The 144179-nt window shown below is 39.0% G+C and overlaps 2 protein-coding genes across 3 annotated transcripts; one reads left to right on the forward strand and one right to left on the reverse strand.

Annotated features, from left to right (window-relative positions):
* The first annotated feature begins 9319 nt into the window (after nucleotides 1-9319).
* LOC112766455 (protein HEAT STRESS TOLERANT DWD 1-like) lies at nucleotides 9320-66110 on the forward strand. Its single transcript, XM_072221696.1, has 10 exons — nucleotides 9320-9628; nucleotides 12544-12675; nucleotides 12867-13148; nucleotides 13214-13336; nucleotides 14194-14373; nucleotides 14454-14567; nucleotides 14691-14830; nucleotides 14912-14984; nucleotides 64399-64514; nucleotides 64624-66110. Exons 1-10 carry the CDS (start codon nucleotides 9320-9322, stop codon nucleotides 65069-65071), a joined length of 1917 nt encoding a protein of 638 aa, XP_072077797.1. The 3' UTR covers nucleotides 65072-66110.
* A 233-nt stretch (nucleotides 66111-66343) lies between these two features.
* LOC112767209 (uncharacterized) lies at nucleotides 66344-70310 on the reverse strand. 2 transcript variants are annotated; one of them, XM_025813096.3, is made up of 5 exons: nucleotides 69959-70310; nucleotides 69543-69603; nucleotides 69103-69266; nucleotides 67999-68074; nucleotides 66344-66528 (listed from the first exon to the last, which is right to left on the reverse strand). In XM_025813096.3, exons 1-5 carry the CDS (start codon nucleotides 70094-70096, stop codon nucleotides 66488-66490), a joined length of 480 nt encoding a protein of 159 aa, XP_025668881.1. In that variant the 5' UTR covers nucleotides 70097-70310; the 3' UTR covers nucleotides 66344-66487. The 2 variants fall into 2 exon arrangements, with proteins under 2 accessions (XP_025668881.1, XP_025668882.1); XM_025813097.3 differs by having other exon boundaries at nucleotides 66344-66896; nucleotides 69959-70309.
* Between the last annotated feature and the right edge of the window lie 73869 nt (nucleotides 70311-144179).

Here is a 144179-nt window from a genome sequence, read left to right on the forward strand (position 1 = left end):
AAAACGGGATAAATTAGTCTCCCTTTTTAAAAAACATCGCCATTTTCAAATTCTCTTTCTTCCAATCATTCTCATCTTCCTCTTCTTCCATGAGCATGACCTCCACCGCTTTCTTCCTCCCAAATTACCCAATCTCAAGCACGTAAACCATTCCCAAAAACCCTTATTTCCAATCCTCGCAATCTAAAAATCCAATGACGATCCTAACCTCACTATTCGATTCAATCTCATCCAAAAAAATAACTAAAAAATGAAGCATAAATATTCAAATCAATATTTTTAATCAAAATTTAGAGCTCAAACATGATATTCAGCTAACATAAATAATTTTAACTCAATGTTTAGTAGTTTAGCTAAAATTTTAAAACTGGAAGGTTGTTCCACTGCCGGTAACACTAAAGAATGACGGGTTGGTGGCTGACGAGAGAAAATGACAACGATGACGGAAACGATCTGCTGGTAGGGAGGTGAGCAAGGCGAGACTAAGAGATGAGAGCACAAGAGAGATCCGGTGGATGACGAGCGCGGTGATAGACGACGAATTGTGATGTAACTGGTGCAAGACTGTAAGGAGAGCAGGGAACTGCGATTCGTGGTGGTGATTCATGACTCGGGAGGCTGATTGAAGAAGAAGAAGAAAAAGAATTTGAAATGATGCCATTTTGAAGAAGAGGGACTAATTTATCCCGTTTTAAAAACCCATTTACGTTTGCATCCGTAACCACCAGATCAGCTTAACAGGGATCATGTCAAATTTTTTCTGTTCGGTCTGATGAACTCAAATGAACGGAGAGATATATATGTCCAACTTTTAAAGAAGTTAAGAACTTAAAAATATTTTTAAATAATCAAAAATAAAAATATCTACATGACAAAAAATCAAAAACCTATTTATTATTTTCTCAAAAAAAGAAAAAACAACCGGTATCCCTCTAACAAACTTAATATTTGAACCATCTTCTTCTTATTCATCCTCTCGAAAAAAAAAAAGGAAAAGCTTTTGACTTCAAAAGTTCACATATATGTTTAAATTAAGATGAATGCTAGGGGCTAGTAATTTTAGTGTTTTGTAACCATCAATTGGCCATCAATAGTGTTTTTAATGGTATGAGATTACATCTAATGGTGGGAGATCACTCACTTTTATTTTAATAGTTAAATGCAGGCCAGAAAATACAAAAGTTACTGGTCCCTAGACTTTTCCAATAATACATTAGAATTTAACTACAGGCAGGAGGTTTTGGACCTAGCAAAGAAGGATTACAACAAGGAAAAGCTACTCAGAAACATGCAAGACTTCTGGCTATAAGTTCTTTCTTTTTTTAATTGTTTTGATACACTTTGACTTTTATTTTCAATAATCCATCATCTGAATTTGCTTCATATTGGTCACGATTCTTCATCACTTTTCTTTGAATACAATATTGCATTGGGATCCCTTACCGTGTTTTAATCAATACCAAGTTCATCAATTTCTCCATCAATAAAGTTAGTTTGCTCCATAACCTTTGACGAAAAGGAGCCATCGCTGCTGCCATTCAAAGATTGCTCCAGGTAGGCCTTCTCTTGGCTCCAATGACACCATTGTCCCCACTGTTGCCAAATTCCTCACAACTAGGTTCTTCTGGCGGCACAGAAGAGGAAGATAGAGAAGGCGAAGAACAGGAAAGTGGAAGAGGCAAAGAAGGTGAAGTAGAAGCAGCTTGCAATTTGGGAAAGAAGGGGAGCTGAAGACGAAGGTGATGACGGGTAAAAGATTATCATATTTAGTGATGCTACATAATTATGTAGTGATAAGTGTTTGTCATTTCATTTCTTCCGTTACCAGTTCTATTTTTGCAGTTAACAATAATGGAACCAATTAACACTTAGGTTATTTTTGTTGAACTTAATAAAATACGAAGAAGAATGTGACATCATCATTAGAATTTATTATTTTTTATTATTAATTAATTATTAATATTTAAAAATATAGCATAAAGTTTTAGTTTGATAAAATTTTTATTTTTTAAAAATAGTTTATAAAAATTAATTTTTAAAAATCATAGCATTTGTGTTTGATAAATTAAATTAAAATTAACTTTTAATAAATACAAGTAATAAAACATACGTTTGGTAAAATAATTTTTAAAATTTAAAAATACTATAATAGATATTAATGTAAGAATTAAATTTAAATATTAATTAATATATAATATTATATTAGATTTTTTAATTTTAATAAGCACAAATTCACTTTAAAAAACTCTCTCTTAAATGCTTTTAAAAATATTTCTAATTTTTAAAAATTACAAGCATAAAAAATACATGAATTTTTTATTTATCAAACACAAAATAAAATCACAAACATCTTTTCAAAAAATTTTATTAAACCAAGCCAAAATATGTTGTTAGAGTTTTATACTAAAAAATTGAGTTAATAATTAAGTGATGATAAAAAATAATAAAATTTAATATTTCTTAATATTTCTTTTAAAGTATTTCGAATATTATTTTAATAATTTAATCTTAATAATATATTAGATACGAATAATTGATTGATCACTGTTCTTTTTTTTTTTTTTTTTTGACAGGTACCATAATTAAATTGAATTGTTATCTTCCTTGTCTTCAAAGACACGGTTTATTAATTTGGTGGACCAAAAGACACTACTTTACGCAGTCGATTGTTATGCTTAAGTTCTGCATATTAATTCCACTAGTACGTGAGTACGTCCCTCTACTTGCCTAATTTCAATGGGACGAGGGATTGTAATTTGTGAAGTGTGCATTTGAATAAGCATTTTCAAATTTAGATTTATCAACTTAAATTTGTACGAATTTCAAAAGCTAGTCAACACTAAATCGCTATTTTTTTTTTATGAAATAGTAACTATAGTAAAATAAATATTATTTACCTGATGTTAATTAAACTTACTTTTAAGTTTTGAATCTATAATAAAAAGTGCATGCGATGTATGAAAAAGAAAATAAGTTACTTTTAAATGTATAACTATAATATCAAATAATTTGGGTTGGTCGAACAATTAGCTCACTCGTCCGCTTAAACAAGTGTCGAAGGTTTAAATCCCGCCTTATGTATGTTTTTAACTTTTATATTATAAAGAAAACCAAAAAAAAAAAACAACCAAATTTTATTTTTTTAGTTATTAAAATTAAATAAATCGATCTTAATATCTGTCGAATAAAATTATATAAATTATTGTTCAATAATTATTAACTTCAATCATTTTCTTTTAAAGGTTAAAGGGCCAAAGGCGAGTAAAAGTCCAATTTGGTATCCGAAATTCAAATAACGCATCAATTAAATTTATAACTTGTATAAATGACTAACTACATCCCTTAAACAATAACAACAATAACAACAACAACAAAGCCTTATCCCACTAAATGGGGTCGGCTACATGAATCAAACGACGCTATTGTGCTCTGTCATGTATCATGTCTACAGAAAGACCGTTTACATGTAGATCTCGTTTGACCACCTCATGGATGGTCTTCTTAGGTCTTCCTCTACCTTTCGCCGTTTATCCATCTTCCATCTCATCCACCCTCCTGACTGGATGTTCTATCGGTCTTCTTCTTACATGTCCAAACCACCTGAGACGCGATTCAACCATCTTTTCCACAATAGGTGCTACTCCAACTCTCTCCCTTATATCTTCATTCCTTATTTTATCCAATCGCGTATGACCACTCATCCATCTCAACATCTTCATCTCTGCCACACTCAGCTTATGTTCGTGCTCCCCTTTAGCCGCCCAACACTCCGTACCATACAGCATAGCTGGTCTTATAGCGGTGCGATAGAATTTACCTTTAAGTTTTAAAGGCACTTTTTTGTCGCATATAAAACCAGATGCACTCTGCCATTTTGACCAACCTGCTTGGATCCTATGATTTACATCCTGTTCAATCTCTCCATTATCCTGTATGATGCACCCAAGATACTTAAAACTTTTAACTTTCCGTAGGATGTTTTCTCCAATCTTCACCTCTATATTGGGGTTTTCCCTTCTTAGACTGAACTTACATTCCATATATTCCGTCTTGCTACGGCTTATGCGCATACCATACACTTCTAGAGCTTCTCTCCATAACTCCAACTTCTTATTTAGGTCTTCCCTTGACTCTCCCATAAGGACGATATCATCGGCAAAAAGCATGCACCATGGCACAGGCTCTTGGATGTGCTCTGTGAGTACTTCCAAGACTAATGTGAAAAGGTATGGACTTAAGAATGATCCCTGGTGTAATCCTATAATTCCTCTGTCGCACCACCTTGAGTCTTCACACTAGTTGTGGCCCCATCATACATGTCTTTAATTGCCCGAATATATGCGATCCTTACTCTCCTCTTTTCTAAAACCTTCCATAAGACCTCCCTTGGTACCCTATCATACGCTTTTTCCAAATCAATAAACACCATATGTAGATCCCTTTTATTACTACGATACCTCTCCATCATCCTTCTTAATAGGTATATCGCTTCAGTGGTAGATCTGCCTGGCATAAATTCAAATTGGTTCTCTGTTACTTGTGTCTCTTTTCTCAACCTCCGGTCTATCACCCTTTCCCATAACTTCATAGTATGACTCATAAGCTTAATCCCTCTATAGGTTCCGCAACTTTGTATATTCCCCTTATTCTTGTAGATAGGTACCAAGGTGCTCTTTCTCCACTCATCAAGCATCTTCTTTGACCTTAAAATCTCATTAAAAAGCATGGTTAACCAGTTGATGCCTTTTTCTCCAAGACCCTTCCAAACCTCAATCGGGATATTATCAGGTCCTACTGCCCTGCCATTTTTCATCTGCTTTAGAGCCTCTTTTACCTCGAAGTCTCGAATCCTTCGATGGTAGTCAAAGTTTTGATCTTCTTCCCTTGTGCATAATCTACCAAGGCTCGGAAGAGCCTTCTGTCCCTCATTAAATAACTCGTAGAAGTAGCTCTTCCACCTTTCATTAATCTTCTCCTCTCGAGCCAATACCTCTCCATCCTTATCCTTTATGCATTTAACCTGATCCAAATCTCTCGTTCTTCTTTCCCGGCTCTTTCCGATTCTATATATACCTTTTTCTCCTTCTTTCGTGCCCAAAGATTGGTAGAGACCCTCATATACTCTTGTTCTTGCTTCACTTACAGCCACTTTTGTCTCTTTCTTAGCCGCCTTATATTTTTTCCAATTATCTGCATTGCGGCATAAAGACCACTCTTTAAAGCATTCCTTTTTTATCTTTATCTTTTCTTGTATACTCGCATTCCACCACCAAGACTCCTTGTCTCTTGGTCCTATTCCTTTAGATTCACCAAAGCTTTCTTTTGCTGTTCTTCTAATAACTTCTGCCATCTTCCTTAAATTAAAAAAAATGTTCATCCACGTTCGTTCTTGAGTGAATTGCCGTTACCAAAACTACTACCACTACTTATTCTTTGTCTCCATCATCAACACCATTATGCCCTTGCCCACTCCCACCACCACCACCACCATGACCATCATTTTGCTTTTGTCTCCATCGTCTACTCCACCATGCCCTCACCCATTTTCACCACCTCATTCAACTTATCCTTGCCTCTTCCATACCCATCACCCATCATCATCCATTCCAAGGCAGATTATGAGTCACCGACAAAGATGATATTCTAATTTTTCAAAACGAGGGAGGCACAGTAATGGGCTTGCGTGACAATATCCATGCGACAACAACCATAGCTTCGGGGGATGGTCAAGGGCACAGAGCGTGAGGTTCGGTCTTGGCATCTTGCAACATGCGGTGAAAGTATCTCCGATGGCAATAATTTCTTGGAATTAAGTGTTCATAGAGAGGAAGAAAGGGGAGATGGAAACTCCGAGTCTCAGCAAGGGTGTGGTGGGTTTCAAGTGGGTTCTCTTTGAATGACGTTTTTATATTGCCACGCTGATACTTATCAGTACACATAAGCACTGTTAAGACAACATTTTACTCGGGGTTAAACAGAGACTCACATTTTTCAATTTAAGGGATTTAGTTTGGTCATTTATAATTTATGAAAGTTAGGATTTAATCGATGGGCGATTTGAATTTTGGAGACCAAATTAGGTATTTACTTGACTAAAAGTCCAAAAGAAACAAAAATAGATTAAATTGGAACAGCTCTAGGGAGCTTAGTTCCCATGGCGTCGTTAATTAGGGTAAAATAGAGGGACGCCGGTGGTGCAAACAAATAGGTAGACCCTTTGGGGAGATTATGAGCTCTTTTAGTTAGCATGTCTGTGCAAGATTTCTGCTCTCTATAGATATGGTGGATCTTCACTTCGCCTCACTGGACCAATAACAACTTATGGCGCAGATGAAGGAGGTGCTCGCCACCTTTTCCACGGAGTTGCTATTCAGGAAACGGAAGGCACATAGAGAATTTGTCTCTAGAATTGTCTTCCTCATGCCCATTTTAAAGGGAGTGGATCCTCTCCAGTGGAAAAAAAAGTGGATGGTATCCAGTGTTTAATTTCACCTTTCATTGCTCTCTCTCTCCTCTTTAATTTTAATCCCACTTGTAGAATTAAAGGTGAGAGATCACACTTTATTCTCTCAAGTGTTAAAAAAACTGGAGAGGATCCATTTCCCATTTTAAACACCATCTTCAGTAGGGGTGACAAATGAGCCTAAACCCTCCGAGCCGGCTCGCGTAATCCGCCAAAAAAGAAAGACCGGGCTGAAAAATTGAGACCGCCACACATCAAAAGCCCGCCTAACTCGCACTGCTTAAACCGCCGGCTTTGGCGGGGGCGGGGCGGGCTTCCCCGGCAGGCTCAAAATTTTTTTGAAGATGTTCTAATTTAGTGTTTTGGATTATATTTTACGTTTGATTGATTATGTTTTAAATTTGTAGATGTTTAATTATATGTTTTGGATAATATTTATTTTACTTTGGACAATATTAATTTTTTTATTTTATTTTAAAAAATTTGGTTTATAATTATGTTTATTACATATTTATATTTATAATTATAAAAACTTTAATGTTTGTGAATTTAAAAATTATAATTTTTGTATCTTTAGAAATTATAAATTTATTAAAATAATTGTAAAATTATATATATATAATTTAATACTTAATAATAAAAAAAGAAGATTTTGCAGACTTACCTGCCAGCCCGAGCCCGTTATTAAGTGAAATGGGGTGAAGTTTTAGAACTGTCTCATTAGACGAAACGGAACAGACCAAACCGCCAAAGATAGATTTTTTTCATATTTGTTCGAGGTTAGACAGGAGTGCATGTTTCAGAAACATCACACCTTAATTTGTTAACTTCAATCATAGGTAGTAATAACTCATCTGGTTCGGTTTTCTCTGTTGGTGTTTTAATGAGCCAACTCTATTTATAGGTCATTAACAAAAGCATGTGACATAATAATTAGGTTTAAGACATTTGACCAACAGTTGAACAGTAGTATGTATTAGTAGCTGTAACTCCTTATTAGGATTGATTTATTATCTCTCTCTCTTACTACCAGAAGGCAGTGTTACTTAGGCTTACATTCTGCCGCAAGTTAATTTTGATATTGGAATTAAAATAGTGTTATATCCCAATATTGGTTAAGAGTGATTCACAATTTTTTATTTTTTTGTCTTATCTAAAATTGTGATTCAAAATTTTTATTTGTTTTATTTAAAATCGTTATTCACAATTTTTTTTTATCTCAGATCACTGTATTATACTAAAACATCATAATATTAACAAAAAACACCAATAACAACCCAATATATATAAAAAAAATAGCCTCCACTGTCACTCACAAAATATGTTGAGTTTTTATCAAATATATATTTATTGTTAATGTTAGTATAAGTTTTTGGCAGTTTAGTTAATTTATTTTGTTGTTATTTTAATTACTTTTAGTAATCGTTTAGTATTAGTGTAATTATTTTAATCACTTTTGATAATCGCTTAGTATTAGTGTAATTATGATTAATCACTTTTATTGATTGTTTAATATTAGGTTAATTACTTTAACCACTTTTAGTCGTAATTGTTTAGGATTATTTTAATTACTTTAACCACTTTTAGTAATTATTTAGAATTAGATTAGTTATTTTAATCACTTTTAGTAATTGTTTAGGATTGGATTAATTATTTAATCACTTTTAGTAATTGTTAAGGATTAGGTTAATTATTTCAATTAATTTTAGTAATTTTTAGAATTATTTTGATTATTTTAAATGAATTTTAGAATCATTTTCCATTTTTTAATTTATAAAAATTTAAATAAGGCCTTCGTTAGTCCCGATTTCTTTTTCTAAATTTATAAAAAATAATATATAATACAAATCGGTAAGTTTTGATGGTTTTTTTGTTAAAGTTAACAAATATTTAATTTACCTAAATTGTAAGTAACGAATTGTATTCAAACAATTTTAAAATTTCTGAAATAAAAAATCGGTAATACCATTATCTTTTATTCATTTATAAAAAAAAAATTAAAACAAAACATTAACAACAATTTGGTTTTTTGTTTTAACGGTTCTCATATTTTCTTCATTCACTAAATAACCACCATAATATGCCACTCTAATATTTGAAATTTTTTTTTATTTTTGTAAAATTTTTCACGAAAATTTATTACTAAATATAGTGGTTAATTTATTTGTTGTGAACATTTTTTTTAGAATTTAAAATAACGAAAGTGGAAACTCAATATTATAGTATTTTTTTATGAGAATATTAGAAAAATAAATGTATTTTTTACAAATTTTTCAACAAAATTTTAAAATAATTAAAATGTATGCGGATGAGGTAATTAAAGGAGGAGATATAATTTTAGAATGTATTTAATATTTTTAATGGTAAAGTACTATGTTCTGTCTAGAAAAAATTTTAAAATTTAAAAAGTTTTAATAAGAGATTTTGGCTATTGAAAAAGCAAGCAATTTTAATATTCTAAAAGAAAAAAAATTTAACTTCATTCTTCTCTACAAAATGCATTTATTATTAACGTAATAATAAGTAGTTATTAAAGTAATAATAAGTAGTTAAAAGTTAGTAGTTATAAGATGAATATTTATAAAGTTAGTTGATAATATCTTTATATATAGTTTAGCTCTTGTATAATACAAAGACAACTACAATTTCTCATTTGTAATATTTTTATTTTTTTAAATGCTCTCTCTCTCTCTCTCTCTCTCTCTCTCTCTCTCTCTCTCTCTCTCTCTCTCTCTCTCTCTCTCTCTCTCTCTCTCTCTCTCTCTGTGTGTGTGTGCAGCCGCTGCATCAGTCCAAACATAAACATTAATCATCAACACTCTCCTTCTTCACTCATCTTTCTCTTTCTTTACAACAATGGAAGAAGTAAAACTCAACAAGGCAGCCGTCCTCTCATTCCTGGCCTTCTTCCTTTGCGTTACCGCGCTGCACACACTTTTTCCTGTGTCGTCACCGCGCTGCACGCTTATTTCTCTGCATCACCAAGCCGCACGTGTCTTCCTCTTCTTCTACGCTACTGCGCCATACGCGTCTTTCTCTACATCACCGCATCCCTCGCATCTTCCACTATGCTTCGTTGTGGCTCGGTTCTCTGTCTACCTCTTCTCTCTCCCTCATAGTTGTAAAGGCGCTCTCTCCCTCCTTCGATTCGCCGTCTTTTCGGCAGTATTTCGATAGTTCGCCACTCTTCTAGTACTTTCATTGGCATTTCTTTTTGACGGTTTCTTTCCTTATTATGTTGTTTTCACTAAGTTTCAAACCCAAGTTTAGGAGGCATATTAAAGTAATGATAAGTAGTTGAGAGTAGGGGTAACAAACGGGCAAAAATCCGCTGGGCCGACCTGTGTAACTCGTCAAAAAAGGTGGGCCCGGCTGAAAATTTAAAATCGCCATAATTAAAAAGTCCGCCCAACTCGCATTGCCTAATCCGCAGACTTTGGCGAGTTTCAGCGGGGCGGGGTGGGTTTCCTCGACAGGCCTCTTTTTTTTTGTAATTGAAGATGATAATTTTTTTTTTCAAAGTTAGGAGTGAGACTTGAATCCGAGACTTCTAGGTGAGGATGGGGAGATTATGCCACTTGAGCTATAGCTCGTTGGCTAATTGAAGCTGACAATTGAAGATATTCTAAGTTATAATTTGTATTATGTTCTATGTTTAATTGATTAGAGACTTGAAAATATTTAAGGAAAAGTATAGGTAACCAACAACATTTTTGAACAATGTGTGAACAATGTGAATTAACATGGTTAAAAGAGTAAATTAATTTTAAATTTAATTAGTATCATTAAATTAGGATGTAGTGTATTTCTATTTGATTGGTGGTTGTTCATGTTGTTCAAGATGGTCGTTATTTACCTAGCACTCCCCAATATTTAATTATATGTTTTGGTTCATGACTATATTTATTACATATTTAGAATTATAAAGACTTTAATATTTGTAAATTTAGATGTTATAATTTTTTTATGCATTTAGAAATTTTAAATTTATTGAAATGGTTGAAAAATTATATATATTATTTAATATTTAATGATTTATTAATTAAAAAAAAACTGAAAATTAGCGGGTTTAGCCCGCCAACCCACTATTAGGCGGGGTGGGAGAGGAATTCGGGACAGCTTGCCAAATGGTAGGCTTTCGGCAGGCGGGACGGGGCGGGCTACCCCATTTGCCACCCCTAGTTGAGAGTTAATAATTAGTAGATGAATATTTATTAGGTTAGTTGATAATATCTCTATATATATAGCTTAGCTCTTGTATCAAACAAATAACAACATATACAATATCAATTTTTTTGTTTTCTTCTCTATTTTCTTTACATGGTATAATAATAAGTAGTTGAGAGTTAGTAGTTAATAGATGAATATTTATGAAGTTAGTTGGTAATATCTCTATATATCGCTTAGCTCTTATGTAAATGTAATGCAAAGACAAGATAATCTATGAAATTTACTACAATTTTTCATCTGTAATATCTCTATTTTCTTAACGTAGTATCAAAGTCATGGTATCCTCCTTGAAGAGGATATGATATCAGTTTTCCAATACGCGTCTTCCTTCTTCCTCTGCATCACCGCGCCGCACGCGTTCTCCTCTGCATCATCGCATGCCACACGCATCTTCATGTACGCCACCGCGCGTGTCTTCCTCTGCGTTACCGCGCCGCACGCGTCCTCCTCTGCATCATTGCGCTGCTCATGTCTCCTTTAACTGCGATTTTGTAATATTCAACCCGTTTTTTGAACCACTATCTCTCTGATCGTTTTTCACCTATCCGGCAGTTTGCCATATTTTTTTTAGTTCGCCATCTTTTCGGTAGTATTTCAGCTGTTTCTTTCTCTTATTATGTTGTTTTCACTAAGTTTCAAATCCAAATTGACACTTAAATTTGAGGAGACATATTAAAGTAATAATAAGTAGTTAAGAGTTAGTAATTAGTAGATGAATATTTATGAAGTTAGTTAGTAATATCTCTATGTATATAGTTTAGCTCTTGCATAAAACAAAAACAAGACAATCTATGAAATTTACTACAATTTCTCATCTGTAATATCTCTATTTTCTTAACATTTATATACATTAGTTAACGGTTATAACTAATAAATAATAAAATCAACTATATATTTTATTGATGAATATAATTTAACTATATTTTGTAAATAAATTATTTTAAAACATAATTAATATAATTACCTCAATCAAATAAAATATTTTGAAATTGAAGAAAATTTAATTAGAATATTTAAATTTTCTTATATTTTTATACATTAAAATTTAAGAATACACCATCCACCTATGGTTGTTCATAGCCAGACCCGGCCTGAGTCCAGCTAGTTTGGGCTGGTTGATGAAAATGGTACTTTGCATACCATGTGCATGACACATGGCTATTAACGGGTCTTTCTTGCATAATTTTAAAATTTTGGTGAATGCTATGGTATTTAAAAAGTCATGTCTACTTACAAAAAAAAAAAAAAATTAAAAATTAATGTTTAATTTAAAAAATTATAAAAATAAATAATTTTTAAAAAATTAAAACTTATTAGATAAGTTAAAAAAAATTTAAATACCAACTCCTAAAGCCGTAATCACCTTAAAATTGGCCTAAATTTTTTTAGAGGGAGTGAGTTACAGTACAAGATGTTATGCTGGTGGCTAGAATATTTTATTTTAATCATTGAATGATAAGTTGTAAAATTTAATTTTTATTTAAAATAAAAATATTACTTTTATTTAAAATGTTACTAAATAAATAAATCACATTTTTTAAACAAACATCGTCATAAAAAAATATTTTTAGCATTTTTATTAGAGTAGTTGCCATGCCATAAACCTCATTACATGGAGAAGCACAGCATCAGCAGCATAGCTGCATAGGGAACAGGAGAACCAAAAACCCTTGAAACAGTTAAACCCCCATTTTCGTTACGAAGAACTTGAACTAATTTGAAGATGACTCGCGGGATTCAACACCGTATGAAAAGCCAAGAGAATAAACAAGGTTCCTCTTCTTCAACCTCAATTTAATTTCTGCTGCTTTTTTTTGTCTTGGATTTTTGTGGAACGAAAGTGAATACAGGGCTCGAAGAAAGGGGAAGGTTCTTCTTCGTGTTCTTCGGTGCCGCAACATCCTGGTGTGGACAAGTTGGAGGAAGGTGAGGAGCTTCAGTGTGATCCTTCTGCTTACAACACTCTTCACGATCAAAGCATTGTTGAGTAGAATTTGCATAATCTAAAGCTGAATATATTTTAACAGCTTTGATATTGTTCGTGACACTCTGGGCTTAGTTCGAACAAAATTCCCCCACATTGTATATTTCATGGCAGGGACTTAGGTGAGTTTAAAGATTTAATCAACTTAGATGTTTTTGCTATTAATTATCATTTTCCACTTTCACGTAGAAGTTGATATCAAGCTTTGTATATCTAATTGTTTTGGGTCTTCTATCTATTTTCACTTTTACTTCTATTGTTTGCCAATTTCATATTGTTGTGATGTTGAATGCACTCAAGGCGGAGAAAGCTTCTTGGAATTCTACTGGAATATTTAAAGTTTCAAATATTACTGGGAAGAGACGTGAGCTGCTGCCTAAACATGAAGGTGACAGGGATGGTAAGGATAGTGATAGTGAGGATGATAGTGACGATGAAGATGAACATGGAGCTCGGGGTCCTACTTTGCAGGCAACTAACCTGATTTTTGTTTGTATTTGTTACGTTCATTAACTTTTCTATAAATTGATCTTAAGATTTCAGTCTTCTCACATTTGCAGTTGCGGAAGGTAACTCATGAAGGATGCGTCAACGGTATACGCTCCATGTCACAAAACCCACATATATGTGCAGCTTGGGCAGATACTGGTTATGTACAGGTTAGACTTTCATCCATATGTTTTAGTTTTCTAATTTGAACTGAATTTTGACTGGATCTTCCCTTGTCTTCCGAATTAAAATATACCACAAATGCTTGTAACAGAGAGGTGGTCAATATGATAGAAAAAACATTGAAGTAAAATAAACCCATATAAATGATGAGAAATTGCTTTTCTAATTTGAGTTTGTTTTCAGAGAAAATGGGTGTCATGGATGTTTAAGTCATTTAAACTGGTCAAATTGATATGACAAAGCCATAGCCCATAAGTATGACAAAGTATAAAAAAAAACCTCCAAAGTGCTCATAGAAAAGCCAAAAAAAAAAAAAAACAACAGTTAAGTATTGTGGGTAGGACTTTGCTCATTTAGTTACTATCTTGTGCTTACATAACTTGCCAGCTTAATTTCGAAAAATATGGAATCATAAAACTTTGGCTCAACTTCATATAAATCTTTCTATTATGGCACTCTGTTTAGTCCTTTATAGAGAAACCAAATGGGACCCCAAGCCATAAGTTTGTTTGCACCAAATAAGACTACATGCTTTTACCATTTGTTCTACAACAATTAGCGATACAACATTTCTGACAAATTTCAAAGCTAGTAAATAGTATAATTAGATATGATAAATTCTAGCTCTAGGCAAATGTGGTTGATTAGTACTAATTGCACAAAAAATACTAAAACTTCTGAAAACTCCTTAATTATTAGCTGCAACCAACATGAAAGATGCATTTTTATGTTATAATAAAAAGTATTTTTCAATCATAAAAATTTACTTCCACTTCATTCTTACTCTCTGTCATACCTTCTTCCATTTAGTATACAATCTGGTAGTTAACTTGTTGATTTGTAGGTTTGGGACTTAAGCTCTCATCTGAATGCTCTAGCAGAGTCAGAAACAGAGGGTGTCCAAGGAGCTGCTGCAGTTTTTAATCAGGCCCCCCTTTATAAACATAAACACAAATATGAAGGTTATGCTATAGACTGGAGTCTTCTTGTTCCCGGAGCCGGAAGGCTTGTATCTGACTATCTGGTAATATTTGGTTATATTCTTTTTCCCTGTTTAGCTACATTTTACTCTAGCACGTCTTATGTGAAATATGAGGTTTTTAGGGGATTGCAATAATTGAATTTATCTCTGGGAACCTACGTCTGCTGGCTGCTGCAACATGGAATATTGACAATACTCCATTTGTTGGGCATACTGCTAGTGTTGAAGATCTGCAAGTATGTACTAATGCAAAAAGCATTAGCTGCTCTTATACTTCGAATATTCTTGCAGTCCTATCTGCAATGTAAAAGTAGTTTTTCTTATGTAAAATGAGATGTATGTGCAATTAATCCCTGCAGTGGAGCCCTACAGAGCCTCATGTTTTTGCTTCTTGTTCCGTGGATGGAAGCATTGCTATATGGGATACCCGATGGGGGAAGTTGCCAGCGGCATCTTTTAAAGCACATAATGCTGATGTGAATGTAATGCCATGGAACAGGTATTAATGCATTCACTTTATGATGCTTCTATTTCACTGTCATTCTATATGTCTTTCTTACTTTTTACTTGATTGTACTAGGTTGGCTAGTTGTATGTTTGCCTCAGGGAGTGATGATGGGACAATTTCCATTCGTGATCTGAGATTGCTCGAGGTATGAGCTCTAATATTATAGCGGTCAAGATCACCCTGCTATCCCCTTAAAGAAAAACAATAAAATAGTAAACATGCTTTCATTCAGAATAAGGATCTCAATTTCAAAAACTTGATGCCGATTTATAAATACCACAAACTAACTGGCAAGTGCATAACCAACTTGGGTTGGTTGAGTGGTCAGCTCACTCGTCTGCTTAAGCAAGTGTCGGGGGTTCGAATCCCGCCCATTGGCCAGCGGCAGACTCTTAAATGAAGCTCCGATCCGCGACGGATTAGTCCTTGGCCTGTCGGGCTGGGGAATACCGTGGGCAAAAAAAAAAAAAAAAACTGGCAAGTGCATCGGGTCATACCAAGTAATAACTCAGGTGAGCGAGTATCGATCCTACGAGGATTAATGGATTAAGCAACAATAGTTAAGTGATTAGGCTAGTTAGACAAGCTAAAATGAGTGGTTTCAAGTTCAAATAGCCTAAAACAGTAAATCAGAGAATGCAAGAGAGCAAACAGTGAATGGTTGGTGAAAATCGTATGAAAAAATAGTTAAAACTTTGGAGATGTTTAAATTTCCGGATTAACAATTCTTATCAACTACTTTAATCATGCAAATATTCAATTCATAGCAAAGTTTAAGTGATTAAACCCTAATTTCTTAGTAATTTAATCCCCTCTAAATCAACCACCAATTCCTTGGTTACTTAATTTAAATTAGAAGATTAAGTCCAATTTTAGTTTATGAGCCACACAAACCCTAAGTACCCAAAAATAAGGCGATTATACGTCACGGATTGCGTTAAATCTAGATAATTAGCAGTACGACTCAAAGAGTTATCTTCCAATATATTCTAATTCCTAGAATGAAGAACGAAATCAATCTTTGAATTTAAATCAGTGCATTGATTAAGAGTAGAATGCCAATAGTATTAATCTATTAAAATAAACAGAGTTTTTAAACTTAACAATGAAGGTTTAGTTGCTCATGGCTCAGAGAAAAATCTCGAGTAAAAAAGTGTAAAAGTGCGGAATGAGGAAGAGGAAGAGGAAGAAGAGAGCTCGAAGGGCTAAATCTTTTCTCCTTTTATATCTAATCCTAATTAATACAAAATTAAAATTCTAAAACTTACTAATATCTTTTCTTCATTCAAAAATTAAACTAAAAGCTAAAATAAGTCTTTCTTGGATTGTTGCTGCACGTGTGGTCCCCACCTGAATACGCGGACCTGGCACTAAACGTCGAGCAGTGGAATTTAGTGCCACCAAACAGAATGTAATTTCAACTTTTCGAATCACTTGGCGCTAAATGTCGAGTAGTGGGCATTCAGCGCCACCTTCACAGAGTCCTTGCACAAATTACGAGGTACCTGGCACTAAGCGCTAAACGCCGAATAGTAAACGCCAGTTTCACAGAATGCTTGCACGAATTTCGAGGCTTGTGGCGTTTAGCGCTAGCTTGACAGCAACTATTTTTCTCACCTTTCTTCTGAACAAAATCTGTCAAATTCGCCCAAATTTTTTCTGTAATTAACAAAATAGCAGTACGACTCAAAGTAGCATTCGTGATGGTATAAAACACCAAAATCTCATAAAAACTCAACAAATCCACATCTAAATTACTAAGACAAGATAGAAAAGATGCTCACGCATCAGAACACCAAACTTAAATTGTTGTTTGTCCTCAAGCAATTGAAAACAATATGAACCTGAGATGTGGGTTTGCTTAAGAGTTGAGTTTTCAATTAAGTTCCCGTCTATCTTATGAGTGGGGTTGATAACACTGTAATCATAAATAGTTTTGGCATCTCACTATCCCTTGGGAGCTTAGGAATGCCAATATCATTTAGAACTAGAATCTGGATAATATTATGAATTCTCTCTCTTTTAACTTCTAATTAATCGTTGAACACAACATTTTTTTTCTTTTCTTTGGTGCTTTACACCTTGACCCTAGCCGTGTTTCTAAATGTTTTGTCTCAAGCTTTGCTTGACACAGAAACACCACAAGCACTTAACTGGGGAACTCTTTGAGTTCTGATTTTTCTATTGATTCTTTCTAGTCAGTGGTGCTCAGAGCATTTGGTTTCTCTTTATTTGCACTTGGCTTTGACTATAAGTGTTATGTCTCAAGAGTTACTTGACACGATCACACTACAAGCATATAGATAGGAAAACAGCTCTTTGAGCTTTGATTATATTTAACCTTCCTAGCTATTGATGCTCAGAGTCTTGGGTCTTACTTTTTATTTTCTTTTTCTTGTTGTTTCTTTTGTTTCAAGGATCAACTTTTTGTTTAATTTTAGAGAATTCATAATACTTCTCTAAATTCTTGTTCTTAATGAATTGACATCCTTTGTTCCAAGATTAAATATGCACTGTTCTTTTTCATGCATTCAAAATTACAGATAAATACTATACCATCTAATTAAATAAGACATTTCTAAATATAAACTCAACTGCTCATGCATTACACCGCTTTTCTCCTTTTTTTTTGAATTTTAAGCTCAGTGAACTATACATGAGGCATCTTTTTAAAATAAATATAAAAATAAAAACAATTAAAATAAACTAAACAGACCGAAAACACTAAAGATCATGCAAATGACAGAAAGTAAATCAACAGAAAACAAGAAATAATAAAATAAGAACGGAAAGGAGAAATAGAACGAAAGAAAACTTAACCACCTCAGACATCCTGGTGGTTGTCAACTCCATTAGGCTGAGCTCCATGGTATCCTCTCAGTCGCCCTATGTCAAGTCTCATCTGGGAGAGCTTTTAGCGCTGGCTCTGCTGCTCAGTCAAAACCTACTGAAAGAGGGCACCATGACCATCCTAGTCAATCCTCAGCTGCTCAATGGAAGAGGTCGGCTGATGCTAATACTTCTGCGGTAGGAAGTAGTGTCCCTGAGGTATCATGGGCTGCTCCTATTGAAGAGGGAGAACATGCTCTCTCTTAGCTGCGGGCTCATCTCTCGGGGCTCCTGCATACTCTCTGGCATACTTTATAGTCCTCCTAGAGATCGGCCTTTCTGTGGGAATGAGAATGTCATTCTCTAAGCACACTCTTGGGGCATCACAGAGGCGGTGGATGAGACGTGGGAAGGTCAGCTTGGCGTGTGTGGAGGCGTTAGAGGCAATGCTGTATATCTGCTGTGGAATTGTGAGCTCCACTTCCGCCTTATACCATAGCATGATGCAGTGGATCATAATAGCTCGATCTATAGTAATTTCAGAGTGGTTACTAGTTGGAATAATGGAGCGTTGGATAAACTCCAACCATCCTCATGCCACCGGCTTTAGATCCTGCCGGCCGAGTTGATTTGCTTGCCCCTCTGAATTCAGCCTCCATTGGGCTCCTGGGAGGCATATGTCTGCAAGAATCTGATCATGCCTCCGATCGCCACACATCCTCTCATTGTAAAAGTGATCATCATTCCTCAGAGGTGGCAGTTGGAGTGCTTCCATTTACATTTTTTGGGCCAAAGTCCAGAATCCTCCCTCTTACCATAGTGCGGTAATTCTTGGCACTGTGATTCACACCCCACACATGCTTGTATGTAATCCACGCATTTTCATAAAACTTTTGGACTTTCAGCTGACCCACTTTAGTCTGCAGGTTACATAACGTTTTCTAGACTCTTCTCTGTATCTGCTCCTGAATCTTCGGATACCTATCTGGCTTGAGATCAAACCAGACTTTTGGAATCACTTTCTTCTTACTGGTGATCTCAAAGAAGTGCTCTTCGTGCACTTTAGAGCTGAACCAATTGGTGTCAAATAGACCGGTCTGAGGAGCCTTTTCCTTCCTCTCCCTTGAAGAGGATATTCCTTCCTTTGGTGCCATGTATAACAGTCAAAGAACAAGCGACGTAACACGAAACTTAAAAATTTTGTTCGTCTACGAGCAAACAAAATAAAAAAAAAAGGAGAGAATATGTGTGTAGCAAAAGGGACAAGAAAAAATAATTTTGGTTGGAGAAAGGGAGTGAAAGAGAAGAGAAAGTAAAAAAAGGTGCTAATGAAAAAGAAAGAAAAAATATATAAAAAGGTAGTGATAAGTGGGGATGGAGTGGGGGTAAAAAAGGGTTTATATAGAGAAAAGGGGAGGGGGTTACGGGTTGGGGGAATGGAAGGGGAATGAATAGGGAGGAAAAGAATTGTATGGAATTGAAGGGGGTTGGTGGGGTGTACGTTGAGGAAGAGAGATTTGGGGGTGGGGGGAGGGGAGATGATTTGGCAAGGAGGGAGGTGGTGTAAAAGTGGGGCCACACCCTTTCCCAAATTCAAAATTTGAATCCCCACGAAGGGGTATTCGAGATGCACTCGGCGCTAAACGCCAGGTTTCAGCGGTTAGAGCTGCCCCCGCTTTGTTTTATATATATATACCCTGGCGCATAACGCCTAGATAGTGGTGTTTAGCACCACCAACACAGTGACTAAATCATCAATTGGAGCACCTTTGGTATTAAACGCCAGGTCTCGACGTTTAGCGCCACTAAGACAGCAGCCTCTCCTCGAAATACATGCATCTTGGCTCTAAACATCAGGTCTCGGTGTTTAGCGCCACTAAGATTGTGGCTTCTCCTTGAAATGCGTGTGTCTTGGCACTAAATGTCAGGTCTCGATGTTTAGCACCACCATCACAGTGACTCTGCTTCGAAATGCGTGTCTCTTGGCGCCAAACGCCAGGTCGCGGGGTTTAGCACCGAGACACCCAAATAGAAACTCCTTCAGAATATTCTGAACTCTCTTCTGATTGCACATGTTCCTGTTATAAACACTTTGCATGACTAAAATACACGTAAAAAGAAGAAAAATTATAAATAACTAGAATAAAGTAAATAAAACCAAAATAAATATAAAATCAAAAGATACTAAAAATTGATTTGCCTTCCAAAAGCGCTTCTTTAACGTCACTAGCTTGACGGTCAGCTCTGCTAAGTCAGCAGATGAGCAGACCTCTGACGATTAACTTCGCCTCCGAAATAGTACTTTAGCCTCTGGCCATTGACAGTGAACCTTCTGTCAGAGTTTTTTTCTTGGAGTTCCACATGACCACAAGGAGACACTCTAGTTACTACAAACGGTCATGACCACCGGATTTCAGCTTCGCAGAAAAAATCCTGAGCTTTGAATTAATCAGTAAGACTTTCTGGCCTGGCTTAAATGTTCTTGTGGCTATCCTTTTATCATGCCACACCTTTGTCTTCTCCTTATAGAGCTTAGCATTTTCATATATTGAGTTTTTGAATTCATCGAACAAATTGAGTTGGAGGAGCCGCTTCTCTCCTACAGCTTTGGCATCAAAGTTCAGGAACTTTGCCCAGTAAGCTCTGTGCTCCAACTCTACTAGCAAGTGACAGGCTTTGTCATAGACTAAATGATATGGGGACATGCCGATAGGAGTCTTGAAAGTCATCCGGTATGCCCAGAGAGCATCATCAAGCTTTCTAACTCAATCATTTCTTGAAGCACTAATGGTCTTCTCTAGAATCCTTTTGAGTTTTCTATTAGAGACCTCAACCTGTCCATTTGTCTGAGGTTGATAGGGGGTAGCTACCTTATGACGGACTCTATATTTCTGAAGAGAGTCCAGCTGTTTGTTGCAGAAGTGATTGCCCCTATCATTGATTAGTGTCATTGGGACACCAAATCGGCTGAAGATATATCTCTGAAGAAAGCTCATCACCACATTGGCATCATTAGTGGGTAAAGCTACTGCTTTTACCCACTTGGACACATAATCCACTGGCACTAAAATGTATTTGTTTGAGTATGAAGGAGGAAAATGTCCCATGAAGTCAATACCCCAAACATCAAACAACCCAATCTCTAATATTCCTTGCTGTGGTATCTCATTATGGTTGGGAATATTTTCAGCTCTCTGGCATTTGTCACATTTTCTCACAAAATTTCGAACATCTCTAAAAAGAGTCGGCCAATAAAAACCTCTCTGGAGGACCTTTGTTGTTATCCTCTCACCACCAAAGTGGCTATTGTACTCGGAACCATGACAATGTCAAAGAATTTGATGTGCTTCATCTGGAATACATCATCGGATGATACCGTCTGAGAATCACCGAACAGCTTCTTCACTTGATGTTTAGTATACTCTTTTGGGATGAACCTTATAGCCTTGTAATTTGCAATATCTACAAATTACGGGGCTCTCTGTGTAGCAAAGAGTTGCTCATCAGGAAAAGTCTCATTCACAGAAAGTGGGTTATTGCACGACATCTTCAGGCTCAATTCTGGAAAGGTGGTCAACCACTTGATTCTTTGACCATTTCCTGAGTCTTTAATCTCAATATCAAACTCCTGAAGAAGGAACACCCACTTGATCAATCTTGGTTTAGCATCCTGTTTGGTAAGAATGTACTTAAAAGTAGCATAGTCAATATAAATAATAACTTTAGAACCAATTAAATAGGACCTAAATTTATCAAAAGCATAAACTACAACTAATAATTCTTTTTCTGTAGTTGTATAATTCTTTTGTGCGTCATTTAGCCCACGGTTAGCATAATAAATGACGTGCACAAGGTTGTCTTGTCTCTGCCCCAAGACAGCCCCTATAGCATGGTCATTGGCATCACACATCAATTCAAACGGTAAATCCCAGTTAAAAGGAGTTATGATGGGTGCAGAGACAAGCTGAGCTTTCAGAGTTTCAAAAGCATGTAAACAATTATCATTGAAGCAAAAAGGAATGTCTGCAACCAAGAGGTTGCTCAGAGATTTAGCAATTTAAAAAAAATTCTTTATAAACCTTCTATAAAAACTTGCATGTCCTAAGAAACTTCGGATTGCCTTTACATTAGTGGGTGGTGGTAATTTTTCAATTATCTCCACCTTATCTTTATCAGCCTTTATTCCTTTACTTGAAATCTGATGCCCAAGAACAATACTTTCAGTCACCATAAAATGGCATTTTTTCCAGTTCAAAACAAGATTTGTTTCTTGGCACCGCTTCAAGACTAAGGAAAGATGTCTCAGACAAGAATTAAAAGAATTACCGAATACAGAAAAATCATCCATAAATACCTCAATAAACTTTTCAACCATGTCAGAAAATTTTGAAAGCATACAACTTTAAAAAGTTGTTGGGGCATTGCACAATTCAAACGGCATCCTTCGGTAAGCAAATATACCAAAAGGACAAGTGAATGCCGTCTTCTCCTGATCTTGAGAGTCCACTGCAATCTGATTATATCCAGAATAACCATCTAAAAAATAATAAAATGCATGTCCAACTAACCTCTCAAGCATCTGATCAATAAAAGGCAAGGGGAAGTGGTCCTTCCTAATTGCAGTGTTGAGCCTCCTATAGTCAATGCACATATGCCACCCGGTGACGGTTCGTGTAAGAATCAGCTCATTCTTCTCATTTTTGACCATTGTCACGCTTCCTTTCTTGGAAATAACTTGTTTATGGATTTAGCCGTCTTTGTGGTTGCACTATGGGTTTAGCATCCTCCTCAAGTAGAATCTTGTGCATACACATAGTCGGATTTATCCCTTTTAAGTTACTAATGGTACACCCAAGAGCTTTTTTGTGGTTTCTAAGCACCTGTATCAACGCCTCCTCTTCATCATGACTCAGAGAGGAGCTAATAATCACTGGATAGAAATTCTGCGCGCCTAGAAAAACGTACTTAAGAGAGGGAGGCAAGGCTTCAACTCAGGCTTGGGTGGCCTTTCCTCCTTAGCATGTGTGTATGTTTCCCCTTTTTGTGGTGGTGAATCATCAATCTCTAGCAAATCATCCTCTGAAGGGAGTTCCAAAACACTATCAAGCTCTTCTGTTTCAAAGACCTCTTGAATCAATGGCTTAATTAAATTAACTTTCATACACTCCTCAGAATCACTAGGATGTTGCAAGGTCTTAAGCACATTAAGGACAACCTCTTTATCATTGACTCTCAGAGTTAATTCGTCATTTTGCACATCAATAAGTGATCTTCCTGTAGCTAGAAAAGGTCGTCCCAAAATAATAGAAGCATTCACATCTTCTTCCATATCCAGTATTACAAAATTAACAGAAAAAATAAAGGGTTTTACTTTCACTAATAAATTCTCAACAACTCCAAGAAGAAATTTAATTGAACGGTCAACAAATTAAAGAGAGATTCTAGTGGATTTTACCTCATCAATTTGGAGCTTTCTCATAAAAAAAAGTGGCATGAGATTGATGCTTGCTCCAAGATCACATAATGCCCTTTGAATAGTAATCTCCAATGGTGCAAGGAATTAAGAAACTTTCTAGATCTTGCATCTTCTCACGGAGATCCTGTTGGATAATTGCACTGCATTTTTTGGTGAGCACAACGGTTCCAGTCTCTTTCCAATTCTTCTTATTGGTCAACAATTCCTTCATGAATTTAGCAAAAAGAGGCATTTGTTCCAGAGCCTCTGCAAAGAGGATGTTGATCTAAAGCTTCCTGAAGACTTCTAAGAATCTTGAAAATTGCTTGTCTTTGGATGCCTTCTGAAGCCTTTGAGGATATGGAATTTTTGGCTTGTACTCAAGCACTGGAGACTTTACTTCATATTGCTCAACATCAACCGGAAAAAGGTTGTTTGGATGCCTCTCAGGGACGTGCTCTACTTTGTTCTGAGTCTTCTTCGGAACTTCTTTTTCAACCGACTCCTCACTAACTTGTACCTCTGTACCTGCTACCTTACCGCTTCTCAAATGTATGACCTTGCACTCTTTTCTTGGGTTGGGCATTGTATTACTAGGGAAGGTATGTGGAGGCCTCTTAGTTACTTACTTGCTTAATTGACCTATTTGAACCTCCAAGTTTCTAATTGAAGCTTTGGTTTCCTGCATGAAATTATTAGTATTCTTGAAGAGTTATGCAACTAGAGATTTCAAATTAGGTTTCTGAGAAGGAGAGGGCGCATGGTATTGTTAAGAGGACTGGAACTGATGGTTGTTGTTGAAATTGCTCTGATGAAAATTAACCTGAGGAGAGTTGTTGAAATTTAGTTGCTTCTGTGGATGATTTTTCCATCCAAAATTTGGGTGATTCCTCCAACCCGAATTTTAAGTCTTGGAAAAAGGGTTATTATTGGGAGTTTGGAGGAGTTACCCATGTAATTAACCTGTTCAGAGGAAAATTGACCATAATCATAATTCTTACCATGTGGAAATTCACCACTCATGTCATAAGGAGCATCTTGGGTATTAATAGCTAAAATTTGTAATCCACCCAAGTGTTGAGTAATGGCATTTATTTGTTGAGACATGACTTTATTTTGAGTAAGAATAGTATCCAGAGCATTTAGTTTCATGACTTCCTTTCTCATGGCGGTTCTTTCAGAAGAGTATAAATACTGGTTGTTAGCAACCATCTCAATCAACTCTAGAGCCTTTTCAGTGGTTTTCTTCATGTGAAGAGATCCTCCCGCAAAATTATTCAAAGAAGTCTTTGTGGCCTAAATAATCCCATCATAAAAGATTTGCAATTGTATCCAGCCTAAATAAACGGCAAGTGGGACAATTGGCTAAACAAGCTGAACGGCCGACCAATGTCCTCCCAAGTGACACAGTACCCAACCCAATAGAAGAATGCAAAGCTCTTCAGTTGAGAAGTGGCAAAGTAATTGGAGAAAGTTCTAACAAGGAAGCAACAAAACTCAAAGAGCAAGGCACAACAAGCAAGCAAGGTGAAGACAAGGTATCAACACCTCAAGAAAGCAAAGAAGATGAAAAGCCACAAAGCAAGACACCCACTCAAGACAACCACTCCAATAACAAGGAGAATGTGAAGCCACAACAGGAGAACAAGAATGAAGGAGTGAAAGTCTATGTACCCAAGCTTCCATACCCAACCAGGATACACAAAGGAACGAAAGATCAACAATTCCCAAGGTTCTTGGAAATCTTTAAGAAACTTGAAATTAACATCCCATTGGCAGAGGCCTTGGAACAAATGTCACTATATGCAAAGTTTCTTAAAGAATTAATCACCAAGAAGAGAAGTTGGCAAGAGAAAGAAACAGTGATTCTCACTCAAGAGTGTAGCGCCATTATTCAAAGGGGACTGTCACCAAAACTCAAGGATCCAGGCAGCTTCCTCATACCATGCACAATTGGGAGTATAGCCATTGACAAATCACTCTGTGACCTGGGAGCAAGCATTAACTTAATGCCCCTTACCATGATGAAGAAAATGATGATAGAAGAGTTGAAACCCACAAGGATGTCACTCCAACATGCTGACAGATCTATCAAAATACCAAATGGTGTAATTGAGAACCTCTTGGTGAAAGTGGGGAACTTTATATTTCCAGCTGATTTTGTAGTTCTAGATATGGACGAAGAGGGGAGCAACTCAGTTATCCTTGGTAGACCCTTTTTGGCTACAGCTAGAACAATTATTGATGTGGAAAAGGGAGAGATGATTTTCAGAGTACATGATGAGCAAATGACCATAAATGTATTCAAGGCAATGCAACACCCCGTTAAGAAAGAGAGTTGCATGAGGATTGATGTGGTGGATTCTTTGGTTGAAGAAGTACTTGAAATAAACCATCAAGTGAAACAGGAGGAAGTCCAGGACATCCAAGGACAAGAAGAGAACAAATTGGACACACCAGAGGAACCAAGTGAAGCTAAGAAAGAAGAGGCACCACAACAAGAGTTGAAACCACTACCCCCTCATCTTAAATATGCATTTCTTGGTGAAAAGGACAGCTTACCAGTGATCATCAATTCTACATTGAGTGCAGAGGAAGAAGAAAAGTTACTTGTAGTATTGAGAGCTCACAAAGAGGCATTGGGATGGACCATTGATGACTTGAAAGGCATAAGCCCTGCCATATGCATGCACAAGATACTATTGGAGAAAAATTCTAAACCAGTGGTACAACCTCAGAGAAGATTGAATCTCACAATGAAAGAGGTGGTCCAAAAAGAAGTACTGAAGTTATGTAAAGTTGGGATCATTTACCCCCTCTGACAGTCCATGGGTTAGCCCAGTTCAAGTAGTACCAAAGAAAGGTGGGATGACTGTTATTGTCAATGAGAAGAATGAGCTTATTCCAACAAGAACAGTGACTGGATGGAGGATGTGCATTGACTATAGGAGGCTGAATGATGCCACACGAAAGGACCATTTCCCCATTCCTTTCATTGACCAGATGCTGGAAAGGCTGGCTGGCCATGCTTATTACTGTTTCCTTGACGGATACTCTAGATATAACCAAATAGTAGTTGACCTCATGGATCAAGAGAAGACCTCCTTTACCTGTTCTTTTGGAGTCTTTGCTTACAGGAGAATGCCATTCGGACTGTGTAATGCCCCAGCTACCTTTCAGAGATGCATGCTATCAATCTTCTCGGACATGGTAGAAAAATTTATTGAAGTCTTTATGGATGATTTCTCTATCTTTGGTGATTCTTTCAATACTTGCTTGCACTATCTTATCTTAGTCTTGAGGAGGTGCCAAGAAACCAATTTGGTTTTAAACTGGGAGAAATGCCATTTCATGGTACCCAAAGGCATTGTTCTTGGTCACAAAATTTCAAGAGAGGGTATAGAGGTTGACAAGGCAAAAGTAGAAATTATAGAAAAACTTCCTTTACCAACTAGTGTGAAAGCTGTTAGAAGCTTCTTAGGGCATGCTGGATTCTATAGAAGATTCATCAAAGATTTTTCCAAAATAGCAAAGCCACTAAGCAATCTGCTGTTGGTAAATAATCCTTTCCTCTTTGATGATGAATGTAAACATGCCTTTGAAACTCTAAAAGCTAAGCTCACCACAGCACCAATCATCACACCCCCAAGTTGGGGATTGCCTTTTGAACTCATGTGTGATGCAAGTGACCTTGTAATTGGTGCTGTGTTAGGGCAGAGGAAGGAAAAGAAGCTTCATGTTATCTACTATGCAAGTAAAGTATTGAATGAAGTTCAAAGAAATTACACCACAACAGAGAAAGAGTTACTAGCTGTGGTATATGCTTTTGATAAGTTTAGACAATATTTGATTTAATCTAAAGTTTTAGTATATACTGACCATGCTGCTCTTAAGTATCTTATGTCAAAACAGAATGCCAAACCAAGGCTAATCAGATGGGTACTGCTCCTACAAGAATTTGATATTGAGATAAAGGATAGGAAAGGTAGTGAAAATCAAGTTGCTGACCATCTATCAAGGGTGCCACAAGATGCATGTCAAGACAATCTTCAATCAATAAATGAAGAATTTTCAGATGAGCATCTCTTGCAAATTCAACATATCCCTTGGTTCGCAGACATGGCCAACTACAAGGCAGGAAGGATCATCCCACAAGAATACACAAAACAACAAGTCAAAAAGTTGTTACATGAGGCCAAGTTCTTCTTCTGGGATGAGTCATTTCTATTCAAAAAGATGCCCAGATGGAATGATAAGAAGGTGTGTACCGGAGGTTGAGATGAAGGACATACTATGGCATTGTCACAACTCAAGCTATGGTGGCCATTTTGGAGCTGAAAGAACTGCTGCAAAGGTGCTTCAAAGTGGTTTTTACTGGCCTTCCATCTTCAAGGATGCTAGAGACTTTGTGAGCCATTGCAATGAATGTCAAAGAATAGGGGGTTTGACAAAGAAAAATGAGATGCCTCAGAAGTTCATTTTGGAAGTGGAGCTCTTTGATTTGTGGGGAATAGATTTCATGGGACCCTTCCCTCCATCCTACACATTCAAATACATTTTGGTGGCAGTGGAGTATGTTTCAAAATGGGTAGAAGCAATAGTCACCACTACATGTGATACCAACGTGGTATTGCAATTCCTAAAGAGAAACATCTTCACTAGATTTGGAGTGCCCAAGGGACTTATAAGTGATGGAGGAAGCCACTTCTGTAACAAGCAATTAAATTCTCTACTCCACAAATATGGGGTTACTCACAAAGTGGCCACACCTTATCACCCACAGACAAATGGGCAAGCTGAACTTGCTAACAGAGAGCTAAAGAGGATTCTGAAAAAAATTGTGGGAGCAACAAGAAAGGATTGGGTTAGGAAGCTGGATGATGCACTTTGAGCATACAGAACAACAGCATTCAAAACATCCATAGGAAAATCTCCATTTCAGCTGGTGTATGGGAAGGCATGCCATCTCCCTGTGGAGCTTGAACACAAAGCCTTTTGGGCCACCAAACTTTTGAATTTAGATGCTCAAGCAGCAGGAGAAAAGAGGTTACTACAACTCAATGAATTGGAGGAATTCAGATTGGAGGCATATGAAAATGCCATAATATACAAAGAGAGAGCAAAAAGGTGGCATGACAAGAGGATTTCCCAAAGAACATTCGAACCAAGCCAAAAGGTGTTGCTATTCAACTCAAGACTGAAGATTTTCCCTGGAAAGCTCAGGTCTAGATGGACTGGTCCATACACCATCACCAAAGTATCCCCTCATGGCTATGTGGAATTACTTGATGAAGCTTCAAAACAGACTTTTACAGCTAATGGGTATAGGGTGAAACTTTATTTTGGTGGCCCCTGGAGCAAGGAAGAAAATGTGCACTTACTAACATGAGCAAAAGAGCTGCAATGTCAAGTTAAGGACGATAAACAAGCGCTTCATGGGAGGCAACCCATGCACAGGAGTCTTTTATTTTCATGCTTTAGTGATCAATAATGAGAAGTTGTATCATAAACATCTAAGAGAATAAAGAGTGAACTAACACATAGTGTATGCAAGGAACTAAGTTTGGTGTGGCCAATCTTGAAATAATTGCAAAAGTTTCTTTTTACAACACTTAGTCACAAACTAAGTTTGGTGTCCATACATATACGAAAATGCTAGACCATAGAGCAACAGTGTAGTTATTTCTTTCAGTGATATGAAAGGAATCATCAAACAAAAAAAAAAGTATGAGTCCAAATACAAGAAATTCTAAAGCCTTTGTATTCTTGCTGCAGGGAAGTGAAAGAAAGAAGTGATGGGAGAATTTTGAAGAAAGGATCACGGACACACACAAAAGAAAGGAGAAGTCACATGTGCCTTGGGTTTTGTACATCCATATATACCTTGGATTGTGTGCATTGAGGAAAACACCTTAGCATGCATTAGGCAAAGAAGATTCATTTTCCCCATGCCTTGACCGAACCTTCAAGACCATTCCCCCATAATAAATATCACTTTAACCACTCCAACCACAATCATCAAACCTCACTTTATCCTCACTCATATATACCATTCTCCATCACCACATTTCATCAATTCACCTCAGCCGAAATCACTCAACTTTTAAATCATCCTTGCTTCGCAGATTTTGGCTTTGATCCTATGATTTGCTCAGCAAAATTTAGAGTGCACCATTTCCCCTAGCCTACCCGAACCACCCCCTTCTTCATTCCCTCTCACAATCACTTTCAAGCTTGTATTCCTTACCTTGTCAACATATCCATCTACACCCCCTTCATAAACATTTTCTTTATGCTTGAGGACAAGCATTCCTCTAAGTTTGGTGTTGGAAGAGTTGACCCTTGTAATTGAATTTCAATGGCCTCATCATCAAGAGTTAATAAGGGAAAGGACAAGCAACCTGTAGAAGAAGAAGAACAAAACACCTTTGATCGAAGAAGATTCAAATCCAAACACAATGAGCGCATCTTTAGTTGGATGACAGGCAAAGACGTTGTCCCGGAGTTACCTTTCAAGCTGAGAAAAGAGGAATACTCTGAGATACAAAAAATAATTAGAAAGAGGGGATGGGAGCTTCTCTGTAATCAACCTCAAGAAGTAAGCATGGTTCTCATCCATGAGTTTTACACTAATGTGATAAGAGAATTTGATGATGAAGAGTCATACATGAGCTATGTAAGAGGGGTGACTGTTGACTTTAGTCCAGACACCATCAACAGGGTGCTAAAGGTCAAACCAAAACGGTTCAAACAAGCTAGCTATGAGGAAAGAGTTGAAAATGATCCAAGGTATGTAGATGTGCTAGGTGACCTGTGCAAAGTAGGCACGGATTGGGTGTTGGATTCACAAGGACAATCACTCAAACTCAGAAGAGGTGATCTCATACCTCAAGCAAAAGGATGGCATGACATAGTGAGGAGATCATTGATCCCTATTTCAAATAATTCCGAAGTGACAGTGAATAGAGCAATAATGATCCACTGCATAATGAAAGGAGGGGAGATCAATGTTGGAGAAATTATAGCCAAGAACATCATTGACATAGCTCAGAAGGTCAAACAAGACAGCTGGCTAGGATATCCTAGTACTATTCTGCGCTTATGTGAAGAAGCTAGAGTACCTCTCGAAAAATTTGAAGAAACTGACATGGTATCTATTGGAAAGCCTCTCACCAAGGAGAGATTGGAATTTGTCACCACAACCCAATTGGAGAGGCAACCTTTAGCAAGAAAAAAGAAAAGGAAAGAAGCAAGACAAGAGGAAGAGCCTCAAGAAACGGAAGAAACAAGTACCTTGAACATGAATCAACTCCAAGCCGCTTTGGAAGGAATCTCTGGGCAATATTCACAAATTCAAAGAGGCCAAGAGGAACAAACTCAACAACAAAGGGACCTTTGGCAGATAATGAATCAGCAAAGAGAAGTTCAAGTTCAATGGATGAGTCAGCAAAATGAATATCAAACACACATGATGGAACTACAACAAGAACAATATGCCAAGATGTATGAAGCCATCAACAATTCAACTGTTGAATATGAAAGATCCATGGAGAAGGTAATACAGGAACAAGCTCAACTAAGGAAAGAGCAAGCTCAGCAAAGGGAGCTTCTCCATAGGTTGGATGCTAGACATGATACATTTCACAGAGAATTCAATGAAAGCAGAATGTTCAAGGAGGCCAGACATAGAGACAGAATTGACTATGATATATGCACCCAAGAAAAACTCAGCTATCTTTGTGGAGCACCCCCATTGCTCAACCCACAAATCAAAAGTTTTAATGAAGTACGCAAGGTATTTGAAGAGCAGGAACTTGCAAGGGTGAGATTCAATGCTGAGAGGCTAAAGGAGAAGATGATAAGCTCAGGAATATGGAAAAGAGAAGAGGAGGACTCAACAACAAAACAACAAGGAGAAATAAGAAAGAAAAAGAAAGAAGATCCAAAGGGCAAAGGAAAGGGACATAAAGACTAAAGATGGTGAAGTTCTTTTCTTTAGTACTTTATTAAATAAAGATCTATGTCTGAAACATGGTATACTTTCTAAGTTGTTTTCTTTTCTGCATTCTCAGTTATGTTGCTTATTCCATGTATCACTCACATGCTTGGAATGTTTGCTTGTCTTAAATACTTTTACTTGTCAATGGAATAAAAGATGTAGTTTGAACAAAGACAGAGAGAAATCTAGCCTAGGAGAACAAGATTGTCTGATACAAAGTGTTAGTACATATATGCTTTCATTGTGAACGAATGAAGAGCTCAAGAAATCAAAAGAAGTTAAGATGCTTGCTTATACAAAACTAGTTGGTTAAGGGTTATAAGACTCAAGAAGTTAGAAGCACAAAGATCCTTAACAATGGAGTAATACACAAAATTTTGAAGAACAGAAAAAGAGAAATAAAGAAAACAAAGAACAAAGAATGAAAGGCTAGGCATCAATGACAAAATTTGGATATGTGTATGTGGTGATTGATGTTAGGAGACATACTTGGGCTAGTAAATCCGAGGGGTACTTCATCACCCGGTAACTTGAGTTAACTAACTCGGGATTAACTAACTCTATAGAGCTAAATGTTCTGTTATAGAGCTAAATGTTCTGTTATAGAGCTACTCTTGAATGTGAGTTTTCAATCGATAATCCCGAGTTAGTTAACTCAAGTTACCGGGTGATGAAACACCCCTCGGATTTACTAGCCCAAGTATGTCTCCTAACATCAATCACCACAGACACATATCCAAATTTTGTCATTGATGCCTAGCCTTTCATTCTTTGTTCTTTGTTTTCTTTATTTCTCTTTTTCTGTTCTTCAAAATTTTGTGTATTACTCCATTGTTAAGGATCTTTGTGCTTCTAACTTCTTGAGTCTTATAACCCTTAACCAACTAGTTTTGTATAAGCAAGCATCTTAACTCCTTTTGATTTCTTGAGTTCTTGATTCGTTCACAATGAAAGCATATATGTACTAACACTTTGTATCAGACAATCTTGTTCTCCTAGGCTAGATTTCTCTCTGTCTTTGTTCAAACTACATCTTTTATTCCATTGACAAGTAAAAGTATTTAAGACAAGCAAACATTCCAAGCATGTGAGTGATACATGGAATAAACAACATAACTGAGAATGCATAAAGGGAAACAACTTAGAAGGTATACCATGTTTCAGACATACATCTTCTTTATTTAATAAAGTACTAAAGAAAAGAACTTCACCACCTTTAGTCTTTATGTCCCTTTTCTTTGCCCTTTGGATCTTCTTTCTTTTTCTTTCTTATTTCTCCTTGTTGTTTTGTTGTTGAGTCCTCCTCTTCTCTTTTCCATATTCCTGAGCTTATCAACTTCTCCTTTAGCCTCTCAGCATTGAATCTCACCCTTGCAAGTTCCTGCTCTTCAAATACCTTGCGTGCTTCATTAAAACTTTTGATTTGTGGGTTGAGCAATAGGGGTGCTCCACAAAGATAGCTGAGTTTTTCTTGGGTGCATATATCATAGTCAATTCTGTCTCTATGTCTGGCCTCCTTGAACATTCTGTTTTAATTGAATTCACTGTGAAATGTATCATGTCTAGCATCCAACCTATGGAGAAGCTCCCTTTGCTGAGCTTGCTCTTTCCTTAGTTGAGCTTGTTCCTGTATTACCTTCTCCATGGATCTTTCATATTCAACAGTTGAATTGTTGATGGCTTCATACATCTTGGCATATTGTTCTTGTTGTAGTTCCATCACGTGTGTTTGATATTCATTTTGCTAACTCATCCATTGAACTTGAACTTCTCTTTGCTGATTCATTACCTGCCAAAGGTCCCTTTGTTGTTGAGCTTGTTCCTCTTGGCCTCTTTGAATTTGTGAATATTGCCCAGAGATTCCTTCCAAATCGGCTTGGAGTTAATTCATGTTCAAGGTACTTGTTTCTTCCATTTCTTGAGGCTCTTTCTCTTGTCTTGCTTCTTTCCTTTTCTTTTTTCTTGCTAAAGGTTGCCTCTCCAATTGGGTTGTGGTGACAAATTCCAATCTCTCCTTGGTGAGAGGCTTTCCAATAGATACCACGTCAGTTTCTTCAAATTCTTCGAGAGGTACTCTAGCTTCTTCACATAAGCGCAGAATAGTACTAGGATATCCTAGCCAGTTGTCCTGTTTGACCTTCTGAGCTATGTCAATGATGTTCTTGGCTATAATTTCTCCAACATTGATCTCCCCTCATTTCATTATGCAGTGGATCATTATTGCTCTATTCACTGTCACTTCGGAATTATTTGAAGTAGGGATCAATGATCTCCTCACTATGTCATGCCATCCTTTTGCTTGAGGTATGAGATCACCTCTTCTGAGTTTGAGTGGTTGTCCTTGTGAATCCAACACACAATTCGTGCCTACTTTGCACATGTCACCTAACACATCTACATACCTTGGATCATTTTAAACTCTTTCCTCATAGCTAGCTTGTTTGAACCGTTTTGGTTTGACCTTTAGCACCCTGTTGATGGTGTCTGGACTAAAGTCAACAGTCACCCCTCTTACATAGCTCATGTATGGCTCTTCATCATCAAATTCTCTTATCACATTAGTGTAAAACTCATGGATGAGAACCATGCTTACTTCTTGAGGTTGATTATAGAGAAGCTCCCATCCCCTCTTTCTAATTATTTTTTGTATCTCAGAGTATTCCTCTTTTCTCAGCTTGAAAGGTAACTCCGGGACAACGTCTTTGCCTGTCATCCAACTAAAGATGCGCTCATTGTGTTTGGATTTGAACCTTCTTCGATCAAAGGTGTTTTGTTCTTCTTCTTCTACAGGTTGCTTGTCCTTTCCCTTCTTAGCTCTTGATGATGAGGCCATTGAAATTCAATTGCAAGGGTTAACTCTTCCAACACCAAACTTAGAAGAATGCTTATCCTCAAGCATAAAGAAAATGTTTATGAAGGGGGTGTAGATGGATATGGTGACAAGGTAAGTAATACAAGTTTGAAAGTAATTGTGAGAGGGAATGAAGAAGGGGGTGGTTCGGGTAGGCTAGGGGAAATGGTGCACTCTAAATTTTGCTGAGCAAATCATATGATCAAAGCCAAAATCTGCGAAGCAAGGATGATTTAAAAGTTGAGTGTGATTTCGGCTGAGGTGAATTGATGAAATGTGGTGATGGAGAATGGTGTATATGAGTGAGGATAAAGTGAGGTTTGATGACTGTGGTTGGAGTGGTTAAAGTGATATTTATGATGGGGGAATGGTCTTGAAGGTTCGGTCAAGGCATGGGGAAAATGAATCTTCTTTGCCTAATGCATGCTAAGGTGTTTTCCTCAATGCACACAATCCAAGGTATATATGGATGTACAAAACCCAAGGCACATGTGACTTCTCCTTTCTTTTGTGTGTGTCCGTGATCCTTTCTTCAAGATTCTCCCATCACTTCTTTCTTTCACTTCCCTGCAGCAAGAATACAAAGGCTTTAGAATTTTTTGTATTTGGACTCATACTTTTTTTTTTTTGATGATTCCTTTCATATCACTAAAAGAAATAACTACACTGTTGCTCTATGGTCTAGCATTTTCGTGTATGTATGGACACCAAACTTAGTTTGTGACTAAGTGTTGTAAAAAGAAACTTTTGCAATTATTTCAAAATTGACCACACCAAACTTAGTTCCTTGCATACACTATGTGCTAGTTCACTCTTTATTCTCTTAGATGTTTATGATGCAACTTCTCATTATTGATCACTAAAGCATGAAAATAAAAGACTCCTGTGCATGAGTTGCCTCCCATGAAGCGCTTGTTTATCGTCCTTAGCTTGACATTGCAGCTCTTTTGCTCATGTTAGTAAGTGCACATTTTCTTCCTTGATCCAGGGGCCACCAAGATAAAGTTTCACCCTATGCCCATTAGCTGCAAAAGTCTATTTTGAAGTTTGATCAAGTAATTCCACATAGCCATGAGGGGATACTTTGGTGATAGTGTATGGACCAGTCCATCTAGACCTGAGCTTTTCAGGAAAAATCTTCAGTCTTGAGTTGAATAGCAACACCTTTTGGCCTGGTTCGAATGTTCTTTGGGAGATTCTCTTGTCATGCCACCTTTTTGCTCTTTCTCTGTATATTCTGGCATTTTCATATGCCTCCAATCTGAATTCCTCCAATTCATTGAGTTGTAGTAACCTCTTTTCTCCTGCTGTTTGAGCATCTAAATTCAAAAGTTTGGTGGCCCAAAAGGCCTTGTGTTCAGGCTCTACAGGGAGATGGCATGCCTTCCCATACACCAGCTGAAATGGAGATTTTTCTATGGGCATTTTGAATGCTGTTCTGTATGCCCAAAGTACATCATCCAGCTTCCTAACCCAATCCTTTCTTGTTGCTCCCACAGTTTTCTCCAGAATCCTCTTTAGCTCTCTGTTAACAAGTTCAGCTTGCCCATTTGTCTGTGGGTGGTAAGGTGTGGTCACTTTGTGAGTAACTCCATATTTGTGGAGTAGAGAATTTAATTGCTTGTTACAGAAGTGGCTTCCTCCATCACTTATAAGTCCCTTGGGCACTCCAAATCTAGTGAAGATGTTTCTCTTTAGGAATTGCAATACCACGTTGGTATCACATGTAGTGGTGGCTATTGCTTCTACCAATTTTGAAACATACTCCACTGCCACCAAAATGTATTTGAATGTGTAGGATGGAGGGAAGGGTCCCATAAAATCTATTCCCCACAAATCAAAGAGCTCCACTTCCAAAATGAACTTCTGAGGCATCTCATTTTTCCTTGTCAAACCCCCTGTTCTTTGACATTCATTGCAATGGCTCACAAAGTCTCTAGCATCCTTGAAGATGGAAGGCCAGTAAAAACCACTTTGAAGCACCTTTGCAGCAGTTCTTTCAGCTCCAAAATGGCCACCATAGCTTGAGTTGTGACAATGCCATAGTATGTCCTTCATCTCAACCTCCGGTACACACCTTCTTATCATTCCATCTGAGCATCTTTTGAATAGAAATGGCTCATCCCAGAAGAAGAACTTGGCCTCATGTAACAACTTCTTGACTTGTTGTTTTGTGTATTCTTGTGGGATGATCCTTCCTGCCTTGTAGTTGGTCATGTCTGCGAACCAAGGGATATGTTGAATTTGCAAGAGATGCTCGTCTGGAAATTCTTCATTTATTGATTGAAGATTGTCTTGACATGCATCTTGTGGCACCCTTGATAGATGGTCAGCAACTTGATTTTCACTACCTTTCCTATCCTTTATCTCAATGTCAAATTCTTGTAGGAGCAGTACCCATTTGATTAGCCTTGGTTTGGCATCCTGTTTTGACATAAGATACTTAAGAGCAGCATGGTCAGTATATACTAAAACTTTAGATCCAATCAAATATTGTCTAAACTTATCAAAAGTATATACCACAGCTAGTAACTCTTTCTCTGTTGTGGTGTAATTTCTTTGAGCTTCATTCAATACTTTACTTGCATAGTAGATAACATGAAGCTTCTTTTCCTTCCTTTGCCCCAACACAGCACCAATTGCAAGATCACTTGCATCACACATGAGTTCAAAAGGCAATCCCCAACTTGGGGTGTGATGATTGGTGCTGTGGTGAGCTTAGCTTTTAGAGTTTCAAAGGCATGTTTACATTCATCATCAAAGAGGAAAGGATTGTTTACCACCAGCAGATTGCTTAGTGGCTTTGCTATTTTGGAAAAATCTTTGATGAATCTTCTATAGAATCCAGCATGCCCTAAGAAGCTTCTAACAGCTTTCACACTAGTTGGTAAAAGAAGTTTTTCTATAATTTCTACTTTTGCCTTGTCAACCTCTATAGCCTCTCTTGAAATTTTGTGACCAAGAACAATGCCTTCGGATACCATGAAATGGCATTTCTTCCAGTTTAAAATCAAATTGGTTTCTTGGCATCTCTTCAAGACTAGGGTAAGATGGTGCAAGCAAGTATTGAAAGAATCACCAAAGACAGAGAAATCATCCATAAAGACTTCAATAAATTTTTCTACCATGTCCGAGAAGATTGATAGCATGCATCTCTGAAAGGTAGCTGGGGCATTACACAGTCCGAATGGCATTCTCCTGTAAGCAAAGACTCCAAAAGAACAGGTAAAGGAGGTCTTCTCTTGATCCATGGGGTCAACTACTATTTGGTTATATCCAAAGTATCCGTCAAGGAAACAGTAATAAGCATGGCCAGCCAGCCTTTCCAGCATCTGGTCAATGAAAGGAAGGGGGAAATGGTCCTTTCGTGTGGCATCATTCAGCCTCCTATGGTCAATGCACATCCTCCATCCAGTCACTGTTCTTGTTGGAATAAGCTCATTCTTCTCATTGACAATAACAGTCATCCCACCTTTCTTTGGTACTACTTGAACTGGGCTAACCCATGGACTGTCAGAGATGGGATAAATGATCCCAACTTTACATAGCTTCAGTACTTCTTTTTGGACCACCTCTTTCATTGTGGGATTCAATCTTCTCTGAGGTTGTACCACTGGTTTAGAATTTTTCTCCAAGAGTATCTTGTGCATGCATATGGCAGGGCTTATGCCTTTCAAGTCATCAATGGTCCATCCCAACGCCTCTTTGTGAGCTCTCAATACTACAAGTAGCTTTTCTTCTTCCTCTGTACACAATGTAGAATTGATGATCACTGGTAAGCTGTCCTTTACACCAAGAAATGCATATTTAAGATGAGGGGGTAGTGGTTTCAACTCTTGTTGTGGTGCCTCTTCTTTCTTAGCTTCACTTGGTTCCTCTGGTGTGTCCAATTTGTTCTCTTCTTGTCCTTGGATGTCCTGGACTTCCTCTTGTTTCACTTGATGGTTTATTTCAAGTACTTCTTCAACCAAAGAATCCACCACATCAATCCTCATGCAACTCTCTTTCTCAACGGGGTGTTGCATTGCCTTGAATACATTTATGGTCATTTGCTCATCATGTACTCTGAAAATCATCTCTCCCTTTTCCACATCAATGATTGTTCTAGCTGTAGCCAAAAAGGGTCTACCAAGGATAACTGAGTTGCTCCCCTCTTCGTCCATATCTAGAACTACAAAATCAGCTGGAAATATAAAGTTCCCCACTTTCACCAAGAGGTTCTCAACTACACCATTTGGTATTTTGATAGATCTGTCAGCATGTTGGAGTGACATCCTTGTGGGTTTCAACTCTTCTATCATCATTTTCTTCATCATGGTAAGGGGCATTAAGTTAATGCTTGCTCCCAGGTCACAGAGTGATTTGTCAATGGCTATATTCCCAATTGTGCATGGTATGAGGAAGCTGCCTGGATCCTTGAGTTTTGGTGGCAGTCCCCTTTGAATAACGGCGCTACACTCTTGAGTGAGAATCACTGTTTCTTTCTCTTGCCAACTTCTCTTCTTGGTGATTAATTCTTTAAGAAACTTTGCATATAGTGGCATTTGTTCCAAGGCCTCTGCCAATGGGATGTTGATTTCAAGTTTCTTAAAGATTTCCAAGAACCTTGGGAATTGTTGATCTTTCGTTCCTTTGTGTATCCTGGTTGGGTATGGAAGCTTGGGTACATAGGCTTTCACTCCTTCATTCTTGTTCTCCTGTTGTGGCTTCACATTCTCCTTGTTATTGGAGTGGTTGTCTTGAGTGGGTGTCTTGCTTTGTGGCTTTTCATCTTCTTTGCTTTCTTGAGGTGTTGATACCTTGTCTTCACCTTGCTTGCTTGCTGTGCCTTGCTCTTTGAGTTTTGTTGCTTCCTTGTTAGAACTTTCTCCAATTACTTTGCCACTTCTCAACTGAAGAGCTTTGCATTCTTCTCTTGGGTTGGGTACTGTTTCACTTGGGAGGACATTGGTCGGCCGTTCAACTTGTTTAGCCAATTGTCCCACTTGCCGTTCAAGGCTCTTCATGGTTGCTTCATTTCTCTCTTGCACTTTGATCAAGCTTTGAGTGGACTGAGCAATTGCTTGTAGGGCTGCCTCAAGACTTGAAAGTCTATTTTCATTATGGTCAATTGGTGGTATGATGCGGTTGGAATGTGGTTGCTGGAAGTTTTTTGTAGAGGTGGTGTGGTAATTTTGGGGGTTAGATGTTGGTGCGAAAATGTTATTTTGGTGAGTTTGTGGATTGTGGTGAGGTGGTTGATATGTGTTTTGTGGTTTCTTGTATTGGTTAGTGTTGTTGGATGAGTGGTTTTGGTTGTGTGTGTTGCGGGAATGGTTGGAGTTGTTGTTCTTCTGCCACTGGTTTTGATTATCACCCCATCTCAGGTTGGGGTGGTTCCTCCAGGATGAGTTGTATGTGTCACCATGAAAGTCATTTTGAAATGAACTTGAGGTGTTTTGCATGTATTGAACTTGTTCTTGTTGCTGCTCAACATTGCCTGCTTCATTTTGACCCCATTCAATTGAAGCCTGATTTGTTGTACTCACTGAAGCTAGTTGGAGGCCATCTATTCTCTTAGCCATCATTTTCATTTGTTGCTGGATTTGTTGGTGCATCAACTTGTTCTGTGCCAAGATAGTATCCACTCCTTCTAGTTCCAACACACCCTTCTTTTGAACGGGTTGGCGTTGCCTCTGATGAGCAAAGAAGTATTGGTTATTTGTCACCATGTCTATGAGATTCTGAGCTTCTTCGGCTGTATTCATCAATTGTAGCGATCCTCCTGCAGAGTAATCCAAAGATTCTTGAGATTTTTCAGTCAACCCTTCATAGAAATTTTGAAGTTTATCCCATTCACTGAACATCTCAGGTGGACATTTTCTAATCAAGGTTTTGTATCTTTCCCATGCTTCATATAATGATTCCCCATCCATTTGAGTGAACGTTTGCACCTCTGTTTTTAACCTGATGATCCTCTGAGGCGGATAGAACTTGGATAGGAATTTATTCACCAGATCATCCCAAGTGTTGATACTTTTCTTGGAAAATGTCTCTAGCCATTGAAATGCCTTGTCTCTCAAAGAAAATGGGAATAATAGCAGCTTGTAAACATCTGGATGCACACCATTTGTCTTGACAGTTTCACATATTCTTAGGAAGACAGATAGGTGTTGGTTTGGGTCCTCAAGGGGGCCTCATCCATAGGAACAATTGTTTTGCACGAGAGTGATGAGCTGAGGCTTTAATTCAAAGTTGTTTGCATGAACATTGGGAGCGAGTATACTGCTCCCACAGTGTCTTGGATTTGGGAGAGTGTAAGAAGCTAGAACTCTCCTTTGAGGTGGGTTGTTATTGTTGGCAACTCCCTCAGCATAGTTATGTGAATTGCCCTCCATGATTTGGTCTTCTCCTTCTGAATCCTCCTCACCAATTATCCCTTTTCCTGCTGCTTTTCTTCTTAACCTTCGGAGGGTTCTCTCGTCTTCAGGATTAAATCTCCTTACCTCTGACATACACAAACACACAAACTTACAACACAAATGAAATACTCTATTGCTAGAGTGAAGTTAAAGTTAGCAAACAAAATATCAAACAGTTAGTGGGCTTTAACAAAGAAAAGAAAAATGCTTAATCTAAACTACCATTCACTTAATCATTGTCAATATTTTTCAATCCCCGGCAACGGCGCCAAAAACTTGATACGTAAAACATTAATTTCACGTAATTACCGGCAAGTATACCGGGTCGTATCAAGTAATAAAACTCACTAAGAGTGAGGTCGATCCCATGGAGATTGGTAGATTAAGCAACTTTAATTAAATGGTAGATTTAGTCAAGCAAACATGGTTTTGATTTCATGAGATTTGTGATTTTTGAACATAATTGCAAAAATTTAAATGGCAAGGAATTTAAAGAACGAGAAGAAAGAAAGAAGATGAAAGTAAATAACTGAAACTTAAAATGAAAGAAACTTAAATGACATTAAAGATAAATTGCAAGAAAGTAAAGATCGCCGAATTTTAAAGAGCATTAGAGTAAATAGCAAGAAATATAGAAACAGAATGTAAATGACAAGAATAATGAATTGCGAGAATGTAGAAGGGAATTGGGTAATGGGTATTCAAACAACTAAAGAGCAAAAGAAATGAGAATTGATGGTGGAGAGGATCATTAGGGATCAGAGATGCAAATTCTCCTGAATTGATGTTAATCAATTCCTTCTCAATCATGGGTATAGATCCATGGCAATTTGTGGGTAATTGAGTCCCAATCTCTTGGTAACTCAATTTCTCTCAACACAACCAATTGCCACTCTCGTGATCTAATTGTTCATGAGAAGAGATGAAGTTCAATTCCTAATCCAAGCCACACAACCTCCAGAATCTCAACTAAGGGAGGTTACATCTCACATACCAACCAAAATGTATTGATTAAGGAAATCATGAAAGGATGAACTCTAAACTGAATTATGTGGCTCCTTTCTCAAATTCACCACATAATTCATATAGATTAATCACTCTTTCGATGGTGATTGAATCTTTGAAGAACAAGAGTTTCCTCTTGGATTAACCACTTGAATTAAGAAGGAAAAGAAGAGTTATCAATTCATTCAAATAAACAGAGCTCTTCCCCCTAATGAAAGTGGGGTCTAGTGAATCATAGCTCCAATTTCAACAACAATTGTAGAGATAAAAATTAAACTAAGTCTAGAGAAGAATGAAGAAGGAGAAGTTCTTAAAACTGAAATTCAAAGTTGCAAAAAAAAAAAAAAAAAACAAAATAGAAGACCGGTGAAAAAAAGTAAAGAATAGAAATTGCTAGTGTAATAGAAAATGTCTAAGTGTCAAAAAGTCTAAAAACAAGTTCAAAAGCAAAAAAGTCCCTCAAAGTATCAAACTCTTCTCTATTTATACTACTCCTAAAACTCCTTCAGAGATCCTTAATTGGGATAGCAATGTGGGCTTTATCCTCGTTGAATTCTTGGCTTAGTGGAAGATGTAAATAGAAGAAGTGTTGCTCAACAGGGAGAGAGAGGCTCATTCATAATGCTCCTGGCCCAATGAGGGCGTTACTGGCAAACATGCCAGTGTGAATGCACGTTGGCAACGTGCTCATGAGTTTCCTGGGCTTGGAGTTTTATGCTAGGCGTTGTTAGCCCAAGTTGTTGCTAACAACTTGGCTTTCCTTCTTCTTGGTTCTACTTTGCATGCCTAATGTTACCCAGAATTTGAGGGTCAATCATCTGCTTTAATATGGACTATCATACATCATTGGAAAGCTTAGAATGTCTTCTTTCTAATGCACTTGGAATCATTTCAATTGGATTTTCCTATCTCAAGTTATGCTTCCTCAAAGAAGGTAAGGTCAGGCTGCCATGTTTGTTGAAGTTGTTGCTGAAAACGCACCCTCTCTTCCAAGTTGGCAACGTGCCAAACCTCCCAGGGCTGAGACATGGGGCTGGCGTTGTTGCTGAACACGCCCCCTTGTTGGCACGTTGGCAACGTGCTTGCTGCTCCCCTCCAGGGCTGCCTTCTTGCTTCAACTTTGCTTGTCCCGTTGCCTTGGAACACGCCTATAGAACCTGGCGTTGGCAACGTGCTCGAGTGAGGGGGATTGCTCTCCAAGATTGCTTGCTACGTTGTCACAAAACACGCCTAAAGAGCTTGGCGTTGGCAACATGTTCGAGTGGAGGTCCATGGCTGCTGGCATTATCCTCAAACACGCCATTGCATCCTGGAGTTGACAACGTGCTCGAGCCTTCCTCATGGATCCATGCTTGCTGCTTGGCGTTGTCATCAAAAACGTATATGCACCTAACGTTGGCAACATGCTTGATGTCTTGAGATTGCCCTCCAGGGTTGCCTTCTTGCTTGGCGTTGCCTTGGAACACGTCCATGCTCTCCCAAGCTAGCAACGTGCTCGAGCTTTCCTTGTGGCACCAAGTTTTGCTTGCTACGTTCCCTTGGAACACGCCTTCAAAACTTGGCGTTGGCAACGTGCTTCTCCCTTTGCTGAGCTAAGTCTTCTATTCAGCGTTGTTTGCCTGCGTTGTCCTCAAACACGCCCCCCATCTCTAGGTTGGCAACGTGCTCGAGGCTTTGAAATTGCTTCTCTCCAAGGCCTTGCTTGCAGCGTTGCCTCTAAACACGCGTTTGGACTCTAGCGTTGGCAACGTGCACGAGCTTCTGACTTGCTCCCCAGAGTTGCTTGCTGCGTTACCATCAAACACGCCCATAGATTATGGAGTTGGCAACGTGCTTAATCCCTCTAGGATCACTCTCCAGGGTCGCTTGGCATTGTCACAAGACACTCCAGTGGTAACCCAAGTTGGCAACGTGCCATTCCTTCCCAGGATCATTCCCCAGGGTTGTTGGGCGTTGTTGCAAAACACGCTAGCACTAACCAGCGTTGGCAGCATGCACTCCTCTGCTTTCACTCTGCTTTCTTGCCAAATATTGGTGTATCTTCAAGCTTTCTTGCTCTAATTCTTGCTCCATTGCTTTCTAGCTTCATCACCTAACATAAACCAAAGAAACTTCCTCAAAGTCTTGCCATCTTATGCAATAATTTCAAGGGAATCATTCACATCAACTTGTTTATAAACTCCTTGAATATTTGCATGAATTTGGCCAATATTTACCTAGTTCTTGGTGTTTTAATGCATGGAAGTAAAACTCATAAAAATGCTTGTTTATTTCAAAGATAATGAATGAAATTAAGCTAAAACTAACTAAACTGACTAGCTAATATAACAAATATGCGAATGCATCACATCAAAAACTTGATACGTAAAACATTAATTTCACGTAATTACCGGCAAGTATACCGGGTCGTATGAAGTAATAAAACTCACTAAGAGTGAGGTCGATCCCACGTAGATTGGTAGATTAAGAAACTTTAATTAAATGGTAGATTTAGTCAAGCAAACATGGTTTTGATTTCATGAGATTTGTGATTTTTGAACATAATTGCAAAAATTTAAATGGCAAGGAATTTAAAGAACGAGAAGAGAGAAAGAAGATGAAAGTAAATAACTGAAACTTAAAATGCAAGAAACTTAAATGACATTAAAGATAAATTTCAAGAAAGTAAAGATCGCAAAATTTTAAAGAGCATAAGAGTAAATAGCAAGAAATATAGAAACAGAATGTAAATGACAAGAATAATGAATTGCAAGAATGTAGAAGGGAATTGGGTAATGGGTATTCAAACAACTAAAGAGCAAAAGAAATGAGAATTGATGATGGAGAGGATCATTAGGGATTAGAGATGCAAATTCTCCTGAATTGATGTTAATCAATTCCTTCAAATAAACAGAGCTCTTCCCCCTAATGAAAGTGGGGTTTAGTGAATCATAGCTCCAATTTCAACAACAATTGCAGAGATAAAAATTAAAATAAGTCTAGAGAAGAATGAAGAAGGAGAAGTTCTTAAAACTGAAATTCAAAGTTGCAAAAAAAAAAAAAAAAAAACAAAATAGAAGACCGGTGAGAAAAAGTAAAGAATAGAAATTGCTAGTGTAATAGAAAATGTCTAAGTGTCAAAAAGTCTAAAAACAAGTTCAAAAGCAAAAAAGTCCCTCAAAGTATCAAACTCTTCTCTATTTATACTACTCCTAAAACTCCTTCAGAGATCCTTAATTGGGCTAGCAATGTGGGCTTTATCCTCGTTGAATTCTTGGCTTAGTGGAAGATGTAAATAGAAGTGTTGCTCAACAGGGAGAGAGAGGCTCATTCATAATGCTCCTGGCCCAATGAGGGCATTACTGGCAAACATGCCAGTGTGAATGCACGTTGGCAACGTGCTCATGAGTTTCCTGGGCTTGGAGTTTTGTGCTGGGCGTTGTTAGCCCAAGTTGTTGCTAACAACTTGGCTTTCCTTCTTCTTGGTTCTACTTTGCATGCCTAATGTTACCCAGAATTTGAGTGTCAATCCTCTGCTTCAATATGAACTATCATACATCATTGGAAAGCTTAGAATGTCTTCTTTCTAATGCACTTAGAATCATCTCAATTGGATTTTCCTATCTCAAGTTATGCTTCCTCAAAGAAGGTAAGGTCAGACTGCCAAGTTTGTTGAAGTTGTTGCTGAACACGCACCCTCTCTTCCAAGTTGGCAACGTGCCAAACCTCCCAGGGCTGAGACATGGGGCTGGCGTTGTTGCTGAACACGCCCCCTTGTTGGCACGTTGGCAACGTGCTCGCTGCTCCCCTCCAGGGCTGCCTTCTTGCTTCAACTTTGCTTGTCACGTTCCCTTGGAACACGCCTATAGAACTTGGCGTTGGCAACGTGCTCGAGTGAGGGGGATTGTTCTCCAAGATTGCTTGCTACGTTGTCACAAAACACGCCTATAGAGCTTGGCATTGGCAACGTGCTCGAGTGGAGGTCCATGGCTGCTGGCGTTATCCTCAAACACGCCATTGCATCCTGGAGTTGACAACGTGCTCGAGCCTTCCTCATGGCTCCATGCTTGCTGCTTGGCGTTGTCATAAAAAACGCATATGCACCTAACGTTGGAAACGTGCTTGATGTCTTGAGATTGCCCTCCAGGGTTGCCTTCTAGCTTGGCATTGCCTTGGAACACGTCCATGCTCTCCCAAGCTAGCAACGTGCTCGAGCTTTCCTTGTGGCACCAAGTTTTTCTTGCTACGTTGCCTTGGAACACGCCTTCAGAACTTGGCGTTGGCAACGTGCTTCTCCCTTTGCTGAGCTAAGTCTTCTATTCAGCGTTGTTTGCCTGCGTTGTCCTCAAACACGCCCCCCATCTCTAGGTTGGCAACGTGCTCGAGGCTTTGAAATTGCTTCTCTCCAAGGCCTTGCTTGCAGCGTTGCCTCTTAAACACGCATTTGGACTCTGGCGTTGGCAACGTGCACGAGCTTCTGACTTGCTCCCCAGAGTTGCTTGTTGCGTTATCATCAAACACGCCCATAGATTATGGAGTTGGCAACGTGCTTGATCCCTCTAGGATCACTCTCCAGGGTCGCTTGGCGTTGTCACAAGACACTCCAGTGGTAACCCAAGTTGGCAACGTGCCATTCCTTCCCAGGATCATTCCCCAGGGTTGTTGGGCGTTGTTGCAAAACACGCTAGCACTAACCAGTGTTGGCAGCATGCACTCCTCTGCTTTCACTCTGCTTTCTTGCCAAATATTGGTGTATCTTCAAGCTTTCTTGCTCTAATTCTTGCTCCCTTGCTTTCTAGCTTCATCACCTAACATAAACCAAAGAAACTTCCTCAAAGTCTTGCCATCTTATGCAATAATTTCAAGGGAATCATTCACATCAACTTGTTTATAAACTCCTTGAATATTTGCATGAATTTGGCCAACGTTAACTAGTTCTTGGTGTTTTAATGCATGGAAGTAAAACTCATAAAAATGCTTGTTTATTTCAAAGATAATGAATGAAATTAAGCTAAAACTAACTAAACTGACTAGCTAATATAACAAATATGCAAATGCATCACAACACCAAACTTAAAATATTGCTTGTGCTCAAGCAAGGGATAAAATAATTTGACACAAGAATCTAAGATGCAAGAATTGAATGTCTTAACAGAGTAGAATTCTTCCATGAAATATTTCATCCTCAATTGTGTAGTCATCTGTTTAGTGCAACTGATCAAGGCTAATTCAAATTCTTAGTTGAAATGCTTGCTCCAATACTAGGTTGGTTAATTTCACTAGACTCTTTTTCTATACCTTAGCACATAATTCTTAAGCTATTCTTTTATCTACTTCTCTTTTCTCCCTTTTTTTTTTCACTTTTTCTTTGTTTCAATTGAGCTAAAAATCTTGTCTTAAGGCGACTCTTTAGCATAAGCTTTCAATCAACAATCCCAAACCAGTTGGTTTAAGTTGTTAAGTGTTGAAGCACTCTTAAAGATTTACTAACTCAAGCCTCTCTGCTTAACACATTCAATCACAGGCATATAACATTGAAATTTTATTTGGATAGTGGTGTCCAGCACCTCTTTGGGTTGCTAAATGTTCTGTTATAGAGCTACTCTTGAATGTGAGTTTTCAATCGATAATCCCGAGTTAGTTAACTCAAGTTACCGGGTGATGAAGTACCCCTCGGAAGTACCCCTCGGATTTACCAGCCCAAGTATGTCTCCTAACATCAATCACCACAGACACATATCCAAATTTTGTCATTGATGCCTAGCCTTTCATTCTTTGTTCTTTGTTTTCTTTATTTCTCTTTTTCTGTTCTTCAAAATTTTGTGTATTACTCCATTGTTAAGGATCTTTGTGCTTCTAACTTCTTGAGTCTTATGACCCTTAACCAACTAGTTTTGTATAAGCAAGCATCTTAACTCCTTTTGATTTCTTGAGCTCTTGATTCGTTCACAATGAAAGCATATATGTACTAACACTTTGTATCAGACAATCTTGTTCTCCTAGGCTAGATTTCTTTCTGTCTTTGTTCAAACTACATCTTTTATTCCATTGACAAGTAAAAGTATTTAAGACAAGCAAACATTCCAAGCATGTGAGTGATACATGGAATAAGCAACATAACTGAGAGTGCATAAAGGGAAACAACTTAGAAGGTATACCATGTTTCAGACATACATCTTCTTTATTTAATAAAGTACTAAAGAAAAGAACTTCACCACCTTTAGTCTTTATGTCCCTTTCCTTTGCCCTTTGGATCTTCTTTCTTTTTCTTTCTTATTTCTCCTTGTTGTTTTGTTGTTGAGTCCTCCTCTTCTCTTTTCCATATTCCTGAGCTTATCATCTTCTCCTTTAGCCTCTCAGCATTGAATCTCACCCTTGCAAGTTCCTGCTCTTCAAATACCTTGCGTGCTTCATTAAAACTTTTGATTTGTGGGTTGAGCAATGGGGGTGCTCCACAAAGATAGCTGAGTTTTTCTTGGGTGCATATATCATAGTCAATTCTGTCTCTATGTCTGGCCTCCTTGAACATTCTGCTTTCATTGAATTCTCTGTGAAATGTATCATGTCTAGCATCCAACCTATGGAAAAGCTCCCTTTGCTGAGCTTGCTCTTTCCTTAGTTGAGCTTGTTCCTGTATTACCTTCTCCATGGATCTTTCATATTCAACAGTTGAATTGTTGATGGCTTCATACATCTTGACATATTGTTTTTGTTGTAGTTCCATCATGTGTGTTTGATATTCATTTTGCTGACTCATCCATTGAACTTGAACTTCTCTTTGCTGATTCATTACCTGCCAAAGGTCCCTTTGTTGTTGAGCTTGTTCCTCTTGGCCTCTTTGAATTTGTGAATATTGCCCAGAGATTCCTTCCAAAGCGGCTTGGAGTTGATTCATGTTCAAGGTACTTGTTTCTTCCATTTCTTGAGGCTCTTCCTCTTGTCTTGCTTCTTTCCTTTTCTTTTTTCTTGCTAAAGGTTGCCTCTCCAATTGGGTTGTGGTGACAAATTCCAATCTCTCCTTGGTGAGAGGTTTTCCAATAGATACCACGTCAGTTTCTTCAAATTCTTCGAGAGGTACTCTAGCTTCTTCACATAAGCGCAGAATAGTACTAGGATATCCTAGCCAGCTGTCCTGTTTGACCTTCTGAGCTATGTCAATGATGTTCTTGGCTATAATTTCTCCAACATTGATCTCTCCTCCTTTCATTATGCAGTGGATCATTATTGCTCTATTCACTGTCACTTCAGAATTATTTGAAGTAGGGATCAATGATCTCCTCACTATGTCATGCCATCCTTTTGCTTGAGGTATGAGATCACCTCTTCTGAGTTTGAGTGGTTGTCCTTGTGAATCCAACACCCAATCCGTTCCTACTTTGCACAGGTCACCTAGCACATCTACATACCTTGGATCATTTTCAACTCTTTCCTCATAGCTAGCTTGTTTGAACCGTTTTGGTTTGACCTTTAGCACCCTGTTGATGGTGTCTGGACTAAAGTCAACAGTCACCCCTCTTACATAGCTCATGTATGGCTCTTCATCATCAAATTCTCTTATCACATTAGTGTAAAACTCATGGATGAGAACCATGCTTACTTCTTGAGGTTGATTACAGAGAAGCTCCCATCCCCTCTTTCTAATTAATTTTTGTATCTCAGAGTATTCCTCTTTTCTCAGCTTGAAAGGTAACTCCGGGACAACGTCTTTGCCTGTCATCCAACTAAAGATGCGCTCATTGTGTTTGGATTTGAACCTTCTTCGATCAAAGGTGTTTTGTTCTTCTTCTTCTACAGGTTGCTTGTCTTTTCCCTTCTTAGCTCTTGATGATGAGGCCATTGAAATTCAATTGCAAGGGTCAACTCTTCCAACACCAAACTTAGAGGAATGCTTGTCCTCAAGCATAAAGAAAATGTTTATGAAGGGGGTGTAGATGGATATGGTGACCAGGTAATGAATACAAGCTTGAAAGTGATAGTGAGAGGGAATGAAGAAGGGGGTGGTTCGGGTAGGCTAGGGGAAATGGTGCACTCTAAATTTTGCTGAGCAAATCATAGGATCAAAGCCAAAATCTGCGAAGCAAGGATGATTTAAAAGTTGAGTGTGATTTCGGCTGAGGTGAATTGATGAAATGTGGTGATGGAGAATGGTATATATGAGTGAGGATAAAGTGAGGTTTGATGATTGTGGCTGGAGTGGTTAAAGTGATATTTATGATGAGGGAATGGTCTTGAAGGTTCGATCAAGGCATGGGAAAAATGAATCTTCTTTGCCTAATGCATGCTAAGGTGTTTTCCTCAATGCACACAATCCAAGGTATATATGGATGTACAAAATCCAAGGCACATGTGACTTCTCCTTTCTTTTGTGTGTGTCTGTGATCCTTTCTTCAAGATTCTCCCATCACTTCTTTCTTTCACTTCCCTGCAGCAAGAATTCAAAGGCTTTAGAATTTCTTGTATTTGGACTCATACTTTTTTTTTTTGATGATTACTTTCATATCACTAAAAGAAATAACTACACTGTTGCTCTATGGTCTAGCATTTTCGTGTATGTATGGACACCAAACTTAGTTTGTGACTAAGTGTTGTAAAAAGAAATTTTTGCAATTATTTCAAGATTGGCCACACCAAACTTAGTTCCTTGCATACACTATGTGCTAGTTCACTCTTTATTCTCTTAGATGTTTATGATGCAACTTCTCATTATTGATCACTAAAGCATGAAAATAAAAGACTCCTGTGCATGGGTTGCCTCCCATGAAGCGCTTGTTTATCGTCCTTAGCTTGACGTTGCAGCTCTTTTGCTCATGTTAGCAAGTGCACATTTTCTTCCTTGCTCCAGGGGCCACCAAGATAAAGTTTCACCCTATGCCCATTAGCTGCAAAAGTCTATTTTGAAGCTTGATCAAGTAATTCCACATAGCCATGAGGGGATACTTTGGTGATGGTGTATGGACCAGTCCATCTAGACTTGAGCTTTCCAAGGAAAATCTTCAGTCTTGAGTTGAATAGCAACACCTTTTGGCCTGGTTCGAATGTTCTTTGGGAGATTCTCTTGTCATGCCACCTTTTTGCTCTTTCTTTGTATATTCTGGCATTTTCATATGCCTCCAATCTGAATTCCTCTAATTCATTGAGTTGTAGTAACCTCTTTTCTCCTGCTGCTTGAGCATCTAAATTCAAAAGTTTGGTGGCCCAAAAGGCCTTGTGTTCAAGCTCCACAGGGAGATGGCATGCCTTCCCATACACCAGCTGAAATGGAGATTTTCCTATGGATGTTTTGAATGCTGTTGTTCTGTATGCTCAAAGTGCATCATCCAGCTTCCTAACCCAATCCTTTCTTGTTGCTCCCACAGTTTTTTCCAGAATCCTCTTTAGCTCTCTGTTAGCAAGTTCAGCTTGCCCATTTGTCTGTGGGTGATAAGGTGTGGCCACTTTGTGAGTAACTCCATATTTGTGGAGTAGAGAATTTAATTGCTTGTTACAGAAGTGGCTTCCTCCATCACTTATAAGTCCCTTGGGCACTCCAAATCTAGTGAAGATGTTTCTCTTTAGGAATTGCAATACCACGTTGGTATCACATGTAGTGGTGGCTATTGCTTCTACCCATTTTGAAACATACTCCACTGCCACCAAAATGTATTTGAATGTGTATGATAGAGGGAAGGGTCCCATAAAATCTATTCCCCACAAATCAAAGAGCTCCACTTCCAAAATGAACTTCTGAGACATCTCATTTTTCCTTGTCAAACCCCCTGTTCTTTGACATTCATTGCAATGGCTCACAAAGTCTCTAGCATCCTTGAAGATGGAAGGCCAGTAAAAACCACTTTGAAGCACCTTTGCAGCAGTTCTTTCAGCTTCAAAATGGCCACCATAGCTTGAGTTGTGACAATGCCATAGTATGTCTTTCATCTCAACCTCCGGTACACACCTTCTTATCATTCCATCTGGGCATCTTTTGAATAGAAATGGCTCATCCCAGAAGAAGAACTTGGCCTCATGTAACAACTTCTTGACTTGTTGTTTTGTGTATTCTTGTGGGATGATCCTTCCTGCCTTGTAGTTGGCCATGTCTGCGAACCAAGGGATATGTTGAATTTGCAAGAGATGCTCATCTGAAAATTCTTCATTTATTGATTGAAGATTGTCTTGACATGCATCTTGTGGCACCCTTGATAGATGGTCAGCAACTTGATTTTCACTACCTTTCCTATCCTTTATCTCAATGTCAAATTCTTGTAGGAGCAGTACCCATCTGATTAGCCTTGGTTTGGCATTCTGTTTTGACATAAGATACTTAAGAGCAGCATGGTCAGTATATACTAAAACTTTAGATCCAATCAAATATTGTCTAAACTTATCAAAAGCATATACCACAGCTAGTAACTCTTTCTCTGTTGTGGTGTAATTTCTTTGAGCTTCATTCAATACTTTACTTGCATAGTAGATAACATGAAGCTTTTTTTCCTTCCTCTGCCCCAACACAGCACCAATTGCAAGGTCACTTGCATCACACATGAGTTCAAAAGGCAATCCCCAACTTGGGGGTGTGATGATTGGTGCTGTGGTGAGCGTAGCTTTTAGAGTTTCAAAGGCATGTTTACATTCATCATCAAAGAGGAAAGGATTGTTTACCACCAGCAGATTGCTTAGTGGCTTTGCTATTTTGGAAAATCTTTGATGAATCTTCTATAGAATTCAGCATGCCCTAAGAAGCTTCTAACAGCTTTCACACTAGTTGGTAAAGGAAGTTTTTCTATAATTTCTACTTTTGCCTTGTCAACCTCTATACCCTCTCTTGAAATTTTGTGACCAAGAACAATGCCTTCGGGTACCATGAAATGACATTTCTCCCAGTTTAAAACCAAATTGGTTTCTTGGCACCTCTTCAAGACTAGGGTAAGATGGTGCAAGCAAGTGTTGAAAGAATCGCCAAAGACAGAGAAATCATCCATAAAGACTTCAATAAATTTTTCTACCATGTCCGAGAAGATTGATAGCATGCATCTCTGAAAGGTAGCTGGGGCATTACACAGTCCGAATGGCATTCTCCTGTAAGTAAAGACTCCAAAAGGACAGGTAAAGGAGGTCTTCTCTTGATCCATGGGGTCAACTACTATTTGGTTATATCCAGAGTATCCGTCAAGGAAACAGTAATAAGCATGGCCAGCCAGCCTTTCCAGCATCTGGTCAATGAAAGGAAGGGGGAAATGGTCCTTTCATGTGGCATCATTCAGCCTCCTATAGTCAATGCACATCCTCCATCCAGTCACTGTTCTTGTTGGAATAAGCTCATTCTTCTCATTGACAATAACAGTCATCCCACCTTTCTTTGGTACTACTTGAACTGGGCTAACCCATGGACTGTTAGAGATGGGGTAAATGATCCCAGCTTTACTTAGCTTCAGTACTTCTTTTTGGACCACCTCTTTCATTGTGGGATTCAATCTTCTCTGAGGTTGTACCACTGGTTTAGAATTTTCCTCCAAGAGTATCTTGTGCATGCATATGGCAGGGCTTATGCCTTTCAAGTCATCAATGGTCCATCCTAACGCCTCTTTGTGAGCTCTCAATACTACAAGTAGCTTTTCTTCTTCCTCTGCACTCAATGTAGAATTGATGATCACTGATAAGCTGTCCTTTTCACCAAGAAATGCATATTTAAGATGAGGGGGTAGTGGTTTCAACTCTTGTTGTGGTGCCTCTTCTTTCTTAGCTTCACTTGGTTCCTCTGGTGTGTCCAATTTGTTCTCTTCTTGTCCTTGGATGTCCTGGACTTCCTCCTGTTTCACTTGATGGTTTATTTCAAGTACTTCTTTAACCAAAGAATCCACCACATCAATCTTCATGCAACTCTCTTTCTCAACGGGGTGTTGCATTGCCTTGAATACATTTATGGTCATTTGCTCATCATGTACTCTGAAAATTATCCCTCCCTTTTCCACATCAATGATTGTTCTAGCTGTAGCCAAAAAGGGTCTACCAAGGATAACTGAGTTGCTCCCCTCTTCGTCCAAATCTAGAACTACAAAATCAGCTGGAAATATAAAGTTCCCCACTTTCACCAAGAGGTTCTCAACTACACCATTTGGTATTTTGATAGATCTGTCAGCAAGTTGGAGTGACATCCTTGTGGGTTTCAACTCTTCTATCATCATTTTCTTCATCATGGTAAGGGGCATTAAGTTAATGCTTGCTCCCAGGTCACAGAGTAATTTGTCAATGGCTATACTCCCAATTGTGCATGGTATGAGGAAGCTGCCTGGATCCTTGAGTTTTGGTGGCAGTCCCCTTTGAATAACGGCGCTACACTCTTGAGTGAGAATCACTGTTTCTTTCTCTTGCCAACTTCTCTTCTTGGTGATTAATTCTTTAAGAAACTTTGCATATAGTGGCATTTGTTCCAAGGCCTCTGCCAATGGGATGTTGATTTCAAGTTTCTTAAAGATTTCCAAGAACCTTGGGAATTGTTGATCTTTCGTTCCTTTGTGTATCCTGGTTGGGTATGGAAGCTTGGGTACATAGGCTTTCACTCCTTCATTCTTGTTCTCCTGTTGTGGCTTCACATTCTCCTTGTTTTTGGAGTGGTTGTCTTGAGTGGGTGTCTTGCTTTGTGGCTTTTCATCTTCTTTGCTTTCTTGAGGTGTTGATACCTTGTCTTCACCTTGCTTGCTTGCTGTGCCTTGCTCTTTGAGTTTTGTTGCTTCCTTGTTAGAACTTTCTCCAATTACTTTGCCACTTCTCAACTGAAGAGCTTTGCATTCTTCTCTTAGGTTGGGTACTGTGTCACTTGGGAGGACATTGGTCGGCCGTTCAGCTTATTTAGCCAATTGTCCCACTTGCCGTTCAAGGCTATTCATGGTTGCTTCATTTCTCTCTTGCACTTTGATCAAGCTTTGAGTGGACTGAGCAATTGCTTGTAGGGCTGCCTCAAGACATGAAAGTCTATTTTCATGATGGTCAATTGGTGGTATGATGGGGGTGGAATGTGGTTGCTGGAAGTTGTTTGTAGAGGTGGTGTGGTAATTTTGGGGGTTAGATGTTGGTGCGGAAATGTTATTTTGGTGAGTTTGTGGATTGTGGTGAGGTGGTTGATATGTGTTTTGTGGTTTCTTGTATTGGTTAGTGTTGTTGGATGAGTGGTTTTGGTTGTGTGTGTTGCGGGAATGGTTGGAGTTGTTGTTCTTCTGCCACTGGTTTTGATTATCACCCCATCACAGGTTGGGGTGGTTCGTCCAGGATGAGTTGTATGTGTCACCATGAAAGTCATTTTGAAATGAACTTGAGGTGTTTTGCATGTATTGAACTTGTTCTTGTTGCTGCTCAACATTGCCTGCTTCATTTTGACCCCATTCAATTGAAGCCTGATTTGTTGTACTCACTGAAGCTAGTTGGAGGCCATCTATTCTCTTAGCCATCATTTCCATTTGTTGCTGGATTTGTTGGTGCATCAACTTGTTCTGTGCCAAGATAGTATCCACTCCTTCTAGTTCCAACACACCCTTCTTTTGAACGGGTTGGCGTTGCCTCTGATGAGCAAAGAAGTATTGGTTATTTGTCACCATGTCTATGAGATTCTGAGCTTCTTCGGCTGTATTCATCAATTGTAGCGAGCCTCCTGTAGAGTAATCCAAAGATTCTTGAGATTTTTCAGTCAACCCTTCATAGAAATTTTGAAGTTTATCCCATTCACTGAACATCTCAGGTGGACATTTTCTAATCAAGGTTTTGTATCTTTCCCATGCTTCATACAATGATTCCCCATCCATTTGAGTGAACGTTTGCACCTCTGTTTTTAACCTGATGATCCTCTGAGGCGGATAGAACTTGGATAGGAATTTATTCACCAGATCATCCCAAGTGTTGATACTTTCCTTGGGAAATGTCTCTAGCCATTGAAATGCCTTGTCTCTCAAAGAAAATGGGAATAATAGCAGCTTGTAAACATCTGGATGCACACTATTTGTCTTGACAGTTTCACATATTCTTAGGAAGACAGATAGGTGTTGGTTTGGGTCCTCAAGGGGGCCTTCTCCATAGGAACAATTGTTTTGCACGAGAGTGATGAGCTGAGACTTTAATTCAAAGTTGTTTGCATGAACATTGGGAGCGAGTATACTGCTCCCACAGTCTCTTGGATTTGGGAGAGTGTAAGAAGCTAGAACTCTCCTTTGAGGTGGGTTGTTATTGTTGGCAACTCCCTCTGGGTTGTTATTGTTGGCAACTCCCTCAGCATAGTTATGTGAATTGCCCTCCATGATTTGGTCTTCTCCTTCTGAATCCTCCTCACCAATTATCCCTTTTCCTGCTGCTTTTCTTCTTAACCTTCGAAGGGTTCTCTCGTCTTCAGGATTAAATCTCCTTACCTCTGACATACACAAACACACAAACTAACAACACAAATGAAATACTCTATTGCTAGAGTGAAGATAAAGTTAGCAAACAAAATATCAAACAGTTAGTGGGCTTTAACAAAGAAAAGAAAAATGCTTAATCTAAACTACCATTCACTTAATCATTGTCAATATTTTCCAATCCCCGGCAACGGCGCCAAAAACTTGATACGTAAAACATTAATTTCACGTAATTACCGACAAGTATACCAGGTCGTATCAAGTAATAAAACTCACTAAGAGTGAGGTCGATCCCACGGAGATTGGTAGATTAAGCAACTTTAATTAAATGGTAGATTTAGTCAAGCAAACATGGTTTTGATTTCATGAGATTTGTGATTTTTGAACATAATTGCAAAAATTTAAATGGCAAGGAATTTAAAGAACGAGAAGAGAGAAAGAAGATGAAAGTAAATAACTGAAACTTAAAATGCAAGAAACTTAAATGACATTAAAGATAAATTGCAAGAAAGTAAAGATCGAAGAATTTTAAAGAGCATAAGAGTAAATAGCAAGAAATATAGAAACAGAATGTAAATGACAAGAATAATGAATTGCAAGAATGTAGAAGGGAATTGGGTAATGGGTATTCAAACAACTAAAGAGCAAAAGAAATGAGAATTGATGATGGAGAGGATCATTAGGGATCAGAGATGCAAATTCTCCTGAATTGATGTTAATCAATTCCTTCTCAATCATGGGTATAGATCCATGGCAATTTGTGGGTAATTGAGTCTCAATCTCTTGGTAACTCAATTTCTCTCAACACAACCAATTGCCACTCTCGTGATCTAATTGTTCATGAGAAGAGATGAAGTTCAATTCCTAATCCAAGTCACACAACCTCCAGAATCTCAACTAAGGGAGGTTACATCTCACATACCAACCAAAGTGTATTGATTAAGGAAATCATGAAAGGATGAACTCTAAACTGAATTATGTGGCTCCTTTCTCAAATTCACCACATAATTCATATAGATTAATCCCTCTTTCGATGGTGATTGAATCTTTGAAGAACAAGAGTTTTCTCTTGGATTAACCACTTGAATTAAGAAGGAAAAGAAGAGTTATCAATTCATTCAAATAAACAGAGCTCTTCCCCTAATGAAAGTGGGGTTTAGTGAATCATAGCTCCAATTTCAACAACAATTGCAGAGATAAAAATTAAACTAAGTCTAGAGAAGAATGAAGAAGGAGAAGTTCTTAAAACTGAAATTCAAAGTTGCAAAAAAAATAAAAATAAAATAGAAGACCGGTGAGAAAAAGTAAAGAATAGAAATTGCTAGTGTAATAGAAAATGTCTAAGTGTCAAAAAGTCTAAAAACAAGTTCAGAAGCAAAAAAGTCCCTCAAAGTATCAAACTCTTCTCTATTTATACTACTCCTAAAACTCCTTCAGAGATCCTTAATTGGGCTGGCAATGTGGGCTTTATCCTCGTTGAATTCTTGGCTTAGTGGAAGATGTAAATAGAAGAAGTGTTGCTCAACAGGGAGAGAGAGGCTCATTCATAATGCTCCTGCCCCAATGAGGGCGTTACTGGCAAACACGCCAGTGTGAATGCACGTTGGAAACGTGCTCATGAGTTTCCTGGGCTTGAAGTTTTGTGCTGGGCGTTGTTAGCCCAAGTTGTTGCTAACAACTTGGCTTTCCTTCTTCTTGGTTCTACTTTGCATGCCTAATGTTACCCAGAATTTGAGTGTCAATCATCTGCTTTAATATGGACTATCATACATCATTGGAAAGCTTAGAATGTCTTGTTTCTAATGCACTTGGAATAATCTCAATTGAATTTTCCTATCTCAAGTTATGCTTCCTCAAAGAAGGTAAGGTCAGGCGTCCAAGTTTGTTGAAGTTGTTGCTGAACACGCACCCTCTCTTCCAAGTTGGCAACGTACCAAACCTCCCACGGCTAAGACATAGGGCTGGCGTTGTTGCTGAACACACCCCTTTTTTGGCACATTGGCAACGTGCTCGCTGCTCTCTTCCAGGGCTGCCTTCTTGCTTCAACTTTGCTTGTGATGTTGCCTTGGAACACGCCTATAGAACTTGGCGTTGGCAACGTGCTCGAGTGAGGGGGATTGCTCTCCAAGATTGCTTGCTACGTTGTCACAAAACACGCCTATAGAGCTTGGCGTTGGCAACGTGCTCGAGTGGAGGTCCATGGCTGCTGGCGTTATCCTCAAACACGCCATTGCATCCTGGAGTTGACAACGTGCTCGAGCCTTCCTCATGGCTCCATGCTTGCTGCTTGGCGTTGTCATCAAAAACGCATATGCACCTAACGTTGACAACGTGCTTGATGTCTTGAGATTGCCCTCCAGGGTTGCCTTCTAGCTTGGCGTTGCCTTGGAACACGTCAATGCTCTCCGAAGCCAGCAACGTGCTCGAGCTTTCCTTGTGGCACCAAGTTTTGCTTGCTACGTTGCCTTGGAACACACCTTCAGAACTTGGCGTTGGCAACGTGCTTCTCCCTTTGCTGAGCTAAGTCTTCTATTCAGCGTTGTTTGCCTGCGTTGTCCTCAAACACGCCCCCCATCTCTAGGTTGGCAACGTGCTCGAGGCTTTGAAATTACTTCTCTCCAAGGCCTTTCTTGCAGCGTTGCCTCTAAACACGCCTTTGGACTCTGGCGTTGGCAACGTGCATGAGCTTCTGACTTGCTCCCCAGAGTTGCTTGCTGCGTTACCATCAAACACGCCCATAGATTATGGAGTTGGCAACGTGCTTGATCCCTCTAGGATCACTCTCCAGGGTCGCTTGGCGTTGTCACAAGACACTCCAGTGGTAACCCAAGTTGGCAACGTGCCATTCCTTCCCAAGATCATTCCCCAGGGTTGTTGGGCGTTGTTGCAAAACACGCTAGCACTAACCAGCATTGGCAGCATGTACTCCTCTGCTTTCACTCTGCTTTCTTGCCAAATATTGGTGTATCTTCAAGCTTTCTTGCTCTAATTCTTGCTCCATTGCTTTCTAGCTTCATCACCTAACATAAATCAAACAAACTTCCTCAAAGTCTTGCCATCTTATGCAATAATTTCAAGGGAATCATTCACATCAACTTGTTTATAAACTCCTTGAATATTTGCATGAATTTGGCCAACATTTACCTAGTTCTTGGTGTTTTAATGCATGGAAGTAAAACTCATAAAAATGCTTGTTTATTTCAAAGATAATGAATGAAATTAAGCTAAAACTAACTAAACTGACTAGCTAATATAACAAATATGCGAATGCATCACATCAAAAACTTGATACGTAAAACATTAATTTCACGTAATTACCGGCAAGTATACCAAGTCGTATCAAGTAATAAAACTCACTAAGAGTGAGGTCGATCCCACGGAGATTGGTAGATTAAGAAACTTTAATTAAATGGTAGATTTAGTCAAGCAAACATGGTTTTGATTTCATGAGATTTGTGATTTTTGAACATAATTGCAAAAATTTAAATGGCAAGGAATTTAAGGAACGAGAAGAGAGAAAGAAGATGAAAGTAAATAACTGAAACTTAAAATGCAAGAAACTTAAATGACATTAAAGATAAATTGCAAGAAAGTAAAGATCGCAGAATTTTAAAGAGCATAAGAGTAAATAGCAAGAAATATAGAAACAGAATATAAATGACAAGAATAATGAATTGCAAGAATGTAGAAGGGAATTGGGTAATAGGTATTCAAACAACTAAAGAGCAAAAGAAATGAGAATTGATGATGGAGAGGATCATTAGGGATTAGAGATGCAAATTCTCCTGAATTGATGTTAATCAATTCCTTCAAATAAACAGAGCTCTTCCCCCTAATGAAAGTGGGGTTTAGTGAATCATAGCTCCAATTTCAACAACAATTGCAGAGATAAAAATTAAACTAAGTCTAGAGAAGAATGAAGAAGGAGAAGTTTTTAAAACTGAAATTCAAAGTTGCAAAAAAAAAAAAAAAAAAAACAAAATAGAAGACCGGTGAGAAAAAGTAAAGAATAGAAATTGCTAGTGTAATAGAAAATGTCTAAGTGTCAAAAAGTCTAAAAACAAGTTCAAAAGCAAAAAAGTCCCTCAAAGTATCAAACTCTTCTCTATTTATACTACTCCTAAAACTCCTTCAAAGATCCTTAATTGGGCTAGCAATGTGGGCTTTATCCTCGTTGAATTCTTGGCTTAGTGGAAAATGTAAATAGAAGAAGTGTTGCTCAACAGGGAGAGAGAGGCTCATTCATAATGCTCCTGGCCCGATGAGGGCGTTACTGGCAAACACGCCAGTGTGAATGCACGTTGGCAACGTGCTCATGAGTTTCCTGGGCTTGGAGTTTTGTGCTGGGCGTTGTTAGCCCAAGTTGTTGCTAACAACTTGGCTTTCCTTCTTCTTGGTTCTACTTTGCATGCCTAATGTTACCCAGAATTTGAGTGTCAATCCTCTGCTTCAATATGGACTATCATACATCATTGGAAAGCTTAGAATGTCTTTTTTTTAATGCACTTGGAATCATCTCAATTGGATTTTCCTATCTCAAGTTATGCTTCCTCAAAGAAGGTAAGGTCAGGCTGCCAAGTTTGTTGAAGTTGTTGCTGAACACGCACCCTCTCTTCCAAGTTGGCAACGTGCCAAACCTCCCAGCACTGAGACATGGGGCTGGCGTTGTTGCTGAACACGCCCCCTTGTTGGCACGTTGGCAATGTGCTCGCTGCTCCCCTCCAGGGCTGCCTTCTTGTTTCAACTTTGCTTGTCACGTTGCCTTGGAACACGCCTATAGAACTTGGCGTTGGCAACGTGCTCGAGTGAGGGGGATTGCTCTCCAAGATTGCTTGCTACGTTGTCACAAAACACGCCTATAGAGCTTGGCGTTGGCAACGTGCTCGAGTGGAGGTCCATGGCTGCTGGCGTTATCCTCAAACACGCCATTGCATCCTGGAGTTGACAACGTGCTCGAGCCTTCCTCATGGCTCCATGCTTGCTGCTTGGCATTGTCATCAAAAACGCATATGCACCTAACATTGGCAACGTGCTTGATGTCTTGAGATTGCCCTCCAGGGTTGCCTTCTAGCTTGGCGTTGCCTTGGAACACGTCCATGCTCTCCAAAGCCAGCAACGTGCTCGAGCTTTTCTTGTGGCACCAAGTTTTGCTTGCTACGTTGCCTTGGAACACGCCTTCAGAACTTGGCGTTGGCAACGTGCTTCTCCCTTTGCTGAGCTAAGTCTTCTATTCAGCGTTGTTTGCCTGCGTTGTCCTCAAACATGCCCCCCATCTCTAGGTTGGCAACGTGCTCGAGGCTTTGAAATTGCTTCTCTCCAAGGCCTTGCTTGCAGCGTTGCCTCTAAACATGCCTTTGGACTCTGGCGTTGGCAACGTGCACGAGCTTCTGACTTGCTCCCCGGAGTTGCTTGCTGCGTTATCATCAAACACGCCCATAGATTATGGAGTTGGCAACGTGCTTGATCCCTCTAGGATCACTCTCCAGGGTCGCTTGGCTTTGTCACAAGACACTCCAGTGGTAACCCAAGTTGGCAACGTGCCATTCCTTCCCAGGATCATTCCCCAGGGTTGTTGGGCGTTGTTGCAAAACACGCTAGCACTAACCAGCGTTGGCAGCATGCACTCCTCTGCTTTCACTCTGCTTTCTTGCCAAATATTGGTGTATCTTCAAGCTTTCTTGCTCTAATTCTTGCTCCATTGCTTTCTAGCTTCATCACCTAACATAAACCAAAGAAACTTCCTCAAAGTCTTGCCATCTTATGCAATAATTTCAAGGGAATCATTCACATCAACTTGTTTATAAACTGCTTGAATATTTGCATGAATTTGGCCAACATTTACCTAGTTCTTGGTGTTTTAATGCATGGAAGTAAAACTCATAAAAATGCTTGTTTATTTCAAAGATAATGAATGAAATTAAGCTAAAACTAACTAAACTGACTAGCTAATATAACAAATATGCGAATGCATCACATAACCTTGTACCTCTCCCAAGTTTCATAAAGAGATTCACCCTCTTGTTGCCTGAAGGTCTAAACATCGGTCCATAGCTTAGTTAGCCTCTGAGGTAGAAAGAATTTAGTTAAGAATCTGCTTACCACATTGTCTCATATCCAGACTCTCCTTAGGTTGTGTATCAAACTACTGCTTGGCTTGGTCCCGTACAACAATTGAAAATAGCAATAATCGATAAACATCAGGATGGATTCCATTAGTCTTCATTGTATCACAACTCTGCAGAAAATTAGAGATGAATAAGTTTGGGTCTTCTTGCAGGAGTTCATAAAACTGACAATTTTGTTACACCAAAGTGATGAATTGAGGTTTCAACTCAAAGTTATTAGTAGTTACAGGGGGCACAATAATGCTACTGCCATAAAAAGTAGGATTTAGAGTAGTGTAAGAACCAAGAGTTCTCTTAGGTTGCTCAGGAGCATTAGGAGTATTAGGAATAACAACATTGTTGTTGTTTGGCTCCATAGTGATTTCTTCAATTTCCTCCTCAGAATTCTCCTTGAGACTTTCAGCAGCCCTATAAGCTCCAACCTGCTGTTGGCGTCTTCTAACAGTCTTTTTAATTTCAGGATCAAAATTAAGAAGAGGTTCCTTGTCCCTGTTCCTACTCATAAACAAACAGAAAACAAGAAAAAGTGGGAATCTCTATGTCAGAGTGAAGAGAATTTTCAGTGAGGTAAATCAGATAAAAGAAATAAAATAAAACAAACTAAATAAAATATAGAAAGATGCAAAAAAATGTTTAAAATAAAATTAAAGAAAATATTAAAAAAATTTTGAAATTAAATAGAAGAAAATTTAGAAAATAAAATGAACAAAGTAAATAAAATAGCTAAGAAAATTTCGAACTAAAGGAGAAAAGAAAAAAAAAGAGAAAATTAAATCAAGAAAAAGTCTAATCTAGGTAATCAAACAACGGGTAATTGTCAATCACAGTTAATCCCTGACAATGGCGCCTATGAATACCACATACTAACCGGCAAGTGCACCGAATTGTATCAAGTAATAACTCAGGTGAGTGAGTGTCGATCCTACGAGAATTAATGGATTAAGCATCAATAGTTGAGTGATTAGGTTAGTTAGACAAGCTAAGATGAGTGATTTCAAGTTCAAATAGCCTAAAAAAGTAAATCAGAGATTGCAAGGAAGCAAACAGTGAATGGTTGATGAAAATAATATGAGAAAATAGTTAAGACTTTGAAAATGTTTAAATTTTCGGATTAATAATTATTATCAACTACTTTAATCATGCAAAGATTCAATTCATAGCAAATCTTAAGTGATCAAAACCCTAATTTCTTAGTAATTTAATCTCCTCTAACTCAATCAACGGCCAATTTCTTGGTCACTTAATTTAAATTAAAAGGTTAAGTCCAATTCTAGTTTATGAGTCACACAAACCCTAAGTACCCAAAAATGAGGCGAGTATATGACACATATCACGTTACATCCAGATAATTAGAGAGTTGTGAGGAATTGATTTCAAGCTGCAATTCCATTGATATAACTTTTCCAAGATTCAACAAGAATTCAAATAGAAGAGTTATCTTCCAATATACTCTAATTCCTAGGATGAAAAGCGAAATCAATCCTTGAATTTAAATCAGTGCATTGATTAAGAGTAGAATGACCATAGTATTAATTCATTAAAATAAACATAGATCTTAACTTTAACAATGGAGGTTTAGTTGCTCATGGAACCTCGAGTAAAAAAGTGTAAAAGTGCGGAATGAGGAAGAGGAAGAAGAGAGTCCGAAGGGTTGAATCTTTTCTCTTTTTATATCTAAATACAAAATTAAAATTCTAAAGCCTACTAATATCTTTTTTTTTTTAATTTAATTTTTAAATTAAAAACCAAAAAATGTCTTCCGTGGAATTGCTTGACACGGCCCTGGCGCTAAATGTTGAGCAGTGGCATTTAGCGCTACCAAACAGAATGCAATTTCAACTTTCCGGATCACCTGGCGCCAAACGCCGGGTAGTGGCATTTAGTGCCACCTTCACAGAGTCCTTGCATAAATTATGAGGTACCTGGCGCTAAATGCCGAGGTGTGGCATTTATCGCCAGATTGATAGCAAGTATTTTTCTCACTTTTTTTTTGCATAAGCTCTGTCAAATTTGTCCGAATTTTTCCTGTAATTAACAAAATAGCAGTACGACTCAAAGTAGCATTCATGATGGTCTAAAACAACAAAAATATAAGAAAGATGCTTACGCATCATGCACTTTCTCCTTGTTAACTCATGCCTGCAGGTTTTCAAGTGTTACAACTTCCAAATTATAACTTTACATATTTGGCTTCAATTTTTATGTCCCTATAGCATGTTGATGGTAACCCAGTTCATTAGTACACTGGTTCACCTCTCAATCTTTCCAAGCCGAGTCCCTTTATTGCAAACACGTTAATTCTATTTTTCTTTAAAACACTAAATCCTCCTAAGCTTACGAACCCTGAAGCACATAGACTGGTATAAAGAACGCTTTCTTTCTTAGTTCTTATAAAAAGGGTTTGGATCACGTTACTTAGATAATTTTTTTACCCTTGATTCATTATCCTTCGAGATGCATTATGGCGAAAAATTAAGTTACACAATGTCTGATCTTTCTGCTGATATTTTTTGGTGCTGTTGTCAGCTCATGTGAAAAGTGCATTAATTTGTGTATAGGAAGGAGATTCTGTGGTAGCACATTTTGAATACCATAAGCACCCAATCACATCCATTGAGTGGAGTCCACATGAAGCCTCTTCATTGGCCGTTTCATCATCCGATAATCAGCTTACGTGAGTAAAATATTTATATATCTGCAATTCCCATTAATCAACTTCCAAACAGATTTTAGTACTCTTTTTAAACCGTCTATTTTGTGATCTTTGTTGATTTTTGCCACAGGATATGGAACCTTTCATTGGAAAAGGATGAGGAAGAGGAGATTGAATTCAAGGCTCAAACCAAAGAACAAGTAAATGCCACTGAAGATCTTCCTCCCCAACTACTATTTATACATCAAAGTGTTTGGCACAGAATTTATCTATTTATTTGGATAGTTGGAAACCATAGGCATTCTCTTTTAAGGCAAATCCTGATTGATATTTATCCGAATGGTAGTAAGTCCCTGGTTTGTTGGTTCTATTCATTTATTTTCTTTTCATCTTACATCAGGGACAAAAAGACCTCAAAGAACTACATTGGCATGCTCAGATTCCTGGAATGGATTCAACATCCTTATGCCTTCAAATATTCAGAGCACGTTGCCATCAAATGGTGCTTGATAGATAGATACATGGCCTTGGTGTTCAGCATTTACTTCTTATTGGTACCTGCTAATCTGCTACCATAGATCGGATTAGGTGCTCCTGAGTACAAAAGTTTTGAATCTTCCCTTTAATTTGTTTTTGTGTAATTTATTAAAATGATATTCAGCCAGGCCCCTTTCTCGACCATGGGGAGAAATCAAGCGAGAGAACATAAGATGAGAAAACACTACATTCAACTCAAAAGCTTAAGATAGTAAATTAATGTGTCTCTCATCTTATAAACTCCTCACTCTTCTTTGTTTTTCTTGATGTGGGACTAACTTCAACACTCCTCACACTTGCAACATTAACAGTGAGGGAAGGGATTGAAACGAGATTTTGGATCCAAGTGGTCTTGAAGAAGGACCAATACCTTGATTTTGGAGTTTGATTCTGGTTCAGGGTTTGTCTTTTTCAGGTTTTGATGGGAAGGGTTTTGGGTTGGGAAGACTGAAGAGTATGGTGGTTCTGCTATTGATACAAAAAATCAAAAAAATAAAAAAGAAAAGGTTTCTCGTAAATTTCAAAAAGTAAGAAATATTTTTTGGATACTTCACCCATTTCACTTCCATGTTAAAATTTTTATGTTGTCCCACAGTAAAGTATCCCCTGTTGTTCCATCCATCTATTGAAGTAATTTTTAAAAGATTGCACTTCCAACAGTAACTTCTAAATATTGACTGTTTTAGTTCTGTTTTTTTAGGTGATTTTTGTTATAAAATACGTAAAGTTACATTCCACTTGATTCTACTAGAAGGGATTAACTTTTCTACTGTTGAAATGATTAATTATCACTGAAACAAACTAAATTAAAAAGTTTAGTGCCTAAACTAGAAAAGAAAAGTAGTGGGTATTATGGTGGTGCAAACAAATTCAACAAAATAAAAGAAAAGTAGTGGTTAAAAGAAAAGTAGTGGGTATTATGGTGCCTAAACTGATCAAATATTTTTGTCTCCTAAGAAAACGTTTTATTATTATATCCTAACAATTTCTAGGGAGCCAATGGCCTAAGCGTACAATGTGTACAAAGTTCGAACTCTTGACCTTTTGAACCTAGAACTCTAATACCATATCATGAAACCACTCATTCCAAAAGCGTAGTCTAACAAGACAATGTAACACTAATGGTCATATCTCTAATACTTTCTAATCCCTCCATTGTACACATTGTACGCTTAGGCCATTGGCTTCCTATACTTATTCTATCTATTAGATTATTATTATTATTATTATTATTGTTATTATTATTATTATTATTATTATTATTACACGAGAGTAAATGGAGATTAAAAAAAAGGCAACTACTCCCATGAAGATGCCAAAAACATCTTCTCATGATGATTTTTATTTAAAAAGTGTAACTTATTTGTTTAGCAACACTTTGAATAAAAATAACACTTTTACTTTAAATAAAAATCAAGCCCTACAATCTATCATCCAATGGTCAAAATGAAATATCTTCACATGATGACAATCATACAATCTTCATTGGAGTAGCCACCTAAAAAAAAACCCATAAAGTTGAGTACATACATACGAAACATGACAACATATCACTAAGAAACTAAAACAAATAAAGGCCTAAATTAAATGTCAAAAGCCAATATGAAAATAATAAGAAACTTTTTCATAAAATACAAAGCAAGGAGTATGTAGTTTTAAGTCTCAAGCTATACTGGTAGATTGATCTCCATACATATATATGTATATCAATCTATCATGTCTTATTATTTTGTTCTTTCTTTTTCTGGTAGATTGATCTCCATACATATATAAAGCTTCGTGGTTGATCAGCATCTCCTGCAACACTACGTACTGAATAGGAATGGTCTATTTTCCCCCTAAAACTATGTTAATAATAAAGAGAACCTGCAAAAACCGGAAATAATGGAGGAGAACTCAATGTGAGTTAATTATGTTTTTCCAATTTTAATATTCTTATTAAGTGTCCACTAGTGTACACAAAATTGAAAATGGATCCTCTCCAATTTTTTTAATATTTAAAAAAATAAAGTGTGATTTCTCATTTTTAATTCTACAAGTGGGACTAAAAATAAAGAGAAGAGAGAAAATAATGAAAAGTAAGATTCAACACTAGATACTATCCAGTTTTTTTTACCGGAGAGAATCTACTCCCCCACAAAATTCTAATTTTATTCTGATTTATATATATTAGTATATCAATAGGCCGTGGCATGCCTATTGATTTATTCTTTTATTTATTAAATATATTTTAAAATAATAAAGATTAAATTAATTAAAACGGTAAGCGATTTATAATTTAACTAAAAGGTCTTGAGTTTAAATAATGAAAACAATATTTTTTATGAATTATTATAATAAAAGATATTTTAGAAAAAAAGTTGGACACTGATCTTTTTAATATACTCATTATATATAGTAAGTATATATAGATAATTAGACCCACATATATATTAAAATAAAATCTCTAATAAAAAAAATAAAAAACACTATATAGATATAAAAGTCATCATGTATTTTTTTTATAAAATATATGTGTTGTGTATCTCATTTTGAATATATATTTTATATTTTAACATATATTTTATATCAATAACTGATTTAGTAATAGATTTTTTTTGTGTATATCTAGCTAGCGTGGTTAAAAAAATATGTAATCTAAGATTTTAATTATAATGACTTTTTTTTTTCAAAAAAAAAGGTTTTTAGAATTGTCTCTATAAATATCAGAATCTCAAATGATATGTCATGTTGAATAAAATACAGCAAAACTGAGATTTGCTTGCAAACACCTAAGAATTCCTCCTTATTGAGACTTCTTAATTAAACTTTTGAAGGATGTATATATACCATGAGTTGAGATTTAAAAAGAAAGATTCATTTTAAAAGAAATCCAAACTAATTGAGGTTTAACTGTTACTTCATTTCACTGTTCAAAAATTTTATTCTTTATTTTCTTTCTTCTCTGAAATTTAATTTCTTCTCCTACCTTGCCACCAATTCCCTCTTGAAGCACTGTTTGGATCGCTACCATTGGGATCATCATCCTCCTTATCTTTTTTGAACTACAATAAGAATGAAAATTATTAGCTCCTTCTTTGTCTTCACAGTAATGACTAAAGTGACAAATAAATTTAAAAAAATTTATATTTTAAAAAGATTAGTCTTTACAATAAAATACTAATAAAATTTTTTAAAATAATAAATTTAGATAAATTAGTTCAAATTAAAATTTTTTATTTTAATTATAAGGACTAATTTAAAAATAATATGTTTACATTTATTATTTTAAAAAATTTTATTAATATTTTTTTAAAAATTAATCTGTCTAAAATATAAATTCTCAAGAGTTTATTCATAACTTTACTTAATATATGTGTCAATCTTACAAGAACATGTGAGACCTTGTACCTTGTTAGTTGTTTCTACATACTCTTTCACAAAAAAAAATTAGAGAGTCTATGTAACATTATCGATATATTAACTAATGACGAATAACTTAGGTATAATGCAAAAGGTTATTTTCAAGGCAACCATACACTTTATAAAAGTGCCAAGTTTTTAATATAAAGTTAAAAACATCATTATAATCACACAACCTAAATCTATGATGTATTAATATTGACAAAAATACCGAATATAACATGATATGAGATACATAAATATGATCATTTTAAATTTTTGTTAGATATGATATATAATACATACATAAAATATAAAAAAAAGTTAAATAAATTATAATGGTATCTTAATATTTTATTTATATAAAAAGACAAATTATTTTTAAATTTTATTTTTTAATTAAATAAAAAATTTTAAATATTTTTTTATTAATAATTAATAATACAAACTATTCCTAAATTTATTTTAAATATATAAGTTAAAAAAAAAATTAGACATGTTAACATGTAATCTTATTTAGTTATATTCAAATGAATCCAAAAAAAAAATATCTTTTAATTTTTACTAAAATATTGTAAAATACGAAAAAATGCATGTCGTATTTAAAATGTGTCCATAAATATAGTAATTAAAAACAAATTGCATATACTAAATAAAAAAAGAGGATGTGAGAATTATTTATGACACTCACAGCATGATGGTGGGGTTGAGGAGGAGGAGGAGTAGTGGCGGTGGTGGTGGTCCTGCTTCTTGGGGAATAAATTTCTTGACCACCATAGTAGATTGAAGAGCTGTAATAGTTATGCTCCACCACACTTTTATTCTTGTTTAACATGTCACTACTCTTATTTTGATCTGAAAATCAATCCAATTCTATGTGTATATTATCTAAATTTTAAACTCTAAATTTTAAACAGAAAGAATATTTGTATTCTCTCTCTATATAAAAGATAATATTCCATAAACAGAAAATATAAATCACATTAAATTTCGTTTCATTAACTTCTAGTAAATAAAAAATTAAGTAAATTTTATTTTTTAAAAAATATTATTTATTTTATTTGTGTTTTTCTTTGAAAAAAAAAACGTATGCCTTTTAGTATCTTTCAACGTACTTAGTTTTGAACGAACCTGATATTGCAAAATGTTTGCCTGCCACATCTTGTGTTCTTGAATAATCTCTCCCTCCAACCTTAAAAATAAAAAATTAACTGGATTATTGATTGTTGATATGTCAATTAAAAATTTCACAAACCAAATTACGATTTATAAAGGACTAACTTTTAGTTAACCAATACTGATTAATTTTAGAGTTTAGGATTTATAATTTAAGGCGTAGGATAAAGAATTTATAATTTAATATCTATAATTTAAAATAAACAAAATAATTAAAAAATAGCTAATATTGACTGAAAGTGATTACTTAACATTATTTATTCTTATAATAAAAGGTTTTATTTTTTATTTTTTTAAATAGAAAAAAAAGTTAACCCACTCAAAAAAAAAAAAGGAAAAAAGAAGAGAAAAACTTAAAGAATGATGCATACAGATGATGAAGGCGGAAAAATGGAACCAAAGAGAGCGATGGAGGAAGATGAAGTAGAGGATGAGTCCTTGGGACCAAAAAATTGATCAAAGTTATTCATGGTTGATGAAGAAGAACTTTGTTTTTGGTTGTTGTCCATATATCTTTATAGGAACTATATACTTGTTATTTAAGGTTTTGAATTTGGATGGACTTGTTTCTTAACCAAACAATATAACTAATAACTCCTTAACGACCAAATCATATATAAGACACCCCAAAAACAGAAAAAGAAATAAAAAATAAAGAAGAGAGAAGATAGGAGATAAGCAGAGAGTAGGAGATAAGAGAAGTTTAGCTTATGTGTAAGAATGGGCAAATAATTTGTGCTATTTATAAGCCCAAAAATGTATATGCTGCCCCCCATGTGGCATGTGCTCTCATTTTCATCACTTTAATTGCCAAAAATAATCATTTTATTATCCTTTCCATTAGGGCTTTTTTATTTAAAAATAGAAAAACTTTAAATCATTAGAGGATATATATTTGGTTAGTCAAAAAGGTCCATTATATTTAAAGTTGGTTTATTAAGAATATATATAATAAAAAGTTAACACAATCTTTTTTTTATTTTGTTTCAATTAATATCCTATTTCTAAGAAAATGAGTGAGATAATCATTTATATTATCTTTTTCTATTAGTTTAAGTTTTTGGAATGAATAGTTTCATAACATAATATTAAAATTCTATGTTTGATAAAGTTCGATCCTTAATAAATCCCAAAAATAAAAAAATAGCATAAGATAAATAAAAAAAAAAAAACAAAAAAACCCATGCAAGAAATTAAGTAAATTCGAGAGACTCTTGTTTAAAAGAAAGTATTAGAGATATAACCAATTAATTCTTTATATTGCTTTTTCCTACCTGTTTAACCATTTAAAATGAGTGGTTTTATAACAAATACGTTACTACTACTTTATAACTCTCTTATTGACTAAATATTTCATTATTCATTATAAAGTATATAAAGAAAAATACTAACTTTCACTTCCGATCCATAGATTGAAGATTATTACATTCATCCTTCCCTATGTATAAATGAAAATTATGAATGAAAGTTAGTGTACTAATCTTCATCCCGTACAAAATTACATTTTATTCTCTACTTCTTCACTAAACTTTAAATTAAAATATGTAACATTCTTCTTGTCAAAAAGAATATTGCAAGAGCATAGCATTGTTCTAGGGACCGAAAGTGGTGTGTATATATATATATACTTTGCCTCTGGTAGTGGTTATTGGAATGAATATATATTAATCAGATTTGAATTTGTGGAACCTTATCAAACCCTAGAGGATTCCAATCGAATAATTGTTAATGTTGTAAGTGTGAGGAATATACGAAGTTAGTCCCACATCAAAGAAAATAAGGAAGAGTGAGGAGTTTATAAGAGTGAGGAGACCAATACTATTGAGTATTAGGTTGGTTAAAGTAAAAAATTATTAGTGCTAATTAATTGAGTATAAACATTAGGAAAACAAAAATACACCTCAACAATAGCAGTATTTAAAAGCTTTGTATTATTATTGAGGATAAAATTATTTTTCTCAAAAATTTAAGTTGATAAAAAAAACAAATAAATTATTATATCTTTAATATATAGAACAAAATAGAATTATTATGTCAGTGAAAATTTGCTACATGCGCTAATATACTTTTTTCTTCCTACATATAATCTTCTAATTTTTTAAATTTTACATTTTTTTTTTGAAAAAAATAATCCAACATGTTTTAAATAAATGAATATTATTAGGTCACTGCATCACTAGCTAACCCTTTAATTAGGCTGCTGTGTGGGTGAGATTAATTATATGTAGTCTCATTTATGTGTATTTTCTTTTCATGTGGTTGGCTTCCTTTGAATTTGAAGCATTGTGAATTGGATGTTTTTGTTTTGCTAACTTTGTGGTTTGTTGATGATATGCTTTGTGTCTTTTTCTTCTCTTTTGAATTTGACACTTTCCTTATTTAAAAAAAAAAGAGAAAAAACTCATCCAATATTGTTAGTCACTTTATTCAAAGGCCAATAGATCAGACATAAAAATAAAATTATAATAAATATAAGAGTAATATAATATGATATAAAATATTATAAAATGGAGGGACTAACTTAGTTGAGAATACATGTACAAGATATATTCTAAGTTTTTAATCATCTTGAAACAAACTAAGGATTTTTTTTAATCATGGAAATAACAAATAAGGAAGGAAGCTAATATATATGATTACATCAACTTTATCTGCATATATAATCAATGATGTGTAATGTGTTGCGGTTAACTAGAATCCATTATTTTAATTTAATAATGTTAAATATATAGGTTTGCGAAAACTAAGGTCACATGATGAAATAATAAGTGACAAAGAAAAAAAAAAGGATCAAATATTTAAAAAAAAGGAGGGTGTTAGGGAATTTTATTTATGGTGAACATCAAATGCGAATTCCCTTCGTTTTCTCAGATTCCTTTTGGATAAATAGGGATAAGAAGGACATGTAAGGGAGAATTTTAGGGCAGCGATGCATCTTTCAAAGCAAAATATGAACGCTTCTTTTTTCGGTTTTTTTTTTTTTTTTTTTTTTTAAAAAAAGAGCTAAATATCCAGTAGATAAATTAAAGGTTGCTAAAAAAATTAATCAGTAACAAACAATAAATTGATTAAATTCTTTTCATTAACATCTTCAAGTCTTCCTTAATATGGAAACAAAATAATATAGTTAAACAATAAATTTTTATTTTTTCATTTTTTCTCTTTCATTTTCCAAGTAATGATGAGAAGAAGTAGTCATGGATCTTAAATTGATTAACACTGAAATCCTTCTTGACGGTAGTATATACGTATACGCAGCCGAAAAAGGAAAGGTATATACGTATAACTGTATAAGTATATTTATTAATTGACACCCCCAAATTAACACAAAGTTTTAACTAGCTAGTAGCTAGTAATATTTAGTTTGAATAAAATTATATAATTTCATGTGATAATAAATCAATGTAATTTAGATGCATAATGGGAAAGATTATTTTCAAGTGTTCTTTTTAAAACCCGAATCTCAATGGATCCGTGCACTGCTACGCCTACAGTGGTGGCACTACTCTATCTTTATTATTTTAAGAATTTATTTTTGGTTTAAATTATATAATTTCATCAACCCCATTTTTATTACCTTAATTTTTATATATGAATTTGATTTTAATAGGGTGTCTATGTGAAATAGTTTATACATATATTTAATGATATAATGTGACATTAATAAAAAAATTACATTAACAATGTACATAATTATTCAAATGGATAGATATAATTAGACTATTATATAAAATATTACACAGAATTAATTTTTTTTATATATTTACTAATTGCATTATTTTGAAAAGGATAAAATCATAAAACCAAACTTCTTATTCAAGATTGAGATATTTTGGCCATGCACCAATATATGGGGTTGTCTTGGTTTGTCAACTCTTACTCTATAAGCAATAATCAAATGACGTGGCAAGCTGATGTTTTTTATTTTAAACAAATTTATACATATCGATAAATTTTTATTTTTTAAATTAAAAATAAATTAAAAATTATATTTATTTAATTAATAATTATTTAATATTTTTTCTTTGAATTTTTCCCCTTTATACTAGTAACTCACATCCTTTAATATTTGTTTATTTATTATTTTATTGGTTAATATTAATTAAAAATTTACTTTTTTAACAAAATGGGTATGTAAATTTATGTGTAATAATTATATTCTTATTGTGGACTTCAAACAACTTGCACAAAGAAGAATTTTGTTACATATCTTTCATTAGCCCCACTAATAAAGTCTAGAATCTAATGGCAATTTGCAGTGTCATTTTCCAGATGTATAACCTTTAAGATAATAATTTTGATTTGGCCCACAAATAATTTGGGTCTCTACTCTCTAGTGTTCCTTCAAATGGATAGATTATTAACATTTCTCTATTTCACTTACTAAGAAAAAATCCGGTCAAGCTATGAATACAAGTTAATGTTGGATTTTTTCTCTTCTTTGTGAGGTCTAAGTCGAACATTTTGAGGGTGTTTCTTTGTACCATTATGCCACAACCCTAATTAGATTTTGGGGTCAATTGAGAGAGAGTGTGTGTAGCCACCAAGTGAGAAAGAAGAGGGAAAAACAGAATTTTTGTTTTTATCCAAAGCAGTAAATTTCAAATGCTAGTTTCCCATTCGTTTACCGTTGGATCGGCTTGAAATATGAACTGCGTATTCCTCTCATCTTGTTCTTCATTCTGGTCGGTGAAGATGTTGATTGGAGGTTTGAAGTGGGAGAAATTGGCTTCGCAAGAGAGAAATTAGGTTTTCCATTTTTACAGAGAGCAGCAATCTTTGAATGGCAATTTCTCATTCTTTCACCGTTGGATCAACGTGAAATTTGAATTTTAGATTCTTCATATCTTTTTATTCATTCTGAATGGTGAAGATTTTAATTGGAGGTCTGCAGAGGGAGAAATTGGCTTCAACAGCAGCTCTATTTTTGAGGTATATTTCATCTTCTTGCTTCTCATTTGAAAGCTTTGGTGCTTTGATGATTTGGTTGGCTATATGCACATTTTTGTGCTTTGTTTGAGACTCTCTTGTACCTAATTTGATTATAGTGGAGCTATTTCGTTGGTCTGGACGACCCATGGTTTTTACCTCTCACATTGAGGGGGGTTTTCCACGTTAAAATTTTGGTGTGTTCTTGTTATTGCTTTACTTGCTATATTTGCTTGTTATAGTTGCTGCCATATTGTGTTGTAAGTACTTCCATATTATTTTTGTGTTGGATATTTGTGTTGTTTTCGCTGCTAGGCTTTTTCATACTGGCATCAGAGCTTGTTGATATTTTTCTGGGCTTGTGATTCTGTGAACAATGGAAGCTAATACTAATACTAGTAGGATGATCACTCTTAATGGTCCTAATTATGATTTGTGAAAGTCAAAGATGGAAGATTTGCTTTATGTCAAAAATTTTCAGCAACCAGTTTTTGGTACAGAGAAGCCTAATGATAAATCTGATGATGATTGGACTTTGTTGCATAGACAAGTTTGTGGATATATTAGGCAGTAGGTTGAAAATAATGTGTTGAACCATATTATTGGAGGGACACATGCTCGGACCCTTTGGATTAAGCTTGAACAGTTGTATGCTCGGAAAACTGGGAATAACAAGATGTTTTTGATCAAGCAGTTGTTGGCTTTGAAGTATACAGATGGGACATCAATGACAGATCACTTGAATAATTTCCAAGAAATTATGAATCAGTTATCTTCCAGGGGTATCAAGTTTGATGAAGAGGTTCAAGGATTGTTACTTCTTGGCTCCTTACCAGACTCGTGAGAAATTCTCAGAATGTCATTGTCAAATTCTACTCCTGATAGTGTAATCTCTATGGATCTTGCCAAGAGCAGTGTTTTGAATGAAGAGATGAGAAGAAAGTCACAAGGTACATCGACTACACATTCAGATGTTCTTGTTTCTGAGTCTAGGGGAGAAACAAAAGTCGAGGTCCTAAGAGCAGAGATCAAAGTAGAAGTAAGTCTCGAGGAGAGTATAAGAATATTGAGTGTCATCATTGTGGTCAAAAGGGACGTGAAGAAATTTTGTTGGCAGCTAAAGAAGGAGAAAGCCAAGGCAAGTAAAGGCAAGAGCACAAATAAAGATGATGGTAGCAATGAAGACAATGTTAATGTAACTCATGATGATTTTCTTCTTGTTGAGGAGTTTGAATCTGTTAACCTTGTTGATAATAGCACTAGTTGGGTGATTGATAGTGGTGCTTCTATTCATGTTACATTTAGAAGGGATTTGTTTACCTCTTATACTCCTGGTGATTTTGGTGATGTGAAAATGGCTCATCAAGGTGTTGTAAAATGTGCTGGTGTTGGACGGGTTTGCTTAGAAACCTCCAACGGTACCAAGTTGACTTTGAAGCGTGTGAAGCATGTTCCAGATATTCGGTTGAACTTACTTTCTGTTGATAAGTTGTGTGATGAAGACTTGGATAGCTCATTCTCTCGTGATAGTTAGAAGCTCACCAAGGATTCTATGGTTGTTGCTAGAGGTACACGACACTCTACTCTTTATTTAACTCAAGCAAAGATTGTGAAAGATGTTGTTAATGCTGCTGAGTTTGTTGATGAAACTGATTTATGGCATAAGAGATTATGTCATATGAGTGAGAAGGGCATGAATATATTATCCAAGAGGAATCTTTTATCTGATTGCAAGGTTGCTTTGCAAAAGTGCAACCATTGTTTTGCTGGAAAACAAAACAAGATTTCTTTTAAGAGCCATCCACCTTCAAGGAAGCCGGAGATACTTGACTTGGTGCATTCTGATATGTGTGGGCCGATGAAGACAAGAACACTTGGAGGGTCTATCTATTTTGTAACCTTTATGGATGATTGTTCCGAGGGTTACCTGAAACTGTAGGTCGATCTCGGTCGAGATCTTCTGTACTGGTCGGAGATGACGTGTCCGGCTGGTGAGTGGCAGCCGGAGCTGTCGTGTCCGATGTGTTGATCTAGCTGCACTGCTGATCCTTCGTCACCGGAGGGTGGGGGGTACCTGCAAGAGACTCCGATGCTTAAGTTAGCATGGGTATTAAACAAGTTTTTAGTAGAATCAGAGTATGAGTTATACCTGGGCGTTCCAGTGTATTTATAGTAGTGTGGGCTGACCTTTATGATAAGATAAGTTAGTTATCTTATCTTATCTTATTTTGAGTGAAGTCAGCTTATCTTCAAGGGAACCGCCTTTATCTCTATAGGCTTGGATTGCCTTTGGATTTGGGTCATGTTCCTCTATTTGGGCCCTTTATTGGGCTTTCCTGTCGATTTGGCCGACCTCTTTGAAAAGAGGTCGGATAGCCTGACCTGAAGAGGTCGGTCGCTTTGTCACTGAACATCTCGGGTCGGATAGCTCGACCCAGGGTGTGAACAGTGCCCTACTCGAGCTCGGTCTTTCTTTTTGAGGTCGAGTCTTGGACTTCGATCCTTCTCTGGTGAAGCCGAACTCGAGCATTTGTCGACTTCTTTCTATTTGTAGAATTTTTGAATGTGGAACGTTTTCCTCTGAAAGCGCACGCTTTTATATCAGCGCTTTGTTCTTGGGAACATGCGAGGGTTTAATACCTTCATTAATTGGTATTAATTGCCCCGTTTCCCTTGGCTTTATTTTGAATTTTTGCAATCAAAAAACGGTTTCTCTTTTTCGTCTTTCTTCGTAACTTCTCCCTTTACTTTCTCACTTTTGTTTTCGCCTGCATTTTGCTTTTCTCGCGTTGCAGCATCATTTGGCGATTCTGGGTGATTCCATTTTTTCCTCTTCAATCTCCTTTGAAGCTTCTTTCTTCGTTCATGTTGGTTTTTCTTCCTCTCTCTTTTTCACGTCATTTTCTTGTCTGATTTTGAGAAAGTTTTGATTTTGGAGAACGTTTGGATCTTTCTGCTTTTGCCGTGCCTGATTGCTGTTGTAATGTGTGTTCTGGGGGTTTCTTCGTCTTTTGCATGAACCTTTTCTCCTTTCCTCTTGTTTGATGCTTGCATGTTATCACCGTTGCTTTTGATTTTGAAGTTTTGGAATGATGATTTTGTTTGATTCTGAAAAAAGGTTGTGTCTTTGACGATTTCTGCTTGGCATGTTTGATGTTGGCGATGCTCTTTGTTGATAGACTGTAGGGAGATAGTGGCTTTGATAACTTTTGTGTTTTCTTTTTTTCGAAATGTTTGTTATTTGAAATCTTCTCTTCTTGTTTGAGAAATGTCGGGACGTAAGTTGTAGATTTATCCCAAAACCTTGCTTTGTTACTGCCTCCAAAGGATACCCCAGGACTTTGGTTTGAGTCTTGGGGTTTTTCTTTTCTGTTTGTTTGTCTGGATCATATTAGTCGAGTTGTTTTGCCCCTCGTCCGAGATATTTTTTAGTAATCCAATCTTCTTTTCTTATTGTAGGATTAGTTGGCCTCATGTCTTCTCGCAATAACATTGTAGAGATGTCTTCTAAAGTTTCCGAGGGGATGTCTTGATTGGCTAGACTCCCTTGTTTTAATGTGTGTCTCTGTGGTGGACGCTGATTTTTGTGTAGAGCTGAGGAAACGTCATAGGATTTGTGGTAGCAGTGCCCGGGAGAGGAATTATGAGCTTGTAGCGCCCGACTCTGACGAGAGGGTTTGTTTTCCTACTTCGGTCGAGGGGGAGCGTTCCTTCTTTTATGCCTATGAATATTTCTTCAGCCAGTTGGACATTACTTTTCCTTTTACTGCTTTCGAAACCGACTTGTTGTGGTCGTGTAACATTGCCCCATCCCAGCTTCATCCGAATTCCTGGGATTTTATCAAGATCTTTCAGCTGCTTTGCCGAGAGCTAGGCGTAACACCTTCTCAGACTCTTTTCCTCTATCTTTTTGTTTCTGCCAAGCCTGGAGCTTCTTCCAAAAAGAAGGCTTCCTGGGTTTCTTTTAGGTCTGCCCAGGGGCATAAAGTTTTCGCCATGTACGATGAATCTTTTAAGGATTTTAAGAATTATTTCTTTAGAGTCCGTGCTGTTGAGGGGGTCCGCCCCTTTTTTCTTGATGAGAATGACGAGCCTGCTTTCCCTCAAGAGTGGCAGAAGGATGTGAGAGTGTCTCGTTATACATGGGAGATGCTTGACGAGGTTGAGCGGGCTTTTGTTATTGTTCTTGAAGATTTATGGGGGGAACCGCCCCATCTTGATACAAAAAAGGTTTTTGAATGACCCGTCACTGGTTCGAACTGTTTTGGGTACTTGTCTAACTTGTTTCTGTACTTGTTTCTTAGTTTTGCTTTCTCTTTTTATGATTGTAACCCCATACTATGGTTGATTCTATTTTTTCAGAGATGTCAAAAAACAATGATTCCATGAAGGCGCTCAAAAAGGCAAGGAAGGCTGCTGCTGCTCAAAATATCTCGGCCAAGGCGACGGGAGAGGGATCTTCTCAAGTTCAGGTGAAGCCGCCCGTGCCGAGTTCTCCTGGGCCGAGGAAGGTGATTCCCACTCCTCGGGTTCGCCTGGCCGATCCTCTGCAGTCTTCCGCTGCTACTTCTGGTGCTCCTCCCAACAAGAAACAAAAAACAATTGAGCCTTTCAACCTTGATGCCCCTAATTTTGACGCGGTCGAGTTCGTAGATCAGCAGATCGGTCCCTACGGTGTCCTCCCTATGGATGATGTATCACTCCTTCGTCACTTGGATTTTATAACTCGGAGTAGTGTAAAAATGGCACATATGGGAGCTGCCCTGTACCGAACTGCTCAAAATCTTCGAATCCATGCCACCAAAGCTTTTATGGAGGAGGAAAAACAGGAGTTCGATCGGATGAAGGGCTTGAAGGAGGAGCTTGAGGTGAAGGTGGCCAAACTGGAGAAGGATCTGAAGAATGAGAAGGCGAGTTCCCTTGCTCTGGCGGCTTCTGTGCGGTTGGCCGAGGACACGGCATTGAGGCATAAAGACAGTTACGTCACATCCTATTGGGAGCGAATGCGTTTGAAGGAGGAGTTGGAGAACGCCCGAGCTGATTACTCTGAGCTCCAGGGTCATCTTGTTGGCAGTGTGAATGCTGTTTACGAGAACCTGAAGGAGCAGGTTCGAATTATTGCTCCCGAGGCCGATCTTACTCTTTTTAGCCTGGACAATGTTGTGAGGGATGGTAAGATTGTCCCTGATGACCAGGATGATGACGATGTCGAACCTCCCCCTGTGCCTTCTGCCAAAGTGTCAACTTTCACAGTTCCCTCCTTCTCCCCGTACTGATGCTGCCGAGAAGGCTTCCGATCTTAGCTGATTTTTCTTGGATGTTTGTGTAGATAGCCCGACTTGTGGGCTTTTAAACTCTTTATTTTGTAGTTTGAATATTTTGCTGACTGTTGATACTCCTTCTGGTTGCTTTGGTTAGCAACTTTTTTGAAAAAACAACAAGTAGCTTTCAAGCTTTTGGGCCTGACCCTGAAGCTTGTTATAATATCGTATTTTATATCATGCTTGTTTGCACTTGTCTTGGCACCTTTCTGAGTTTTGAGAATGCTGGAGCCTTGCTGCTCGACCTCTTTGGATTGCTTTGTACTTATTGCTTGTAGCTTGGATCCTTTGAGGTCGTGGATGTGTGGATCCAACTTGTATTTCAGTTTTCTCGCTCTTACTTGTATTTATTTCTAGCAATCCCTAACTGATTTCTTTACGTTGGTCCTCTTTCCAGTTATTTTTGTAGTCCTCTTTTTTGGACCTTTGTCAGGTCTCTTTTCAGGGACTACTTTTATAACTTGTTTGTGGGAGACCGACTTCTTTGCGTCGTCTTTTCCAAGTTATTTTGGTAATCCTCTTTCTTGGGCCCTTGTCAGGTCTCTTTCAGGGATTACTTTTATAACTTGTTTGTTGTAGGAGACCGACTTCTTCATGTCGATCTCTTCTAAGTTATTTTGTAATCCTCTTTCTTGGACCCTTGTCAGGTCTCTTTCAGGGATTACTTCTATAACTTTATGTTTTGGGCCGACTTTGTTATGTCGGGCCCTTCTAAGTTATTTTTGTAATCCTCTTTCTTGGACTTTGTTCAAGTCTCTTTCAGGGATTACTTCTATAACTTTATGTTTTGGGTCGACTTTGTCATGTCGGGCCCTTCTAAGTTAAAGTAATCCTCTTTAATAGGGTTGGCCAGACCTCTTTCCAGGGTTTACTTATAACTTGGGTTGACTTGGTCCGACTTCTTAACGTCGGCCAGTCTTTAAGTTATTATTTAGCAATCCATAAGACCTCGTCAGGTTCTTTTTTTCGGATCACTTTCGATAACTTCTTGCATTATTCTGCTTTCATCTTTGCCGATTTGTAGAAGGTGGTTTCTATCTTTATTTGTTCGACCTTTAGATGAATCGCGCTTTCATCTCTATTGGTCTTTATCGTGATCGTGCTGTGAATCTGTTTTTCACTTTCTGCCGATCTGGTGCTTTATAATCGGACGATGAATGCTTTAGATTAATGCGTCTTGAGAATCTGTAGAATATCTAAAATATATTTTATTCAAAGGAAAAGTGCAAATATATACATGCGGGAGTTTTTCATCCCTGTAAGTCGGATAGTTTGTAGGTCTTAGCTTGGCACCTCATTAAAAAACCTTTTAAGGAAAAAGAGTGTACCTTATACTAAGATCTTTTATCATTCCTAACTATAGTACCTTCTTAGGTTGCAGGCGTGCCACGATCTAGGAAGCTCTCGTCCATCGAGTTCGGACAGTCTGTAGTAGCCCTTCCCAAGTACTTCAATGACTCGGTAGGGTCCTTTCCAGTTTGCTGCCAGCTTTCCTTCCCCCGGTCGAGTTGTTCCGATATCATTTCGGATTAGGGTGAGGTCATTTTCTGCGAAACCTCGTGGCACTACCTTTTGATTATATCTCGAAGCCATTCGACACTTTAGTGCTTCTTCCCTGATCTGAGCTCTTTTCTAAACTTCCGGGAGGAGGTCGAGTAGTTCTTCCCTTTGCAGTTGGGAGTTGGCTTCTTCATTGTAGTGGACTACTCTTGGCGACCCCTCTTCGATTTCTATTGGGATCATTGCCTCCACTCCGTACGCTAGTCGGAAGGGTGATTCCTTTGTAGTGGAATGTGGCGTTGTTCGATATGCCCATAGGACTTGTGGGAGTTCCTCAGCCCAAGCTCCCTTTGCATCCTGTAATCTCCGTTTTAACCCGGCCAATATGACTTTGTTGGCAGCTTCGGCCTATCCATTGGCTTGAGGATGTTCGACGGAGGTGAACTGGTGCTTTATGTTCAAGTCGGCTACTAATTTTCTGAAGCCTGCATCTGTGAATTGAGTGCCATTGTCTGTGGTGATGGAGTATGGAACCCCGAACCTTGTGACAATGTTCCTATATAGGAATTTCCGGCTTCTTTGAGCAGTGGCGTTGGCTAGGAGCTCTGCCTCGATCCACTTTGTGAAATAGTCTACCCCTACTATGAGGAATTTAACTTGTCCCGATCCCTGGGAGAAGGGTCCGAGAAGATCGAGTCCCCATTTTGCGAATGGCCAAGGTGAGGTTACGTTGATGAGCTCTTCTGGCGGGGCGATGTGAAAGTTGGCATGTTTTTGGCATGGTGGGCATGCCCTTACAAACTCTGTAGCTTCCTTTTGTAGAGTTGGCCAATAAAATCCTGTCCGGAGTACTTTTTTGGTGAGAGCTTGTGCTCCGAGATGATTACCACAAATGCCACTGTGTACTTCCTCTAAAACTTCCCTTGTGTTGGAGGTCGGCACACATTTTAATAGTGGTATTGAAAACCCTCTTTTATACAGGGTGTTGTTTATGATAGTGTAGTACTAAGCCTCCCGTTTTAACCTCTTTGCCTCCTTTTCATCTGTGGGGAGTGTTTCTGTTTTGAGGTAGTTAATTATGGAGGTCATCCATCCTTGATCCTGACCTGTTATGGCTAGGAATTTTTCCTCTTCCGAGATTGACGGGTTCTGTAGCCTTTCCTGGATGAGGCTTCTATTGTTGCCCCCTGGTTTGGTACTGGCTAGTTTTGAGAGTGCGTTAGCTCGGGCATTTTGTTCGCGGATATGTGGCAGATCTTATATTCCCCGAGTTGTCCGAGCTGTTCCTTAGTTTTATCCAAATACTTTTTCATGGTGGAATCTTTGGCTTGGTAGCTCCCTGTTATCTGTGAGGTGACTACTTGTGAATCGCTGAAGATGTTGAGTTTTTGAGCTCCAACCTCCTTAGCCAGTTTCAAACCAGCTAGTAGCGCTTCATATTCCACCTGGTTGTTTGAGGCCGGGAACCCAAATTTGAGGGAAAGCTCAACTTGGGTTCCTTGGTTGCTTTCTATTATCACACCTGCACCGCTTCCAGTTTTATTCAAGGAACTGTTCATACCCTGGGTCGAGATATCCGACCTGGGGTGATCGATGATAAAGCGACCGACCTCTTTAGGTCAAGCGGACTGACTTCTTTACGAAGAACTCGGCTAAATCGACAGGAAAGCCCAAAAAGGGCCCAATTCAAGGAATACGACCCAAATCCAAAGGTCGTTCAGGCCTACAGAGAGAAGGGCGGTTCCGTTGAAGATACGCTGACCTCAACCCAAAAGATAAAGATAAGATAAGATAAATAACTTATCTTATCCAAAGGTCACATCTCACCATTATAAATACACTGGAACACCCAAGTATAACTCATACTCTGATTCTATATAACACCTGTTTAACACCCATGCTAACTTAAGCATCGGAGTCTCTTGCAGGTACCCCCCACCCTCCGGTGACGAAGGATCAGCGGTACAACCAGTCCAACAAGTCGGACACGACAGCTCCGGTCGTCTCCTACCAGCCGGACACTTCGGTACCGATCCGTACAGAGGATCTCAATCGAGATCGACCTCCAGTTTCAGGTAACCCTCGGAACATTGGCGCCGTTGCCGGGGAACCTGGAAGTCATCACATCACCATGGCGGACAACCATGACAACGACCACGATTCAGATCTAGAAAATAGAATGCCGCACAAAAATGCGGACACCCCGCTAAAAGACACCCTAGAATCCAATGGAGACAAAAATACATCTAAACCGGGAGCAATAGAAGCTCTTCAAGATCGCTTGAAACAGCTTGAAGAAGAAACCCAACAACAACGAGAAATCGGAAAGGATCTGCAAAGAGAGGTACGGCGACGTCGAGAATTGGAAGAAAAATTACAGCAATTAGAAGCCGATCTCAAATCGAAGGCCCCTCGGATCACTTCTGAGGAAAGCTCACGCAAAGAACAGGATCCATTCACTAGGGAGATCATGAAAACCAAAATCCCAAAGGACTTCAAACTCCCAGATATGACTTTATATGACGGTACCACAGACCCCAACCATCATCTCAGCAATTTCAGAAGCAGAATGTACCTTACCGGCGCCTCAGACGCCGTTCGCTGCAAAGCTTTTCCAACAACTTTCACGAAGACAGCAATCCGATGGTTCGACAACTTACCTCCAAAGTCCATCTCAAACTTCGATGACCTGGCCAAAAAGTTCCTGGCCAGATTCTCCATCCAGAAAGATAAGGCCAAGCACGCCCCCAGTCTATTAGGGATCAAGCAAGGAGATCGGGAGAGCCTCCGCAACTACATGGAAACATTCAACAAAACATGTATGGACATACAAAGCTTACCAACAGAGGCCGCCATCATGGGACTCATCAATGGCCTACGAGAGGGACCATTTAGCCAATCTATATCAAAGAAGTACCCTACCTCATTAGACGAAGTACAAGAGCGAGCAGAAAAATACATCAACATGGAAGAAAACGCTCGGTTGGGAGAAACCTCAAAATCTGGGAACCCCTACCGGGATAAAGACAAGGAATCCAAAAAGAAAGAAGATCGACAGGGGGAGAAAATCAAAAAGTACCATAATTACACCCCTCTCAGGGCATCCCTGGTCGACGTGTACAAAGAAGTCTGCCATACAGAGAAAATCTCCCCAGCGCGACCACTCAAAGGCAAAAGGGGAGGGGGAAACTGGAAGGAATATTCTGAATACCATCGAGTTCGAGGGCACTCCACCAACGAGTGCTTCGACTCAAAGAATATCATAGAAAAATTAGTGAGAGAAGGAAGATTAGATCGATTTCTGGCTACCCGAGATGATGACCAAAGAAAAAGACGAAGGGACGAGGATGACGGACGAACTGAACGATCACCTCGGACACCAGAAAGACATGTCCACATGATACATGGCAGATTCACAGCCGGAGGGATCTCCAAATCCTCTCGCAAAAGATATCTCAAAGAAGTATATCATGTCGAAGGAGAGGAAGAAGCGCTCAACATCCCAACGATAACATTCACTAAGGAAGACGCGTCCGGCGTCATCACAGGACATGACGATCCCATGGTTATCACCATCATATTGGCAAACGCCAACCTACACCGCACCTTAATAGACCAAGGGAGTTCTGCCGACATCTTATTCAAAACAGCCTTTGATAAACTCGGCTTAGAAGCAAAAGAACTTAAAGCATATCCAAACAGTCTGTTCGGGTTAAGAGATACCCCGGTTCGACCACTAGGATACATACCACTACATACAACCTTCGGAAAAGGGGACCAATCCAGGACCCTCAAAATAGATTACATCGTAGTCGATGTAAGTTCAGCTTATAATGCTCTCATAGGTCGAACAACACTCAACCAACTCGGTGCAATAGTCTCGACCCCACACCTATGTATGAAATTCCCAACTCCGAAAGGGATAGCTACGATAAAAGCTGACCAAAAGATGGCACGTCGCTGTTATAACGAAAGCCTAAACCTCAGAGGCAAAGGAGAAGAGTTTCATACAATTGAACTGGGCGGAGTCCAGCAACGAGAAGAACTCCGTCCGCAACCAGAAGGCGAGATAGAGAAGATTCAAATTGGAGACACCTCGGACAAAACGACCAATATTGGCACGATCCTAAGATGAGACTCAAAAGAATTACTAATACAATTCTTACGAGATAATGTCGATCTCTTCGCATGGAAAGCCGCAGACATGCCAGGCATAGACCCTAAGCTAATGTGTCACAAGTTGGCGGTCTACCCAGGATCTCGGCCGGTGCAGCAGAGATGAAGGAAACTCGGGCCAGAACGATCCAAAGCTGTGGAAGAACAAGTACAAGCACTACTGGAGGCAGGATTTATAAGAGAAGTCAAGTACCCACTATGGCTAGCTAACGTCGTCTTGGTGAAAAAATCAAATGGGAAGTGGTGAATGTGCACCGATTACACCGATCTCAACAAAGCCTGCCCAAAAGATCCATACCCACTCCCAAGCATCGACGCTCTGGTAGATGCTTCCTCCGGATACAGATACCTCTCGTTTATGAACGCATATTCGGGATACAACCAAATCCCCATGTATCCACCAGATCAGGAAAAGACCTCGTTCTTAACACCAAAGGCAAACTACTACTACATCGTGATGTCTTTCGGTCTCAAGAACGCAGGAGCTACTTATCAAAGGCTAATGAATAAAGTCTTCTCAGATCACATCGGAAAAATCATGGAAGTTTATGTGGACGACATGTTGATAAAGACACAAAGCGAAGATACATTATTATCTGACCTGGCTCAAGTGTTCGACACCATAAGGAAGCACAACATGCGACTCAATCCCGCAAAATGCACTTTCGCAGTAGAAGCAGGCAAATTCTTAGGTTTCATGCTCACACAAAGGGGAATTGAAGCAAATCCAGACAAATGTCAAGCCATACTCAACATGAAGAGCCCAACCTGTGTCAAAGAAGTACAACAACTCAACGGGAGACTGCCTGCCCTATCCCGATTCTTAGCAGGAGCTGCGATAAGATCCCTCCCCTTCTATGCTACTTTAAGAAAGGGAAAACAGTTCGAATGGATGACAAAATATGAGCAAGCCTTCCAAGACTTCAAAGGGTTCTTAGGACGGCCACCTATCCTATCTCGACCACGAGAAGGAGAACTGCTCATATTATATCTCGCAGTAGGGAGCCGGGCAATAGCCTCAGCACTAGTCAGAGAAGACGAAGATGGGCAACAACCTGTCTACTTCATTAGCAAGGCACTACAGAGATCCGAGCTGAACTACCAGAAAATAGAAAAATTTGCCTATACTCTTATCCTAACATCTTGACGACTCTGCCCGTACTTCGAGGCTCACACCATTAAGGTTCGAACTAACCAGCCCATAAAAGGAATATTGCAGAAAACAGATCTAGCAGACAGAATTCTACAATGGGCAGTCGAGTTGTCAGAGTTTGACCTCCAATATGAAGCTCGGACGGCCATCAAAACACAGTATCTGGCCGACTTTATTGCAGAATTCACAGATGCCCTAGAAACCCCCACAGAATGGAATCTTTACGTGGATGGTTCTTCAAATAAAACTGAAAGCGGCGCAGGCGTGATAATAGAAAGCAACCAAGGAACCCAAGTTGAGCTCTCCCTCAAGTTCGGGTTCCCGGCCTCAAACAACCAGGCGAAATATGAAGCATTATTAGCTGGTTTGAAGCTGGCTAAAGAGGTCGGAGCTCAAAAACTCAACATTTACAGCGATTCATAAGTGGTCACATCGCAAATAACAGGGAGCTACCAAGCCAAAGATCCCACCATGAAAAAGTATTTGGATAAAACCAAGGAACAGCTCGGACAAATCGGGGAGTATAAGATCTGCCACATACCCCGCGAACAAAATGCCCGAGCTGATGCACTCTCAAAACTAGCCAGCACCAAACCAGGAGGCAACAATAGAAGCCTCATCCAGGAAATGTTGCGGAACCCGTCAATCTCGGCAGAGGAAAAAGTCATGACTATAACAAGTCAGGACCAAGGATGGATGACCCCCATAACCAACTACCTCAAAACAGGAACGCTCCCCACAGAAGAAAAGGAGGCGAAGAGGTTAAAAAGGGAGGCACAGTACTACACCATCATAAACAACATCTTGTACAAAAGAGGAATCTCAATACCTTTACTAAAATGCGTGCCGACCTCCAACACAAAGGAAGTGCTAGAAGAAATACACGGCGGCATTTGTGGCAATCATCTCGGAGCACGAGCTCTCGCCAAAAAAGTACTCCGGTCGGGATTTTATTGGCCAACTCTACAGAAGGAAGCCACAGAATTTGTAAAGACATGTCCACCATGTCAGAAACATGCCAACTTTCACATCGCCCCGCCAGAAGAGCTCATCAGCGTGACCTCGCCTTGGCCGTTTGCAAAATGGGGACTCGATCTTCTCGGCCCCTTCCCACAGGGATCAGGACAAGTCAAATTTCTCATAGTAGGGGTAGATTACTTTACAAAGTGGATCGAGGCAGAGCCCCTAGCCAACGCCACCGCTCAAAGAAGCCAGAAATTCTTATATAGAAACATTGTCACAAGGTTCGGGGTTCCATATTCAATAACCACAGACAATGGCACTCAATTCACAGATGCAGGCTTCAGGAAACTAGTAGCCGACTTGAATATAAAGCACCAGTACACCTCCGTTGAACACCCCCAAGCCAATGGACAGGCCGAAGCCGCTAACAAAGTCATACTGGCCGGATTAAAATAGAGATTACAAGACGCAAAAGGAGCCTGGGCAGAAGAGCTTCCACAGGTTCTATGGGCATATCGAACAACGCCACATTCCACCACGAAGGAATCTCCCTTCCGATTAGCATACGGAATAGAGGCAATGATCCCAGTAGAGATTGAGGAAGGGTCGCCTAGAGTAGTTCACTACAATGAGGAAGCAAACTCCCAACTTCAGAGAGAAGAACTCGACTTGTTACCCGAAATCCAGGAAAGAGCTCGGATCAGGGAAGAAGCTCTAAAGCACCGAATGGCGACCATCAATAACCCGAGTTGAAAAGCAGACTCTCTCGTTAGAAGAGGGAGAGACAAGTTCATAGTTCTTCTCATCACCAGAATTACTACAGACACTATGAAACTGCCTAAGCTGAGCACAAAATTCATAATCAACCAGCGAGACACACATGAGAACCATGGAGTCCACCCAATCGGCCATACCCACGGGAACCTGGGAAGGCATCTCTACAACGTTATTTCGGGAAGACATGAGGTCAACTAAATCCTACAAAAAGAAAAGAAGAATGGATTACTTAAAAACATCTCGGATAGAGGGCAAAACATCTCGACGGGCGGATAAACAAAAAGGGAAAACCCCAAAACTCAAGACAAAGGTCTTGGGGCATCCCTTGGAGGCAGTAAACAAAGCAAGGTCTTTAAGTTATTTCTACAACCTACATCCTGGCACTCATCAAAATAAAATCCAGAAAGAAAACAAAGGAAGCAAAAAATGCAAAAGGTCCACCCTCCTACAGTTTATCAGCGGAAAAACAGCAAAGGCGCAAACTTTTTCGAAATCAAGCAAAAATCATCAGCAAAGAGCAAGCACTAACATCAAACACGCCAAGTAGAAATCATCAAAGGTGCAAACTTTGTCAGAATCAAAAAGAAATCTCCAAACAAAGCGAGGAACAGATGCAGATTCTCTATCGATATCAGACAGGAAACAACCAGAAGCAACAACAAAACCCTAGAAAGCCTCGACGGAAATGCTAAAAGAATGCGTAAAAGAAAGTCAAGGAAAACACATTACAGTGACAAGCAAGTAAAAGACCACGAAAAAGATTCAAACTTTCAAACATGCAAAATCAAAGCTTCACTAAAAAACTGAAGACGAAGCTATGGAAGAAGCAAGAAAGCTAATACCAACCTGGAAAAAGTAGCAAGCTTCAGGGAAATTGAGGATGGAAGACGAAATCTGGAATTGCCTTCTCACGGGCAAAAAAGCACGAACAAAAGCAATATCACAGAGAGAAACGCGAAACCACAAAACTCCAGGCAAAAACAGAAGCTTCAGAAAAATCACTAAGCGACGTCGCAAGAAAAGTTGAAATGTGGGTGAAAGGCAGAAAATGAATAAGTGCGAAGAAGTTACGAAAAGGGCGAAGGGGAGAAACCGCTTGCATTCCCAAAAAAGTACTAATACAAAAGCGCGCGCTTGTAGAGAAAAACGTTCTACATTCAAAAGCTGCTACAAAAAGGAGTCGACAAGATGCTTGAGTTCGGCTTCGCTACAAGAAGGACCGAAGTCAAGGACTCGACCTCAACAGAGAAGACCGAGCTCAAGCAGGGGCACTGTTCATACCCTGGGTCGAGATATCCGACCTGGGGTGATCGGCGATAAAGCGACCGACCTCTTTAGATCAAGCAGACCGACTTCTTTACGAAGAACTCGGCCAAATCGACAGGAAAGCCCAAAAAGGGCCCAATTCAAGGAATACGACCCAAATCCAAAGGTCGTTCAGGCCTACAGAGAGAAGGGCGGTTCCATTGAAGATACGCTGACCTCAACCCAAAAGATAAAGATAAGATAAGATAACTAACTTATCTTATCCAAAGGTCACATCTCACCATTATAAATACACTGGAACACCGAGGTATAACTCATACTCTGATTCTACATAACACCTGTTTAATACCCTTGCTGACTTAAGCATCGGAGTCTCTTGCAGGTACCCCCACCCTCCGGTGACGAAGGATCAGCGATACAACTAGTCCAACAAGTCGAACACGACAGCTCCGGTCGTCTCCTACCAGCCGGACACGTCGGTACCGATCCGTACAGAGGATCTCAATCGAGATCGACCTCTAGTTTCAGGTAACCCTCGGAACAGGAACCATCCATGTAGAGATTCCATTCTGTGGGGGTTTTCAGGGTATCTGTGAATTCTGCAATGAAGTCGGCCAAGTACTGTGATTTGATGGCTGTCCGAGCTTCATATTGGAGGTCGAACTCGGATAACTCGATTGCCCATTGTAAAATTCTGCCTGCTAGATCTGTCTTCTGTAATATCCCTTTTATGGGCTGGTCGGTCCGAACCTTAATGGTGTGGACCTGGAAGTACGGGCGAAGTCGTCGAGATGTCAGTATGAGAGTATAGGCAAACTTTTCTATTTTTTGGTAGTTCAGCTCGGATCCCTGCAGCGCTTTACTAATGAAGTATACAGATTGTTGCCCTTTGTCGTCCTCTCAAACCAGTGCTGGGGCTACTGCCCGACTTCCTACCGCAAGGTATAATACGAGTGGTTCTTCTTCTCATGGTCGAGTTAGGATATGTGGTCATCCCAAGAAATTTTTGAAGTCCTGGAAGGCTTGCTCGCATTCCATTGTCCATTCGAACTTCTTTCCTTTCCTTAAAGTGGCATAGAAGGGGAGAGATCTTATCGCTGATCCTACTAAGAATCTTGATAAGGCTGCCAATCTCCCGTTAAGTTGTTGTACCTCTCTGACACAAGTTGGGCTCTTCATGTTGAGTATGGCCTGGCATTTGTCTGGATTTGCTTCAATTCCTCTTTGTGTGAGCATGAAACCTAAGAATTTGCCCGCTTCTACTGCAAAGGTACATTTTGCGGGATTAAGTCGCATGTCATGCTTCCTTATAGTGTCGAATACTTGGGCCAGGTCGGACAATAATGTCTCTTCACTTTGTGTCTTTATTAACATGTCGTCCACGTAGACTTCCATGATTTTTCCGATATGATCCGAAAAGACTTTATTCATTATCCTTTGATAAGTAGCTCTTGCATTCTTGAGACCGAAAGGAATCACAATGTAGCAGTAATTTGCTTTTGGTGTTAAAAATGAGGTCTTTTCTTAATCTGGTGGATACATGGGGATTTGGTTGTATCCAGAATATGCATCCATAAACAAGAGGTGTCTATACCCGGATGAAGCATCTACCAGAGCGTCGATACTTGGGAGTGGGTAAGGATCTTTTGGGCAGGCTTTGTTGAGATCGGTGTAGTCGGTGCACATTTGCCACTTCCCATTTGATTTTTTCACCAAAACGACATTAGCTAGCCACAGTGGGTACTTGATTTCTCTTATGAATCCTGCCTCTAGTAGTGCTTGTACCTGTTCTTCCACATCTTGGGATCGTTCCGGCCCAAGTTTTCTTCGTCTCTGCTGTACCGGCCGAGATCCTGGATAGACTGCCAACTTGTGACACATTAGCTTGGGGTCTATGCCTGGCATGTCTGCAGCTTTCCATGCGAAGAGATCAACATTATCTCGTAAGAACTGTGCTAGTAATTCTTTTGCGTCTCCTTTCAGGATCGTGCCAATATTAGTTGTTTTATCCGAGGTGTCTCCGATCTGTACTTTCTCTACTTCACCTTCGGGCTACGGACGGAGTTCTTCTCGTCTCTGAAGTCCACCAAGCTCAATTGTATGGAACTCTTCTCCTCTGCCTCTGAGGTTTAGACTTTCATTAAAACAGCGGCGTGCCATCTTTTGATCTGCTTTTATTGTAGCTATCCCTTCTATAGTTGGGAATTTCATGCATAGATGTGGAGTTGAGACTATTGCGCCGAGTTGATTTAGTGTTGTCCGACCTATTAAGGTATTGTAGGCTGAACTCTCATCGACCACGATGCAGTCTATCTTGAGTGTTCTGGATTGGTTCCCTTTTTTGAAGGTTGTATGTAGTGACACGTATCCCAGTGGTTGTACTGGGGTATCTCCCAGTCCGAACAGGCTGTTCGGGTATGCTCTAAGCTCCTTTTCTTCTAAGCCGAGCTTATCGAAGGCAGTTTTGAATAAGATGTCGGTGGAGCTCCCTTGGTCTATTAATGTGCGGTGGAGATTGGCGTTTGCCAGTATGATGGTAATGACCATGGGATCGTCGTGTCCTGAGATGATACCGGATGCGTCTTCTTTGGTGAACGTGATTACAGGGATGTCAGGTGCTTCCTCCTTCCCTTCGACATGATATGCTTCTTTGATATGCGTCCGACCTCATCGCCTCTCCTCCTTTTTCTTTGCTCATCGTCTTGATTGGCCAGGTACCGATCCAGTTTTCCTTCTCTCACTAACTTTTCTATGACATTTTTTAGATCGAAGCACTCATTAGTGGAATGCCCACGGACGCGATGGTATTCACAATATTCGTTTCGGTTTCCTCCTCCTCTTTTGCCTTTGAGTGGTCGAGCTGGGGGTATTTTTTCTGTGTGGTAGACTTCTTTGTAAACATCCACCAGGGACACCCTAAGAGGGGTGTAATTATGGTATTTTTTAATTTTTTCCCTCTGTTGATTTTTCTTCTTTTTGGATTCTTTGTCTTTGTCTCGGTAGGCGAATCCGGATTTTGAGGTTTCCCATAGTCGAGAGTTTTCCTCCATGTTGATGTATTTTTCCGCTCGTTCTTGCACTTCATCAAGAGATGTGGGGTACTTCTTTGATATGGATTGGCTAAAAGGTCCCTCTCATAGGCCATTGATGAGGCCCATGATGACGGCCTCTGTTGGTAGACTTTGTATATCTAAGCATGTTTTGTTGAATCTTTTCCATGTAGTTGCGAAGACTTTCCCGATCTCCTTGCTTGATTCCTAATAGACTGGGGGCGTACTTCGCCTTGTCTTTTTGGATGGAAAATCTGGCAAGGAATTTTTCGGCTAGGTCGTCAAAGCTTGAGATGAACTTTGGAGGTAGGTTGTCGAACCACCTGATTGCTGTCTTCGTGAGAGTCGTCGGAAAAGCTTTGCAGCGAACGGCGTCTGAGGCGTCGGTGGGGTACATTCTGCTTCTGAAGTTGCTGAGGTGATGGTTGGGATCTGTAGTGCCATCATACAAAGCCATATCCGGGAGTTTGAAGTCCTTAGGAATTTTAGTTTTCATGATTTCCCTAGTGAACGGATTTTGATCTTTGTGAGCCTTATCCTCAGGGGTGAACCGAGTAGTTTTGGTGTTGAGATCGGTTTCGAGTTTTAGAAGTTTATCTTCTAATTCTCGACGTCGCCTTACCTCTCTTTGTAGATCCTTCTCAACTTCTCGTTGGCGCTAGGTTTCTTTTTCCAGTTGCTTTAAACGATCTTGAAGCGCTTCAATCACTCCCGGATTTGATGAGTTTTTGTCCCCGTTAGATTCTGGGGTATCTTTCAGTGTATTTCCCGTATTTTTGTGCGGTGTTCTATCTTCTAAATCTGAGTCGTGGTCGTTGTCATGGTCGTCCGCCATGGTGATGGGATGACTTCCAAATTCCCCGGCAACGGCGCCAATGTTCCAAGGGTTACCTGAAACTATAGGTCGATCTCGGTCGAGATCTTCTGTACTGGTCGGAGATGATGTGTCCGGCTGGTGAGTGGCGGCCGGAGCTGTTGTCCGACGTGTTGATCTAGCTGCACTGCTGATCCTTCGTCACCGGAGGGTGGGGGTACCTGCAAGAGACTCCGATGCTTAAGTTAGCATGGGTATTAAACAGGTTTTTAGTAGAATCAGAGTATGAGTTATACCTGGGTGTTCCAGTGTATTTATAGTAGTGTGGGCTGACCTTTCTGATAAGATAAGTTAGTTATCTTATCTTATCTTATCTTATCTTATCTTATTTTGAGTGAAGTCAGCTTATCTTCAAGGGAACCGCTTTTATCTCTATAGGCTTAGATTGCCTTTAGATTTGGGTCGTGTTCCTCTATTTGGGCCCTTTATTGGTCTTTCCTGTCGATTTGGCCGACCTCTTTGAAAAGAGGTCAGATAGCCTGACCTGAAGAGGTCGACCGCTTTGTCACTGAACATCTCGGGTCGGATAGCTCGACCCAGGGTGTGAACAATGATCACTCTAGGAAATTATGGGTTTACACTTTGAAGACCAAAGATCAAGTTTTGAATGTGTTCAAGCAATTTCAAGCTTCTGTTGAAAGAGAAACTGGGAAGAAGTTGAAATGTATTCGTACTGACAATGGTGGTGAGTACTCAGGTTCATTTGATGCTTATTGTAAAGAGCATGGTATAAAACATCAGAAGACTCCTCCGAAGACTCCTCAATTGAATGGTTTGGCTGAAAGGATGAACAGAACACTGGTTGAAAGAGTTAGGTGCTTATTGTCACAGTCTGGATTGGCAAAAACCTTTTGGGGTGAAGCTTTGAGTACTGTTGTTCATGTCTTGAACCGAACACCATGTGTTCCTTTGCAATTTGAAGTGCCAGAGAAGGTATGGTCAGGTAAAGATGTTTCTTATGATCATTTAAGAGTCTTTGGATGTAAAACTTTTGTTCATATTCCCAAAGATGGGAGATCTAAGCTTGATGTAAAGACTACACAATGTATTTTTATTGGATATGGCATAGATGAGTTTGGTTACAGGTTTTATGATCCTGTTAGCAAAAAGGTGATTCGGAGTAGAGATGTTGTCTTTGTTGAAGACCAAACATTGAAGGATGTTGATAATGCAGAGAAGCCAATAGTTCAGCATAGTGATGATTTTTCTGATTTGGATATTACTCCCTCTATGCCTATGGTAGAAGATGGTAGAGTTGAAGCTCAAAATAATGAGCATGATACAAGTGCAGGTAAAGATGGAACAGTTGATCTGATACTTGATGAAGTTGGTGATGATGATCAAGATGAAGAACCAGCTTTAGAAATTCCTGCAAATGCACTTAGAAGGTCTACAAGAGAGAGAAAGCCTTCGTCAAGGTATTCTCCACATGAGTTTGTTTTGTTGACCGATGGGGCAGAACTTGAATGCTTTGGAGAGGCTGTTGAAGATGAAAGCAAAGCTCAATGGCTTGAAGCTATGCAAGAAGAAATGAAGTCCTTGCTTGAGAATGATACCTATGAGTTGGTGAAGCTACCGAAGGGTATGCAAATTTTGAAGAACAAATGGGTATTCAGAATCAAGAATGAAAAACACAATTCTAAGCCTCGGTATAAGGCTAGATTGGTTGTTAGAGGCTTTAGCCAGAGAAAAGGTGTTGATTATGAGGAGATCTTTTCTCCTGTTGTGAGGATGTCATCCATTCGTACTGTGCTTGGATTAGCAGCATCTCCTGATTTGGAGATTGAGCAAATGGATGTGAAGACATCTTTTCTTTATGGTGATTTAGATAAGGAGATCTACATGGAGCAACCAGAGGATTTTGTTGTTAAAGGAAAGAAAGATTTTGTGTGCAAGCTTAAGAAGAGTCTTTATGGGTTGAAGCAAGCTCCAAGACAGTGGTACAAGAAGTTTGAATCTGTTATGGTGGAGTATGGTTACTGTTCCGAGGGTTACCTGAAACTGTTAGGTCGATCTTCGGATGAGATCTGCTGTGGGGCCGGAGCTGATACGTCCAACTTGTTGGAGGCGGTGATGGTGCTGATGTGGCTGATCCTTTGTCACCGGAGGGTGGTGGTACCTGCAAGAGACTCCGATGCTTAAGTTAGCATGGGTTTTTAGCAGATTTTTAGTAGAATCAGAGTATGAGTTATACCTGGGTGCTCCAGTGTATTTATAATGGTGTGGAGTGATATTCTCTTGAGATAAGATAGTTATCTTATCTTATCTTCGAGTGAAGTCATCTTTATTTTTAAGGGAACCGCCCTTATCTTTCTAGGCTTGGGCTTCCTCTAGATTTGGGTCGTGTTCCCCTGTTTGGGCCTACTTGGGCCTTTGTAGCAATTTGGCCGAACTCTTTTATGAAGAGGTCGGGTAATTCTGATCCGTAGAGGTCGGTCGACTTGTTTTCAATCAGCCCGGGTCGTACACCTCGACTCAGGGCATGAACAGTGCCCCTGCTTGAGCTCGGTCTTTCTTTTGAGGTAGTGTCTTTGCCGACTTTGGCCCCTTCTGGGAAGGTCGAGCTCGAGCATTGTCGATCTCATCGTAGAGCTTCCATTTAGCAGTTTTTGAATACGGAGCATTTTTTCTTGTTCCTTTTCAATTGGAACGCGCGTTTTTGCGCTTCCTTGGGAACGTGTGAAGGCTTAAATACTCATTAACTTTTTTCCGTTTTCTCTTGTTTCCCTCTTTGTACCTTCATTTGAATTTTCACAGCCTCTCTTTTCAGTTTCTCTTCTCCGTATTTACTGTAACTTCTCCTTTTCTCTTTGCTCTTCTGTTTCAGGTTCATTCTACGATTTCTTCGTTCTCTTGACCCTAAGTTTTCATATCTTCGTGTTCTCCTTGCTTTCGGAAGTGATCGTTGGTGTGGGCTCGCCATTTGCTTTAATATTCATCGTCTTCTTTACAGGTTGGTCTTCTTCTTTGTCTTTACTCTCTCTGTGCTATACATATTTCTTATGCTTGGATTTGAGAAGTTTTGATCTTGCTTGACTTCGTGTTGGAAAGTTTGAATCTTTCTTTGTTTGCTGTGCTTGATCATTTCTGTAATGTGCGCTATTTTAGGGCTTCTTCGATTTACCACTTGTTTTTTCCCCCCTTTTACTTTGAATACGTAAATCTCTTTTTGTTTGAAGTTTGGATTGGAGTAATGGACTATAAAAAGGTAGCATATTTTGACGTCTTAGTGTGTTTGATGTCTTTATGATTTGTATGACATGGATGATTTCCTTTGCGTGATCCCTTTGCTGATAAATTGTGAAAAGATGGTGATTTTGATGTCTTTTTGTGATTTGTGACTTTCTTTTCGGAGTGTCACTATTGAATGAGGGTTGTTTTCTTGTTGATAGATGTCAGAGCATAGACTATAGATTTTTCCTGAATCCTATTCTGTTACTGCCTCCAAAGGATGCCCCTGGACCTTGGAATGGGTCCTGGGGTTTCCTTTCGCCGCTGTCTCTGACTTCTAACATATTTATATGCTTTAGTTTGAGTTATATCCATATTTGTCCAAGTTGTTCTCTTGATTTGCCCGAGCTGTTGATTAGTAACCCATTTTCCTTTTTCTTACTATAGGACTAGTTGACCCATGTCTTCTCGCAAAAATATTGTCGAGACGTCTTCCAAAGTCTCCGAGGGCATGTCTGACTGGCTGGACTCCCTTGTCTTGATGTGCATTTCTGTGGTTAATTCTGAGTATTGCGTGCAGCTTAGGAAACTCACAGGGTTTGTAGTAGTAGAGATCAGGAGAAAAACTATGAGTTGATAGCGCCTGTCCCTGATGAGAGGGTTTGTTTTCCTTTTTTGACTCAGGGGGAACGTCACTTCTTTTATGCTTACGATTAATTTTTTAGCCAAATGAACATCATTATTCCCTTTACTTCCTTTGAGACTAACTTATTGTGGTCCTGTAATGTTGCCCTTTCTCAGCTTCACCCGAACTTGTGGGGCTTCATAAAAATCTTCCAACTGTTGTGCCAAGAACTGGATGTCCGACCTTCTCAGACTCTTTCTTTACCTTTTTGTTTTGACGAAACCTGGGGTAGCTAAGAAGAAGGCTTCCTGGATTTCTTTCCGAGCTGCCCAGGGAAAGAAAGTTTTTTCTATGTATGATGAATCTTTTAGGGATTTTAAGAACTATTTCTTCAAGGTCCGAGCTGTTGAAGGAGTTCGGCCCTTCTTTTTGGATGAGAATAATGAACCTGCCTTCCCCCTATCCTGGCAACAAAAAGTAGTAGTGTCTAGGTATACTTGGGAAATGTTGGATGAGGTTGAGCAAGCTTTTGTTCATGTACTAGAAGAGAATTGGGGGGAGCCTCCTTATCTTGACACGAAGAAGTTTTTGGGAAATCCCTCCCTTCTTCGAACTGAATTGGGTAGCTGCTGATTTATTTGCTAGCTTTATCTTTGTTTATTTTGTTTGTTTTGTCGATCCATCTCTTTCTTACTTGCAACTTTGGTTTTGCTGCTTTATCTTTTCAGAGATAGTGAAGACCACTGATTCCATGAAGGCTTTTAAGAGAGCCAGGAAGGCGACTGCTGCCCAGAACATTTTGACCAGAGGTCCTGGGGAGGGATCTTCTGCTGCTACGCTGAGGAGGTCGACCTCGGACACTTCCGGACCGAGGAAGATCATCCCAACTCCCCAGGTCCGCTTGGCTCCTTCTGATCCTATCCAACCGACCTCTGGTGCCGCCTCTCCTTCTGCTACTGGTCCTTCTCCCAAGAAGCATAAGACTGCTGAACCCTATAATCTGGATGCCCCTGACTTTGACGCTGTGGGTTTGTTGATAACCAGATTGCCCCCTATGGCCGACTTCCTATGGGCAATGTGTCCATCTTATACCACCTGGATTTTATCACCAGAAGTAGTTTTCGGATGGCGCATATGGGTGCGGCTTTGTTTTGCTCGATCCAAGATTCCCCCGTCCATGCGACGAAGGAGTTTATGCTGGAAGCCAAGTCAGAGTATGATCGGATCAAGGGTCTAAAGGACGAGGTGGATGCTAGAGTTATTAAGCTGGAACTGGATCTGGAAAAGGAGAAAGCCCGAGCTACTGCCGCTGTGGCTTCTGCCAAGCTGTCCGAGGAGACGGCGCTGTAGCATAAGGAGAGCTATGTTCGTACTTATGGCGAGTTATTGGAGGCAAGAGAGAGTCTGGAGAATGCTCATGCTAATTATGCTGAGCTTCAGAGTCATCTGGTGGGTAGCGTGATTGACGCATATGAGAATTTGAAGGCTCAGATCCGAGTTCTTGCTCCCGAGCTCGACTTGAGTCTTTTTAGTTTGGACAATATTGTTGAAGATGGTAAAATTGTTCTTGCCCCAGATGATGACGAGGATGTAGATCCTCCTCCTAAGCCATCAGCCAAAGCTTCTACTGCTCCAACCTTTCCAATTCCTACAGCTGAGGTCGGCCATCCTGAGTCGGACCCTGATGTTCAGATCCTGAACCGGCTGGATGGAACCGTTGATGTTGTCCCGCTTGCGACCGGTCCTCCTTCACCTCGGGATGCCGCCACCGGGGAGTCTTTAAATCCTTTGTAGTTTGTTTAGATATCTGTATGGTCCGACTTGTGGGTCTTTAAACTCTATTTTGAAATTTTGGATGATTTTGACCTTTGTTGACGTTAGGTTGCTTTAGTAACCTTTATATTTAAAAAACAAATACTTTCACTCTTGAGGTCGATTTCGAGGTTGGCTTTTATTATAGTATCTTTTCTTGCTATACTGATTTTCACTTTTGCCACTTCCAGTAATTTTTTAGGATGTGGGAGTCTTACTGTCCGACCTCTTTTTACTTCCTGTTTTAGTCGAAGTGAACTTTGAGGCTAGCCTTGTTTGGCTATTCTTTTTAGTATTCTTCATAGAACACTTGTAAATTGATTTTGGTGAGGTCGTGGCCTTTTTTGGGTCGAACTGCGTCCCTTCTAGCGCACGTCTTCTTTGTTGGTTGGTTTCTCTCGCCAAACCTTCTCGAGTTATGTCTAGTAATCCCCTTTTTTAATTGGACCTTGCCGGGTCTTCTTTTTATGGGTTTACTTTTTATAACTTTGTTGCTTTGGGAGATTGGTCTGACTTCTTCATGTCGGACCTTTTCCAAGTTATTTTTAGCAATCCATTTTTTATAAGGGCTGGCCAGGCCTCTTTCTATGGATTACTTTTTATAACTTTTGTCGCTTTGAGGGATTGGTCCGACTTCTTCATGTCGGTCCTTCCCAAGTTATTTTTAGCAATCCATTTTTTATAAGGGCTGGCCAGGCCTCTTTCTATGGGTTACTTTTTATAACTTTTCTCGCTTTGAGGGATTGGTCCGACTTCTTCATGTCGGTCCTTTGCAAGTTATTTTTAGCAATCCATTTTTTATAAGGGCTGGCCAGGCCTCTTTCTATGGATTACTTTTTATAACTTTTGTCGCTTTGATGTCGATTGGTCCGACTTCTTCATGTCGGTCCATCTTCATTAGCAATCCATTTTTTCTCAGACCTCGTCAAACCTTTTTCTATGGATTACTTTTTATAACTTTTGTAGCTTTTGCATTAATCTGTTTTTATCACTTTTTCATCTTATTGATTTTGTCAAAGTCGGATGGCGAGTTTGGTTCTCGCTTGGTCGACCTTGTCGAAGTCGGGCGATGAATTTTATTTTCACCTTGCCGACCTTTGTAGAATTTCGGACTATGAATTCGATTTCATCGTGGTCGAGCGGTGAATTTCGTTTTCACCATGCCGACCTGTAGCTTTGTAATCGGGCGATGGATTTTTGCATTCAGATTAATGCGTCTTTGTAGAGAAACTTTGTAGAAAATCTTAAAAGTTTTATTCTAATAGAAAGTAGACATATAGGCAAATAAAATATATACATGTGAGTGTTTACCCCTCTAAGTCAGGCAATTTTACAAATCTTGGCTTGGTGCCTCGTTAAAAAACCTTTTCAGGAAAAAGAGTGTACCTTGACCTAAGATCTTTATTACCTCTAACTATAATACCTTCTTAGGTTGCAGGCATTCCATGACCTAGGTAGCTCTCGCCCTTCTAGTTCGGACACCCTGTATTAGCCTTTTCCCAGTACATCTGTGACTCGGTAGGGTCCTTTCCAGTTAGCTGCTAGCTTCCCCTCTCCTGGTCGACTTGTGTCGATATCATTTCGAATTAGGATGAGGTCGTTGTTGGCAAAGCTTTGCTGTACTACCTTTCGATTGTATCTTGAGGCCATTCGACGTTTTAACGCCTCTTCCCTGATCCGATCTCTTTCTCGAATTTCTGGAAGTAGGTCGAGCTCTTCCCTTTGGAGTTGGGAGTTGGCCCTTTCATTGTAGTAGATCATTTTGGGGGATCCTTCTTCGATTTTTACCGGGATCATTGCCACCATTCCGTAAGCCAATCGGAAAGGTGATTCCATTGTAGTGGAGTGTGGGGTTGTCTGATATGCCCATAGGACTTGTGGGAGCTCTTCAGCCCTGGCTCTCTTTGCGTCCTGTAATCTCCGTTTTAACCCAGCCAATATGACTTTGTTAGCTAGATCTGCTTGTCCATTAGCTTGTGGGTGTTCTATGGATGTAAACTGATGCTTTATTTTCAAGTCTGCTACCAACTTCCTGAAGCCTGTGTCCGTGAATTGAGTTCCATTGTCTGTGGTGATGGAGTAGGGAACCCCAAATCTTGTAACAATGTTCTTGTATAAGAATTTCTGACTTCTTTGAGCAGTGGCATCAGCTAAGGGCTCTACCTCAATCCATTTTGTGAAGTAATCTACCCTTACAATAAGGAACTTGACTTGTCCTGATCCTTGGGGAAAGGGTCCAAGGAGGTCGAGTCCCTATTTTGCGAATGGCCAAGGTGATGTTACGCTGATGAGCTCTTCTAGTGGGGCGATGTGGAAGTTAGCATGCTTCTGACATGGTGGATATGTCTTGACAAACTCTGTTGCTTCTTTTTGCAAGGTCATCCAAAAGAATCCGGCTCGGAGTACCTTTTTGGAGAGAGCTCGTGCTCCAAGATGGTTGCCACATATGCCACAGTGTATTTCTTTCAAGACCTCTTTTGTGTTGGAGGTCGGTACACATTTTAATAAGGGTGTCGAGATCCCTCTCTTATATAGGATGTTGTTTATGATGGTGTATTATTGTGCTTCTCGTCTTAACCTCTTTGCCTCTTTCTTATTTGTAGGGAGTATTTCTGATTTAAGGTAGTTCGCTATGGGAGTCATCCATCCTTGATCCTGGCCTGATATTGCTAGGACCTCTTCTTCCTCCGAAATTGATGGGCTCAGTAGTATTTTCTGAATGAGGCTTTTATTATTGCCCCCTGGTTTGGTGTTGGCCAATTTTGAAAGTGCATCAGCTCGAGCATTCTGTTCCCGAGGTATGTGGTGGACCTCGTATTCCCCGAGTTGTCCGAGATGTTCCTTGGTTTTGTCCAAGTATTTTTTTATGGTAGGGTCCTTAGCTTGGTAGCTTCCTGCTATTTGTAAGGTTACTACTTGTGAATCACTGAAGATGATAAGCTTTTGAACTCCAACCTCTTTGGCCAGCCTCAAACCAGCTAGTAATGCCTCGTACTTGGCCTGATTGTTTGAAGCAGGGAACTTGAATTTTAGGGAGAGTTCGATTTGGGTTCCCTGGTCACTTTCTATTATCACACCTGCCCCACTCCCGATTTTGTTTGAAGAGCCGTCTACATAGAGATTCCATTTTGTGGGAGTTCCCGGGGTGTTAGTATATTCAGCAATGAAATCGGCCAAGTATTGAGACTTGATGGCCGTCCGAGCTTCATACTGAAGATCGAACTCGGATAGCTCGACTGCCCACTGTAGAATTCTTCCAGCTAAGTATGTCTTCTGTAGAATGCCTTTTATGGGTTGGTTAGTCCGAACCTTGATGGTGTGAGCTTGAAAATATGGGCGAAGTTGTCGAGAAGTTAGTATGAGAGTGTAGGTGAACTTTTCTATTTTTTGGTAATTCAGTTCGGCCCCTTGTAGGGCTTTGCTGATGAAGTAGATGGGTTGTTGCCCATTTTCGTCTTCTCTGACCAGTGCTGAGGCTATTGCCCGACTTCCCACTGCGAGGTATAATATGAATGCTTCTCCTTCCCGTGGTCGAGTAAGAATGGGTAGTTGTCACAGGAATTTTTTAAAATCCTGGAAGGCTTGCTCGCACTCTGTAGTCCATTCAAACTTCTTTTCCTTCCTTAGTGTGGCGTAAAAAGGGAGAGATCTTATGGTCGATCCAACTAGAAATCTGGACAAGGCTGCCAGTCTTCCATTGAGTTGTTGCACTTCTTTAACACAGGTCGGAGTTTTCATGTTGAGTATAGCTCGGCATTTGTCCGGGTTTGCCTCAATTCCTTGCTGTGTTAACATGAAACCTAGGAATTTGTCGGCCTCTTCTGCAAAGGTACACTTTGCGGTATTAAGTCGCATGCCATGCTTTCTGATGGTGTCGAACACTTTGGTGTGGTCAGAAAGTAATGATTCCTCCCTTTGTGTTTTTACTAACATGTCATCCACGTATACCTCCATGAGTTTCCCGATATGGTCTGCGAAGACCTTATTCATTAATTTTTGGTAGGTGGCTCCTGCGTTTTTGAGTCCGAATGGCATGACAACATAACAGTAATTTGCTTTTGGGGTTAGGAATGAGGTCTTTTCTTGATCAGGTGAGTACATTGGGATTTGATTATATCCCGAATACGCATCCATGAAGGAAAGGTACTTGTATCCGGAGGAGGTATCCACTAGAGTGTCTATGCTTGGGAGTGGATAGGGATCTTTTGGACAGGCTTTGTTGAGGTCGGTGTAATCAGTGCACATCCTCCATTTTCTATTTGATTTTTTCACCAATACGACGTTGGCTAGCCATTAGGGGTGTGCATGGCCCGGCCCGGTCCGAAGACCCGGCCCGGTCCCGAACACTTTAGGGGCTAATTTGATGTGATTTCATCGGGTCTAGGGCCGGGTATGGGTCTCAAAAGTAGACCTGGTCATTATTTCGGGTCGGGTCTGGGCCATAGCTCGGGTCACCCGAAATCGGCCCGGTGGCCCGGTCATCATACATAATTAATATTTTGTGTTATTAGTGATGGATAATGGCTATTATTATGTGAAATTTAAGTATTGTAAACTTTAATATTTTGTGTTATTAGTCATTATATATAAGACTATAAGTTAATATTTTATGTTTAAAATGCATAAAACTTTAGACTAATGCATAATCTTGTGCTATTTGTATTGATTTAAATATTTGGTGTTATTAGGCAATATTAGTATTGATTATGGTTATACTTTAATTTTAGAGAAGAGTTAGTTCTTATTATATTTTTCTAAGTGAATTTATCATGTCAAATAATGGTTGGAGTTTTGGAAATTTGGATATTTTTACATGCTAACTTACAAGAAGGTATCAAGGTAATATAATGTTAACGGCCCGGTTTTTACCCGGTATAATCGTGGCCCAAAAGTGTATTGGTTTCATCGGGTCTAGGGTCGGGTTCGGGTCTAACAAATAGACCCGGTATATATTTCGGGCCGGGTCTGGGTCACATCAAACCCGGTTTCACCCGGCCCATGCACACCCCTACTAGCCATAGTGGGTACTTGACTTCTCTTATGAATCCTGCCTCCAGTAGAGCTTGTACTTGTTCTTCCACAGCTTGGGATCTTTCCGGCCTGAGCTTCCGACGCTTCTGTTGTACTGGCCGAGATCCTGGGTATACTGCCAGTTTGTGGCACATTAGCTTAGGATCTATGCCCGGCATGTCTGCGGCCTTCCATGCAAAGAGGTCAACATTATCCCTTAGGAACTATATCAGAGACTCTTTTATGTCTCCCTTGAAAGTCGTCCCAATATTTGTTGACTTATCTGGGAGATTATAATAAAATAAAACAGTGTTGTGAGTATAGCTCTTAACCAGCAAAAATCTGCCTCATCAATTTAGAAAGGTTGTCACAAAAAAGGTTTAGAATAAAAATACTGGAAGTATGAATCCCAGGTCGTCTCCCAACGAGTTGCTAGAAAGGGTGCTAATTTATTAATCAGGAGTTTTCCGAGAGTTTTGAGAATTGATTAACAGAAAATAAACGATTGTAATTTAGTGCGATGAAAATTAAAAGAGGTTTATAATATTCTAAATAAAAAGCCTTGAGTGGGGGAATGATTAATCGGAAGTTCTATCCTTGTTGGGATCTCTTAAGTGTAGTATCAAAAAGGTTGTTGTTTTCACTTAGTTAACCCTTACTAAATAAAGGAAAGTCAAGTGATTGAGCTAACTCTTATTCGAAAATCCTAGTCCTCTCCCTTGGGAAGGTCTAGCATTAGTAAATACAGAATTAGCCAACAACTTCCAATTTAACCATCACTTAAGCCTTCCAACTCAAGTGTCTCCTTTTAATCAACCCCCATGTCAAGTAGGGAATCTACTCCATTGACATGAATATAACAATTAGAAAAATATAAGAAGAAGACATGATAATTTAAATAAAATATAGATTTAAATTAATTAAAAGTAAAAGTAATCATTTGCATTAACAATCCATGAAAATAATCCAATTACCACTCTAAACAAGAATTAAGAATATAGAATAAATAAAAGAGTAAGTACGAAAACAAACTAGAATAGTATCTTCAATGGAGGTGATGACTCTTCAATATCCAAAAGCAAAAGCAATAAACTAGGAATGTAAAGAGAACATAGAGGAAGAGTAATTTCTCTCTAGATTCAGATCTAAAAACCTAAAAACTATCCTAATGAGAATATGTGAATGTGTCTCTCTGTGTGTGTTGAGTCTCTGTACGTTCCCTGGCTTTATTCTGTGTTTCTGGGCCGAAAACTGGGTCAAAACGCGGCCCAAAATCGCCCCCAGCGTTTTCTGTTAATTCTGCAGATCGCACTTGTCACATGTACGCGTCGTCCACGCGTGCGCATCTTTTGTGCAGACTCCAATCCACGCGTACACATCAGGCACGCGCACGCGTCGCTGTAAATTTCTCCATTCCACGCGCTCGCATGAGCCATGCATGCGCATCGATGCTCGCTGGTCATCTCCTTAGTTTCTTGTGTTCCTTACATTTTTGCAAGCTTCCTCTCCATTTTCTAAGCCATTCTTACCCTACAAAGCCTGAAACACTTAACACACGGATCACGACATCGAATGGTATAAAGGATAATTAAAATATACTAATTAAAGATCTCTAGGAAGCAAGTTTTCAATCATAAAACAATACTAGGAAGGGATTATAAAATCATGCAAATCATATGAATAAGTGGGTAAAGGCTTGATGAAACCACTCAATTAAACACAAGATAAACCATAAAATAGTGGTTTATCAACCTCCCCACACTTAAACATTAGCATGTCCTCATGCTTAGCTTAAGGAGATAAAATAAATGAGTAGGAAAAAGTAAGACTCATGCAATGCAACACAACCTATGTATATGAATGCAACTATATGCTAAAATGATTTTGCCTACTTGGTTAAAAGTAAATAAGTTCTTCAAGACAAATATAAATCAAATATCACTAATTAAAATCATACAGTAAAAACAAGTAAACTTGTAAGAAGACAGCTCATGAAAGCAGGGAACATAGAATTAAGCATTGAACCCTCACTGATGGTGTATATGCACTCTAGTCACTCTAGTGTATAGGGTAATCACTCTGCTCTTCTCTAATCATGCTTTCTAAACCTTGTTCTTCACCTAACCAATCAACAAGTATTTAATGTACCAATGTAAACATCATGAGGTCTTTTCAAGGTTGTAATGGGGCCAAGGTAAAGGTGAGGGTATATATATGGCTAAGTGAGCTATAAATTGAATCCTTGATTATCCTAAGCTCTTACCTATACATACACTCTATACTTTTAAATTCATGCTTAGCTACCCAAAATTTTCCCACTTTTGTATTACATACTCATGCATCAACTTTTCTCTTAACTTGTATCACATATGCATTGATCTTTTCATTAACTTAACTTAGCATTAGGGTAATTTTGTCCCCTTATTCAATTGATTGAATATTTTTGGATCTTATTTTATATATATATATATATATATATATATATATATATATATATATATATATATATATATATATATATATATATATATATATATATATTGAAGCATAAAAATAAACATAACATTGCCAATGCACATGAATTTTTAATTTTTCTAGTTTCACATGAGTAGGTACCCAAATTCCTAATATTTTATCATGACACATTCCTTTATTAACCCATGTTCCCACAATTTTCCCATACTTTATTGACACACAATTTCTATCTTAAGCTAACCAAAGATTCAATTTGGGGTATTACTTGTTTTTCTGCTTAAGGCTAGTAATGTGGTAAAATATAGAACAAGGGGGATAAAAAAGGCTCAAAGTGGCTAACAAAGGTAAATGGAAGGGTAGGCTATTTGGGATAAGTGAGTTAATAATCAAACAATGGCCTCAATCATATGCATGCATATAACACATTAAATATTGGACATATAGGATGGAACAAAATATAGATTACAGTCATAGAGAAGTAAATACACAAGAATAAAATATTTATGGTTAAATAGTGTAACCATGTAATTAAGCTCAAGTCTCACTAGGTTGTGTGTTCTTAGCTTTAAACTATGTTCCATATACAATCTTCAAACAAATTTATCACAAAAAATATTGATTTAAATTAGTGAAATTTTTCAAAATAAAGTCTTGAGAAGAAACATATTATTTTTTCAACCAAATAGAATATGCATGCAATTACCTATTACTATGCTATCTATCCTATCCTAATAAAAGAAAAATTACTAATTTATTGGTGTTAAGAAAGAGAAATTACCTCTGGAAGTCAGGTACTGACCGACCTCCCCACACTTAAAGCTTGGCACCGTCCTCGGGGCCTGTTCCGTGGGTTACCTGAAACTGGAGGTCGATCTCGGACGAGATCTTCTGCACTGGTCGGAGCCGACCTGTTCGGTCGGTGGATGACGGCCGGAGTGGGTGCGTCCGACTTGTTGGATTGACTGCACTGCTGATCCTTCGTCACCGGAGGGTGGGGGTACCTGCAAGAGACTCCAATGCTTAAGTTAGCAATGGTATAAAGCAGGTTTTATGTAGAATCAGAGTATATGTTATACCTGGGTGCTCCAGTGTATTTATAGTAGTTGTAGAGTGACCTTTTTAGATAAGATAAGTTAGTTATCTTATCTTTATCTTTATCTTTGAGTTGAGGTCAGCTTATCTTCAAGGGAACCGCCTTTATTCTATAGGCTTGGATTGCCTTTGGATGTGGGTCGTGTTCCTCTATTTGGGCCCTTTGCTGGGTTTTTCTGTTGATTTGACCGATCTCTTTAAGAAGAGATCGGGTAGGCGGACCTGAAGAGGTCGGTCGTCATGTCGTTAAAACATCCCGGGTCGGATAGCTCGACCCAGGGTATGAACAGTGCCCCTGCTTGAGCTCGGTCTTCTGCTTTGAAGTCGAGTTTTTTGACTTCGAACTTCTTACAGCGAAGCCGAACTTGAGCACTTTTGTCAATTCCTTTCTACGTAGAGCTTTTGAATGTAGAACGTTTTCCTCTAAAAGCGCACGCTTTTATATCAGCGCTTTGTTCTTGGGAATGTGAGAGGGTTTAATGCCTTCATTAATTGGTTATTAATTGCCCTCATTTTCTCTTGGCTTTTATTTTGAATTTCTCAATCAAAAAACGGTTTCTCTTCTTCGCACCTCTTCGTAACTTCTCCCTTTACTATCTCATTTTCTGTTTCTTTCGCAATTTCTCCCGCAATGTCTGTTCTGTTACTGCTTTCTGTGGGAAAGGGGCGATTTCCAAATTTCTCCTTCTATCTTCGTAATTTCTGCTTCGAGGGGGTGGTTTTGCTTCTGCTCTTCAGCTTTCTTTTACGGTTTTTCTTCTATTTCTCCAGGTTCGCTTTTTCTTTCTTCCTTTCTCTACGCCATTTTTGTGTCTGTTTTGAGAAAGTTTGGGTCTTTCTGTCTTTTTGTTGATCACTGTGTGTCTTGTAGTTTCTCCCTCTGCTGCTTGATACTTTAAGAACTTTGCATGTTTTGTAAATGCTTTTATATTTGAAGCTTTGGAATGATGACTTTGTTTGATTCTGAAAAAGGTTGCTCCTTTGACGATTTTTGGAGTGTTCGATGTTGATGCTTGTTCTCTACTGATGATTTTTTGCTTGATTTCAAAAAAGTTTGCGTCTTTGCTGTTTTTCTGCTTGGCCCTTTTTGGAATTTCTGATAAACTGTAGAAATAGTGTTTTCCGCTGATAAATTGTAGGAGCAATGCTTTTCCTGGTAAACTGTAGGAGGGTGGACCTTTTTGCATTTTTGCTTCCTTTGTTTTCTTTCTGGATTTTATTTTGATGAGTGCCGGGATGTAGGCTGTAGAAATAACTTAAAGACCTTACTTGTTTACTGCCTCCAAGGGATGCCCCAAGACTTTTTGCCTTGAGTCTTGGGGTTTCCCTTTTTTGTTTATCCGCCCGTCGAGATGTTTTGCTCCCTGTCCGGGATGTTTTTAAGTAATCCATTCTTCTTTTCTTTTTGTAGGGTTTAGTTGACCTCATGTCTTCCCGAAATAACGTTGTAGAGATGCCTTCCCGGGTTCCCGCGGGTATGGCCGATTGGGTGGACTCCATGGTTCTCATGTGTGTCTCGCTGGTTGATTCTGAATTTTGTGCTCAGCTTAGGCAGTTTCATAGTGTCTGTAGTAATTCTGGTGATGAGAAGAACTATGAACTTGTCCCTCCCTCTTCTGACGAGAGAGTCTGCTTTTCGACTCGGGTTGTTGGTGGTCGCCCTTTCTTTTATGCTTATGATTTTTTCTTTGGTCAGCTGGGTATCACCCTTCCTTTTACCCAATTTGAAACCGACCTGTTATGGTCTTGTAATGTTGCCCCTTCTCAACTTCACCCCAATTCCTGGGGTTTTATTAAAATTTTCCAATTGTTGTGCAATGGTTTTGGTATTCCTGCTTCCCAATCTCTCTTTTTCTATCTGTTCGTCTTGACTAAGCCCGGTGTGGTGAAAAAGAAGTCAGCTTGGGTCTCCTTTCGTTCTACCCAGGGAAAGAAAGTTTTTTCCATGTTTGACGAGTCGTTCCGTGATTTTAAAAACTACTTTTTCAAGGTCCGAGCTGTTGAAGGAGCTCGGCCCTTTTTTCTGGATGAGAATGACGAACCTGCTTTTTCCTTGGAATGGCAAAAAGACATGAGGGTCTCTAGGTATTCATGGGAAATGTTGGATGAGGCTGAGCGAGCCTTTGTGACTATCTTGGAAGAACGCTGGGGTCAACCTCCCCATCTTGACACAAAGAAATTTCTAACCAATCCTTCTCTTCTTCAAACTGAACTGGGTATCTTTGTGTTTTTTATTATCTTGTTTATGTTGCTTGTAGCTGTCTTTCCGACTTGTCCGACTTGTAGCTGAATTTTCTGTTTTATTTGCAGAGGCAATGAAGAACAGTGAATCCATGAAAGCTTTTAAGAGGGCACAGAGGGCAACTGCTGCCAGAAATGTTGCAGCCAAAGCAGCTGGGGAGGGGTCCTCCCAAGTGCGCGAGAAGCCATCAGTGCCGAGTTCTCCCGGGGTGAAGAAGGTGATCCCTACACCCCGAGTCCGTTTGGTGGATCCTCACCCCACTCCTGCTGCTCCCTCTGTTGCTCCTCCCAATAAAAAACAAAAGACTGTTGAGCCCTTTGACCTCGATGCTCCTGATTTTAATGCCATTGAATTTGTGGATCAGCAAATCGGTCCCTATGGCGCTCTCTCCATGGACGATGTGTCCATCCTCCATCACTTGGAATTTATGGCCCGAAATCATGTGAAGATGGCATATATGGCGGCTGCCATTTATCGGACTGCTCAGAATCTCCCTCTCCACGCCACTAAAGCGTTTATGGAGGAGGCGAAACAAGAGTTTGATCGGATGAAGGAGTTGAAGGAGAAACTTGAGATAAAGGTAGCCAAGCTGGAGAAGGACTTGAAGAACGAGGAGGCGAGTTCTCAATCACTGGCGGCTTCTTTGAGGTTGGCTGAGGACGCAGTCCTGATGCATAAGGATAGTTACGTTACATCTTATCGAGAGGTGATGCGCCTGAGGGGGGAGCTCGACCATGCCCGGGAAGATTATTCTGAGCTTCAAGGTCATCTCGTTGGCAGCGTGACTGCTGCTTACGAGAACTTGAAGGAGCAAGTTCGAGTCATTGCTCCCGAGACCGATCTCACCCTTTTTAGCCTGGATAATATTGTCAGGGATGGCAAGATTGTCCCTGATGATGAGGGTGATGATGATGAGGTTTTTTCTCCCCCTGTGTCCTCTACCAAAGTGCCGACCTCTTCTGCTCCTCCGGTTGCACCTGATTCGGATTGCCAGATTCTGAACCGAGAGGATGGAACTGTAGACGCTGTACCGATTCAGACTCGTCCTCCTTCTCCTTGTCCTGATGCTGCCAAGAAGGCTCCTGATGCTTGCTGATCTCTTTCCTGGGAATTTGTGTAGTTGGCCCGGCTTGTGGGCTTTTTAAAACTTTTTTATTTATTTACTGACGCTTTCCTAGTTGCTTTTCTAGCAACTTTTATTTTGAAAAACAAAAAAGGTAGCTCGCCATCCTTAGATTTTGCTGGCCTTCGAGGCTTTTGCAACTTTTGTAGATTTTATATAATGCCTTTTGATTTGACATTTTTCTGTTTTCTGCTGATGTGTGATATCTTGCGGCTCGACCTCCTTGGGTTATTTTGTTGTTTGCAGCTTGAATCTTTTGAGGTTACGATTTGTGGGGTCCAACTTGTTTCTCGGTTTTTCGTATTTGTGACCGGTTCCTTTGCGTTGGTCCCTTTCTAAGTTATTATTGTAATCATCTCTTTCAGAGATTACTTTTATAACTTGTTTGTAGGAGATTGACTTCATCAGGTCGATCTCTTTTTAAGTTATTTTTGTAATCCTCTTTCTTGGACCTTTGTCAGGTCTCTTTCAGGGATTACTTTGATAACTTTTCAGTAGTAGGAGTCCGACTTGGTTATGTCGGTCTCCCTTAAGTTATTTTTTGTAGTCCTCTTTCTTGGATCTTTGTCAGATCTCTTTCAGGGACTACTTTGATAACTTTTTGGTAGTAGGAGTCCGACTTGGTTATGTCGGTCTCCCTTAAGTTATTTTTTGTAGTCCTCTTTCTTGGATCTTTGTCAGATCTCTTTCAGGGACTACTTTAATAACTTTTCGTTTTGGGCTGACTTTGTTATGTCGGGCCCTTCTAAGTTAAAGTAATCCTCTTTAATAGGGTTGGCCAGACCTTTTTCCAAGGTTTACTTATAACTTGGTTTGACTTGGTTCGACTTCTTAATGTTCGACCAGTCTTTAAGTTATTATTTTAGCGATCCGTAAGACCTCGTTAGGTTCTTTTTTAGATCACTTTCGATAACTTCTTACATTATTCTGTGTTCATCTTTGCCGATTTGTAGAAAGTGGTTGTCATCTCTAGATCGTCCTTTGGGTGAATCGCGTTTTCACCTTTATCGGACGGTTGTCTTTATCGTGATTGTGCAGTTAAATTCTTTTTCACTTTCTGCCGATCTGTTGCTTTATAATCGGACGATGAATGCTTCAGATTAATGCATCTTGAAATCTTTGTAGAATATCTAAAATATATTTTATTTAAAGGAAAAGTGCAAATAGATACATATGGGATTGTCTGAGTCTCAACTTGGTGCCTCATTAAAAAACCTTTTCAGGAAAAAGAGTGCATCCAATGATGAGATCTTTTATCTCTTCTTAACTGTAGTACCCTCTTAGGTTGCAAGTGTGCCACGACCTGGGAAGCTCTCATCCATTGAGTTCAGACAGTCTGTAGTAGCCCTTTCCAAGTACTTCTACAACTCGGTAGGGTCCTTTCCAGTTTGCTGCCAGCTTTCCTTCTCCTGGTCGAGTTGTTCCGATATCATTTCGGATTAGGATGAGATCATTCTCTGCAAAACTTCTCGGCACTACCTTTTGATTATATCTGGAAGCCATTCGGCGCTTTAGAGCTTCTTCCCTGATCCGAGCTCTTTCCTGGAGTTCGGGTAACAAGTCGAGCTCTTTTCTCTGAAGTTGGGAGTTTGCTCCCTCATTGTAGTGAACTACTCTGGGCGACCCTTCCTCAATCTCTACTGGAATCATCGCCTCTATTCCGTATGCTAATCGGAAGGGGGATTCCTTCGTGGTGGAATGTGGCGTTGTTCGATATGCCCATAGGACCTGTGGAAGCTCTTCTGCCCAGGCTCCTTTTGCATCTTGTAATCTCCATTTTAGTCCGGCCAGTATGACTTTGTTAGCAGCTTCGGCCTGTCCGTTGGCTTGCGGATGTTCAACGGAGGTGTACTGGTGCTTTATATTCAAGTCAGCTACTAATCTTCTGAAGCCTGCATCTGTGAATTGAGTGCCATTGTCTGTGGTTATTGAATATGGAACCCCGAACCTCGTGACAATATTTCTATATAAGAATTTCTGGCTTTTTTGAGCGGTGGCATTGGCTAGGGGCTCTGCCTCGATCCACTTTGTAAAGTAATCTACCCCTACTATGAGGAATTTAACTTGTCCTGATCCCTGTGGGAAGGGGCCGAGAAGATCGAGTCCCCATTTTGCAAACGGCCAAGGTGAGGTCACGCTGATGAGCTCTTCCGGCAGGGCGATGTGAAAGTTGGCATGTTTCTGACATGGTGGGCATGTCTTTACAAATTCGGTGGCTTTTTTCTGTAGAGTTGGCCAAAAAAATCCTGCCCGGAGTACTTTTTTGGCGAGAGCTCGTGCTTTGAGATGATTGCCACAAATGCCGCCGTGTATTTCTTCTAGCACTTCCCTTGTGTTGGAGGTCGGCACGTATTTTAGTAAAGGTGTTGAGATTCCTCTTTTTGTACAGGATGTTGTTTATGATGGTGTAGTACTGTGCCTCCCTTTTTAACCTCTTTGCCTCCTTTTCTTCTGTGGGGAGCATTCCTATTTTAAGGTAGTTGGTTATAGGGGTCATCCATTCTTGGTCCTGACTTGTTATGGTCAGGACTTTTTCTTCTTCCGAGATTGACGGGTTCTGCAACATTTCCTGGATGAGGCTTCTATTGTTAACCCTTGGTTTGGTGCTGGCTAGTTTTGAGAGTGCACCAGCTTGGGCATTTTGTTCGCGGGGTATGTGGCAGATCTTATACTCCCCGATTTGTCCGAGCTGTTCCTTGGTTTTATCCAAATACTTTTTCATGGTGGGATCTTTGGCTTGGTAGATCCCTGTTATTTGTGATGTGACCACTTGTGAATCGCTGTAAATGTTGAGTTTTTGAGCTCCGACCTCTTTAGCCAGCTTCAAACCAGCTAATAATGCTTCATATTCTGCCTGGTTGTTTGAGGCCGGGAACCCGAACTTGAGGGAGAGCTCAACTTGTGTTCCTTGGTTGCTTTCTATTATCACGCCTGCGCCGCTTCCAGTTTTATTTGAAGAACCGTCCACGTAAAGGTTCCATTCTGTGGGGGTTTCTAGGGCATCTGTGAATTCTGCGATAAAGTCGGCCAGATATTGTGATTTGATTACCGTCCGAGCTTCATATTGGAGATCAAACTCTGACAACTCGACTGCCCATTGTAGAATTCTGCCTGCTAGATCTGTTTTCTGCAATATTCCTTTTATGGGCTGGTTAGTTCGAACCTTAATGGTGTGAGCCTGGAAGTACGGGCGGAGTCGTCGAGATGTTAAGATAAGAGTATAGGCAAATTTTTCTATTTTCTGGTAGTTCAGCTCGGATCCCTGTAGTGCCTTGATAATGAAGTAGACAGGTTGTTGCCCATTTTCGTCTTCTCTGATTAGTGCCAAGGCTATTGCCCGGTTCCCTACTGCGAGATACAATATGAGCGGTTCTCCTTCTCGTGGTCGGGATAGGATAGGTGGCCGTCCTAAGAACTCCTTGAAGTCTTGGAAGGCTTGCCCACATTCTGTCGTCCATTCGAACTGTTTTCCCTTTCTTAAAGTAGCATAGAAGGGGAGGGATTTTATCGCAGCTCCTGCTAAGAATCGGGATAGGGCGGCCAATCTCCCGTTGAGTTGTTGTACTTCTTTGACACAGGTTGGGCTCTTCATGTTGAGTATGGCTTGACATTTGTCTGGAGTTGCTTCAATTCCCCTTTGTGTGAGCATGAAACCTAAGAATTCGCCTGCTTCTACTGCGAAGGTGCATTTTGCGGGATTGAGTCGCATGTTGTGCTTCCTTATGGTGTCGAATACTTGAGCCAGGTCGGATAATAATGTATCTTCGCTTTGTGTCTTTATCAACATGTCGTCCACATAAACTTCCATGATTTTTCCAATGCGATCTGAGAAGACTTTATTCATTAGCCTTTGATAAGTAGCTCCTGCGTTCTTGAGACCGAAAGGCATCACGATGTAGCAGTAGTTTGCCTTTGGTGTTAAGAACGAGGTCTTTTCCTGATCTGGTGGATACATGGGGATTTGGTTGTATCCCGAGTATGCGTCCATAAACGAGAGGTATCTGTATCCGGAGGAAGCATCTACCAGAGCGTCGATGCTTGGGAGTGGGTATGGATCTTTTGGGCAGGCTTTGTTGAGATCGGTGTAATCGGTGCACATTCGCCACTTCCCGTTTGATTTTTTCACCAAGACGACGTTGGCTAGCCATAGTGCTTGTACTTGTTCTTCCACAGCTTTGGATCATTCTGGCCCGAGTTTCCTTCGTCTCTACTGCACCGGCCGAGATCCTGGATAGACCGCCAACTTGTGGCACATTAGCTTAGGGTCTATGCCTGGCATGTCCGCGGCTTTCCATGCGAAGAGATCGAAATTATCTCGTAAGAATTGTATCAGTAATTCTTTTGAGTCTCCTCTGAGGATCGTGCCAATATTGGTCGTTTTGTCCGAGGTGTCTTCGATTTGAATCTTCTCTATCTCGCCTTCTGGTTGCGGACGGAGTTCTTCTCGTCGCTGGACTCCGCCCAGTTCGATTGTATGAAACTCTTCTCCCCTGCCTCTAAGGTTTAGACTTTTGTTATAACAGCGGCATGCCATCTTTTGATCTGCTTTTATCGTGGCTATCCCCTCTGTGGTTGGGAATTTCATGCATAGATGTGGAGTTGAGACTATTGCGCCGAGTTGATTAAGTGTTGTCCGACCTATTAGAGCATTGTAGGCTGAACTTACGTCGACCACAATGTAGTCTATCTTGAGGGTCCGAGATTGGCTCCCTTTTCCGAAGGTTGTGTGTAGCGATATGTATCCTAGTGGTTGTACTGGGGTATCTCCTAATCCGAACAGACTGTTCGGGTATGCTCTAAGCTCCTTTTCGTCTAAGCCGAGTTTGTCGAAGGCTGTTTTGAATAAGATGTCGGCAGAACTCCCTTGGTCCACTAATGTGCGATGCAGATTGGCGTTTGCCAGTATGACAGTGATGACCATGGGATCATCGTGTCCTGAGATGATGCCGGATGCGTCCTCTTTAGTGAATGTTATCGCAGGGATGTCGGGTGCTTCCTCCTTTCCCTCGACCTGATATACTTCTTTGAGATATCTTTTTCGAGATGATTTGGAGATCTCTCCTCCTGCAAATCCGCCGTGTATCATGTGGACGTGTCTTTCTGGTGTCTGAGGTGATCGTTCAGTTCGTCCATCATCCTCGTCCCTTCGTCTTTTTCTTTGGTCATCATCTCGGGTAGCCAGAAATCGATCTAATCTTCCTTCTCTCACCAATTTTTCTATGATATTCTTTAAGTTGAAGCACTCGTTGGTGGAGTGCCCTCGAACTCGATGGTATTCACAATATTCCTTCCGGTTTTCCCTCCCCTTTTGCCTTTGAGTGGTCGCGCCGGGGGGATTTTCTCTGTATGGCAGACTTTTTTGTACACGTCGACCAGGGATACCCTGAGAGGAGTGTAATTATGGTACTTTTTTATTTTCTCCCCCTGTCGATCTTCTTTCTTTTTGGATTCCTTGTCTTTATCTCGGTAGGGGTTCCCAGATTTTGAGGTTTCTCCCAACCGAGCGTTTTCTTCCATGTTGATGTATTTTTCTGCTCGCTCCTGTACTTCGTCTAATGAGGTAGGGTACTTCTTTGATATAGATTGGCTAAATGGTCCCTCTCGTAGGCCATTGATGAGTCCCATGATGACGGCCTCTGTTGGTAAGCTTTGTATGTCCATGCATGTTTTGTTGAATCTTTTCATGTAGTTGCGGAGGCTCTCCCGATCTCCTTGCTTGATCCCCAGTAGTCTGGGGGTGTGCTTGGCTTTATCTTTCTGGATGGAGAATCTGGCCAGGAACTTTTTGGCCAGGTCGTCGAAGTTTGAGATGGACTTTGGAGGTAAGTTGTCGAACCATCGGATTGCTGTCTTCGTGAGAGTTGTTGGGAAAGCTTTGCAGCGAATGGCGTCTGAGGCGTCGGTAAGGTACATTCTGCTTCTGAAATTGCTGAGGTGGTGGTTGGGATCTGTGGTACCGTCATATAAAGTCATATCTGGGAGTTTGAAGTCCTTTGGGATTTTGGTTTTCATGATCTCCCTGGTGAATGGATCCTGTTCTTTACGTGAGCTTTCCTCAGGAGTGATCCAAGGGGCCTTCGATTTGAGATCGGCTTCTAATTGCTGTAATTTTTCTTCCAATTCTCGACGTCGCCGTACCTCTCTTTGTAGATCCTTTCCGATTTCTCATTGTTGTTGGGTTTCTTTTTCAAGTTGCTTCAAGCGATCTTGAAGTGCTTCTATTACTCCCGGATGTGATGAGTTTTTGTCTCCGGCTGTTGAGACTAGATCTGAAACCAAGGCGGGAAAAGGTAGGTTGCCCACGATCTGTATGTGTCTCATAGCATTCCGGATGTGTCTTGGTAAATTGAGAGGCTGGTCTGTAAGGATACACCAAAGTAAAACAGTCATATCTGCAGTGAAGGGGGACTCGTGAGTGCTCGGAAAGACGTAATAAGACATGATCTGTGCCCATACTCGAGCCTCCAAAGTGAGTGCTGAAGCCAATATGCTCTTAGGTCGGGATCGATGGTATCCATAGATCCATTTGCTGCCAGGTTGTGCTATAACTCTGAGAACGGCATCCCAGTCAAATTGGTATGTCTGGCATTTGAAAGAGGCTTCTTGGAATACGTCCAATCCTTCTGGAGCAGGGGGAAGATCTAAAGCTCGCTGAATGGCCTCTTCGGTTATGGGGACTTGCTTCTGACGGACATAGACAGACTGCATGGTTGGCATGTGAAAATTGGAGTAGGATTCAACTACCCATGAAAGGTTAACCTGCCGTGGCTGTCTTCGTAGGAATTCCCATTGTCTTTGTTCAATTCGGGGCTCAACAAATTCAACAATGTTGGTTGGGAGGATGAGAAGGTATTCATTATTATAGTTCCTCTCAGCCAGGATAGGGAACATCTGCTCACAGTAGCGGTTAGTGAACCGCGCAGTGTCCTTTGCTGGAAAGGCTTTCTCTTTTTCATCGACATTGATGATCCTCTTGATTCTTTTTGTTGAGGGCTTTACTGCTGTTGAAGATGGCTTTGCAGCTAGTGCTCTTGTTGTTCCTTTCCTTGCTGGTGGGTTGGGAGTAGCTTTCTCTTTACCTTTCTTGGTGGCCATCCTGAAAAGGAAAAAAAAAGTAACTTTTAAAGCTAAGGGTTAGAGTAAGGAAGAGGATGATACAAGTGATAATCAATGCACGGTAAAGAAGGATGTCGTTAACACATGGTCGCGAATCCATGTGAAAAGTTCATCAATGGAAATATAGCAAGTGCATGTTGTGGCAATAAGGTACAAGATGTTTATTGGCATGTTGGCAAAGGCATGAGTAGCATAGATCAAGCATTAAATGCCCAATTTGATTATCAACTCTTTCAAACTAACAACCTGTTTGTATTGACAATTATATTCAATCAATAATATATGAAAAGGGGTTTTGTGAAAAACAGTCATTAGAGTAGTAGAATAATTTAAAAATAGTGCACAATGCCATACGGACTTTTTCACAAACACTTAGCATGCATAGTAGATATGTTATGGAAAGTATTGAATTTGAACATGCAAATAACCCAAAAATAATTATTGATAATTGTCAAAAATTCCTTAATAACTCACAAGCAAAAAATATAGAAGAAAACAATTACCCAAATAAATTTCTAACACCAATTAAGAGTATGCAAAAAGAAAAAGAAAGAAAACGAAAACATAGATAATGAAAGTAAAAGGAAAAGAAGAAGAAAACATAAAAATAATAATGAAAAGGTAAAAAGGGGAAGAAGAAAAGAAAAGAACCTTGAAAATGGATGTGAAAAAAAAGAAGGGAGAAAGTAAAAAGTGAGAAGAAATAAAGAAGAAAGAAGGAAGAAGAAAGAAATAAGAAGGGAGGAGTAAAATTAGGATTAGGGGAGGAAAGATAAGATATCTGGTGCTGATTTGGATAAGCTGTGCGGCGCAGGCGACGCGGACGCGTGGGTCACGCGTTCGCGTGGGTGGCGTGATTTTTAAGTGACGCGGACATGTGGGTCACGCGTTCGCGCGAAATGGACTGTGCCAGTGGCGTGAGAGCAGCCTCGCATACGCACAACTCTCTGTTTCATATTATCATTGCCAAAATTCAGGGTGACGCGCACGCGTGAATGGCCTCTTTTTGAAAAATGACTCGGACGCGTGGGGCACGCGTTCGCATGATAGGGCTTGTGCTTCCAGCATCATTCCAGCCCTACTCCATCATAACTCTCTGCCATTACACCTTTTTACGTCGATTTCGCATGGTTACGCGTGCGCATGGGCAATGCGCACGTGTGGGTGGCTGGTTTTTCAAGTGACGCGAACGCGTCTTCGCGTGGGCATGTTTGTGCCTAAGGCACGCCTCCAGCCACGCTCTCGCGTAACTCTCTGCTTCTTTTCTTCCTTGTTTTGAATGCACCTATGACGCGGACGCGTCAGCGACTCTTACGTGTCGCGTGCATTTTTTTATTATGCAGAATGCAAATGCAAATGCAGACTATATGCAGAGATTATGAGAAGAGTCACTTAAGAAAATAAAGTAAAAATAAAATAAAACAAAACTAAGTCTGAAACGGAATGATCATACCATGGTGGGTTGTCTCCCACCTAGCACTTTACTTTTACGTCCTTAAGTTGGACGTTCTTCAAGCTAATTCTGCTTCTGTTGGTGGGTCTTCCAAGAGGAAGACCTCTAGTTCTTTGTGATCCTTAATCTTCTCTCCATGATAAAGCTTTAGGCAATGTCCATTGACCTTGATGAATTTTGAACTAGAAGGATGACGCAGGTGAAAAACTCCATATGGCTCTGCCTTTTCTACTCTGTAGGGACCTTCCCATCTTGATCTTAGTTTGCCTGGCATAAGCCTCAGTCTAGAGTTATAAAGAAGAACTAACTCCCCTAGTCTAAATTCTCTCCTTTTTATGTGCTTGTCATGGACAACCTTCATCTTCTCTTTGTATCGCTTGGAGTTGTCATATGCTTCTAGGCGAAGGTTCTCTAATTCAGCTAGTTGCAGCTTTCTTTCAGCACCAGCTTCTTCAAAATTCATGTTGCACTCCCTCACAGCCCAGAAAGCCTTATGTTCCACCTCTACTGGAAGGTGGGAAGCCTTTCCGTACACTAAGCGGAAGGGGCTCATCCCAATGGGTGTCTTGTATGCTGTTCTATATGCCTAGAGTGCATCTTGTAGCCTGGTACTCCAGTCTTTCCTATGAGGCTTAACTATCTTCTCCATAATGCATTTAATCTCTCTGTTAGATACTTCTGCTTGTCCATTGATTTGGGGATGATAAGCTGTTACTATTTTGTGAACAATCCTATGCTTTTTCAGTAATCCTGTTAGTCTCCTGTTACAAAAGTGGGTGCCTTGATCACTCACGATTGCTCGTAGTGATCTAAAGCGACAGATAATATGGTTTCTAACAAAGGAAACAATAGTGTTAGCATCATCAGTACGGGTAGGAATTGCTTCCACCCATTTAGAAACATAATCAACAGCTAACAGTATGTAAAGGTAACCATTAGAGTTTGGAAATGGACCATGAAGTCAATGCCCCAAACATAAAAAATTTCACAGAAAAGCATAATCTATTGAGGCATCTCATCCTACTTGGATATATTACCAAACCTTTGGCATGGGGAACAAGATTTACAAAATTCAACAGCATCTTTAAAAAGAGTAGGCCACCAGAATCCACAGTCTAAGATTTTTCTAGCTGTTCTTTGAGGGCCAAAATGTCCTCCACTCTCAGAAGAGTGGCAGGGCTCTAAAATGGACTGGAATTCTGATTGGGGCACACACTTTCTAATTACCTGGTCAGCACCACACCTCCATAAATATGGGTCATCCCATATATAATATTTAGACTCGCTTTTCAGGTTGTCCCTTTGATGCTTAGTAAAATTTGGAGGGAAAGTATGGCTAACTAGATAATTAGCTACAGGTGCATACCAAAAAACTACTTCGGATACTGCTTTCAAATTGTCAAATGGGAAAGTATCATTGATAGGAGTGGAGTCATCCTTAATGTGCTCAAGGTGACTCAAGTGGTCTGCCACTAAATTTTGGTTACCACTCCTATCCTTAATTTCTAAATCAAATTCTTGCAACAACAGTATCCATCGTATTAGCCTTGGTTTGGACTCTTTTTTAGCTAATAAATATTTTAGAGCTGCATGGTCTGAGTACACTACCACCTTAGTACCAAGTAAATAGGCTCGGAATTTATCCAGAGCAAAAACAATAGTGAGAAGCTCTTTTTCAATAGTAGTGTAATTAGACTGAGCAGCATCTAAGGTCTTAGATGCATAAGCAATTACGAAGGGATCCTTACCTTCGCGTCGAGCCAGCGCCGCTCCTACTGCATGGTTGGAGGCATCACATATAATCTCAAATGGCTGGCTTCAGTCTGGTCCTCTCACAATTAGAGCTTGAGTCAGGGCGATCTTCAGCTTATCAAATGCTTGCATGCAATCCTCACTGAACTCGAACTCAATATCTTTCTGCAACAGTCTGGATAAAGGTAATGCTACTTTACTGAAGTCCTTAATGAATCTCCTGTAAAAACCTGCATGGCCAAGGAACGAACGGACTTCCCTCACAGAGGAAGGGTAAGGTAAACTAGAAATGACATCTACCTTTGCTGGATCTACAGAAATACCAGTATTAGAAACAACATGTCCTAGAACAATCCCTTGTTTTACCATAAAGTGACATTTTTCAAAATTCAATACAAGGTTTGAACTAACACACCTGTCTAATACTCTAGCTAAACTATCCAAGCAAAGGTTAAACGAATCACCATATATGATAAAGTCATCCATAAAAACTTCCATATAGTTCTCAATAAGATCTGAAAAGATACTCATCATGCATCTTTGGAAAGTAGCCGGTGCATTACATAAGCCAAAAGGCATCCTCTTATATGCATATGTTCCAAAGGGACATGTAAAAGTAGTCTTCTCCTGAACTTCAGGAGCTATATGAATTTGAAAATATCCTGCATAACCATCTAAAAAATAATAATGTGATTTACCTGACAGGCGGTCAAGCATCTGATCAATGAATGGCAAGGGGTAGTGATCCTTGCGAGTAGCTTGGTTGAGACGCCTATAGTCAATGCAAACCCTCCATGAATTCTGCACTCTAGTTGTCAGGAGCTCTCTATGCTCATTCTTTATTCTTGTGACTCCAGACTTCTTGGGCACCACTTGTACTGGACTGACCCATTCATTGTCTGAGATGGGGTAAATGATATCTGCTTCAAGTAGTCTAGTCACTTCTTTCTTGACAACTTCTAAGATGGTGGGATTCAATCTTCTTTGGGGTTGACAGACAGATTTTGATTTCTCTTCTAAATATATTATGTGCTCACAAACTTGAGGGCTGATGCCTACGATATCCGCCAAGCTCCATCCAATTACTTTCTTGTGCTTCCTCAGTACACTGAGCAGTTGCTCCTCCTGTTGTGAAGTGAGTTCCCTTGCAATGATAACTGGAAACTTCTGATTATCCTCAAGGTAAGTATACTTGAGATGTAGAGGAAGGGGCTTCAATTCTAATTTCTGCTCATGGCTAGGCTCTGGATCATCCAGGGATAGTGATAATGGTAAAGTGTCTTCATTATGTTTATAGGGTGTCCCCACACTTGGACCTTGCTCCATGTGCTTCTCTTCTACTTCTTCTTGGTGAACTTCAGCTACAGTTTCATCAATGATGTCGCACTAGAATATAGAATGATCTTCCGGAGGGTGCTTCATAGCTTCATTTAAACTGAAACTCACTGTTCTGCCATCTATCTCAAAGGAATAAGTTCCTGAAAATGCATCCAGCTTGAATTTCGAAGTCTTCAGGAATGATCTTCCAAGCAGGATTGATGATGGTCTTCCTGAGTCATTAGGGGGCATTTCCAAGATATAGAAGTCAATGGGAAATGTGAGCCCCTTAATGCTCACTAGTACATCTTCAGCAATTCCAACTACTGTAATAATGCTTTTATCTGCTAACACAAAACGAGCTGCCGACCTTTTTAAGGGAGGAAGCCTTAAGGTATCATATATAGATAATGGTATTATACTAACACATGCTCCTAAGTCACACATGCAATCAGAAAATATTACACCTCCAATGGTACAGTTTACCATACATGGGCCTGAATCACTATATTTTTCAGGTATACCTCCCATTAAAGTAGATATAGAACTACCTAAAGAAATAGTTTCTAATTCATTAAATTTATCTTTATGAATGCATAAATCTTTCAGAAACTTTGCATATTTAGGTACTTGCGGAATGACATCAAAAAGGGGAACAGTTACCTCAACCTTTTTGAAAATTTCTACCATTTTGGGATCAAGTTCCATCTGCTTTTTGGACTTCCTTGCAAGGTGTGAAAATGGGATAGGAATGGCACCACTTGCAGCCTCTGCATTCTTTGGTGCTCCATTCCTTGGCTGAGCTGCTTCTTCTTTAACCTTGTCTTGTACTTCATCTTCTTCTTCAACATCTCTCATTTCAGCGTCTTCCACGTCCACTGAGTCTTCAATTTGGGTGTGTTCTATTGGGCTTGGCTCCTCCTGAGTCCTCTCTTGCAGTGTGGTTCTGGACCTCAAAGTGATGGCATTGATGCCACCCTTGGGGTTAGGTAAGGGTTGAGAAGGAATTCCACTGGAGCTTAAAGGTTAGTTAGTGGAAGTAGATAATGAATCTATCTGGGCGGCGAGAGCTTGTAAAGTGGCATTCTGACCATTTAAAGTAGAGTTCAGTGTAGTATGCATGTCTTGTTGTCCTTGTGCAAGAGAACTAAGCATCTCGTCATTTGATGAGGAAGTAGAGTAAGTGATCTGTGGGACTTGTTGTTGGTTATGCTGGGGTCTTTGTGACTGTCTTAGGTGAGGAGCTCTGTAAGGTTGGTTCTGATTCTGTTGTCTGTTGTTGTTATTCCACCTCTGGTTTCCATTATTATCTCTGCCTCTTCTGTTATAGTTGTCCCTCTAGCCATGGTTGGAATTATCTCTCCAACTTTGGTTGGAGTTGTCCTGCCATCTTTGGTTATAGTTCCCACCTTGGTTGTAGTTGCCGCCTTGTTGATTGTATCTTTGATTCGAGCGGTCATAGAAGTTATGAGTAGCTGCCACAGTGTTATCTTCTTGTTGGAGCTGCGGGCATTCATCAGTATAATGACTATAGTCAGAACAGATTCTGCATACTCTTTGTGGGACTAGCTGTTGGCTTTGTTGTGGTGTAGAAGGCTGAGCTTGTTGTTGTTGGTTCAACTGCATTTGCTTCAGTAGGTTGGTCATTTCACATATACTTTGTGTAAGAGCAGTAGTCTCAGTGCTGGAGGAAACTTCTGCAATAGCTTTTGAGTGGCTGTTCCTGTGCCTGTGATTCCTAGTAGACTCAGCTAAGTCGCTGATCAGTTGCCATGCTTCATCTGCGGTCTTGTACTTTTTCAGAGAACCATTACTAGCACCATCTAATGTAGTTTTATCCCGAGGCTTCATGCCTTGAGTGAAGTAGCTGATCAACACTAGCCTGTCAATCATGTGATGGGGCATGCGTCCAGAAGGTTCTTAAAATGCTCCCAGTACTCATAAAGAGTCTTTGATTCTCCTTGAACAATGTAGGAGATCTCTTTTCTCAGTCTGTCTGTAACTTCAGCTGGAAAGTATTTTTCCAAGAATTCTCTCCTGAGCGTATCCCAGTTGGTAACAGTTGCTTCAAGTTGGGAGTAGTACCACTCCCTCGCCTTTCCCTCAAGAGAAAATGGGAAGGCAGTTAACAGAATAGAAGTTTCATTTGCACCATGACGCCTAACAGTTGAACAGACTGTCTGAAAATCCCTTAGGTGCTTGATAGGCTCCTGAGCAGGTAAGCCATGAAACTTGGGCATCAAGTTGATCAATGTAGTCTTCAGCTCAAAATCTGCAGCCAGAGTTGGATGATGCACTTGATATGGCTGCAGTGTAAAATCTGGGGCTCCAGCTTCCTAGAGAGTGATCCTCCTAGGTGCTGCCATGTTATCTGCATGTGAATCAACTGAATTAGTAGTAAAGGAGCTTATTTTTCTCTCAGATGGCGGTTCAGATTTGCCCTCAGATGAAACTGGTGAATCGATAACAATCACTTCACCACCCTCAGAGGCTAACCTGTGCCGAGCTCGCCTAATACGTGAAAGAGTTCTTTCAATTTCAGGATCAAATACAGCTAAGCTCGGATCAAGTAGTGAACGTGTCATTCAATGAAAGAAACATATAGCTCATGGTAATAAAATAAAAATAAAATATGCAAATAAAAATAAAAATATGTACACTAATTAATAATTTAGCACACAATTGCAACTCCCCGGCAACGGCGCCAAAAACTGACGAGTGGCAGAAGTTAGACCAATTAAGAGATTATAATATAATAGAACAGTATTGCGAGTATAGCTCTTAACCAGCAAAAATCTGCCTCATCAATTTAGAAAGGTTGTCACAAAAAAGGTTTAGAATAAAAATACTGGAAGTATGAATCCCAGGTCGTCTCCCAACGAGTTGCTAGAAAGGGTGCTAATTTATTAATCAGGAGTTTTCCGAGAGTTTTGAGAATTGATTAACAGAAAATTAACGATTGTAATTTAGTGTGATGAAAATTAAAAGAGGTTTATAATATTCTAAATAAAAAGCCTTGACTGGGGGAATGATTAATCAGAAGTTCTATCCTTGTTGGGATCTCTTAAGTGTAGTATCAAAAAGGTTGTTGTTTTCACTTAGTTAACCCTTACTAAATAAAGGAAACTCAAGTACCGATCTAGTCTTCCCTCTCTTACCAATTTTTCTATGACATTTTTCAAGTCGAAGCACTCGTTGGTGGGATGTCCGTAGATTCGATGATATTCACAATATTCTGTCTGATTTCCACCTCCTCTTTTGCTTTTGATTGGTCGAGGTGGTGGAATCTTCTCCGTGTGGCAAACTTCTCGGTAAACTTCCACGAGAGACACCCGAAGAGGGGTGTAATTGTGGTATTTTTTAATCTTCTCTCCATGTTGATCTTCTTTTTTCTTGGGGTCTTTATCCTTGTCCCGAGAGGGGTAGGGGAATCCGGATTTTGAGGTCTCTCCTAGTCGAGAGTTTTCCTCCATGTTGATGTACTTCTCTGCTCGTTCTTGTACTTCATTCAGAGATGTAGGATGTTTCTTTGATATGGAGTGACTAAAAGGTCCTTCACGTAGGCCATTGATGAGACCCATAATGGCAGCTTTTGTTGGCAAATCCTGTATGTCCAGACACGCCTTGTTGAATCTTTCCATGTAATTGCAAAGATTCTCCCGATCTCCTTGCTTGATCCCTAATAAGCTCGGGTCGTGTTTGGCTTTGTCTTTCTGGATGGAAAATCTGGCAAGAAATTTCTTGACTAAGTCGTCAAAACTTGTGATGGATCTAGGGGGCAGATTGTCGAACCACTTAATTGCTGTCTTTGTTAAAGTGGTTGGGAAGGCTTTGCATCGAGTAGCGTCTGAGGCGTCAGTGAGATACATTTTGCTTCTAAAATTGCTGAGATAATGGCTGGGATTGGAAGTACCGTCGTGTGGGGTCATGTCGGGAGCTTCAAAATCCTTTGGAACCTTCGTTTTCATGATTTCCTTGATGAAGGGGTCTTGATCCTTGTGGGATGTGTCATCGCGACCGGTTTGGATGGTTTTGGTTTTCAGGTCGGCTTCGAGTTTTAGGAGTTTGTCCTCCAACTCTCCGCGTCGCCTGGCTTCTCTATGGAGGTTTTTTTCGACTTCCCGTTGGTGCTCGGCCTCTTTTTTGAGTTGTTTGAGGCAATCTTGTTGAGCTTGTAGGGCCTCCATGATTTCTGTGTTTGGTGAATTCTTGTCTTTGTTTGGTTGAGACGTATCCTTTGGTGTGGTGTCTGCGTTCTTATGCGGAGTTCTCTCCTCCAATCCGGAGTCGTGGTCGTTGACAAGGTTGTCCGCCATGGTGATGGGATGACTTCCAGGTTCCCCGGCAACGGTGCCAATGTTCCGAGGGTTACCTGAAACTGTTAGGTCGATCTTCGGATGAGATCTGCCGTGGCGGCTGGAGCTGATACGTCCGACTTGTTGGAGGCGGTGATGGTGCTGATGTGGCTAATCCTTTGTCACCGGAGGGTGGTGGTACCTGCAAGGGACTCCGATACTTAAGTTAGCATGGGTTTTTAGCAGGTTTTTAGTAGAATCAGAGTATGAGTTATACCTGGGTGCTCCAGTGTATTTATAATGGTGTGGAGTGATCTTCTCTTGAGATAAGATAGTTATCTTATCTTATCTTCGAGTGAAGTCATCTTTATTTTTAAGGGAACCGCCCTTATCTTTCTAGGTTTGGGCTTCCTCTAGATTTGGGTCGTGTTCCTCTGTTTGGGCCTACTTGGACCTCTGTAGCAATTAGGCCGAACTCTTTTATGAAGAGGTCGGGTAATTCTGATCCGTAGAGGTCGGTCAACTTGTTTTCAATCATCCCGGGTCGTACACCTCGACCCATGGCATGAACAGTGCCCCTGCTTGAGCTCGGTCTTTCTTTTGAGGTCGTGTCTTTGCTGGACTTTGACCCCTTCTGGGAAGGTCGAGCTCGAGCATTGTCGATCTCATCGTAGAGCTTCCATTTAGCAGTTTTTGAATGCGGAGCATTGTCAAGAGATAAGTTTGAAACATGTTGTTTGATCGCCAGAATGGCGAGGGCCTCCACCTAGTCAAGAAGGGGGAGATTTGTTGGGTTTTTTCTCTCCTTTGTGAGGCCTAAGCCCAACATTTTGAGGGTGTTTCTTTGCACCATTATGCCACAACCCTAATAAGATTTTGGGGTCAATTGAGAGAGAGTGTGTGTAGCCACCAAGTGGGAAAGAAGAGGGAAAAACAGAATTTTCGTTTTTATCCAAAGCAGTAAATTTCAAATGCTAGTTTCCCATTCGTTCACCGTTAGATCAGCTTGAAATTTAAACTGCGTGTTCCTCTCATCTTGTTCTTCATTCTGGTCGGTGAAGATGTTAATTGGAGGTCTGCAGTGGAGAAATTGACTTCGCAAGAGAGAAATTAGGTTTCCCATTTTTACACAGAGTAGCAATCTTTGAACGGTAATTTCTCATTCTTTCACCGTTGGTTCGACATGAAATTTTAACTGTAGATTCTTCATATCTTGTTCTTAATTTTGAACGGTGGAGATTTTAATTAGAGGTCTGCAGAGAAAGAAATTGGCTTCGACAGCAGCTTTATTTTTGGGATATATTTCATCTTCTTGCTTCTCATTTGAAAGCTTTAGTGCTTTGATGATTTGGCTGGCTATATGCACATTTTTGTACTTTGTTTGAGACTCTCTTGTACCTAATTTGATTATAGTGGAGCTATTTCGTTGGTCTGGACAATCCGTGATTTTTACCTCTCACATTAAAGGAGTTTTTCACGTTAAAATCTTGGTGTGTCTTGTTATTGCTTTACTTACTATATTTGCTTGTTATAGTTGCTGCCATATTGTGTTGTGAGTGCTTTCATATTGTTCTTGTGTTAGATATTTGTGTTGTTTCTGCTGCTAGGCTCTTTCAGTTAATTGCATAGGTAGGAATATGGACTTATGTCAAATACAATATTATTGACTAATTAAATCTATGATATTATTCTTAGCTATGGACTTATATGGATGGTTCAAATTTTGGCATACATCTAAATGGGTGTGTACCCCTTGCAAAATCTAATCTAGACCTTTTAGGCAGAATAAAATGTGAAGAATGCATGGTAAATTGGTAAGTGGACTTCAACTTTAATTTATGTGCTAAAACACTTTTTCTTCTCACAATATTCTCTATCACTTATTCACTTATACTGCGTTTTTTTTTTTTTTTTTTGGTGTATACTTATACTGCGTTTGTTTTGTTTGTTAGTGCGCATAGACACAAATTAAAGATATATATACTAAAGATTTACATACAAAAAAAATTAGTTTCTTTATTAACATATTTGAAGATTAAATAAATATAAAACACAACGTATATTGTATTATTTATATATCAATATTTTATTATTATTTATTTATACTTATATATATTGTTTTGTAGTAGTGTGTGACAGGTTCAGTAGAATTTTAAACGATTTTGGAAGCTTCATTTTATATTGTAAAGGAAATTAGAAGGTAATGCACTTTTTATTCCTCTCTTTTTTAGTGCTAATTACAGTATCTAAGGATGCATTTGGTTTAAAAAATAGAATAAGATAAAACACTAAAAATAAAATACAAAAAATAAAAACACAAAAATTAATATTTTTTTATTTTATGTGATGATAAATTGAATATAAAATAGAATAAATAATATAAAGTCTGATTTTTTACTTTTATTTTTTCACACAAAATTTAAAATAAAAAAATAAGATAATTAAAATTATAACTATGAAAATTTGATTGTAATAATAAAAAAATAAAAAAAACAAGTTGTATCTAATTCTTTTGTGGTTTTTTTTTATAAAAAAAATACAAAATACACTAATTTAATATCTTTAAACATAATATTATATCTTATTTATTAAATATAATTTTATATTTTTGTGTTCATCAATATCAATATTTGAATGTCTTATCTTTATAAACAAACGCGCTATAATGTATAGAGATTGTGAATGTAAATCTTCACTACATACTTATTAGCAAGGCCCAAATCAAATCCAAGCCAACTATTTTGTGTTGTCACAAGGATAACTTGATAATAGCCAGTATTCTCTAGTCTTAACTAATCTTGGACAATTAATCTTTCTTTTTTTTTTTAATTTTTTTTTTTATGTTGATAGTTGAGATATCAGGACTTAATAGAAAGGTTCATCAAACTAGTCATCAAATTGTTCTAGTCATTGGTTTATTAATTTATTAGTTTAACCGATTGAATTGTAATTCAACTGAAAAATCGTTTTAGAATAAAATAATAAATAAATTATAAATAAACATCTTAAAATATAACTATAGTATTTGCCTAAAGATTTTTCTACCAATCAACAAGCACTAAACTAATAAAATGTAAAGTTGATTTCACTCCAAAATAAAAGAAAAAGAATAATCCTTTTTCACATGTATGTCCACGATTAAGACAAGAATACTTCCATATGCCTTGTTGCTCTATCATAGAGTGACAATAGTATTAATCCATAAAATAAACAAAGCTCTTAATCTTAACAAATGAAGTTTAGTTGCTCATAGTTCAAAAAAAAAATTAAGATTCCAAAATGTATAAAGTGTAGAATGAGATAGTCCAGAGAAGAAGAGAGCCTGAAGGACTACTAAATATTTTCTTTTTTATATCTAATCTATTTGATTTGAAAATAAAATAAAACAGATAAAATAAAATAATATCTAAACCCTAAAAGATTGTGTTTGGTACCAATAATATAAATAAAAGAAAATAAAATAAAACTAATTATTAACAAAATTTTCTTCCAAGCCTTCTTTAAAATCCAAACTTGCGGTGTTAGCGCCGAAGAGGCAGAAAGGTTCTTTGGCGTTATTGCCTACTTGGCGCTAAACGCCAGGCTCGACGTTTAGCGCCGCCTTCACAGCTTGCTCGCACACGCTACGAGATATCTGACGCTAAACACCTAGGTCCACGTTTAGCGTCAGCTTCACAGAATGGCTGCACGCTTTTCAAAGCACCTGGGCTCTAAACGGCAAATGTGACGTTTAGCACTAGCTCAACAGAATCAAAATTCTTCTCTTTTCTTCTATACAAACTCTGTCAAACTGATCCAAACTTCACCTGAAATAATCAAAACAGTAAAGCCACTCAAAGTAGCATCCAATAGAATACAAAACACTAAAATCTTAATAAAACTCAATAAATTCATATCTAAAATAATAAGAAAATAAAGAAAAGATGCTCACGCATCACATATATCAGATGAAGGTTTAGTATGTGTAGTGGCAAACAATGCTGCCTTAGTATTTACATTCACAGTAGGTAAAGGAACAAATTTTGGTACACTCAAACTAGGGAACACATAGATGCCATTTCTAGTTACACCCTGAAGCAAGAGAGTCTTTGAGGCATGATCACGAACATAGTAATTGTGAGACCAAAGCTCAAAATATACAAAATTATCAGCTGCCAATTGAGATACACTAAGCAGATTTTGTGTTATTTGGGGAACTAAAAGTAAATTATTTAGTTGAAAGGAAAGATTAGTTCTGGAATCATATAAAGTAGAGGAACCAGAATGAGAGATCTAAATACCTTGACCATTACCTATGTAGAGTTTGTCTGAACCTGTCTGAGAAGCAGCAGATGAAAGAAGATTGTTTGGATCCGAAGTCACATGGTGACTAGCACCAAAATTAGAAAACCAGGAGGAATCTGAATACGAGAAGGGTGCTGCTAAAAATGCTTGTGGTTGATGAAAGGAAGGAGGGGGTGCGGGTGGTTGAAAGGACTGAAATAAGGAAGAAGCATTTAGGGAATGAAACTGTTGATCAAACCTGTAGTAACAACTCCAAAAAACATGACTAGGCCGATTGCAAATCTGGCAAAATAGTCTGTTTGATTGATTGTTGAATTTGCCTCCTCACATATTTCTACCACCTCTGCCTCTTCTTAGATTGAATCCTCTCAAGTTTTGTCTATATAACATTACTGTTTGTGTGAGATTTTCTAATGGAATTGATGGATTTGGTTTCTTGTAGCAATTCAACATATCTTCAAAGGCTACTAAGAAAGATTCTGCCTTAACAACAGAGATGTGACTCATTTTGGACATAACCAAGCCAATGTAGACTTGATACTCTTCTGGAAGACCATCAAGAATGGTTTGTATATGATCGTTGTCCGAAAATAGTGACTCAATAGCATGCAAAGAATCAACAAGTTGTCTGATTCTTGCAAGATAATCTTTTGCAGTAGAGGTAAATCTAATGGATCTCAATTGAGATTTCAGGCTTTGTTCTCGAGCACTTGATGAAGCTACAAAAAAATCTTTAATTATTTCCCACATTTCGTAAAAAAAATTGCATTTAACTACCTTGTGCTCGAAGCTGGTATTGATAGAAGCCGGAAGCTAGGTCATGAGTGATTTATCTTAAAGTTTTCGTTCCTTATATGCTTCGGTTTCTATTTGTGTTGCTTTTGTAGAATCTGTTGCACCTGTAAATTGAGTTTGAATATTGTCTTTCTTGAAATGATTCTCGAGACTATGGCTTTCTACCGTAATTATTTCTGTTTGTTTCCATGTGATGAAATTGTTTTCATCAAGTTTGTCAGTGATGACAAGAAGAAATTATTTGGAGGAAGTGGAAGCATTTGATAGGATCATTGCCATGGTGATGAACTGTTAGGCGATACCATGGCTAGAAAGCTCTTAACGGAAATGCAGAGAAGCAGAATAGAGTATTTAGAGGGAAGTAATCTTGTATATTTAATATTCTGAGTTTCAAGTAGTTCCAAACTGATATAACAACTTAATAGATTGACATAACTAACTACTAGCTATCTTTAGTAAGCTTTTGTTCTTGATCTCATATTGTAAAACAATGGATTGCTTCCATACTTGCAAGACAATGTAGGTGTTCCTGATGCGCTGGTTCTTGAATGCTAGAGAAGGGTCTATGGTAACTGTAATTAAGGTTATATATTAAATAGTATTTTATCTTGTTAATTAAGTACTTCTTATATACTCCTGAGGTACTCTGATGTATATAGATGGTTAGATAGAATATATTTATTAGGATTAGGATGTATAATATTTTTGTATATATATGAATAATAGTAATGATAAAGGTAATAGCTTCCTTCTCGTATGGTACTTGTTCCAGTATTTTACCATTCAATTTTGCAGGTTTAAACAGAATTTTATCATGGTACGGTTTTATTATTTCAGAGCCTTCCTCTCATATGTTTTTTTCCTAAGCTATAGATTGGAAGTGAATTGATTCTCCTTCTCAAGCATCAAATGGCGCCGTTCTTCCGCCATCGTTAGTTATTCGCTACTCTTCATCATCTTCTCTGATGATACCATTATTAACGATGATACTTAAAATTTTTTTGCGATGGGGTATTTTTCGATTTCATGTGAATATGATAACAGTGAGTTCAACCATAATGGAAAAGAGACTTAAAGATTCTTTTTTAATTGTATTCAATATAAAAGAATATTTGCAAAGATATTCGATATAATTCTCTAATTTTCAAAAATACTTTATTTATTTTGGACATGTATTTTATATGGGTTTTGTTAGGGAGATAATGACTTTAACAAAATTGAAGAGCTCTGGTACCATAACAAAATTAAAAGAGTACAAAAAGAGTACGCAAAGATAAAGAATACTTTGTTATGTATTTTTTGATTGATTGAATTATAAGAGTAAAACTATATATAGAGTATTATCTACGAAAGAGAAAAGCAAAAATAAGATAAGATGGTAACATAAAGATAAGATAAGATGATAAAGGCTAAAATTAAAACTGAATTTATGAATTCTGTTGGGATAAATTTATGGGCCGTGAGACTTCTTTATTGTTGTCATGAGCTAAGGTAGAAGAATGGTTTAATAGACTTTGTAAACAAGGTGAACAATGGATTCTAGAATTGACCCAACAAAATAAGAAAACACTCCACCCCTCAAATTACTCCCTAAACCTTAGCATTAGGATAATCATCTGCACACCTAGTGAATGAAACATCCAGCCATTGTTAACTGTGCATGAGTAAATCGAATCAAAAGAAATAACTATCTAATTAAAAATAATGAACATAATCATCTACATACCTCTTGAATTGAACATCCGACATATACATTGTTCATATTGTTTAGTATTCTCATTGTCTACCTATACTTTTTTATTTTATATTTATGGGTTATGCTAGGTAACCAATAACTTTCTGGAACAACATGAACAACCACCAATCAAATCAAAACACACTACACCTCTAAATTACCCACCTAAATCTTAATATTAGAATAACCATCCGCACACCTAATGAAATGAACATCCAATATGCACACCTAATGAAATGAACATCCAATATATCCATTGTTCACATTGTTTAGTATTTTCATTGTCTACCTATATTTTTCCTATATTTATCTCTTAAATGTCTATACAATTTATTTTTGTATTTAAAAGTTTTATTAAATATTTTTTATTTAAAATATTATTTTCATGTTATTTTTTAAGCTATCATATTAGTCTTTTCTTTAAGATAATACAAAAAATAATTTCTCATAAAAATAATTTGTTTAATCACTAATTAATTAATAAAGTACTAATAAATTAAAAATTAAAAGAATAAAAATAGTATAAAAAATATTTGTAAAAAGGGTTGGCTTTTATCGTTTCAAACTTGTATTATTATTTTTTTAAAATAATTTATTTATGATAAAAAATATGTTTAGAGTATAAATTTTACTATTATATTTATATATTCTTAACTTTAATTATATTTTTAAGTACTCGGAAATGATTTATTTTATTACATTATATTTTACATATGAATATATGTTTCATAATGTAATTAAATAAAGACATATTTTTTAACGGAAAAAATTAATAACCAAACTAATTATTAATTATGTTGTTAAGGGGTGATCAACAGCGGAAAGAGGAGTCGAGTGATAGGGTAGGAGATAGCGATGACGTCGGCGTTGGCAATACTGGAAAGGACGGCTAAGCTCCGGGCAACGGGAATTCGACGATGTAAAGTACGGAAGAAAGAGAGATTGCGTGAGAGGACAGTAGATGACGACGACATTGGTGCTTCTTGTCACGACGGGGGACAGCGATGTTTAGAAAGACTGAAGCTACATGAGGAAAAAAATAGAGGAGTGAAAATGTGCTTCAAATAACGGGAGAAGGGTTTTGATATTTTAAGAAATCATACAATTATTTATTTTAAATAATAATTTAATGAGAAAGTCTAGAGGACAGCAATTTTTGTGTTTTGTGGCCAGCATTTAACCATCAAAAGAAAAGTGAGTGATCTCCTACCATTAGATGTAATCTCACAACATTAAAAACACTATTGATGGCCAATTGATGGTTATAAAACACAAAAGTTGCTGGCCCCTAACACTCTTCTTAAATCAGATAAAACAAACCCTTTTATTTATTTAATTTTTTCAAAAAAAAAATCTTTTTAGCACAATTAAAAGAAAGAAAAAAAATCAGAACGCACATAAAAAAATACAAAGATATTCACTAACAATGGACCAGAGATAGGCAGATAGCAAACAAAACAAATTAGTGTTTATGCAAAAAGAATCACCCCACGTCAGATTCTTACTTTTTTAAATAATAATGTTCTACATTTAAGCAAAAACTCTAACCAAGTTATTCAAGCATTTTTTAATGTGCCTTCTCTCCTCTCTTCCCCCTTCCCCCTAAAGTTGTTTCTGATACATGCTCTCTCATATTAATGTAAACTTTTTCTGCTCAACATGAAGCTCTCGTGGTTCTTCTCTACTCTCGTTTTCTTTACCAATCTATATTGCATTTATCTTCAACGTAATAAGTTTTGTCATTCTTCTCTACTCGCGTCCTTTTTCTTCGTTTTCTTCTTCGATCTGCAGTTGCATTTATCTTCTTCTTATTTTTCGTTTTCTTTTTCGATCTGAATCGAAACAATGAATGATTCAACTTTGAATGAGAGCGATTTGGATTATTCTTCTGAATCGAATCAAGTGGATAAGGTTTGAATTATTCAATTTTGAATTGAATTGAATTGAATGCAATTACTAAATTCTAGACGCAGGTGTTCTGATTTTGATTGAACTGAATTGAATTGAATTGTCACAGCCCAAAATGAGCCATGATTGGCGCTCAGGAAAAAGAATTTCCTAGTAAGCCTAACAGATTCTAATATAAGATAAATAAAAAGGTTACAAATAATTTTTGATAAATTTACACTTTCTAGAATGAATAATTACATAATTTAACAAAAATAAAATAAATAAATATAGATGGATCCTGCCTGTGACATATGGAGCAGATGACGTCTAAGAACTCAACAGAGAATAGAACCCATTGCAGATCATTACTCTTGCATAGAAAGGCTCACATAAGCAAGTACTTATTCCTGAAAATTATTTTTAAAAAAAAAGGGGTGAGTTTTACAATTCAATGACTAGACAGTACATCTATAATTCACATGAGACCATCTAAACATTATTATGAAAATAATTTTAGTTAAAAAAAATAATTTATATGAATAAGTGAATCAATAAGGGAGTTCTCATACAGAAATCAAATCAAATAGTCCACACTTGGGCGGCTCCACCTCTAAGGGTAGCCCTTTCCTCTAGTGTATTCGTACAGAATAACAGATCCAACGTGTGGCCTACACGTTAGGCTAGCAACGCCCCTGCTAGCTGAGGTCTGAGCCAGATGCATCTAGGTTAACGTCATAACCGCCGTTAACTACGGTTTTCTAATACAAGCCTCCCAAACCAATTCAAAATATATAATTTCAAATACAACCAATCTTTGATCTTTTAAATATATACAGTATCAAATCAAATCAAATAATACTTTCTTATCGAAAATCCTTTTCAATCATATGAAATGTCAAATATACTTTACAAATTCATAGTATATGAGTGAGTATTCACAATACTTTAATGTTTCAAAAGCACATATTCAATAAAATTGCATATTCTAAAATAATACAAAACTTCATCAAACAAGTATATAGTCTCGTGCAGATTAAAAATTCGAATTTCACAAAAATAATATTTAGTTCTAATAAATCCATTATTAAAATCAAATTCAAATCCTTTGTTAATAACTTGTAAGTATAGTCATAAATTCAAGCAACATATATCAAAATAATTATAGATGTAAAGCCAAATAATTATAAATGTAAAGTCTACTCACAACTTAGTCTTAAGAGACTGAAGATACCAAACCCGGAGTACCAAACTAAAGGGTACGAAAGAGCATAAAATTTGGACGGAAGCAGCCGTAGCTCCAATAGGCAAGCAAAACAGAGAACAGAGGCACAACAGAACAAAAGTGACGAATGGCTAAAAGTAGAGCAACGACAACAACATCAACAACCGTGGTAAAATAGTAGCGGAAACGGAAACAAAACAGAACAACCACTAACCAGGCTAGAACGATGGTGAAACAGAACTGACAGAGGTGTGAAACGCTTCCTACGATGGTGATTTTTTGGTGTTTTTCTGAGAGGCGATTCTGTCCTACGTCTTTGATCTTCTACGAGAACTTCTTCCTTTGTTCAGGTTGGTTCTTCTTTTCATCGTTCTCATCCTTTTTTCTCTGATAATGCCTTGATTCTGATTGTATGTTTGGAAAGTCTTGATTCTTTTTGTGGCCTTGTGTTTGCTTGTTACTGTGGTGCATTTTTTCTGGTTTTTCCTTTTTCGTTTTTGCACATACCCCTAGTATTTTTGTTGATGCTTCCTAGGGTTTTGCACGTTCTACTGTTGCTTCTGGCTGTTTTTTGAAAAGACTGTATCTTGCGGTGGTTTTCAAAATAATAGCTTGACTTTTGCCCTGTTGATAGCTTTCCTCATCACTTGTTAAGATTTTCTTTGTTTGTTTGGGGTGTGTCTTTGATGACTACTTCTTCTGAACATTTTGTTGCTATCTGCCTTCGTTTTTTATTTTGAACTGGGACGGTGAGTCTGGGAGGTAGCTCGTTTAGATGGTCGTGTTTGATTTGTGGCTCGTTGCCTTCGAGGGGTCGTTTTGGTTGTAGAACAGAGAGGTTTTGTTGTTTTCTTGTGTCGAGACGTATGCCTGTTTTCCTGAATCCTTGTCCTGTTAACTGCCTCCAAAGGATGCCCCTGGATCTTTTTGGTACGGGTCCTGGGGTTTCTTTTTGTTGCTTGTTCTGTACTGGGTTATGTTGGCCGAGTTATTCTGATTTCATCCAGGATCTTTTTTAGTAATCCAATCTTCTTTTCTTGTTTGTAGGACTAGTTTGGCCATGTCTTCTCGCAATAACATTGTAGAGATGTCTTCTAAAGTTCCCGAAGGGATGTCCGATTGGCTGGACTCACTTGTCTTGATGTGTGTCTCTGTGGTGGATGCTGGGTTTTGTGTAGAGCTGAGGAAACGTCATAGAGTTTATGGTGGCGGTGCCCGGGAGAGGGACTGTGAGCTTGTAGCGCCCGACTCTGACGAGAGGGTTTGTTTTCCTACTTCGGTCGAGGGGAAGCGTCCCTTCTTCTATGCCTATGAATATTTCTTCAGCCAGTTGGACATTACTTTTCTTTTTACTTCTTTCGAGACCGACTTGTTGTGGTCGTGTAACATTGCCCCATCCCAGCTTCATCCGAATTCCTGGGGTTTTATCAAGATCTTTCAGCTGCTTTGCCGAGAGTTAGGCGTAACACCTTCTCAGACTCTTTTCCTCTATCTTTTTGTTTCTGCCAAGCCTAGAGCTTCTTCCAAAAAGAAGGCTTCCTGGGTTTTTTTTAGGTCTGCCCAGGGACATAAAGTTTTCACCATTTACGATGAATCTTTCAAGGATTTTAAGAATTATTTCTTTAGAGTCCGTGCTGTTGAGGGGGTCCACCCCTTTTTTCTTGATGAGAATGATGAGCCTGCTTTCCCTCTAGAATGGCAAAAGGATATGAGAGTATCTCGTTATACATGGGAGATGCTTGACGAGGTTGAGCGGGCTTTTGTAATTGCTCTTGAAGATTTATGGGGGGAACCGCCCCATCTTGATACAAAAAAGTTTTTGAGTGACCCGTCCCTGGTTTGAACTGCTTTGGGTACTTTCTGACTTGTTTCTATAGTTGTTTCTTAGTTTTGCTTCCTCTTTCTGTGATTGTAACCCCTAATTGTGGTTGATTCTGTATTTTCAGAGATGTCTAAGAACAATGATTCCATGAAGGCCTTCAAAAAGGCAAGGAAGGCTGATGCTGCTCAAAATATCTCGACTAAGGTGACAGGAGAGGGATCTTCTCAAGTTCTGGTGAAGCCACTCATGCCGAGTTCTCCTGGGCCGAAGAAGGTGATCCCCACTCCTCGGGTTCGTCTGGCCGATCCTCCACAGACTTTTGCCGCTACTTCTGGTGCTCCTCCCAACAAGAAACAAAAAACAATTGAGCCTTTCAACCTTGATGCTCCTGACTTCGATGCGGTGGAATTCGTTGATCAGCAAATCGGTCCTTATGGTGCCCTCCCTATGGATGATGTATCGCTCCTTCGCCATTTGGACTTTAACTCGAAGTAGTGTTAAAATGGCACATATGGGAGCTGCCCCGAACTGCTCAAAATCTTCCTCTTCATGCCACCAAAGCCTTCATGGAGGAGGCTAAACAGGAGTTTGATCGGATGAAAGGCTTGAAGGAGGAGCTTGAGGTGAAAGTGTCCAAACTGGAGAAGGAGCTGAAGAATGAGAAGGCTAGCTCCCTTGCTTTAGCGGCTTCTGTGAGGTTGGTCGAGGACATGGCATTGAGGTATAAGGACAGCTATGTTACATCCTATCGGGAGGTGATGCGTCTGAGGGAGGAATTGGAGTCTGCTCGAGCTGATTACTCCGAGCTCCGAGGTCATCTTGTCGGCAGCGTGAATGCTGCTTATGAGAACCTGAAGGAGCAGGTTCAAATTCTGGCTCCCGATGTCGACCTTTCTCTCTTCAGCCTGGACAGTGTTGTGAGAGATGGTAAGATTTTCCCTAACGACCCGGATGATGATGATGTCGAACCTCCCCCTGCGCCTGCTGTCAAAGTGTCAATTTCTACAGTTCCTTCGGCTGAGGTCGGTCATCCCGTATCCGATCCGGATTGTCAAATCCTGAATCGAGATGATGGGACCGTGGATGCTGTGCCCATTCAGACTCGCCCTCCTTCACCCCGTATTGACGCTACTGAGAAGGCTTCTGATGTTTAGCTGAACTCTTTATTTTGATTGTGCAGATAGCCCGACTTGTGGGCTTTTAAACTCGTTTATTTTTTTGATACTTTTCTTAGTTGCTTGTTTAGCAACTTTTATTTTGAAAAACAACAAGTAGCTTTCGAGCTTTTGGGGCTGACTTTGATGGCCTCTGAAGCTGGTTATAATATTATGCTTGTTTGCACTTGACTTGGCACCTTTCTAGGTTTTTGAGAATGTTGGCGTTTTCTAAGTTATTTTTGTAATCCTCTTTTTTGGACCTTGTGCAGGTCTCTTTTAGGGATTACTTTATAACTTTATGTTTTGGGGCCGACTTTGTCATGTCGGGCCTTTCCTCATGTAACCGACTTCGCCATGTCAGGTCAAATTATTTTGTAATCCTCTTTCTTGGACTTTGTTCAAGTCTCTTTCAGGGATTACTTATAATTTGCGGGCCGACTTCGTCATGTCGGGCCCTTCTAAGTTATTTTTGTAATCCTCTTTTTTGGACCTTGTTCAGGTCTCTTTCAGGGATTACTTCTATAACTTTATGTTTTGGGCCGACTTTGTCATGTTGGGCCCTTCTAAGTTATTTTTGTAATCCTCTTTCTTGGACCTTGTTCAGGTCTCTTTCAGGGATTACTCCTATAACTTTATGTTTTGGGCCGACTTCGTCATGTCGGGCCCTTCTAAGTTATTTTTGTAATCCTCTTTCTTGGACCTTGTTCAGGTCTCTTTCAGGGATTACTTCTATAACTTTATATTTTGGGCCGACTTTGTCATGTCGGGCCCTTCTAAGTTATTTTTGTAATCCTCTTTCTTGGACCTTGTTCAGGTCTCTTTCAGGGATTACTTTTATAACTTTTTATTTTGGGCCGACTTTGTCATGTCGAGCCCTTCTAAGTTAAAGTAATCCTCTTTTATAGGGTTGGCCAGACCTCTTTTCAGGGTTTACTTATAACTTGTTTTGACTTGGTCCGACTTCTTAACGTCGGCCAGTCATTTAAGTTATTATTTAGCAATCCATCAGGACCTCGTCAGGTCCTTTCTCCGGATCACTTTCGATAACTTCTTGCATTATTCTGTTTTCATCTTTGCCGATTTGTAGAAGGTGGGTTAAATCCTCGTTTAGTCGACCTTTAGATGAATCCGGTTTTCATCTCTGTTGGTCTTTATCGTGATCGTGCAATGAATTTGTTTTTCACTTTTTGCCAATCTATCGCTTTATAATCGGACGATGAATGTTTCAGATTAATGCGTCTTGAAAACTTTGTAGAACGTCTAATATATTTTATTTAAAAGAAAATGAAAATATGTACATATAGAGTTTTTATCCTTTTGAGTCGGACAATTTCTGGATCTCAACTTGGTGCCTCATTAAAAAACTTTTCAGGAAAAAGAGTGCATCCTATGATGAGATCTTTTACCTTTCTTAGCTATAGTACCTTCTTAGGTTGCAGGCGTGCCACGATCTGGGGAGCTCTCGTCCGTCGAGTTCAGATAGTTTGTAGTAGCCCTTCCCAAGTACTTCTATGACTCGGTAGGGTCCTTTCCAGTTTGCTGCCAGCTTTCCTTCTCCAGGTTGATTTGTTCCAATATCGTTTCGGATTAGGATGAGATCATTCTCAGCGAAACCTCTTGGCACTACCTTTTGATTATATCTGGAAGCCATTCGACGTTTTAGTGCTTCTTCCCTGATCCGAGCTCTTTCTTGGATTTCAGGAAGTAGGTCGAGCTCTTCCTTTTGAAGTTGGGAGTTGGCTTCTTCATTGTAATGAACCACTCTAGGCGACCCTTCTTCGATCTCTACTGGGATCATTGCTTCCGTTCCGTATGCTAATCGGAAGGGTGATTCCTTTGTGGTGGAATGTGGCGTCGTTCGATATGCCCATAGGACTTGTGGAAGCTCTTCAGCCCAAGCTCCCTTTGCGTCTTGTAATCTCTGTTTTAACCCAGCCAATATGACTTTGTTGGCAGCTTTGGCCTGTCCATTGGCTTGAGGATGTTCGACGGAGGTGAAGTGGTGCTTTATGTTCAAGTCGGCTACTAATTTTCTGAAGCCTGCATCTGTGAATTGAGTGCCATTGTCTGTGGTGATGGAGTATGGAACCCCGAACCTTGTGACAATGTTCCTATATAGGAATTTCCGGCTTCTTTGAGCAGTGGCGTTGGCTAGGGGCTCTGCCTCGATCCACTTTGTGAAATAGTCTACCCCTACTATGAGGAATTTAACTTGTCCCGATCCCTGGGGGAAGGGTCCGAGAAGATCGAGTCCCCATTTTGCAAATGGCCAAGGTGAGGTTACGCTGATGAGCTCTTCTGGCGGGGCGATGTGAAAGTTGGCATGTTTCTGGCATGGTAGGCATGTCCTTACAAACTCTGTAGCTTCCTTTTGTAGAGTTAGCCAATAAAATCCCGCCCGGAGTACTTTCTTGGTGAGAGCTTGGGCTCCGAGATGATTACCACAAATGCCACTGTGTACCTCCTCTAAAACTTCCATTGTGTTGGAGGTCGGCACACATTTTAATAGTGGTATTGAAATCCCTCTTTTATATAGGGTGTTGTTTATGATAGTGTAGTACTGAGCCTCCTGTTTTAACCTCTTTGCCTCCTTTTCATCTGTGGGGAGTGTTTTTGTTTTGAGGTAGTTAATTATGGGGGTCATCCATCCTTGATCCTGACCTATTATGGCTAGGACTTTTTCCTCTTCCGAGATTGACGGGTTCTGTAGCATTTCCTGGATGAGGCTTCTGTTGTTGCCCCCTGGTTTGGTGCTGGCTAGTTTTGAGAGTGCGTCAGCTCGGGCATTTTGTTCGCGGGGTATGTGGCAGATCTTATATTCCCCAAGTTATCCGAGCTGTTCCTTGGTTTTATCCAAATACTTTTTCATGGTGGGATCTTTGGCTTGGTAGCTTCCTGTTATTTGTGAGGTGACTACTTGTGAATCGCTGAAAATGTTGAGTTTTTGAGCTCCAACCTCCTTAGCCAGCTTCAAACCAGCTAGTAACGCTTCATATTCCGCCTGGTTGTTTGAGGCAGGGAACCCAAATTTGAGGGAAAGCTCAACTTGGGTTCCTTGGTTGCTTTCTATTATCACACCTGCGCCGCTTCCAGTCTTATTCGAGGAACCGTCCATGTAGAGATTCCATTCTGTGGGGGTTTCCAAGGTATCTGTGAATTCTGCAATGAAGTCGGCTAAGTACTGTGATTTGATGGCTGTCCGCGCTTCATATTGGAGGTCGAACTCGGATAACTCGACTGCCCATTGTAAAATTCTGCCTGCTAGATCTGTTTTCTGTAATATCCCTTTTATGGGCTGGTTGGTCCGAACCTTAATGGTGTGAGCCTGGAAGTACGGGCGAAATCGTCGAGATATCAGTATGAGAGTATAGGCAAACTTTTCTATTTTTTGGTAGTTCAGCTCGAATCCCTGCAGCGTTTTACTAATGAAGTATACAGGTTGTTGCCCTTTGTCATCCTCTCGAACCAGTGTTGAGGCTACTACCCGACTTCCTACCGCAAGGTATAATACGAGTGGCTCTCCCTCTCGTGGTCGAGTTAGGATAGGTGGTCGTCCCAGGAAACTTTTGAAATCCTGGAAGGCTTGCTCGCACTCTATTTTCCATTCGAACTTCTTTCCTTTCCTTAAAGTAGCATAGAAGGGGAGAGATCTTATCGCTGATCCCGCTAAGAATCTGGATAAGGCTGCCAATCTCCCGTTGAGTTGTTGTACCTCTTTGACACAAGTTCGGCTCTTCATGTTGAGTATGGCCTGGCATTTATCTGGATTTGCCTTAATTCCTCTTTGTGTGAGTATAAAACCTAAGAATTTGCCTGCTTCTACTGCAAAGGTGCATTTTGCCGGATTGAGTCGCATGTCATGCTTCCTTATAGTGTCGAACACTTGGGCCAGGTCGGACAATAATGTCTCTTCACTCTGTGTCTTTATTAACATATCGTCCACGTAGACTTCCATGATTTTTCCGATATGATCTGAAAAGACTTTATTCATTAGCCTTTGATAAGTTGCTCCCGCATTCTTGAGACCAAAAGGCATCACGATGTAGCAGTAATTTGCTTTTGGTGTTAAAAACGATGTATTTTCTTGATCTGGTGGATACATGGGGATTTGATTGTATCCGGAATATACATCCATAAACGAGAGGTATTTATATCTAGATGAGGCATCCACCAGAGCGTCGATACTTGGGAGTGC

This window comes from Arachis hypogaea, chromosome 17, assembly GCF_003086295.3.
Source record: "Arachis hypogaea cultivar Tifrunner chromosome 17, arahy.Tifrunner.gnm2.J5K5, whole genome shotgun sequence".
Classification (NCBI taxonomy): Eukaryota; Viridiplantae; Streptophyta; class Magnoliopsida; order Fabales; family Fabaceae; genus Arachis; species Arachis hypogaea.

Bases quoted from the DNA above. Each gene is read 5' to 3' on its own strand.
- LOC112766455 (XM_072221696.1), top strand. From the start codon at position 9,320: ATGGAAGAAGTAAAACTCAACAAGGCAGCCGTCCTCTCATTCCTGGCC. The intron at 13,149-13,213 runs GCAACTAACCTG...ATTGATCTTAAG, and splicing joins CTCGGGGTCCTACTTTGCAG to ATTTCAGTCTTCTCACATTT. The intron at 14,568-14,690 runs GTATGTACTAAT...TAATCCCTGCAG, and splicing joins CTAGTGTTGAAGATCTGCAA to TGGAGCCCTACAGAGCCTCA.
- LOC112767209 (XM_025813096.3), bottom strand. From the start codon at position 70,096: ATGGACAACAACCAAAAACAAAGTTCTTCTTCATCAACCATGAATAAC. The intron at 68,075-69,102 runs GTGAGTGTCATA...TTCTTATTGTAG, and splicing joins CTCAACCCCACCATCATGCT to TTCAAAAAAGATAAGGAGGA. The intron at 66,529-67,998 runs GTAGGAGAAGAA...GTTTTTTTTTAG, and splicing joins AAGAGGGAATTGGTGGCAAG to GTGGCTACTCCAATGAAGAT.